This window comes from Macaca mulatta, chromosome 16 (assembly GCF_049350105.2).
Source record: "Macaca mulatta isolate MMU2019108-1 chromosome 16, T2T-MMU8v2.0, whole genome shotgun sequence".
Taxonomy (NCBI): Eukaryota; Metazoa; Chordata; class Mammalia; order Primates; family Cercopithecidae; genus Macaca; species Macaca mulatta.
Genome location: NC_133421.1, coordinates 36,997,326 through 37,135,982, shown reverse-complemented (window position 1 = coordinate 37,135,982; position 138,657 = coordinate 36,997,326). Strand labels below are relative to the sequence as shown.

Sequence of the window (138,657 nt, the reverse complement as noted above, 5' to 3'; positions counted from 1 at the left end):
CTTGAGCCCAGGAGTTGAAGATGTGGCAAGACATCATCTCTCCAAAAAATAAAAATGTTAGCTGGGTGTGGAGGGGTGTGCCTGTAGTCTCAACTACTTTGGAGGCTGAGGCAGGAGGATCTCTTGAGTCCAGGAGGTCAAGGTTGCAGTGAGCTGTGATCATGCCACTGCGCTCCAGCCTGGGTGACAGAGCAAGACTTTGTCTCAAAAACGTAAAAAAAAAAAAACAAAAAAACAGTGAAATCACAGACAAAAAGCACAAAAATGTAAAAACCATGGCACTAAATAGACCTTGAAGGACATATTTACATTATGAGCTGAAACAAGATGACAAAGTGTTGCTTTGTTTGGTCTCAGCTGGGAATGTGTATTGGATAACTCAAATTTGACCCTAAATGACCCAAAAATGCTGAGAAAGTGCCAAGAGTATTAATTTTGAGTCACACATAAATTTTAGCAAGTAGGAGCATTTGCAAATACAAAATCTCCATGTGATGAGACTGTGCTAATATTGGAAACCATTTGGGAAAAAGGGCTCTATTTCTGCTGGGGGTCGGGCTGAGAGGACAGGACCTAAGCTGGGCGCTGCCTAGTTGTAGTTCCTTCGTTCCTGCTGTATGATATCCCATTGTGTGAATATCCACAATTTATTTATCTGTTCTTCTGGTGATAGACATTTGGGTTGTTTCTAGATACTTGGCTGTCTTAGCCAATACTTGATATTTTCTGTTTTTTTACAAAATTTTTTTAGCCATTCAGATGTAGTAGTATTGGACTGTGGCTTCAATTTGTACTTCTGGTGATAAATGAGATTGCACAATTATTTATGTTTTTTAGCCATTTGAATGTTTTCTTTTGTGAAGTGTCTGTTCAAGTCCTTTGCCCATTTGTAAAAATTCAGTTTTCCATCCTTTTCATACTGATTTTTAGTTCTTTATATATCCTGAATATGAGTTCTTTGTCAGTTACATGTGCTACAAAAATCTCCTATTCTATGGCTTGCATTTTCACTCTTTTAAGGATCCCTTGTGAATAATAAAAGTTCTTTTTGTGTCCTGTTGAAATCATCTTTGCTTACTCAAAGGCTATTAAGATATACTCCTGTTTTCTTCTAAAAAGCTTTATTATGCCAGGCGTGGTGGCTCACACCTGTAATCCCAGCACTTTGGGAGGCCAAGACGGGCGGATCACCTGAGGTCAGGAATTCAAGACCAGCCTGGCCAACATGGCGAAACCCCATTTCTACTAAAAATACAAAAATTAGCCAGGTGTGATGGTGTGTGCCTGTAGTCCCAGCTGCTCAGGAGGCTGAGGCAAGAGAATAGCTTGAACCCAGGAGGTGGAGGTTACAGTGAGTTGAAATCCGCCACTGCACTCTAGCCTGGGCAACAGAGTGAGACTCTGTCTCAAGAAAAAAAAAAAAAAAAAAAAGCTTTATTATCTTACCATTTACAATTTATCTAGAATTGATTTCTCTGTAGGTGTAATGTAGAAGTCAATATTTTTTTTCTGAATGGACTATGGACTTTCAATTGACCCAGTACTACTTATTAAAAACACCTCTGTGATGGTAATTGTTTTTTGAGAAGGAGTCTCGCTCTGTTGCCAGGCTGAACTGTAGTGGCACGATCTTGGCTCACTGCAACCTCCGCTTCCCAGGTTCAAAAAATTCTCCTGCCCCAGCCTCCTGAGTAGCTGGGACTACAGGCGCCCGCCACCACACCCAGCTAATTTTTGTATTTTTAGTAGAGATGGGGTTTTCACCATGTTGGCCAGGTTGGTCTTGATCTCTTGACCTCATGATCCACCTGCCTCGGCCTCCCAAAGTGCTGGGATTATAGGTGTGAGCCACTGTGCAGAGCGAATTTTTATATCAACTTAACTGGGCTAAGGGATGCCCAGATAGCTGGGTGTGTTTATGAAGGTGTTTCCAGAATAGATTAGCATTTGAATTGTAATACTGCGTAAAGAAGATCACCCTCACCAATGTGGGCAGGCGTCATCCAAGCCATTGAGGGCCTGAAAAGAACAAAGTGCTGAGGAAGGGTAAATTCAGTTTCTCTATTTGAGCTGGGACATTCATCTTCTCCTGTTCTTGGACATCAGTGCTCCTGGTTCTCATACCTTCATACTCAACCCGAACTACACCCTCAGATTTCCTGATTCTCCAGCTTGCAGGTGGCAGATCATGGGACTTGATGGTTTCCATAATCATTTGGGCCAATTCCTATAATAAATCTCTCTTTCTCTCCATACACACACACACACACACACACACACACACATACACACACACAACTTATATTTATATTTATGTATCTTTTATTGGTTCGGTTTCTTTGGAAAACCCTGACTAATACAACCATCTTGAGGATGGGAATTGTAAGAGATGTTACTATGACTTATGAAGGGGATCTCTGAAAAATTAGAATTACTTTTGACACTTTTGGTTTTTAGACTGTTCTTTGTCCACAACATGGTCCCAAAATGAGTTCAGGAGAAGCACCAAAGTTTATTTTGCAATATTCTTTATCTCTAGGTAGAGTACTAAATACATGGGTTTTTTTGTTTGTTTGTTTTTGAGATGGGGTCTTGCTCTGTCACCCAGGCTGGAGTGCAGTGGTGCAATCTCGGCTCACTGCAACCTCTGCCTCCCGGGTTCAAGTGATTCTCCTGCCTCAGCCTCCCGAGTAGCTGAGATTACAAGCACTTGTCACCATGCCTGGCTAATTTTGTATTTTCAGTAGAGATGGAGTTTCACCATGTTGTCCAGGCTGGTCTCGAACTCCTGACCTCAGGTGATCTGCCTGCCTTGGCCTCCCAAAGTGCTGGGATTACAGGTGTCAGCCACCATGTCCGGCCTTAAATACATGTTTTTAAGATTTGGGTCAGGTGCAGTGGCTCATATGTGTTACCCCAGTACTTTAGGAGGCTGAGGCAGGAGGATCACATTAGGCCAAGAGTTCAAGACCTGCCTGGGCAACATGGCAAGATGCTGTCTTTACAATAAAAGAAAAAAAAATTAAAAAATTAGCTAAGCATGGTGGCACACACCTGTGGTCCCAGCTACACAGAAGCTGAGGCAGGAGGATTACTTGAGCCCAGGAGTTTGAGGTTGTACTAAACTAGCAGAGCACCACTGCACTCCAACCTGGATGGACAGATCAAGATCCCACCTCTAACAAAAACAAATGTATTTTATTTTATTTTTATTTTATTTATTTATTTATTTATTTATTTATTTATTTATTTATTTTGAGACGGAGTCTCTCTCTGTAGCCCAGGCTGGAGTGCAGTGGCCGGATCTCAGCTCACTGCAAGCTCCGCCTCCCGGGTCCACAACATTCTCCTGCCTCAGCCTCCTGAGTAGCTGGGACTACAGGCCCCCGCCACCTCGGCTGGCTAGTTTTTTTTTTTTTTTTTTTGTATTTTTTAGTAGAGACGGGGTTTCACCGTGTTAGCCAGGATGGTCTCGATCTCCTGACCTCATGATCCACCCATCTCGGCCTCCCTAAGTGCTGGGATTACAGGCTTGAGCCACTGCGCCTGGCCCAACAAATGTATTTAAAAAAAATTTTTTTTAAAGAGATTGGGTATTGATTGCCATGTTGCCCAGGCTGGCCTTGAACTCCTGGACTCAGGAAATCCTCGCACCTCAGCCTCCCAAAGTGCTGGGATTAGAGGCATGAGCTACCACACCCAGCCTATTTTTAAAATGTTAAGTAGCAATAGAATTCAGCAATATACAAAATAATTATACACCATGACTAAGAGAGGTTAATTCTAGGCATGCAAGATTATTTCAATATTTGAAAACCAAACAATGTAATTTCTTCGGCAACACTGAGGATATAAGATAAACACACAAAAAGCAATTGTGTGTCTATATAAATTGACCCTTGAACAGCACAAATTTTTTTTTTTTTTGGAGATGAAGTTTCGCTCTTGTTGCCCAGGCTGGAGTACAATGGCGCGATCTCGGCTCACTGTAATCTTTGCCTCCTGGGTTCAAGCAATTCTCCTGCCTCAGCCTCCCAAGTAGCTGGGATTACAGGTATGTGCCGCAACGCCCAGCTAATTTTGTAGTTTTAGTAGAGACAGAGTTTCTCTATGTTGGTCAGGCTGATCTCAAACTCCCAACCTCAGGTGATCTGCCCACCTCTGCCTCCCAAAGTGCTGGGATTACAGGCATGAGCCACTGTGCTCGGCTGTGAACAGCACAATTTTAACTGCATGGCTTCTCTTGTATGCAGATTGTTCTCTATAAATATTTTGATGAAATATACACAAATCTATTTTAAAAGTTAACATTTATCAAAGCAGGTACACACTCACAGATAATACACGGTGCCATTGCCATTTGCGGTCAAGAGAAATGTAAACAAATGTAAGGATGCAGTATTAAATCATAACTGCATAAAATTAACTGTAGTATAGACTATACTACTATAATTATTTCCACCTCCTGTTGCTATCGTGATGAGCTCAAGCGTTGTGAGTATCTGCTTACAATACCATATGGTGCTAACCGTCTCCATGTGAGCAGTTTGTGTCTTCAATAAATTGCATATTGCAGTAAAAAGTAATCTCCTGCAGTTCTCATGTATCCTTCCTTCCTTCCCTCCCTCCTTCCTTCCTTCCCTCCCTCCCTCCCCCCTCCCTCCCTCCCTCCCTCCCTCCCTCCCTTCCTTCCTTCCTTCCTTCCTTTCTTCCTTCCTTCCTCCCTCCCTTTTTGACAGAGTCTCGCTCGGCTCCCCAGGATGGAGTACAGTGGTGCGATCTTGGCTCAGTGCAAACTCTGTGTCCCGGGTTCAAGTGATTCTCCTGTCTCAGCTTCCTGAGTAGCTGGAATTACAGACGCGTGCCACTACACCTGGCTAATTTCTGTATTTTTAGTAGAGACGGGGTTTCACCATGTTGACCAGGCTGGTCTCAAACTCCTGACCTCAGATAATTCACCCACCTCGGCCTCCCAACGTGCTAGGATTACAGGCATGAGCCACCTTGCCTGACCCAGCTAATTTTTAAAAAAGTGTTGGGATGAGCCACTTCAACCAGCCTTCTTCTTCCTCTTCTTCTTCCTCCTTTTCTCCTTCTCCTTCTCCTCCTCCTCCTCTTTCTTCTTCTTCTTCTTCTTCTTTCTTCTTCTTCTTTCCTCCTCCTCCTCCCTTCTTCTTCTTCTTCTTCTCTTCTTCTTCTTCTTCTTCTTCTTCTTCTTCTTCTTCTTCTTCTTCTTCTTCTTCTTCTTCTTCTCCTTCTTCTTCTTCTTCTTCTTCTTCTTCCTCCTCCTCCTCCTCCTCCTCCTCCTCCTCCTCCTCCTCCTCCTCCTCCTCCTCCTCCTCCTCTTCTTCTTCTTCTTCTTCTTCTTCTTCTTCTTCTTCTTCTTCTTCTTCTTCTTCTTCTTCTTCTTCTTCTTCTTCTTCTTCTTTTTTCCCTGGAGAATAAGGTACAGTCTGACTTCTGGGGATGCCCAATACATGGGGGTTAAGCGTGGCAGGTGGTGGCTGGCTGGCTGATGGGGGTCTAGGGAAGAAGTGCTGGCAGTCAACTCTGGAGGGAGTGAGAGGCCTTGAGTGACCAGAGAAACCCCAGCAAACGGGTGTGTGCTGGGAAGGAAGTTCCTGGTGGGAGGCATGTGAAATGTTGACAGGCTAGCACTTTAATAGCGTGTATCTTTTGTCCTAGTGTAAAGCCCCACAGGGCTGGGGGGTCTGGTTCCTTGAAGGGATGCCACCAGCACAGTCTGATCCTTGCAACATCCTAGGGCAGTCCTGGTGGTGTGCTTCTACATAGGTGACTTGGAACGTGGCTTGCTAGATAGAACTGCTCATTCACAGGACTCGAGTTTACAAGACTCATCATTATATAAGTCAACCCACCAAAAATCAAATCCGTGTCATGACAAGTCTTTGGGAAATATGCCTGCTTAATACTGGCTCACTTTCCAGATATGTATAGCTGGGTCCCTATATGCAGGTTGGGGACTTTTTCCCTGTGTCGAAGAGCACTGTGGTACCAGGCGTGGCCACCAGGAGGGAAACGAGCAGCCTGGGCCAGGTCTGGAGGAAGTCCATGAGGACCCAAGAAGCGAAGGAAAAGGGAGGCAAGCTGGGGTTCCCAGTTAGCAAAAAGCACGGAAGCCTCCCGAGCTGTGGACATTGGAATTCGTCTTGCTGCCGAAGCCTGGTCCCTGGCATTATCTGTGGGGTGGTGAGCACTGAACCCATGTATACTCCATAAGTCCCAGCCTGTCCCCAGGTGAGGTCGGCTCTGAACACTATGCCCACTCCCCATGTAGCCCCAGGGCCTGCTACTGCCCCTGCCTGGAAGGCCCTATGCCTACACCACCTGCCTGTTTGCTGGAGAAACTCTTTCCTACTCAACCTTCTAGACTCACCTTGGATACTCCCTGCTCCCAGAAGCCCACTCCCTGTCCGGAGCAGGCACTAACATAGAGCCCTGTACTTCCCCCATCGGAGTACTAGACTCTTACTTCTCTGAGGAGAATATGTCTTGCCTCATCTAGCGGTGCCTGTCACACTATGAATAATAGCTGGATGACTGAGAAAGTGATATTTTAAGACAGCAACAGGCATGGTGGCTCACTCACCTGGTGGCTGTACTGAGCCACCGAGGGCGCCCCGCCCGACAGGATGTTATATACTATATAATATGTAAGACAGCCACACTCTGGCTGCACAGCTGCCTTCAGGATTACCTGCCACAGGGCCCTGCTGCTCAGAAGCAAATCATGAACAGACTCTGCCAGAGCCTGACCACAGTTACCCTGCACGGTGCACTAAATCTTCCCCATCCTGGCTTCCTTCATCTTCAGAATTTGCCTGAGGTATGACATAAAGATGTCAGCGTGGATATCAGTGTTTTCCCCTGATAACAATCAGTTCACCTTCTGATAGCAGCATTTCACTCTGCCTGCCCCACTGGCTGCAGCCTTGCAGGAACTGTTGTCAGGATGCTTCCCTCCTTGCCAAGGGGCACGCATGCAATGCAGGACGGCCGGCCAGCCTCTCTAGTTCCCAGAACTGCCGTCTGGGGTCGAGTGATGGAACAGGGTTAGAGTGCATGCCTCCTGATAGCAACATCCCATAAAATGTGTTGGGTGGTTCCTGCTACCTGGATTCCCAGAATGATCCTCTTTCCTGTCCTACTTGTGTCCTGGTTGTTCAACATTCTTCGTATTCTGAGAGCTACCATTCAAAGAAATTCCTCCAAAAAACAAAACAAACAAAAAAAACCAGCCATAATTTGTTGCTATTCTCCTTGCAAGTAGAGAACATTAAGTTCGGGCTAAATCAGACGGGCTAAATCTAAGATGGTGACATGACATCTAAGGAATAAATGCATAGGCTGGAAAATGGGTCCAAAACCACTTGCACGTGGGCCACATGGTGAAGTGAATGCAGGAGCAGAGCGGGGAGAGAGCTGGAGGGTCCCGGGAATGATACTACATGCAGGAGCCACCAAGGCAGTGAGACTGCCCTCTTCTCCCCAGTTATGGCTTCATTAATTGGGGCACAGAACCTGAACGAGTCAGGTGAAGCTCACGCTATGTCTGCAAGAAAGGCCATGATGGAGAGAAATCTGGGAATTCCATCAAAGGAAGGGTGGTTGAGGGAGCAGAGTTGGTCAGCCTGGAGCAGAGAAGCCATGCCGTCTCTTTTCCTTCTCCTTTTTGTTTTTCTTAAGACAGTGTTTCGCTTTATCACCCAGGCTCAAGTGCAGTGGCGAGATCTCGGCTCACTACGGCCTCGACTTTCTGGGCTCAAGCCATCCACCTGCCTCAGCATCCTGAGTAGCTGGGATTACAGGTGTGCACTACCATGCCTGAATAACGTTTGTATTTTTAATAGAGATGGGGTTTCACCATGTTGGCCAGGCTGGTCTTGAACTCCTGACCTCAAGTGGTCCTCCTGCCTCAGCCTCCCAAAGTGCTGGGACTGCAGGCATGAGCCACTGTGCTCAGCCTGATGCTGTCTTAAAATATCACTTTTTCAGTCATCCAGGTATTATTCATAGCATGACAGGCACTGCTAGATGAGGCAAGACATATTCTCCTCAGAGAAGTAAGAGTCTGGTACTCCAATGGGGGAAGTACAGGACTCTGTGTCAGTGCCTGCTCCAGATGGGGAACAGGCTTCTGGGAGCAGGGAGTATCCAAGGTGAGTCTAGAAGGTTGAGTAAGAAAGAGTTTCTCCAGCAAACAGGCAGGTGGCGTGGGCATGGGGCCTTCTAGGCGGGGGCAGTAGCAGGCCCTGGCACTAATTGGGCAGTGGGCATAGTGTCTGGCATGGAGTGGGGACAAAGTGTGAGGGAGCTGGCACCAGACTGGAAAGAGCCTCAGATATCATGCCAAGGGAACGATTGAAGGTTTTTAAGTAGTGGGCTAAGAAAATGAGATGCATTTTAATAGATTACCATGGAGAAATATTTGGAAGCAGAGCAAGTCTAGAATATATGAGACAAGACCAGGTGCGGTGGCTGACATCTGTAATCTCAGCATTTTGGGAGGCCGAAGTGGGTGGATCACTTGAGGTCAGGAGTTTGGGACCAGCCTGGCTAACACAGTGAAATCCCGTCTCTACCAAAAATACAAAAAATTAGCTGGGTGTGGTGGCACATGCCTGTAATCCCAGCTACTCGGGAAGCTGAGGCATGAGAATCACTTAAACCTGGGAGGCGTAGGTTGCAGAGAGCCAAGATCATGCCATTGCATATCGCATCAGTGCATGCCAGTGCACGCCTGGGCATGCCAATATCATGCCAGTGCATGCCTGGGCAACAGAGCAAGACTCTGTTAAAAAAACAAATAAAATAGAATATATGAGGCAAGTTAGGGGTTAGTTGGAATAGTCCAAGGGGGGTCTGGGATGGTGAAGTGACAGTGGGGACAGGGATGAGGACAATGAAAAAGTGATTGAGGTAGTAGAATAAGGGTGAGGGGAGGCAGAGAAGAGGACACAGAAGGCCTCATTCACAAGGTTAAGATGTTTTGGTGGAGTTTGTGGGGTGGAGGGAGTGACTAGTCTTATAAAAAAGCCATTCTGTCTACGGCAGCAGAACCTTGGACACCCAGGTCTAGGCCCCCAAATGCTACTTTGTCAGGACAGCTAGACTGTGTTTGGGTTTCAGAGGCTGAGACACAGTAATTAAACTCATAAGGGACTGCCCGACAGGTCCGAACACCAACGTGTCGGTGGGAATCAAACTTTAAAAAGTTGAATAGATCTTCCCAGGGACCTGCATACACCTGCCAGTCCATCAAGTGCCCTGGAGGCCAGAAGGTCATCAGAGGTCACCAAAGGAGAAGAAAAATGAAGATGTGCGGGTGGGTGGCCGGGGAGTCTGTAAGGATATTTATGAAAACTTTGAGCAACTTGCTCACAAGGACTGTCTTGCCTGCTATTGTATGCGAGGTGCCTGAAGAAGTGAAAGCTCGTGTCTGCCTGACTGCATGCAAATCACCTGGAATAGTAAATTCCATTCCAGGTAATTTACCCTAGAATGAACTATCAAGTTCTTTCTTTCCCTTTGATCTCCATTTCCCAGATGCCTCCTATTTCGGACCACTCTGGTCGATACATTTTTCTACTACGAGCAGTGCTTTAATTTTTATATACTGTGGAAGTCAAGGGTACAAAAGTTGAGCAATAGATTTACATATCATATGATGGAATCCACTCTTAGAGCTCAAAAATGCTATAAAATCCCTATTTATAATATAAATTTCATGAGTAGTTTTTTTTTTTTTTTTTTTTTTTTGAGATGGAGTCTGGCTCTGTCGCCCGGGCTGGAGTGCAGTGGCCGGATCTCAGCTCACTGCAAGCTCCGCCCCCCGGGTTTACGCCATTCTCCTGCCTCAGCCTCCCGAGTAGCTGGGACTACAGGCGCCCGCCGCCTCGCCCGGCTAGTTTTTTGTATTTTTTTAGTAGAGACGGGGTTTCACCGTGTTCGCCAGGATGGTCTCGATCTCCTGACCTAGTGATCCGCCCGTCTCGGCCTCCCAAAGTGCTGGGATTACAGGCTTGAGCCACTGCGCCCGGCCTATGAGTAGTTTTTACACTAAGTATTATTCAACGTGCACATGATTTTTTAGTAAATCTTCAGATTATTTCTATAACAAGCCAATGTTGTTTTAAAAAGCAAACAGGGGCCAGGTGCAGTAGCTCATGCCTGTAATCCCAGCACTTTGGGAGGCTGAGACAGGTGGGTCACTTGAGGCCAGGAGTTCGAGACCAGCCAGGCCAACATAGCAAAACCCTGTCTCTACTGAAAATACAAAAAAATCAGCTGGGCATCGTGTCACTCACCTATAATCCCACCTACTCAGGAGATTGAGGCAGGAGAATTGCTTGAATCCAGGAGGCAGAAGTTGTAGGAACCGAGATCTGCCACTGCACTCCAGCCTGGGCAACAGAGTGAGATTCCGTCTCAGAAAAAAAAATTTAATTTAATTAAAAATACAAAAATTAGCTGGGCATGGTGGCGCACACCTATAATCCCAGCTACTCAGGAGGCTGCGGCAAGAGAATCACTTGAACTCGGGAGGTGGAGGTTGCAGTGAGCTGAGATCACGCCACTTCACTCTAGCCTGGGTGACAGAGCAAAACTCCATCTCAAAAAGAAAAAAAAGAGAGAGACAGCATGAGATTGAAGAGCCTTAAAGTGCTCTTAGAATGCAATGCATGGACTTGTTTGAAGTCTAATTCAAATACACCAGTCATAAAAAGATGTTCTGTTGAAACAGTTACTGAGTACCCAGTATCAGATAGTGTCAAAGAATTGTTAACTTTTAAGGTGTGGTAACAGCACTGCGTTTATGTAAGAAAATGTCTATACATTAATATTTTAGAGATGCATGCTAAAGTATGTAGCAGTGAAATGACACTGTACCATGACATTTGGAATGCCTTAAAATACTTGAGCAAAGGGAAAAATAGATGAATCTGTAGCAATATTTTGATAACTGTTGAACATAAGTGATGAGTATATGACGGCTCATTGTATGACTCTATTTTGCATATGTTTGATTTTTTTTTTTTTTTTTTTGAGGCAGAGTCTAGATCTGTTGCTCAGGCTGGAGTGCAGTGGCACAATCACGGCTCACTGCAACCTAGAACTCTTGGGCTCAAACGATGCTCCCACATCAGCCTCCCAAATTGCTGGGATTACAGGGGCGAGCCACCACACCCAGCTAATTGTTTTGTATTTTTTTGTAGAGACAAGGTTTCGCCATGTTGCTCAGACTGGTCTCGAACTTCTTGGCTCAAGTGATCTGCCCACCTCAGCTTCCCAAAGTCCTGGGATTACAGATATGAGCCAATGAGCCTGGCCTAAAATTTTTAATAACCATAAAAGGTAGGCCGGGTGCGGTGGTTCACATCTGTAATCCCAGCACTTTGGGAGGCTGAGGTGGGTGGATCATTTGAGGTCAGGAGTTTGAGACCAGCCTGGCCAACGTGGTAAAACCCCACCTCTACTAAAAATACTTTAAAAATTAGCCAGGCGTGGTGGCACGCACCTGTAGTCCCAGTTACTGGGGAGGCTGAGGCAGGAGAATTGCTTAAATCCAAGAGGTGGAGGTTGCAGTGAGCCGAGATCGTGCCACTGCACTTCAGCCTAGGCAACAGAGTGAGACTCTCTCTCAAAACAAAACGAAACAAATAAATAAAAGTTAAAGATGGAGTAAACAGTAGCAACAATAAAAGTTTAAGTTTCTAGGGTAGTTTCTTATCACTCAATTCTCATTTTGTCATCTTGGGACACAGAAGAAATTTATTTTCAGGTTGAGAACAAGGACTTGCTGATGTTGATTTAAAAACTTTTTTTTTAGAGACGGTCTCACTCTGTCACCTGGGCTACAATGCAGTGGCATGATCATAGCTCACTGCAGCCTTGGACTCTTGGGCTCAAGGGATCCTCCCACCTTGGCCTCCCAAAACCCTGGGATTACAGGTATGAGCCACTGCGCTCAGACCCTGATGCTGATTTTTCAGCAGGAATTTTGTAGACGATTGATGAGTAGGAGACTGTGATGTGGGTGTTGATGAGTTTTAGTGACTTGAAAATTTTCAAGAGGAAAGTGAACGCAGCTTTCTTTGCTTGAGAAGGGATTCAGTAATGGGCTGGCTGTCCATCAGCTCTCCGTGCCTGGGAGGCAGCAAAGGGCAGGAGCAAGAAGTCTAGCTTTCCATGCAGACTGACTGGGGTTCCAGTTCTGTCTTTGACTCTTAATTAGCCACAGGACCCTTGATAAGTCCCTCAATCTCTGTAAGCTTCCGTATCCCCTCTGTAAATAGGGAATGTAAGGTTTTATAAGGATAAGTCGAGATATTTCAATGCTTAGTCCATACATGCTCATTAACCATTAGCTACTGTTATTATTCTTGTTGCATTTGGGTCACTTATATTTCTTAGTTGTTAATTTTTTTTTTTTTGTAATATGACTTGCAGTTTCCTAAAAATATGTATACAGGGAAAAGTGAGAGGATATACCACTATCCAGAAGCTGGATAACTGCTGACATCCATTTTTATGGTTCTCTTTAATTCATAGGGATCAGCCCGCTCTCACCACACAACCTCTAGGATCCCCAGGGGAGATCATGAGTGATCCTTGCACTCATAATTAACATTCTTATACAACTGGAGAGTGATTCAAGTCTATGTTTTGAAAACAGAGGAAGTAAAGTAAAGAAAATAAACATTTAAAAAGAGATTCAAATATACATTTTGAAAACAAAGAAAATTATAGCAAACAGGTAAAGTAGATATTGGAAAGGAGATTCAGATACACACATTCAAAAAGAAAAAGGAGGACAGAGTATTTGTTCACTGTTGTTCATTTTTAGAGCGTCTGACATAGTGAACTTTTTCTTTTCTAATTTAAAAGTAAACTTTAATGTCGAAAATACAAACTTGGGGAGGGCAGAAAGACCACACACAAGGCTGCCACTTCACACTTGGAGGGTTGTACAGCAGAAGCAGAGGCGCTCCTCACTTCCCAGATGGTGGGGTGGCCAGGCAGAGGCGCTCCTCCCTTCCCAGACTGTTGGGTGGCCAGGCCAGGGAGGGGCGCTCCTCATTTCCCAGAGGGTAGGGCAGCCAAGCGAGGCGCTAGATAGCGGGACGGCCAGGCAGAGGCGCGCCCCACTTCCCAGACTACAGGGCGGCGGGGCAGAGATGCTCCTCGCTTTTTTTTTTTTTTTTTGGAAACAGGGTCTCTCTGTCACTCAGGCTGGAGTGTAGTGGCGTGATCATGGCTCACTGCGGCCTCAACTTCACTTCCCCGGGCTCAAGTGATCCTCCCATCTCAACCTCCTGAGTAGCTGGAACTACAGGCACATACCACTATGCTTGGCTAACTTTTTCTTTTTTAAATTAGAGATGAGGTCTTGCTTTGTTGCCCAGGCTGGTCTTGAACTCCTGGCCTCAAGTGATCCTTCCACCTCTGCCTCCCAATTAGCTGGGACTACAGGTGTGAGCCACTGCACCTGGCCATAATGTGCTTTTATGAGAGGTCCATCTTCCTCTCTCTGAGGATGCGCAATCCACATGTTTATACTTCATTAGGCCATGAAGACACTGTAAGAGGCCGGGCACAGTGACTCACACCTGTAATTCCAGCACTTTGGGAGGCCGAGGCAGGCGGATCACTAGCCTGGCCAATATGGTGAAGCCCTGTCTCTACTAAAAATACAAAAATTCGCCGTGTGTGGTGGCAGGCGCTTGTAATTCCAGCTACTTGAGAGGCTGAGGCAGGAGAATTGTTCGAACCTGGAAGGCGGAGGTTGCAGTGAGCCAAGATGGCTCAAGCCTGGTTGACAGAGTGAGGCCCTGTCTCAAAAAAAGAAAGAAAAAAAAGAAAAAGAAAAAGAAAAAGAAAAGAAACAATAAAAGAGGGGGGAAAAAAAAAGCACTGTAAGAGACTCTGGGACCGGGAGCAGTGGCTCATGCCCATAATCCCAGCACTTTGGGAGGCCAAGGTGGGCAGATCACAATGTCAGGAGTTTGAGTGCAGCTTAACCAATATGGTGAAACCTAGTCTCTACTAAAAATATAAAAATTAGCCAGGTGTGGTGGCAAGCATCTGTAATCCCAGCTACTTGGGAGGCTGAGGCAGGAGAATTGCTTGAATCTGGGAGGTAGAGGTTGCAGTGAGCAGGGATCGAGCCACTGCACTCCAGCCTGGGCGACAGAGTGAGACTCCATCTCAAAAAAAAAAAAAAAAAAAGAGACTCTGGGCCAGGCGCTGTGGCTCACGCCTGTAATCCCAGCACTTTGGGAGGTCAAGGTGGGTGGATCACGAGGTCAGGAGATCGACACCATCCTGGCTAACACGGTGAAACCCTATCTCTACTAAAAATACAAAAAAACTAGCTGGGCGTGATGGTGGGCGCCTGTAGTCCCAGCTACTCGGGAGGCTGAGGCAGGAGAAAGGCGTGAACCCGGGAGGCGGAGCTTGCAGTGAGCCGAGATCGTACCACTGCACTACAACCTGGGAAAAAAAAAAAGACTCTGGAGGGAGAGGGACAAGGTACAAGGCTGGGAAAGGAAGACCAGACACTGGCAGCAGCAAACTACCACTGCAAACAAGGTAGAGAATTAGGGCTTCTAGAAGAATCCTATGTTGGTGTTCATCTGTGTTCTAGTTTACACCAATAGTCCTAAGGTGACTTGTGTGTTGTGTGTGTTCAGGTGGACTTTTAAAAAATCCTTAATTCACCGTGTTAGAGATTTCACATTCCCATTTCTTCGTATTTAATTAATTAGTTTTTATTTATTATTTATTATTTATTTTTATTTTTGAGGTGGAATCTCACTCTGTTGCCCAGGCTGGAGTGCAGTGGTGTGACCTTGGCTCACTGCAACCTCCACCTCACGGGCTCAAGTGATACTCTTGCCTCAGCCTCCCGAGTAGCTGGGACTACAGGCATAAACCACCATGCCCAGTTAATTTTATATTTTTTTGTAAAGACAGAGTTTCACCATGTTGCCCAGACTGCTCTCGAACTCCTGGGCTCAAGCTATCCTCCCACGCCAGCCTCCCAAAGCGTTAAGATTATAGGCATGAGCCACTGTGCCTGGCCAACAGGTTTATTTATAATTATGATAAAGTTGTACTGCTGAAGCTTGTTTGCTGGAACATTTTGACTTGCACTGATGCTTTACCTCCCCACATTTATACTAAAAATTCATCCACAGATGAAAGAGAAAACAGCCAATACTTGATTTATCTCCCTTATTTTTCCACTCTCAATCATATACTTAAGACCCTGTGGGGGGAAAAAATCTAATATTCAGAATTACCAATAATAGCAAGAAGAGAAAAATATTTTGAGAATGAAGTCTTTCCCATCATAGTGAATTCTTAAGCACATTCTCCATGTAGGCGTGTGTTAGCTGGATGTCTTTTGGCATAGTTGTTACACATTTTTCATGGGTTTCACACAACTTGGTGTCTTCAAAAGGCCAACCAGACAGGCCTCACTTCCCTCCTGCGAAACACCAATAGCTGCACTCTGGAAGCACAGATCTGTTTTTTGTTTGTTTGTTTGTTGTGATGTGGTTTCACCATGTTGGCCAGGCTGGTCTTGAACTCCTGGCCTCAAGTGATCCACCCAAAGTGCTGGGATTACAGGCACCAGCTACCTGTAATGGTGCACGTGCCTGTGGGCACGTGAGCCCACCGTGCCCGGCCAGCACAGATCTGTTTTAAAGTCCTGAGCAACTTTTCGCACCAGACATTGGAAGGGAAGTTTGCAATCAGAGTTGGGTGGACTTCTGAGCATGTCTACGTTCAGGGAGTGCCACAGTGGCAAGCCTGTAAGGATAGGGTTTCTTCATCTCTGCAGTACAGGGCGCACTCTTGCAAGCGGCTTTTGTAGTCAGTAACTCCCTGGGTACTTTACCACAGGTTAATTTCAGGCAATTGGCTGTGTATCAGCCATGGTATAGAGACCTCCTTATTCACTCTCTTATCCTTCTATGGAGTCCTCCTTACTTATCTCCTTCTCCTTGGGCTGGAGCTCGGCGAGCTAGAGGAAGCACAGGGTTAGAGAGTAACAGTGGCATGGCCGCAAACACAATTGACTTCCCATCTTTACCTGAAAGATATCAGCACTAGATTCAGCCCCAGCATTCTTCCTTTTTCCACTCAGTCTCATGAAATAAGGGCAAATGTCAGCCAAATGTCAAAATAACTACATAGAAAAGCTAAAGTGAGCTGGGTGTGGTGGCTCATGCCTCTAATCCCGGAACTTTGGGAGGCCGAGGTGGGCAGATTACAAGGTCAGGAGTTTGAGACCAGCCTGGCCAACATGATGAAACCCTATCTCTACTAAAAATACAAAAAGTTAGCCAGGTGTGGTGGCGTGCACCTGTAATCCCAGCTACTTGGGAGGCTGAGGCAGAAGAATCGCTTGAACCCAGGAGGTGGAGGTTGCAGTGAGCCGAGATCATGCCATTGCACTCCAGCCTGGGCGACAGAGCAAAACTCTGTCTTGGGGAAAACAAACAAACAAACAAACAAACAAGCAAACAAATGGCAACAAAAAAGAAAAGCTAAAATGGAGAAGGCACCACAGGGCAGCCTCAAGTGAGGCAGGGGGCTGTGAGGCTGTTCCAGTTTAGCCTCCCACAGGGGACTTAGGAGCATTGGAGTTAAGCATAAAAAAGTCAATTCTGGGCCCATGGAGGGTAGCTGGCTACCTGGACAGGTTAACACCTGGGGAGTGCGTCTGCTGGTGTCATCCACCTAACCAGATAGGGCTGGGCAGGGTTGCACCTTTTCCCTTCTCACTACCCCTGACTGGGTTTCAGCCTCAGATATGGTTCCCTGAGATTGCATTGGCCATAGAGATTAGGCCTGCTTGTCCCTAATGCACCCCAGTTCCACCTTTGAGAGAAGAGCTACTGTCACCCCGGAATGTGTTGCATCTTGCTTGTTGGAGTCTCTAAGGATGACCTTATCAAGAGGCACCTTTGCTTCATTCTCAGTATTAAATGTACAATTGATCCTGACTTAACCCATTGTGATCTGACTTCTATTTTTTTCCTTTTTTTTTTTTTAAATCTCACCTGCTGAAGCTTCTGGAGTGAGTACTGTTGAGTTCCAATTGTCAACGTTTCCCTAGACCTCTCTTTCTATAGTACCTGGCATGCCACCACTCTCATCTGCAATTCTCTCCTTTTGGCTTAATGCTCCTTTCTGCTTCTTCTCTTCTTCCTCTCTGTCTGCTCCAACTTCCTCCCTTCATCCTGAAATGGTTGTGCTCTTTACTGACTCCTGCCTAGGCTCTCTGTCTCTTGTCACATCCTCTCAGGATGGTCTGCTACTCCCAGGCTCTATCACACATATGCCAATGACTCCCAGCACTGCCTATCCTTGTTAGCGCTGGGTACAGCTGCCCTTTGGAGACCCTTCCACCAGGACATCACACAGGCACCTCAATCTCAGTAAGATCCAAATTGAACTCCTGAAGGTGAGGCACGGTGGCTCACGCCTGTAATCCCAGCACTTTGAGAGGCCAAGGCGGGTGGATCACTTGAGGTCCGGAGTTCGAGACCAGCCTGGTCAACATGAAACCTTGTCTTTACTAAAAATACAAAAATTAGCTGGGTGTGGTGGTGTGCGCCCGTAGTTCCAGCTACTTGGGAGACTGAGGCAGGAAAATCGCTTGAACCCGGGAAGCAGAAGTTGCAGTGAGCTGAGATCACACCACTGCACTCCAGCCTGGGCGACATAGAGAGACTCCATCTCAAAACAAAACAAAACAAAAACAAAAAAAACCCAACCAACTGAACTCCTTAGAGGCATCACCTGGCCCCTGCCGACTTCTTGACTTCTTCAGCCTCACACTGTCTCCTCATGGCTATAAAATATAGCAGTACCAGACTGTGGTGGACTGGCCACTAAGGTGTTTCTTATCACTAATTAAATAAGCCTAAAATGGGAGAAAACAGAATGCTTTTCAGATGCTTTGAATAGTAGCTTGGTGTCATGTCACAGTGATTCCATTGCTTTATGTTCAGAAAGCGCTGGTCCACGCCCTATGAGAAACCTGGGATCCTCTTCCCAGGCAGCAGCACAGCACAGGAAAGGGGCTGCAAGCTCAACAGCCTATAGGACCAGGCATCCTCTATGAGTGGAGGTGGGTAGTGGGCGAGTGGTGAAGTGGAGAACATATCCCCCAGCTAAAGGGAGGGGACAGTCCCTTCCCAACTTCAGCAAGGTATTGCCTGATGTGAATGTTGCCATCATTTCTGAATTTTCAAAGGAATGCGAAAACCTGGATTTTTCACATGAATCTCTCAATTGTTAGATGTTGGCAACTAATTCAAAATTTAAAATACATGATGTGAGCTGATTATTTTTTTGAAAACAAGTGTGAATCAAACAAAGCACATCTGTGGGCCATATCCAACCCCCGGGTCACATGTCTGTGAACTATTGAGAGTACAAAGTGTGGAGGCTTTGGAGTCAGACAGACATGGGCTGAATATCAGCTCTGCTACCCTTTAGCTGTGTGTCTCTGGGCGAGCCACATAACCTAATTCCTCATCTATAAAGCAGGAATTACAATACTTACCTCACTGAATTATAATGAGGATAAGAGATCATGTATGTAAAGTGGCTGGCACACAGCAGTTCCCTAACTAAAAACCAACTATTACTGATCAGTACTATTGACAGACTTACAAAAAGAATGCCCGTGTACATGGTCAGCATAGGAAAGTAAGGTACAGGAACACCACCAAGGAAGTGCCACAACACTTCAGTCCCTAGAGGGCAGTTCTCAGCGGTGGCTTCCCTTGTGCCTGCTCTCCCTACCCCAAACTGTCCTCTGTCCCTCGGCTCTGATTTGTGCCTCACCTAGCACCTTCCTAATCCCTGCTTCCAATTTCTATTTCCCTGGCACTGGGAATAGGCAGCCCTAGATAAACGATGTGGCCATTACAGCCTATGAGTAGATACCCCGTGTTAGAAAACAGCCTTCTGATTTGCACCCCTGTCTTGCTTGAGTTTAATTCTCTGGTGCACTAAAAAATACCAGGTGCTCCAGGGCTTCACAGCTGGGCTTCTGAGCCTGGGACTGGAGGGAAGGCCTGACCAGAAGATATCCTTCCTGAGACCAAATGGAATCCCTAGACATCACCCTCTATGTGACCCCCAAACTGTATCAGCCAGGAGGCGCTCCTGCAGAATCTCCCAGAGATCAAGAGACCCGGGCCAATTTTCTTATTTGAGAATCCAGAGAAACTAAAAATAAAGACTTGCCAAGATGGGTTTTCATAGTGCATTTTATTAAATATTTATGTTTAATAAATTAACACATTGTAACACAATATAATGCTATTTAACTGTATTAGTCACAGCATAATTACAGAATTAATATATAAATATATATTTATACATACACATATATATTTTCTTGCCCCATGGGTCTCCATGAGTAAATATATTCATGGAGAAATATAGAAATTGGGACACCTGCTAAAACCGTGTGACTTTTTTTTTTTTTTTTTTTTTTGAGACAGAGTCTTACTCTGTTGCCCAGACTGGAGTGCAGTGGCATGATCTCGGCTCACTGCAGTGTCTGCCTCCTGGATTCAAGCAATTCTCCGGCCTCAGCCTCCAAAATAGCTGGGACTACAGGCACGGGCCACCAAGCCTGGTTAATTTTTGTATTTTTAGTAGAGACAATGTTTCACCATATTGGCCAGGCTGGTCTCAAACTCCTGGCCTCAAGTGATCTGCCTGCCTTGGCCTCCCAAAGTGCTGGAATTACAGGTGTGAGCCACCACACCCAGCCAAAACTGTGTGAAGTATGCTCTTCTTTCTTTGAAAGCATTGGTGGGGAGTTAATACAGGCAAGACTTAAGGGGTTATAATCCTTGACAGTAGGGAAGAAGGCAGAAATGAAATAATATAATTCACCCAAAAGATAAGAGAGGAGAAGTAAAGAAACAAAACAGGTAGGAAAAGTAAAAAGGATTTGGCAAGGTTGGGTGTGGTGGTTCATGCCTATAATCCTAGCACTTTGAGAGGCTGAGGTGGGATGATTCCATGAGGCCAGGAGGTCAAGACCACCCTGGGAAACATAGTAAGACACCATCTCAAAAAAAAAAAAAATTAAATAAAAAGAAAAGATTTAGCAAGATGGTAGACTTAACCACAACTATATCAATAATTACATTAAATGTAACTGGACTAAACACTCCAACTAAAAGACAAAGATCAATCTAAGGAGTGAGTCTGTAGGACTGAACGTCTAAAATTGAAATCCTTTGTGAACATGAGGCCTTGGCTCAATTGCCTTCAGGGTGTCCTATGATGACTTCAGTACCCCCAACACAATAGGTGTCCTTACTGTCTCTCAGAACTTGCCTTTCCCACTGTACAGAAAATGCTTTATCATGTCTTCTCTCTGCTGTCCTGGAGACTCCTTTTTACCATCTCATGCTTCAAAATTCAGCTCCTCTGTTAATCCTTTGACTTTCTCTTGATGACACACACACACACCTTCTTTCTGAAATTATTCATCCTACTGCATGCTTTTATTATTGTTATTTGAGATTTGTTGTGCTGCTTCCCACTAACCTGAGGACTCATAGAAGGAAGGAATTATGTAAATTCTTGTCTATAATCTCAGCACCTAGCAGTGGGCCTGGCAGGCAATAGATGCTAAATGAATAGATGGATAGATGTGAAGGCTGTATCAAAAGGGAAGTGTTTAAAATGAAACCAAGGGCAGGAGGCCAAAGACAGAAGGTGTTTTGGGAAATCTCCCCCATGCGGTAATGACATCTTTACGCACTTAATGCACCTTCAGCCCTGCATTTCTCTGAATTCTGGGTAGCATTCTTCTGTACAGCCCAACTCTTCTCACCTAGGACAGCCTCACTTCTGTCTGGTGAAATCCCTCCTACCTTCAAGCTCAGTTCAACAGCAATCATCATCTCTGGCACCTGGACACAGCCACATAAAGCTCATGGCCATACGTATTTTCTCATTTGACCCAAACATCTATCCCGTAGGTAGCTATTATTACTTCATTTTTCACAGACAAGGAAACAGAGGCCCAGAAATTATTTCATTGACGAGAAAATTGAGGCCAGAAAGGGACTTGGTCAAAGTCTCACAGTGACGGGGACATAGCTGCAGCTTCTACTCGATGCTGTGAACACCCTTAGTTGTGACAAGGATGCTGCTTAGACTTTTAGGGTTGCTATGTGAGAAGCAACATTTCAAAAAGGAAAATAGCTTTTCTCTCATGCTGTCTCCTTCCTTCCTCTCAGTATCTAAAATCATAAAGAGCTCTTTGGAAGCTGTAAGTGGCTTCTTGCAAAAATGAGGCATAGATTTTGGGTGGAGGCTGTGATAAGGCTGCCGTTTGGATGAAGAATCCATGTTGCAATCTTCTCTCTCACAGTGGTTATATAGACAGCCTCTCATAGGCATTATCCAACTGGGAGCAAAGAAACCCTTATGACTTCCAGGCACTTCCCCAAAGCCTCTCAAAACTTACAGAGCACATATCCTGGGGTTGGACAACACAATTTTCAGTGCCGTTACTTGCCACTCCCAAGCCCATTGCAGACGTCAAGAATGGATCACAGGACTCCTTCCCACCAAGCTGGAAAAACAGCCCATCTCAATGCAGCAATCCAGATGGATGCACTCAATTGACTGGAGTTGATGTACGTCATCAAAGTTATTTAACATTTTATCTTATTGCATGTCAAGCCCAGGGATAGGGAATACAGAGGTGAAAAAAAATTTTCTCTGCCCTCAAGTCTGGAGGCAGGACATGGGTAGGAGTTAAAAGCAGACAAACCTGGGAACACATGTTTGTAACCAGGTGAAGTTTAAAACCAGGGTTAAATGTATGAACCCAGTATTGTGGAAGTACATATTAGCCAATGACTAATTCTGTCTAGAAGTGAGACACGGAGGTGGGTTTTGAAGGATGAAAAATAGCTGAATAGGCCACCAAAGTAGGGAGGGTATTACTGGCAAAGAGACTAACATATACTAAGGCTTAGGATAACAGAAAGCACTAGAACAGGTAGGTGTAAGGAAAAGAAAACCTGTACCCAGAGTGAGAAAAACCATTTCCCTTCATCTCTCTAAGCTGTAGTTACATCATCTGTACAATAGTAATACCTGGCCGGGCTTGGTAGCTCACACCTGTAATCCCAGCACTTTGGGAGGCCGAGGTGGGCGGATCACTTGAGGTCAGGAGTTCAACACCATCCTGACCAACATGGTGAAACTCTGTCTCTACTAAAAATACAAAATTAGCCAGGTGTCCCAGCACATGCCTGTAATCCCAGCTACTCGGGAGGCTGAGGCAGGAGAATCGCTTGAACTCGGGAGGCAGAAATTGCAGTGAGCTAAGATCATGCCATTGCACTCCAGACTGGGCAACAAGAGGGAAACTCCATCTCAAAAAAAAAAAAAAAAAAAAAAAAAAAAAAATTGGAATACCTAGCTCATAAGGTTGTAGTCAGGATTCAGTAAGATAATGTATATAATGCCCTCAGTACGGTGCTGCCTGGTTCAATAAAAGTCAGCTCCTTGTGATGTCTCCAGAACACCAAGGAGCATGAAGCTGATGTTTGGCAATCAAGCCAGAATACATTTCAAGGAGAGGAGTATCATCAGATTTTTAAAATTTTTACATTTTCCATGATTAAAACATATGTTTATATTTGTTTATATCAGAAGGGTTGAAAACATTTTAAACAGAAGAAAAGAAAATCTTCCCTAACCCTACCACGCAGAGAGGACTTCTGTTAATACATTGGTGCCATGGTTTCCAGTCTTTACTCAGTGCAATTCTTTCCTATGCCTATGACCAACCACATAAACAAGCTCTCTGTTTTTTCTACATACAAATTATTATGTAAGCAGTTTTCTGTATTATTATAATCTCTTTGAACATATCATTTTAATGACTCATATTCATGGAGTGGATAGACTATAATTTACTCAGCCATTTCGCTACCGTTGGACACGTAAGTTGTTTATCTTTTTTTTTTTTTTTACTCTTGTCAATATAACTTTATGGAGAATATCTTAGCACAAAAGGCTTTTTTTTCTGTACTTGAGAGTATTTCCTTTGGATAGAGACTTACATTTAGAATTAGAGACTTCAAGGGTCTTTTTTTTTTTTTTTTTTTTTTTTTTTTGAGACGGAGTCTCGCTCTGTCGCCCAGGCTGGAGTGCAGTGGCCGGATCTCAGCTCACTGCAAGCTCCGCCTCTCGGGTTCACGCCATTCTCCGGCCTCAGCCTCCCAAGTAGCTGGGACTACAGGCGCCCGCCACCTCGCCCGGCTAGTTTTTTGTATTTCTTAATAGAGACGGGGTTTCACCGTGTTAGCCAGATGGTCTCGATCTCCTGACCTCGTGATCCGCCCGTCTCGGCCTCCCAAAGTGCTGGGATTACAGGCTTGAGCCACCGCGCCCGGCCACTTCAAGGGTCTTGATTAAAGGCTACCAAATTTTTTCCTGAAAGGGTGTATTTACACTCCTTCAGCAGTGTTTGTTTCACTGTAGCCTTACCAGCTTTGAGCATTTTCATTTTAAACAAAATCATTGCTAATGTGTTGGCTGCAAAGAACAAGATCAAAGGCACAGTGTTTTTCTCACTATTTGGAAGCTAGAGAAGAGCTCATTTCTGTGTCTCACATGCATGTTCTATGTTACAACCTCTCAGTGCTTAGTTTTCATCTGTTTACTGAGGGAGGGATCTTCAGGTTATTATCACATATAGTTAAAATAGTAACCCTTTGTCTTATTTTATTTTATTTTTTGAGATGGAGTTTCGCTTTCGTTGCCCAGGCTGGAAGGCAATGGCGCTATCTCAGCTCACCACAACCTCCACCTGCCGGGTTCAAGCAATTCTCCTGCCTTAGCCTCCCGAGTAGCTGGGATTACAGGAATGTACCACCACGCCTGGCTAATTTTGTATTTTTAGTAGAGATTGGGTTTCTTCATGTTGAGGCTGGTCTCGAACTCTTGACCTCAGGTGATCCACCTGCCTTGGCCTCCCAAAGTGCTGGGATTACAGGCGTGAGCCACTGCGCCCAGCCATATTTTAAAAGAAAGATTTTGTTCTACTTTGTTCATCATTTGCCTTTGAATTAAGGCTTTATGTTCTGATGGAAATAAGTCTACAGATCTTTTCCTTTGTGATAGCTTCTTCTTTCCTGTAGAAATTTGACAGGCAGGACTTTTTAGCTCTCTCTGAGGTCCCTCTGGACCTCAGTTTCCTTGTCTTTTAAATGGTTGGATGGGTGGAGATGTGATTTCTCAGCTTCCTTCTAAGTGTAGATTCTTGGGCTCTGGACTCCACAGTGCGGCTCAGTATGGCTACATGCTCTGGGGCTCCAACTGCGGAATCTCCTCTCCTTGAGACTGAGAGGAGTTCATTCAATGATCGTCTTTTGAGCATCTACCACATGCCAGGCACTATTCTAGGTGCTGGGGATATGGTACTGATGAAAACAAAGTCCCTGCCATCATGACCTCTGTCAGGCTTCTGAGCCCAAGCCAAGCCATCGCATCCCCTGTGACTTGCACATATACGCCCATCTGGCCTGAAGTAACTAAAAAATCACAAAAGAAGTGCAAATGCCTTGCCCTGCCTTAACCGATGACATTCCACCACAAAAGAAGTGAAAATGGCCGGTCCTTGCCTTAAGTGATGATATTATCTTGTGAAATTCCTTTCCCTGGCTCATCCTGGCTCAAAAAGCTCCCCCACTGAGCACCTTGTGACCCCCCACTCGTGCCCGCCAGAGAACAACCCCCCTTTGACTGTAATTTTCCTTTCCCTACCCAAATCCTATAAAACAGCCCCACCCTTATCTCCCTTCGCTGACTCTCTTTTGGGAAGGACTCAACCCACCTGCACCCAGGTGATTAAAAAGCTTTATTGCTCACACAAAGCCTGTTTGGTGGTCTCTTCACACGGACACGCGTGACATTTTGGTGCCGTGACTCGGATCAGGGGATGTCCCTTGGGAGATCAATCCCCTGTCCTCCTGCTCTTTGCTCCGTGAGAAAGATCCACCTACGACCTCTAGTCCTCAGACCAACCAGTCCAAGGAACATCTCACCAATATTAAATCGGGTAAGCGGCCTCTTTTTACTTTCTTCTCCAACCTCTCTCACTATCGCTCGACTTCTTTCTCCTTTCAATCTTGGCGCCACCCTTCAATCTCTCCCTTCTCTTAATTTCAATTCCTTTCATTTTCTGGTAGAGACAAAGGAGACACGCTTTATCTGTGGACCCAAAACTCCGGCACCGGTCACGGACTGGGGAAGGCAGCCTTCCCTTGGTGTTTAATCATTGCAGGGTCGCCTCTCTGATTACTCACCCATGTTTCAGAGGTATCTGACCACGCCGCAGGGACGCCTGCCTTGGTCCTTCACCCTTAGCGGCAAGCTCTGCTTTTCTGGGGGGAGGGGCAAGAACCCCGACCTTTTATTTTTGTGCCCCCTCTTATTTTTGCACCCCCTTTTATTTTTGTGCCCCGATCTCTTATTTTTGCACCCCAATACCTTATTTCTGCTCCCCAATCCCTTTCCTGCTTTTCTGGAGGGCAAGAACCCCCGAACTCCTTCTCTCGGTGTCTCTACTCTCTCTTTTCTCTGGGCTTGCCTCCTTCACCATGGGCAACCTTCCACCCTCCATTCTTCCTTCTTTTCTGTAGCCTGTGTTCTCAAGAACTTAAAACCTCTTCAACTCACACCTGATCTAAAACCTAAATACCTTATTTTCTTCTACAATGCCGCTTGACTCCAATACAAACTCGACAGCTGTTCCAAATAGCCAGAAAACGGCACTTTCGATTTTTCCATCCTACAAGATCTAAATAACTCTTGTCGTAAAATGGGCAAACGGTCTGAGGTGCCTGATGTCCAGGCATTCTTTTACACATTGGTCCCTCCCTAGTCTCTGTTCCCAATGCAACTTGTCCCAAATCTTCCTTTTTTCCCTCCCGCCTGTCCCCTCAGTCCCAACCCCAAGCGTTGTTGAGTCTTTGTAATCTTTTCTACAGACCGACCTCTCCCCTCCTCGCCAGGCCAAGCTAGGTCCCAATTTTCCTCAGCCTCTGTTCTCCCACCCTGTAATCCTTTTATCACCTCCCCTCCTCACACCCAGTCTGGCTTACAGTTTAGTTCCAAGACTAGGCCTCCTCCACCTGCCCAGCAATTTCCTCTTAAAAAAGTGGCTAGAGCAAAAGGCATAGTCAAGGTTAATGTACCTTTTTCCTTATCTGACCTCTTCCAAATCAGTTAGGATTTAGGCTCTTTTTCATCAAATATGAAAAACTTTAGCCCAGTTCATGGCCTGTTTAGCAGCAGCCCTGAGATGCTTTTCAGCCCTAGACCCTGAAAGGTCAGAAAGCCGTCTTATTCTTAATATGCATTTTATTTTATTACCCAATCTGCTCCTGACATTAAATAAACCCCCCAAATTAAATTCTGGCCCTCAAACCCCACAACAGAACTTAATGAATCTCGCCTTCAAGGTGTACAATAATAGAGTAGAGGCAGCCAAGTAGCAACTTATTTCTGAGTTGCAATTCCTTGCCTCCACTGTGAGACAAACCCCAGCCACATCTCCAGCACACAACTCCGAATGCCTGAACCGCAGCTGCCCGGGGTTCCTCCAGAACCTTGTCCCCCAGGAGCTTGCTACAAGTGCCGGAAATCTGGCCACTGGGCCAAGGAATGCCCGTAGCCCGAGATTCCTCCTAAGCCGTGTCCCATCAGTGCAGGACCCCACCGGAAATCGGACTGTCCAACTCACCTGGCAGCCACTCCCAGAGCCCCTGGAGCTCTGGCCCAAGGCTCTCTGACTGGCTCCTTTCCAGACCTTCTCGGCTTAGCGGCTGAAGATTGATGCTGCCCCATCGCCTCGGAAGCCTCCTGGACCATCACAGACGCTTTGGGTAACTCTTACAGTGGAAGGCACCTCTGTCCCCTTCTTAATCAATACGGAGGCTACTCACTCCACATTACCTTCTTTTCAAGGGCCTGTTTTCCTTGCCTCCATAACTGTTGTGGGTATTGACGGCCAGGCTGCTAAACCTCTTAAAACTCCCCACTCTGGTGCCAACTTGGACAACATTCTTTTATACACTCCTTTTTAGTTATCTCCACCTGCCCAACTCCTTTATTAGGTCAAGACATTTTAACTAAATTATCTGCTTCCCTGACTATTCCTAGGCTACAGCCACACGTCATTGCTGCCTTTTCCCCCAGCTCAAAGCCTCCTTTGCATCCTCCTCTTGTATCTCTCCCCACCTTAACCCACAAGTATAGGATACTTCTCCTTGGCAACTGATCATGCACCCCTTACCATCTCATTAAACCCAATCACCCTTACCCCACCCCACTCAACGCCAATATCCCACCCCGTAGCACGCTTTAAAAGGATTAAAGTCTGTTATCACTTGCTTGCTACAGCATGGCCTTTTAAAGCCTGTAAACTCCCCTTACAATTCCTCCATTTTACCTGTCCTAAAACAGACAAGGCTTACATGTTAGTTCAAGATCTGCACCTTATCAACCAAACTGTCTTGCCTATCCACCCCGTAGTGCCAAACCCATATTCTCTCCTATCCTCAATACCTCCCTCCACAACCCATTATTCTGTTCTGGATCTCAAACATACTTTCTTTACTATTCCTTCACATCCTTCATCCCAGCCTCTCTTCGCTTTCACTTAGACTGACCCTGACACCCATCAGGCTCAGCAAATTACTTGGGCTGTACTGCTGCAAGGCCTCACGGACAGCCCCCATTACTTCAGTCAAGCCCAAATTTCTTCCTCATCTGTTACCTATCTCGGCATAATTCTCATAAATACACACTTACTCTCCCTGCTGATCGTGTCCGGCTAATCTCCCAAACCCCAATCCCTTCTACAAAACAACTCCTTTTATTCCTAGGCATGGTTAGTGCGGTCAGAATTCTTACACAAGAGCTGGGACCGCGTCCTATAGCCTTTCTGTCCAAATGATGTTACTGTTTTAGCTGAGCCCTCATGTCTGCACGCAGCGGCTGCCACTGCTTTAATACTGTTAGAGGTCCTAAAAATCACAAACTGTGCTCAACTCTCTACAGTTCTCATAACTTCCAAAATCTATTTTCTTCACCCAACCAATGCTAAGGAGAATGCTTATGCCGATAAGTTAGTTAAAAAAGCAGCTAGCATTCCAACTTCTATCCCTCAAGGCAGTTTTCCTCCTTCACATCGGCCACTACCACCTACTCCCCCGCTGAAACTTCCACCTATCAATCTCTTCCCACACAAGGCAAATGGTTCTTTGACCAAGGAAAATATCTCCTTCCAGCCTCACAGGCCCATTCTATTCTGTCGTCATTTCATAACCTCTTGCATCTAAGTTACAAGCCACTAGCCCGTCTCTTAGAACCTCTCATTTCTTTTCCATCCTATAAATCTATCCTCAAGGAGATCACTTCTCAGTGTTCCATCTGCTATTCTGCTACCCCTCAGGGATTGTTTAGGCCCCCTCCCTTTCCTACACATCAAGCTCGAGGATTTGCCCCTGCCCAGGACTGGCAAATTGACTTTACTCACATGCCCTGAGTCAGAAAACTAAAATATCTCTTAGTCTGTGTAGACACTTTCACTGAATGGGTAGAGGCCTTTCCCATGGGGTCTGAGAAAGCCACCGCGGTCTTTTCAGACATAATTCCTCGGTTTGGCCTTCCTACCTCTATACAGTCTGATAACAGACCAGCCTTTAATAGTCAAATGACCCAAGCAGTTTCTCAGGCTCTTGGTATTCAGTGAAACCTTTATATCCTTTACCGTCCTTAATCTTCAGGAAAGGTAGAACAGACTAATAGTCTTTTAAAAACACACCTCACCAAGCTCAGTCACCGACTTAAGAAGGACTAGACACTACTTTTACCACTCTCCTTTCTCAGAATTCAGGCCTGTCCTTGGAATGCTACAGGTTCCAGCCCATTTGAACTCCTGTGTGGACACTCACTTAGGTCCCAGTCTCATTCCAGACACCAGACCAACTTAGACTGCACCCCAAAAACTTTCATCCCTACTGTCTTCTGTCTAGTCATACTCCTATTCACCTATTCTCAACTACTCATAAATGCCCTGCTCATGTTTACACTGCCGGTTTACACTTTCTCCAAGCCATCACAGCTGATATCTCCTAGTGCTATCCCAAACCGCCACTCTAAATTCCCTCTTAAAGTAAATAAATAATCTTTGCTGGCAAGGCTATGCTGAACCTCCTTGGGCACTCTCTAATTAGATGTCCTAGAGTCCTCCCAATTCTTAGTCCTTCAATACCTGTTTTTTCTCCTTCTCTTACCTTGTGTCTTCCGTTTAGTTTTTCAATTCATACAAAACCGCATCCAGGCCGTTTTGTATGTCATTCAATATGACAAATGTTTCTTCTAACGACCCCACAATATCATCCCTTACCACAAAATCTTCCTTCAGCTTAATCTCTCCCACTCTAGGTTCCCACGTCGCCCCTAATCCCGCTTGAAGCAGCCCTGAGAAACATCGCCCATTCTCTCTCCATACCACCAAAAAATTTTCGCCACCCCAACAGTTCAACACTATTTTGTTTTATTTTTCTTATTAATATAAGAAGACAGGAATGTCAGGCCTCTGAGCCCAAGCCAAGCCATCGCATCCCCTGTGACTTGCACATATAGGCCCATCTGGCCTGAAGTAACTGAAGAATCACAAAAGAAGTGCAAATGCCCTGCCTGGCCTTAACCGATGACATTCCACCACAAAAAAAGTGAAAATGGCCGGTCCTTGCCTTAACCGATGATATCTTGTGAAATTCCTTTTCCTGGCTCATCCTGGCTCAAAAAGCTCCCCCACTGAGCACCTTGTGACTCCCACTTCTGCCCACCAGAGAACAACCCCCCTTTGACTGTAATTTTCCTTTACCTACCCAAATCCTATAAAACGGCCCCACACTTATCTCCCTTTGCTGAATCTCTTTTCGGACTCAGCCTGCTTGCACCCAGGTGATTAAAAAGCTTTATTGCTCACACAAAGCCTGTTTGGTGGTCTCTTCACACGGACGTGCATGACAGCCTCTAGTAAAGAGAGACAGACAACAAAGAAACTGTAAAGGTAAACTGAGGCTGGAGCCGAACCGGGAACGAAGACACAAGGCAAATGGCAGTAAGAATAGCCTTTTATTAGGGCTTGCGGGCGAGGTTCCTGGGTCCAAAGGTGTGGGCCAAGGAAGTCACTCTGAGGGAGGAGGGTAGGGGCTTCTTATAGCCTGAGAGGTAGGGAAGCTGGTTGTGCAAACAGGGCCTGGGGGGTCTTGAAACTACTAGGGCAGGAGTTGAGTAAGGGTCATGAGGAAGGGGTCTTTGGAAACTGTCAACCGAAACTGCTGTTTATGAACTTGTGGAATGCAGGTGAGCTGCAGGTCATGGGGGAGTGTGACTGCCCAGCCGGAACTCTGACACATGTAAGTCTGTGGGTGTGTACAATTGTGAAGGGAGTCTTTAACAAAAGGCCTGCTACGCCGGGTAACGCCGCCATGTTGGGTCTAGATTCCTGCCTAACAGAAACTAGAAAGTTATAATTCAGATGGTGATAAATACTAAGGAAAAAAATGAAACAGGGTAAAGGATTAAGGAGGGCCAGGAGACAAGAAAGGAGGGAAGTTGCTTATATAGGAGGGTCAGGTGACATTTTAGCAGAGACTTGAAGGAAGTGAGGGAGCTGACCAGGTGGATATCTAGGAGAAGAGCATTCTAGGTAGAAGGAACGGCAAGTGTAAGGGCCCTAAGGCAGGAGGCCCTAAGGCTGGAGCACAGGGAGTGAGGAGGACAGAGCAGGGAAGAGGGACAGAGAAGAGGTAGTTGGCCTTAGGGCCCTCAAAAGGACTTGGCTGTCACTGAGTGAAATGGAAAGCACAGGATGGTTTTGAGCAGGCCAGTGACCTGATTGCAGTTGTTTTCAAGGAGTTAGAAAAGACCTCTACCCTAGTGGGTACTGCAGGCTCTGGCTCTGGGTGAGCCACACCCTGTCCCATTCCCTGATGAGGGACCTTGGCCTCTCCTAGTCTTAGTTGTTTTTTTTTTTTTTTTTTTTTTTTTTTGAGATGGAGTCTAGCTCTGTCGCCCAGGCTGGAGTGCAGTGGCCGGATCTCAGCTCACTGCAAGCTCCGCCTCCCGGGTTCACGCCATTCTCCTGCCTCAGCCTCCCGAGTAGCTGGGACTACAGGCGCCCGCCACCTCGCCCGGCTAGCTTTTTGTATTTTTTTAGTAGAGACGGGGTTTCACCGTGTTAGCCAGGATGGTCTCGATCTCCCGACCTCGTGATCCGCCCGTCTCGGCCTCCCAAAGTGCTGGGATTACAGGCTTGAGCCACCGCGCCCGGCCGTCTTAGTTCTTTATCTAAGAAATGATTCCAAGGATTTAGCCAAGTACCCCTCCCTCACTGCAGCTGACCTAACTGGGCCAAGCTTTTGTGTAAGTGGTAGGGAGGAGTTGGAAGCAGTGGGAGTAGAGGGGAGCCAATCTAGAGGCTTGAATGTTTAATGTGGAATTTCCTCTCTCTAGGGGACCACAGGTGGGGGGCAGCTTGCAGGGGGAGGTTATTCAGTTGGCTAGTATCTAGCCAGCACCTACTTATCCTGAGTCTCAGACTCCTGGCTCACGGGAGGTGGGGTAGCTAACAAGCTCCAACAAGCCCAGGCACAGTTACAGTGGCCAGAAATGTAGCCATCCGTCCTCCAAAGAATCAGGCCTGTCAGGACCTGCCTCCAGAAAACCACTCAGCTGCTCTGTTCTCAGGGAAGGTGGCCTTTCGTGATTCTGCTCCTCCCACCCCCAGCCCCTGAATTAGCACCCTTGGAGTTCGAAACTATTTTCCACGGTTGGAATTTTATATCAATTAGTAGGATTCTTTGATTATTTTCCTTCTCCCACCATTCTAGAAACTAATGGGCCTGGTGAGGGCTTTGTCTATTTCCTTTACTGTTGTGGTCCTGGAGTCCCCCAGCACAGTGCCTGGAACGTAAGGGGCACTCAGTAAATGAGGTGAATGAATGAAAGATAGGGGAGTAAGGCAAGTAATGCTGTTCCTTTTTACAGGCAATAAAACAGAGGCCCAGACAGGGTCTGACCTCAGCAGCAGAGCAGGTGACTGCCTTCTGGCCTAATTCCTATAATGGGAGCCACCCAGGAGCATACGTTCACACCCAAGGGCCTCCCAGGCCCTCCCCCATCTTCTCCTCTAAGGGAACTGCAGAGCTAGGCCCTGCCTTACCCCAGAAACAAGACTAGTTTCTCAGGAAAAGATCCTAGGGCAGGAATGGAGCAAGTGACAGTTTGGTTTTTATTTTATTTTATTTTTATTTTTATATTTTTTGAGACAGGGTCTTGCTCTGTCACCCAGGCTGGAGTGCAGTGGCGAGATCTCAGCTCACTGCAACCTCTGCCTCCTGGGCTCAATCGATCCTCCCACCTCAGCCTCCCGAGTAGCTGGGACTACAGGCATCCGCTACTACTCCCGGCTAATTTTTGTGTATTTTTTGTAGAGACAGGGTTTTACCATGTTGCCCAGGTTGGTCTCGAAGTCCTGAGCTCAAGTGATCCATGAGCCTCAGCCTCCCAAAGTGCTGGGATTACAGCTGTGAGTCACCACTCCCAGACGTGACAGTCTGTTAATACCAGTAAGAGCACTTTGAATATACCAGACACTGTTTTTCCACAACTTTTCGAGACAAATTTTGTTAGCAACTTCATTTTACAGATGAAAAAACAGGCTCGGGTGGTAAGTGGCATGCCCAAGGTAGTGGCAGAACCTAGGTGTTCCAATCCAGGCAGCTGGGTTCAGCCGCACTCCGATCCTCTCCAGATGCCTCTCTGTTACAGCGCAGAACATCAGCAGCATCAGGAGTCATGTGCACTTCCAGCTCTGCCTTGAGTACCCGATGACCTGTTTTCCTCATCGGTAGATAGCGAAGGTTAATATTGGCTAGCCTGTAGAGTTATCGGGAGACCAACGCACAAAAAGGGTTTAATACCGTGCTCAGCACATAGTAAGTGGTCAATACATGTTAATTATTGATATTCTTGTTATTTGTGGTGTGTCTGGGCCGGGAGGGAGGGCTGCAGGGCGCTGTCTATGCACACTTCACAGGTGAGGTCATCCCGCGGGCTGGGGGTGCCGGGCCCCTCGCCGGCCCACGCCCAGCCAGGTGCACCCCCGCGAGAGTCCGGTGGCCTCAGGTCCCAGGCCCCTCCCCGCCGGACATTTAAGGAGGGACGCCGGGCGCAGGCGCAGAGAGGGCAAGCCCCGCGCCACACGTCGCCAGTCCCAGGCAGCCAGTCGCGCGCGCGCCCCGCCGGCCGGCTGGCGACAGCCCCGCTGCGCACACACATGGAGGGGAGCGCGAGTCCCCCGGACAAGCCCCGCGCCCGTCCCGCGGCTGGGGCTGTGCTGTGCCGGGGCCCGGTAGAGCCGCTGGTCTTCCTGGCCAACTTTGCCTTGGTCCTGCAGGGCCCGCTCACCACGCAGTATCTGTGGCACCGCTTCAGTGCCGACCTCGGCTACAATGGCACCCGCCAAAGGGGGGGCTGCAGCAACCGCAGCGCGGACCCTACCATGCAGGTAGCGGGGCGGCAAGGAGCCTGGCAGGGAGAAGGCCCTGGGCTGGAGCGTGGCGGCAGCGGAGGGGTGGGGCCTGCATAATGGTAGTAGGGGGTAACTGGAGGGAGGGTGCATTTTGGATGGTGGGCGGGATCAGAGCAAAGCGGCCTGACCCAGAACCTCAGCGTGGGGAATGTGAAAAGTTGAGCTAAAGCCTGGCCTTGCAGGTTAACAAAAGCGGGGGAAAGGAAAGGGAATGGGGCCTTGGTCCATGTCCTTCCCCCTCTTCACTGGCAGATTCTGAAAGTTGTGCTAAGATTCTCTGAGGTTTAGGGCTCCAAAGAAAGTCCTCGTCCCTGTAGCTCCCGGGATGGCGAGGATTCGGGGATTGGGCAACCCAGAGTGAGGAACCGCACCCTGGTCATTGTGCCCCTACAGGAAGTGGAGACCCTTACTTCCCACTGGACCCTCTACATGAACGTGGGCGGCTTCCTGGTGGGGCTCTTCTCGTCCACCCTGCTGGGAGCTTGGAGCGACGGCGTGGGCCGCCGCCCGCTGCTAGTGCTGGCCTCGCTGGGCCTGCTGCTCCAGGCCCTAGTGTCCGTCTTTGTGGTGCAGCTACAGCTCCATGTCGGCTACTTCGTGTTGGGTCGCATCCTTTGTGCCCTCCTGGGCGACTTCGGTGGCCTTCTGGCTGCTAGCTTTGCGTCCGTGGCAGATGTCAGCTCCAGCCGCAGCCGCACCTTTCGGATGGCCCTGCTGGAAGCCAGCATCGGGGTGGCTGGGATGCTGGCAAGCCTCCTCGGGGGCCACTGGCTCCGGGCCCAGGGTTATGCCAACCCCTTCTGGCTGGCCTTAGCCTTGCTGATAGCCATGACACTCTACGCAGCTTTCTGCTTTGGTGAGACCTTAAAGGAGCCAAAGTCCACCCGGCTCTTCACGTTCCGTCACCACCGATCCATTGTCCAGCTCTATGTGGCTCCAGCCCCAGAGAAGTCCAGGAAGCATTTAGCCCTGTACTCACTGGCCATCTTCGTGGTGATCACTGTGCACTTTGGGGCCCAGGACATCTTGACCCTGTATGAACTGAGCACACCCCTCTGCTGGGACTCCAAACTAATCGGCTATGGTTCTGCAGCTCAGCATCTCCCTTACCTCACCAGCCTGCTGGTCCTGAAGCTCCTGCAGCACTGCCTGGCCGATGCCTGGGTGGCTGAGATCGGCCTGGCCTTCAACATCCTGGGGATGGTGGTCTTTGCCTTTGCCACCATTACGCCTCTCATGTTCACAGGTAAAGTGTGTGGGCTCAGGGACAGCTTGTCCCAGAGGCACTGGGTAAGAACCAGGGGCCAGCCACTCACTGTCCCCAGATGTGGTTCATTCCTGTGTCTTTGGAAACATTGTTATGCCTGCACCGGAGGACAGACAACTAAGAAATCCCTCAAAAATGCCATCTTTGATACATGGAAAATACAGACCTTCAGTAGCTAAAGTAATTAATCCACCGTTATCAACCATTAATATTGTTAGTAATCTAGAGCAAAAGACAAAAGTGTGGCTCATACACTAATTGCTTTACCCCTTGGCCTCCCACAGCCTATTCATATGTTCTTAAACAAAGTCCATGCCATTAATGCCTTGGTACTCACTTCTCTGATAAGAATCAAATACCCTTGGTCAGCTTCTTTGGGTTTTTTAAAAACCTGTCTTCTCAGACCACAGATATGAAATTCCTGTTTCAGTTTCTCTTCTCCTCTTCCTCCTTGTCCTTTCCCTCCTTACTTCCTCCCTTTCTTTTTTTGGTAGGAGAGGGTCAACAGGCCAGTAAATGGGGAAGTTAACTTTTTAAAATTTTTATTTGATTGATTTATTTAGAGACAGGGTCTCACTTTGTCACCCAGGCTAGAGTGCAGTGGCATGATCATGGCTCACTGCAGCCTCATCCCCTGGGTCCAAGTGATTCTCCCAACCTGGTCTCTCTAGTAGCTGGTACCACTGGCGCACATTACCACACCTTGCTAATTTTTGTATTTTTTTATAGAGATGGGGTCCTCATCATGTTGCCCAGTCCTGGTCTCTAATTCCTGAACTCAAGGATCTGCCTGTCTTAGCCTCCCAAAGTGTTGGGATTACAGGCATGAGCCACCGTGCCCAGCTTTAGTTAACTTTTTTTAAAGGGACAGATTTATTTTGATAGAGCCCTAAAACGTGCTGTGTATAGTCAACAATACAATAATCACAGATTTCTTAACTCAACTGCTTGTCTGACAATTAAGCAGAAGGGAGCCTTTCCCTCCTGCTGATGGCCCTGGGGGATGCAGAGATGATGAAGATGCTGTCATTGCTCTGGGTCAGGGGGAGGTCTCAACAGAGTGGGATTTGAGGGGCTTGACACTGGTAGGGGCCTTGGGTGCCTCATCGTATACCTTCTTTGGAGGATCCACTGTCCTGTAGGATTTTGCAGTTTTGCTGAGGAGTTAACAATCACACAGGGAGAGAAATGGTTATGAAGAAAACAGGAAGCCTGTAAGTAACTGAATGCAAAGGGAAAAGGAACTCACTTTTGCTGTGTCCCTATGCCGTACTCTTCATAGATGTTACCTTTTTACCTTATGTATTGGTTCCCTGAGATTGCTGTAATGAAATACCACAAACTTGGGGGCTTAACACAACAGAAATATATTCTCTCACAGTTCTGGAGGCCAGAAGTCCAAAGTCAGTACCACTGGGCTGAACGGAAGGAGTCAGCAGGTGCCTTGCTCCCTTGCAAGGCACCAGGAGAGAACGTGTTTCTCTTTTCTTTCAGCTTCTGGGGCTCCTGGCATTCCTTGGCTTGGGGTGGCCATCACCAGTCTCTGCCTCTGTGCTCACATTGCCTCTCCTCCTCTTTGTGCCTTCTCCATTCTGTTGGTGCCAAATCTCCATCTGCTTTCCTCTTACAAAGATGTGTGATGGCATTTAGGGCCCAACCTGCTAATCCAGGATAACCCCACCCTCTCAGGAGGCTTAACTTCATCACACCTGCATAGACCCATTTTCCAAATAAGGTAGTATTTACAGGTTCCAGGGCTATGAACCTGATGCCATTGGGCACCATTATTCAGCCTCCTATGACTCAGAACCATCCTGTGATGAAGGCCTTATTATCTTCCTCATACACGGAGTCAGGCTCAGAGAGGTTAAGTACCCCAGGCCACACAGATAGTATGTAATGGCATCAGGTTTTGAATTCAGGGCTGACTCCAAAGTTCATGCTTGTTTTCTGTGCCCTGCCATATCCCTACTAAGTGCCAAATGAATGGGTGATGTCTGCTGTGACCACAAGAGGTTCAGACAAGAAAGCAATCAGTGGGAATTAGCATTCATGAGAGCTAGACGGTGGCCAAGCCCAGACAAGGGCAGTCTCCCTTCCTCCTTGACTACTGTCTCCCCACCCTCACCATCAAGGAAGTTCTTCCTGGGTCTAACCTAAGCCCCATATAGAGTATGGATAGGAGATCTGCTGCCTTTCCCTTGGACACCCCTTTCCCCAGCCCTATTTTCCTGATGAGTGTTTATTTCTCCACAGGATATGGGTTGCTCTTCCTGTCATTAGTCATCACACCTGTCATCCGGGCTAAACTCTCCAAGCTGGTGAGAGAGACAGAGCAGGGTGAGTGTCAGGACCCACCTGTATCTGGTTCCTCATGCCCAGTGCTGCCCGAAACGGGCTGATGGGCAGCCATGGCTGGGGGAACAGCTTGCCTTCCCGCCTCTTACCCTGGAGAAGTAAGTGGCCAAGACAAACACACTTCTGTGAAATTGCCCACGACGGGCAGAGGATCATGCCGCCTTGGATTTTCAAACCTCAGAGTTGGGATTTGCAGTCAGCAGAGCACAATGATGTTCTTTCTGGATAACCAGAGCAGAGGATTTACTCTCTGCAGACCTCAGCTTTTCCGTCTGTAAGATGGGTGTGATGATGCCAGAGTTCCCTGTTTCTCTGGGGTCAGCGTGTACAAGCCCAGAAGTGAACAACCTTGTGACATGGGTTTCATTTTCCACAGTTGACAGATGAAGAAACAGAGGCCCAGGGGGTTAAATCGGCTCACCCAAGGTTACTCAGTAAATGGTGGAGCTAGGATGCAAACTCACGTCTGTGTTTAAAAGCAGCTGGTCTCAGGATCTGGGTTTTAGTCCGAGCCCTGCCATAGGCCTGTTTCTTCATCTGTGATGTGAGTGGTTTGCTCTTGATGACATCACAGGCCCCTCTAGATGTGACAGAATTTAATCTCAACCTCTGTTGGGTTGTTGCACATTTTGTAAACTGTGGGTTCTCCTGGTGTATCTACACAGAACAGCTTCTCCAGCCTCTAGGTCTTCATGCCCCAGGCGGGAAACATTCATCTTTCTCCATCTGTCCTGGAATGAGGATCTGATGATGACAGAGACCCTGGTGCCATACAGAGCCCACTGTGGGTTCTGGTGTCCCCAGAATCCATGTGCCTTCATTCATTCACCTAAACTTTTTTCCCCAGCACTTTCTTTGTGCCCAGAGATGTCAGGGAAACACGAGAAAAGAACAGCCCTTACTAACTAGCTACTTCCAGGGGGCCAGGCCCAGTGATGGGTGATTTCCATGTGAACTTAATGTTGCTGACAATCTAGGAAATAGGTATTATCCTTATTTAGCAGAAGGAGGAACAGGAACCCAAAGGATAAAAAGCTATTCAGTGGTGACACAGCTATGAATATTGGAACTGATCAGACCTGCAGTTAATCCCAAACAGATGATTCCAAAGAAGATAAACCAGAAAAAAGCCATTTCCATCAAGCTTTCATCAGACAATATCACATGTACTTTTTTTTTTATGTGCTGGGTTCTGTCAGATCACATGTACTTTTAGTGTGGATTTAACAGCAGCCATTTATTTAGTAGCCCCTCTGTGCCAGCTGCTGTCCACATACAACCTTGTTGAGTCCTCGTCACAGTACATGATGTAGCAGGATTTACTGGTGAGGAAGGGGAGACACAGGTTAAGTGACTGCTTCCGGTCACACAGCTCTGAGGTGGTGGTGCCAGAATTTGAACATGGCCCTTTCGGACTCCGGAGTATGGTATTTATTTCTTCACAGGTGCTCTCTTTTCTGCTGTGGCCTGTGTGAATAACCTGGCCATGCTGACGGCCTCCGGCATCTTCAACTCACTCTACCCAGCCACTCTGAACTTTATGAAGGGGTTCCCCTTCCTCCTGGGAGCTGGCCTCCTGCTCATCCCGGCCGTTCTGATTGGGTAATGCAGGTCCCTGACCCATGCTCATAATGGAGCCCTTTCTCATAAAAGTGCCCTCCTCCCAACCAGAAATGGTAGCTTCATTCCTGGAATCCTCCCCCTCTGGGTGTCTTGTCCCAGGTTGCCCCTCTCCTTGCACATGGCTGCCTAATCCTCCAGGAGCCATTTTCCAAGGGCAAGGTGGCAAGCTAGGTGGAGGAAGGATCAGGCTAACATTGCTACTTGGCAAGGCTGTGTTCTCTCTCCCAGTTCCCCTATTTCCCTCCATTCCCATTTTATAGATGGAACTATGGCAACAGAACTGTGTTAAAGGGAAGGCCAGAGAGCTTTGTCAGCTAGTTGAACGTTTTCCTGTATGATATTAAGAATTATATTTCATGGCTGGGCGTGGGGGCTCCTGCCTGTAATCCCGATCCTGTGGCAGGCTGAGGCAGGAGGACCACTTGAGTCCAAGAATTCAAGATCAGCCTGGACAACATAGCAAGACCTTGTCTGTATAAAAAATTTTAAAAATCAGCCAGGCATGGTGGTATGCACCGGTAGTCCCAGCTACTAAGGAGGCTGAGGCAGGAGGATCACTTGAGCCCAGGAGTTCAAGGGTACAGTCAGCTATGATTGTGTCACTGCCCCCTAGCCTGGACAACAGAGCAAGACCCTGTCTCTTAAAAAGAAAAGAAAAGTTATTTTCCAGAGCCATGTCCCTGGACATTGTCCTTCAGCTCTTAGCTTCTCAGCTTGGGGAAGGAGGAGGTTCAGGAGAGCTACCTGGACCAGCCCACCCAAGTAAATCCTGCATCACTTCTCCAGACAGGCCTTGAGGGTACCCCATGTGAAATCCAAACCCTCTCTCTGGTCTCTCACAGGATGCTGGAAAAGGCTGTTCCTCACCCTGAGTTCCAGCAGTTTCCCCAGAGCCCCTGATCTGCCTGGACCAGAAGACAGAGGGCAAGAGGAGCAAAGTGAACACCAAACAACTGAAGGTCTACAGCTGGAGCCCAGCCCACAGCAGCACCAGCAGCTCCTTTCTAAGGGCAGTGCTCTCTTTGGACGAGGTGGTCAAGACAGACCAAGGCACTACCCCATCCATAGCTGAGCCAGCCTCTGACTAGGATCTAGAATCATAACCCACACAGGCCCACTGCAGGACAGGTGGCAGGGGAGCTATTCGGGACAGGAGTCAGTTCTTCCTTTCTGCCATCCATCACTTGTAACTCCCCAGACCAGAGGAGAGGTCCTGATGGAGGTGACACTTCAGGGACCAGAGGCAGCACAAGGGCTGGCATCTCTCCTTCCAGCCCAAACTGCACAGTCCCAGGCAGGTTCCTGACACGTGTAGCAGTCACCAGCCACTTCTTAACAATGAATGTGGTGCCTGGTTAGTGCCAGCCTTGGGAAGGAGGGAGGGAGGTGAGAGGGGCTTGGTGATCTCTGGAGGAGGAGCGCTGCCTTCACTGTGGTTGGGGAATTGATCCTTGGCTATGGCCTACCCACTCCCTGGGCTGAAGAGTGCCAATCATTATAAATCAGCTTCAGCAAACTGAAACAAACCTTCTGGTGCCTTGGGCTTTGGGGCCCTCTGTTTTCCTGCTGCCAATCTGCCTGCCATATGTCAGACAACAGAAGCTGCTGGGCTGGGCAGGAGTCCTGAGCTGCTTGGTGGACTGATACCAAGTGGGGCCAGCCAGGGCTTGTACTGACTTGCTGTGCAACCTTAAACAAGCCCCACTAGGAAGGGCTAGATCAGCGATGCCCCGAATTGTTGAATCGTGGTAATCACATTTGGATGGACAAGTTAGGAAACTTAGCTGATGCTCTGAGATCTTTCCCACCTCCTCATACATTCTACAATAAGATGCCTCTCTTCATGGGCCTGGGGAAAGGATGAATGGGTGTGGCTGGACTTTTGACCTTTAATGTCCCTGAGCAGTTCTTGGCCCTTGGGGAGAAGTGGGGGGAGGATCTGGCTGACTCAGCCCCAACCGAGGGGTAGCAGCTGCAGCCCAGCCGAGCAGAACACCCTGGCCCTACAGGCCTGTGTCTGAGCAGGCTTTGGAGGAAAGGCCACTTCTGAGTCCTCTATCTCAGGAGAAGCCAGGCCTAGGTGCTTGACCTGGTGATCTGAGCTGTGTTTGTCCTAGTGCGGGTGGCAGTCACCTCTGAGCACACTGGCCTTGGCTTAGGGGAGGCTTGTGACTTCAGCTGTTCCGTCTGGGGCTGGATGCTGGACTCTGATTCCCCCAGAGAGACAGAAGATCGGGCAGAGGTCAACCAGAAGGCCACACAGGGCTGTGGACAGCAGTGGAGGGTATACCAAACAGAAAGAAAACGCAGGAAACCTCTCTGAAGACTGCCCATGGGGACCTCAGGAGGGAGTGGGACTGACTGGAGACAAGAAGCCAGAAATCATCCCCTGGAGACACTCAGACACTGTATTGTTGTTGACTCTGTCCTGTGAGGCCAGTGTCCAGGCTGCCCTGCTTGTCATGTCCATGCCCTCACCCTGGCCCCAGTGAGCACTTGCGCTGCATGAGGAAAGGAAGATCAGGTGGGGTCAAAAGCAAAGCATCGAGGCTGGGACTGGCCAAGACAGACTCTGGCAGGGAGGGGAGTGGAAGGAAGGAGCCCCAAACCTGGAGTGAGAACTTTGACTTTCTGACGATGTGGCCGAGAGCTAGGAGTCGCCTGGCCAGCACAGCCAAGAGTGGGGCTGGGGGCGCAGCCAGCCTTAAGGTGTCAACACCCGGCCCTCATTGGGGAAGAGCCTTCAGCAGTCCCCGTGGCCTGCAGCCTGGGTTTATTGGAGGGTACTTTCTTGCCCTCTGAACCCAGTGGAGGAGGGGGCAATGGGACATTCCTGCTCAGTTATTTCAGTATGGCCCCTGGGTCAGCCTTTTTTTTGCAAAATCCTATCCCCCACTGCTAGAGTCTTTGAAGCAAGGGAGAAGCAATAGCCCAGCCTCAGAATGATTCTCAGGAGAGCAATTCCACTGCCAGTGGACTGAGTGCCAGGAGGTCTAGGTCTGGATCTGGGGCTGCCACTAATGACAGGAAACTGGGCTTATCTTCAACCTTTCTGAGCCTCAGTGTCATTATCTGTAAAATGGGGATGATAATACCAGGTAGAGTTGCTCTGACGACTGGAGACCAAGGAGCGGAGTGTGTGGGAAATGGCAAAGATTCGTGAGGGCTTTATGCTTTAGAGATTTGCTACCCTTAACCACCAGCATCAGCTCACCTGGGAATCTGTAAGAAATGCAGAGTCTCAGGCCCTACCCCAGATCTCCTGATTTTAAATCACCTGGGAATCTGTAAGAAATGCAGAGTCTCAGGCCCCACCCCAGATCTCCTGATTTTAACAACATTCCCAGGTGACTTGGATGCATGTTAAAGTTGGAGAAGCTGCCATAGGTGACAACCTTTTGCCTTTTCAGGACTTTGCCTCTTTCCACAGAGCTGCAGGTTCTGTCCAGGCTGCTTTTACTGCCATGGGGGCTGCCTGGTCCCTGAGCAAGCGGTGGGTAGCCCTGGATAGCTGAGGGGCTGGGGTAGCCAGCTGGGCCAGACCAGGAAGGAGCCTGAGGCACAGCACCAAGGCATGGGGTAGGGTGGGCTTTGAGGCACGGCTTCCCCATGCCCAGACCCAGGCCCAAACAGGAGGCTCCTGTGCACCAGCAAGTGCAGCAAAGCTGGCTGCAGCGACAAGGAAGTCAGAGGGAGGGCCAATTTACCTCAACCCTCGCCCTGGATGTGGCAAAAGATACCACACTGAAGGAAGCTGTAGGGGATCTGGGACCTAGTCAGGCTGGCTAAGGGCACTGAGTGATTACAGGGCAAGGCCACAGAGCGGCAGGAAGTTGTAAGTGCAGGGGCCAGGCACAGTCTGAGTGAAGAGCCATGATGGCACTCATCCCTGGCTGGCTCTTGGGCCCAGGCCCTTGCTCAGAATACAGTGCCCAGGCCTGCCTGGGCATTGCCTTAATTCCTGTCTGAGGCTGCCTTCCTTCATCCTCAAACTGGCTGCTATCAGAGCAGAAGGGAATGCAGAACCACCCCCACCCCAACTCCAATGTCTCCAGAACTGAGCAGGGACCCTCCCCATGACAGAGACAGACAACCCAATGGCAGGGCATGGGGGAGTTCTAACCTCCCGAGCCCAAGTCTGACTTCCCTTCCCTCTCCAGATACTGAGGAAAGTGGGCTGGAGGTGGGCCATGAGGGTGGGGGACAGGGAGAGGGAGAGCCATTTGCTAAGAAGAGCCCAGGTTGTCTCAGCCCAGGGAGGCCAGTTTGAGGAGCTGTTCCTTCAGAAAGGACGATGGAAGTGGAAGTCACAGCAGGGCTGGGAACTGGCGACTGGTTAGGTCGGACCCATGGGTGCAGCACCCTCCAAACTGGTGTCAGAGCCTGCAGATGAGTCCCGGGAGGAGCGGCCCTGTAGGAAGCGGATGATCTTCTCAATGGTGGCCTCCTGGTATTCGTGGGACCACCTGTGGGCACAGGAGCCATGTGGGTCAGACAGCTGGGCAGAGGGAGCTGCTAGTCAGCTGTTTGCCCACACTCTGCCTGTCATGGTGATCTGTACCCTACCCCCCTGGTCCCAGGGCCCCGGGGCTCACTTAATGCCGTTGAAAGTAAGCACAGCCTGCATGTCCTCAGGCAGGACCTGGGGCTCAGGCCACTCGAAGCCATCAATGACGGGCACAATGTTCTTGCCACAGCTTAAAGCAGTCACAATCTCCTGGAGAAAGAAAGGAAAGGAGGAAGATACTCCTGTATCCATTTAGGGACCCTTGTAGCCGGGCAGGTGCTGGGAGGGCCACTAGCCCGAGGCTGGGTCCAGGGCAGGACACCAGTCCTGAAGTCCACCTTGATGTCTCCCTTAACCCTTGTAGTATAATAAAAAATAAATATTTTGTCTCTGCCCAGGGTTCCTGGCACAGAGCCCCTAAAACCCTTGGAATCTCTTGAGTGATGAGTGTCTTTGTATGCTAAAGAGATGATTCCCCACTGGGGGCCTGGGGGCGCTATGGGGGTAGCCTAGATAGCTTCAGGAAGCGGCTGGTCACCAGGGAGACCAAGGCATGATTAGAGGATTGGAACTTTCAGCCCCACCTTCCAGCCTCCAGAGGTGCTGGAGATTGAGTTCAATCACCAATGGCCAATGATTTAATCAATCATGCCTACATAATGGAACCTCCATAAAAACCCCTAAACAAGGGGTTTTGAAGAGCCTCCAGGTTGATAAATGGGTGTAGGTGCTGGGAAGGTGGTAGAAGGCATGGCATCCACACCTCTACCCTCCACACACAGAGATCCTATGTATCTCTTCCATTTGGCTATTCTTGAGCTGTGTCCTTTGTAAGTGTGAAATTAAATAATTCAGCTGGGCATGGTGGGTCACGCCTATAATCCCAACACTTTGGGAGTCTGAGGCAGGAGGATCACTTGAGCCCAGGATTTTGAGATTAATAATATTATTTATTATTATTATTCAAGCTTTGTTAAATCAAACCTAAAGCTCTTGGAACTTTAAATTATTCTGAGCCTTGACAGGAATTGGTCTATGCAGCCTGAGTCATGAGGCATGCAGCTGCAACTTCCACCTATTTTTTTTTTTTACTTCTACCTTTTTTTTTTTTTTTTCTGTAATTACTTAGGAAGACCAAATGGCACCAGAGATAAGACCCCCTTAGATCCCCACTCAGATCACCACCCCTCCTCAGGGGGTAATAAAGTCATCTTCCTTGGAATGTAGCAATCTATAACCAATCAAAGCATTGTAACATATGCACTGGTCTTATATGGAAAATGTTGTAATCCTGCTAAAATTTCTCTGTCTTTGCCTGTGGAAGTGAAACCTTAACTTCTCCAATTTGGGGTACTCACCCCATTCCTTTGGAGTCAATGCTTCCTGGGTGGCTATTCTCAAACTTTGCACTCAAAGAAACTCTATACTTAGTCTTATTTTCTGAATCTCATTATTTAAGGTTGACATAATAAGCAACTAATAGTAAGTAAAGTGCTTTCCTCAGTTCTGAGTCATTCTAGCAAGTTGAACCTCGGGGTGTCATGGGAACCCCTGAAGTTGTAGCCAAATCAAACAGAAATGTGGTAGCCTGGGGACCTGGGCCTCGTGACTGACATTTCAGAATTGAATTGAATTGTGGGATACCCAGCTGGTGTTGGAAAGTTGGAGAATTAGTGGTTAGTGTGGGAAAAACCCCAAACAATTTGGTGTCAGAAGAAAAACATCACAATCCTGCATACAGGTTGATCCATCATGCGCCCTGCCAATTGTACTCCTTACTTATTTCTCAAATCCACCATTTTTCCCTGCCTCCACCCCACTACCACCCTCTTCCAATCCCTATTATCTTTAAGCCCCCACCAGGTCTTTCCTCATCCACCCTTGTCTTCTCTAATTCACTCTCCACATTGCCCTTTCATGTAGCTAATACTTGCAAAATGCACATCTGACAAATCAGATCCTGTCACTCCCTACTTAAAACTCTTCAAGACTTTGCATGGTCTTAGAATAAAGTCCAAACTCCTTCATGTGGCCTGTGAGGCCCTATGTGGTTGGCCACAGTCCACTTCTCAAACTCTACCCCTGCTCTGTCCTCCCAGTCACACAAAATAAGCTTCCTTGTCCTTCCCTCTTGATAATGCCCATTCATTTTTCTGATCTGAGCTCAATCAACTCTTACACAGGGCAGTTGTCTCCCACTGCCCTGACCAAATCAGTTCTCCTATTATAGGCTCTGCAGAACATATTATAGTTGTAAATTTTAATTAATTAATGGATAAATTACTCAGTATTTGTCTTCTCTGCCAGACATGAGGAGGGATCATATCTATTTTTCACTGACTTTATATCTTAGCATCTTTCACAGAGCCCTTACAGTTAGCCCTTGCTAAATATTTAATGGATGGATGAATGAATGAATGAGAAAACATAGCACAGCAGTTAGGGCTGCACTCTGGAATCATCAAATCGGGGTTCACATTGAGTCTCTGACACAGGCTCTATGACCGGAGGCAAAACTAATAGGTACTTAAACTTTTTGTTTTCTCTTTTTTTTTTTTTTTTGGTGGAGGGCAGGGAACAGGATCTCACTTTGTTACCCAGGCTGGAGGGCAGTGGCGCCATCAAGGCTCACTGCAGCCTCAACCTCCTGGGCTCAAGCCATCCTCCCACCTCAGCCCCCCAAGTAGCTGGGACCACAGGCATGTGCTACCATGTCTGGCTAATTTTTTGTATTTTTTAGTAGAGATGGGGTTTCACCATGTTGCCCAGGCTGGTCTCAAACTCCTGGCCTCAAGTGATCCTCCCACCTTAGCATCCCAAAGTGTTAGGATCACAGGCGTGGGCCGCCACATCTGTTCCTGTTTTCTAATATATAAAGCAGAGTTAATGATAGATTTTTCCATGGAATAAGCGCAACATTCCATGGCAAGTAATTAGAACAGCGCTTAGCACACAGTGTATGCTTAATACGTAATAGGTGTTATTATTTCCTCTTCTATAAAGTGGGGATAATAAAACCTACCCCAAAGCATTGTTTTAAGGAATTATTTGCTATTAATGGGGTTCCGTAAGTGCTTATTGAATGCTTTTCTTCCTCTCAAGAGGGAACCAAAGGGATTTTACTTTCTTGAGTGCAGTTCACTTGTGGTTTTCCATATTGATTACCCACTAATGTGACTTCAGGGAAAGGAGTTTTAAAACCAGAGGCAATTAAGCACCAGAAACAACCAAAGAGGGATGACGGCGCCTCTGGGGCTGGTCCAAGGCAAAGGCTCTTCCCGCCTCTTTGCCATCTGCTGGGACGACAAGGGGTGCCAAGCATTCTTGGGAAGTGGAGCCTTCCTGGGGAAAGAACATCTGTAACTTTGCCCTTGACTGGCTTCCTGGGGAGCCTCTCCATTTTACAGATGGAGAGAAAAAAGCCCAGAGAGGAAGGGATTTCCTCCTAAGCCACACGTACGCCCAGCCCACGAGGGACCAGTCCTCTGACTCAAGCCTCGAGAGTCCAAGTCCAGGCTGTTTCAACCAAGCCCTGCTGCCTCTCTGCTGAGCACTGGAATGAATCCTGACCCTGCAGCAATTTATTTGGAAATCTTTAGACATTTGTTTCATCCAGAATTATACAAAACCAAAGACAGTACAAACTGTTTATTGCACAGATTCAGAGGCTGGCCAAGAAAGGGATAATAGCGGCCAGGTACGGTGGCTCATGCCTGTAATCCCGGCACTTGGGGAGGCCGAGGCAGGCAGATCACAAGGTCAGGAGATCGAGACCATCCTGGCCAACATGGTGAAACCCCGTCTCTACTAAAAAATATATATATATCTAAATTAGCTGGACATGGTGGCGTGTGCCTGTAGTCCCAGCTACTCAGGAGGCTGAGGCAGGGGAATTGCTTGAACCCGGGAGGTAGAGGCTGCAGTGAGCCGAGATCGTGCCACAGCACTCTAGCCTGGTGACAGAGTGAGAGTCTGTCTCAAAAAAAATGAATAAATAAAAGAAAGGGATAATGGTTTGTTCAGGATCACCTAGCTGGTTGAGAACGAAAACAATTAGAGTCAAGTCCTTTGGCTGGGCATGGTGGCTCATGCCTCTAATCCCAGAACTTTGGGAGGCCGAGGCAAGCACTGAACTCCAGACTTGAGCTCAGGAGTTTGAGACTAGCCTGGGTGACATAGTGAAACCCTATCTCTACTGGAAAAAAAAAAAAAAGAAAAAAAATGGAGTCAAGTCCCCTAACCTGGTAAATCTACTAGATAAGTATGGCTTTCTCAGGCATGGCATCTCAGCTTCATCAGTATCACTTGTCTGCTTAATCATTGATTCAATTGTTCTATAAACTCCTCTACAACCTCTCTCTCTTTCTCTCTCTCTCTCTCTCTTTTTTTTTTTTTTTTTGGTGCAATCGCATAGAGCCGCCTTTGTACCATGCATGGTTTGAAGCACCAGGGACACACATGAACGAGGCAAGGTCTGAAGTCTCATGGAGCTCACAGACACTCTTCTCTTTCTCTCAAAACGCTGCCTGCCACCTGCTCTGGGTCATCAACCATGTTCTTACTGGATGCTCACCTGGCCCAGTGCCCCTCCCCAAACCAGGCCTAGTACTCAGCCCCTCCTATGTGGCCTCTGGGGCTTGACTCCACACTCCACGTGGACTGCATTTCAGTGTCAGAGCCTTCATTCTAAAACCCACTGCCCTGGCATCTTCTTCTTCATGGGCTCCTTGTTTTCCAGTGCTTTAAGCACAGGTCTTCTCCTGCCTTTAAACACTCCTTAACCTGGTTTCCATAGTTCTTATCCAGCCAATGGTGTGCTGGTAACTTTATAATAACTAGCTATTCATGGGGGGAGAAAACCCACCAGCCAATCAACCAAACAAACAAAACTCTGATTTGTAGTGGTTCCCAATTTCCTTGGTGTAAATACTCCCACCGTGGCTGATGTCAAGTTACCAACATGACATCACTGGATGTGGAGTTGTGAAGAGATACAGATAATCATCTCTGGTGTCGACTGAATCCAGCCCTACCCCATCACCTCCCCTCACACCCCCTCGGATCTGTGCCATAGAATGCAGTGTGGATCTTGGGAAAGCTATCAGCTTTGGAGTCAGATAGATGGAATCTGAAGCCTAGCTTTTCTGATTTCTACACTAGCAGTGTATCCAGGGGAAAATTATTCTACCTTTCTGAGCCTCGGTTTCTTCATCTGTGATATGGAGAAAGCAGTACCCAAGATGTATATGGGCTTTCAGCACTGTTCTCCTTCCTACCTTTATTCCTTTGCTTTATTCCTATTTCCTTTGTTCTCCTTCCTACCTTTATTCCATGCTGTTACCCTGGCCTGGGATGCCTTCTCTTCCACTTATCTAGACTCTTAAGATTCTTCTCAAGACCTATTTCCTCCATGAAGTCCTCCCTGATTATTCCAGTCCTCTGAGGACTAAACTCTGATTTTTTTTTTTTTATCTTGCCCAAATTCCTACCTAAGGGGCCTAGGGAGTCATGCCCTACAAACCATAAAGTCTTATTGGAGGGGTTTTAATTTTAAACCTATATAGCGTGGTCTGCTTTCTAACCTGACTCTAATATAACATCATATAATAAGGGAGGAAATAAAAATATTTTAACCCCAAATATATTTCCCTGCCATATCTTGAAATTGCGCCACAAGTTTGTCTCTTGTGGGAAAAAGCCACATTCTGTAGAGAATCCCCTTCCCCCCAATTTTTTCTTTTTCTTTTCAGACTCAGGAGGTAATCACAAAGAGCCAGGCACCCTTTTAAGTCCGATAAGAAACATTTTATAACCTACTCCCTCTGAAGTCTGCCCTGAGAACTTCCTCTGCACAAATAAAACTTGGTCTCCACAACCCTTTATCTTAACCTAAACATTTCCTTTCTATTGATCCCAGGTCTTCAGATAAACTCAACTAATTATCAACCAGAAAAATTTTAAATTTACCAAAAGCCTGGAAGCCCCCACTTTGAGCTGTCCTGCCTTTCTGAACCAAACCAACGTACATCTTAAATGTATTGATTAATGTCTCGTGTCTCCCAAAAATATATAAAACCAAACTGTGCCCTGACCACCTTGGGCACATGTTTTAAAGGTCTCCTGAGGGCTACGTCATGGGCCATGGTCACTCATATTTGGCTTAGAGTAAATCTCTTCAAATATTTTACAGAGTTTGACTCTTTTCGTTGACATATTGTTGCCCTCTCCCTTCTCCAAACCCCTGTGGCAAGCAAGAGGTTTGCTTACCTGGCTCAGCATTTACACCAACTTTTATGCGATCTAGTCATTTTGAGACAGCATCCCACTCTGTTGCCCAAGCTGCAGTGCAGTGGCGCCATCTCCGCCTTCTGGGCCCAAATGAGTTCCCTGCCTCAGTTTCCCGAGTAGCTGGGATTACAGGTGCACGCCACCATGCCTGGCTAATTTTTGTATTTTTTTAGTAGAGACAAGTTTTCACTGTGTTTCCCAGGCTGGTCTCAAACCCCGGACCTCAAGTGATCCTCCCGCCTCAGCTTCCCAAAGTGCTGGGATTACAGGTGTGAACCACTGTGCCTGGCCCTGTGGGCATATTCTTGTCTCTGAGCTGACTGCTTGTCTCATCCTGTCTCTCAGATGACTACTGCATCCCTCAGCCCCAACTCCAATTCCTACTGACAGATTAATGATTAATAACCTGAAGATGCAATGGTGAATCTATCCATCCATCCATTCTATAAGTATTCAGTAAGTTCCTACAATGTGTCAGGCACTGAAAATACAATCATGAATTAAACAGAGGTAGTAGTTATAATAATTATGTTAATAATAATAATAATAGCTACCACTATTGAGCAGTTACTATGTGCCAGCCATTCTGCTAAGTACTTCACAAATTTTAGCTTTTTTAATCCTTATAACAATGTTATAGACAGTTAGATACTATTATTACAATACCCTCTTTCCAGTAATAAATACAAAGCTTATTGGGATTAAGTAACTTGCCCAAGGCCAGAGCCAGGATTCAAACTCTCAGTTTTGAGCTCTCAACTATTCCCTTCTGCCTGTCGCTATGCTCTCGTGTCTCTCATGGAAGTTATTTTTCAAAGCATTTTTCTCTCTCTCTGATCCTCACAACAGTTCTACAGGGTGAGTGGAACAGCTAAGATACCCCATTTTGCAGATAAGAAAACTGAGGCTCAGAGAGCCAAAGCCTCGTCTCTTGTCCCTTGTAGCTTGCTAAAGTCCTATTATAGTCAGAGCTGTGGTTCCTGACTTCCAGCTGGGTCAGGGAGGTGCTGCAGGGCTAAGTGTGCTGGGATGTGCAGACAAGAAGGACTAGAAGACAACCCTATCTTCTGGACCATGGGCCAATGCTGGGACCTTAGAGGCATAGGTGGGCACCTACCTTATGCACCCAATCCTTGCAGTCATGGTCCTGCATGCACTTGTCCAGTGCTCCAGGTGACAGCACCAGCACAAAGTTGCGGGCACCCATGACACTCTGGATGAGTTTGTCTTCGAACTTGCCTGCTTCCAGCTTCTCCACATCAATGAAGACACTGAAGCCGTGCAGCTGCAGGTGCACCTTCAGGAGGCTGCAAGTAGGTCCTGTGTCAGTGCCACAGCCTTGTCTCAAGGCCCTGCCACCGCCTGCCTGCCCCTCCTCACCTGGCCAGCTGGGAACCTGAGTTCCGGCGGTAGCTGATGAAGACATCTGGGGTGTCCCCACTGGGTTTGCCACCAGTACAGGGCAGCGGGGAGTGTAGCATTTCTAAAGCGGGCAACAGGCAGCATGGTGAGGGTGGCCCCTCCGCATCACTCACTGTCAGGTATATCATCCCTCTACCCAGCCCTCTCAGCCCAGCCTGGGAAGGGTGGCCTCTCCCAAAAAGGAGAAATGGGGCCTACAGAAGGAGGGTCATGTTATTGTTGGGTTACTCTTAGGAGGCAGGCACTGCGTTCTAGGGACATTGATATGCATGCACTTCCAGCCCTGCCCACTCTCTGGAACTCCAGACCTGCACAGCCAGCTGCCCACAATCACTCCAAATTCAACACACTCCAAATCTCCCGCTTATTCCTTCTTCCCTATTTCCCACCAAAGCCAGACACCTGGGTATCAGCCTCAACTCCTGCCTCCCATTTAATTTATTCAACAAATACTTCCTAAGCACTCGCTGTGTGCCAGAACTATCTTCAGTGCTTGAGATTCGGCAGTGAATAAAACAGACCGCACTCTGCTCCTCTGGAGCAATGCTCCGTGCTCAGCACAGGCACCACATTCTGAGGATTCTACCTACTAAACATCCAGGACTCCAGCCTCCGGGCCCTTCCCTGGCTCAGGTTTCCAGTGCCAGCCTCCTCAATGGCCTCCCTAAACCCAGCTAGAATTTTCCAGTCTAGGCCAGGCGCAGTGGCCCACACCTGTAATCCCAGCACTTTGGGGTGCCAAGGTGGGTGGATCACTCGAGGCCAGGAGTTCGAGACCAGCCTGGCCAATATGGTGAGACCCCATCTTCACAAAATATACAAAAAATTAGCCGGGCATGGTGGCACATGTCTGTAATCCAGCTACTTGGGAGGCTGAGGCATGAGAATCACTTGAACCTGGGAGGCAGAGGTTGCAGTGGCCCAAGAACGCACCACCACACTTTAGCCTGGGCAACAGAGTGAGACTCTGTCTAAAAAAAGAAAAGAAAAGAATTGCCCATTGTAGTCCATTTGCCACAGCTACCAGAAGATCTTTCTAAAATCCAAATCTGAGCATGTCACTCCTCCCACTTAAAAACTATGCAAGGCTCACTATACGAACTATTTTTTTTAAGCTATTTTTGCCCTAGGATTTTCCTGTTGTTTAAAAATGCAATCTTGTGCTGGGTGTGGCGGCCCACACCCGTAATCTCAAGACTTTGGGCGGCTAAGTTGGGAGGATTGCTTGAGACCAGGAGTTTGAGAACAGCCTGGGCAACATGGTGAAACCCTGTCTCTACAAAAAATACAAAAATTAGCCGGGTGTGGTGTTGCGCGCCTGTGGTCCCAGCTACTTGGGAGGTGAGGTGGGAGAATTGCTCCAGCCCAGGAGGTTGAGGCTTCAGTGGGTTGTGATTGCGCCACTGCACTCCAGCCTGGGTGACAGAATGAGACCTTGTCTCAAATTAATTAATTAATTAATTAAAATTAAAATGAAATCTTGAAGTTTTAATGGGAGCTGCCATGTAAAAATAATAAAAGCCAACCTGCATTAGTTGAAGCATAAGAATGCAGTCAAAGCTCAGTCCCTTGTGTCTTGTGGGTGCTTAGTCTGTAATTGCTGAATGAATGGATAAAATGAAAAGAATTCATCTTCTTATAATATTTAGACACAACCCTCATAGATAACATTTGTTTGTTTATGAAGCAGAAAGGCAAGGCTCAAGTCCCAGTTTTGCCATCTAATGACTTTTATGACTGTGGGAAATGTATTTGAATTCTTTAAATGTTATTGTCATCATCTTTAAAGTGAACACCCATGATGGAAATATTCTATATCTTTAATGATGATGGTGGGGGTCGGGGGGGTCACACAGGTGTCTTTTAAAACTCCTCAAACTGACACTTTTTTTCTTTTTTGAGATAGGGTCTCATTCCTGCTGCCCAGGTTGGCTGAAGTATAGTGACCTGATCACAGTTCACTGCAGCCTTAACTTCCTGGGCTCAGGTGATCCTCCCACCTCAGCCTCCCAAGTAGCTGGGACTACATGTATGCGCCACAACACCCAGTTAATTTTTTGTATTTTTTTGTGCTTTTATAGAGACGGGCTTTTACCTTGTTGCCCAAGCTGGTTTCAAACTCCTGGACTTGAGCGATCTGCCTGCCTTGGCCTCGCAAAGTGCTAGAATTATAGGCATGAGCCACAGTGCCGGGCCCTCAAACTGGACACTTATTCCTCTTTTTATTCTTTCAAGAGTTCTTTAAGGTTGATTTTAAAAACTGAACACTCACTGCATAGAATCAATGTAGAGACTGATAAGATAATATCTTAAAAATCTAACAGAGTACCTTGTAATTGACCATAAAGATTAACTAAGTGGTAAATTAGTAAGTTTAAAATAAATTAGCCAATAATGAGGGTGGCTAGAGGCCTAGAATTCACTCTAAACCACCTCTAGACCCAAATTTTGTAAGCTGTTGGCCAATAGGATAACACACATACGCACACACCCTTCCCACCTATACCCCACTGCATGGATTCTCCATCAGCCGCTGCCTCTGCCTGGGCTGCCCTTCCTGTTGCCACCCCTCCCCGCCAGTGCCTCTCTCAAGACATGGTGAGGCATCCTGTCCTCTTTGAAATCTAGACCTGGGTGGATGGGGTGGGCTGGGCTTCCTCTGTGCTCCCACTGGAGACCTAGGTAGCTTTCTGCAGGGGCCCTCTGCCTGTTTAATACCTCCCTTCCTCCCACCGCCTACCCACCTAAGATGGGGAACTTCTTGAGGCAAAGTGCAACGTATTCATCTTTACATCCTCAGAGGCCAGTGTGACCCACGTTTGTGCTCAATCAATCCACGGTGAGGCTGGAAGTCTCCACCCTGTGTTTCCCCTCACCCTTCTAGGGCCGTGGCTGGGGCTGGGGCTGGGGCTGGGGCTGGGGCGGGGTCCCGGGTGGGCGGGCTGACCTCTGGCCGCCGTGAGGATGCGGGCGCGGTGCACGCCCAGGCGGACGCCGCAGTCCTCCAGCAGCTGCTGCTCAGACACGCGGTGCAGCAGGGAGCGGTCCAGGCCGCAGCTGACCAGGCCGTAGGTGTACTGGCGGAAGCGCGGGTCCAGGCTGCCCAGCCAGTCAGCCAGGTTGCTGCGGTCGCACGTAGAATAGTTGGCGAAGGTCCTGAGCTCAGTGAGCTCCCTAAAGAACCTGCACCCCACGGAGGAGAAGACGCTGAGGTCCAGACTCAGATGGGCTGTGGACCGAGGGGGCGCTTATTTAGACCTAGCTGGGGTCCGGCGGACAGGAGGCTCCGTACCTCTTGCGGGTGATGCCAGATTTCATGCCCAGGTCGGTCTGGAGTTCCTCCTCCGTGAGCCGCAGAAGCAGGTCGCCATCCACCTGCTGCTCCTGGGAGAGGAGTCGGGTGTCAGGAAGGGCTCCGCTACTTAGCCCTTGGACCTCGAGCACAAGATGCAAGGGAAGGAACTGCAGATGGCGTGGAGGAGGCGGATGGGACCTAGGTCAGAGCCGAGTGACCCCAAGGGTGGCTGCGTACAGGCTCCCCACCCCTAGAAGCCACACCAGCGCCACAGGAGTGCGAGGCCGGGAGGGAACACAGTCTCTGTGCACAGGGCGCCCGCTCTGACTTGGGGGAGGTGCACCCCCCACGACTGTACCCGGAAGCTCTCGCAGTACTTGGAGAAGCCAATCTGCTGCAGCCATGTCTGGACCTCGGCCTCCTTCCAGCTGGGCACGGAGGGCAGGATGGGCCGTGGCACCTCCTCACCCAGCAGGCGCAGCGCACGCTTGGCCAGCGCCGACTTAGTGCCATTGGTAGAGTAGGAAACCAGGCGTTTCAGGCTCTGGATGGCGCCGATGTCGCTGAATACCTAGGGAGGGAGTGGGGAGAGGGCTCTAGGTTCCACCAGCTCTCCAGGTGCCCCCACATGTTCCCAGTCCCTCTCCTTGTCTCTTCTCACAACCCAAAGTCTCTCCATCTGCCCTGGCCCCGCCTTCAGCCACTAAGTCATGGGGTCTTGCGGATTCCCCCTCCTGAAGTTCTCTCAATTCTTGACCAGGTCCTGACTCTGGATGGGTTGGGGGCGGAGGGGCAGATCCCTCCTTCATATCCTTCTTATAGCATCTACAGGCCCTGGAGTAAAGTTGAGCTCTCAGCATGGCCCTAGGCAGAGCACAGTGCAGCTGCCCATCACTCCCAGTTCACCTCACCTTCCACCAACTTACACTTCACACACACACATACATGCACTCACATTCCAAGGCTTTCACACCTCTGGGTCTTGGCCCACTATGTTTCCAAATCCTTAGTTCTTCCAGCCTGCTTGTGGGAATCCTCCCAATCCACGGAAATCCTACTCATCCACCAGAATCCAAATCGATTAGCACCTCCTTCATGCAGCCTGCTTTGATTTCCCCACATCCTGGCCCACAACTCCAATGAGGGCTTATATACCACACTCTGAATGCCACTGTCACTGGTTGACAATGCAACTTCCACTGGAGTATAAGCTGAGGACATGTGTTAGTCACTACTGGAACCCTGTATCTGACACAATGAAGGACACAGAGTGGGACTCAAGATGTCTTTGTTGAACTGGACTCACTTGGCCTCGATGGGAAAGGGGTGACAGGCTGGTGATCCTGATTGCTGCCCAGATCCAATCCTTGAGGTCCTCACTCCCTACTTCCTTTAAGACCCTTCTCCCTAAGCAGAATGACCTGCCTTATAGAGCAAGTCATCCCTGATCCAGCTCTGGAGAGCAGAGAGAAGAATCAGAAGTTCCTAGAACACTGGATGTTGAAAGAGGCCCCAGAGACCCCCCTAACGTAGCAGTCTCCTTTTTTTTTTTTTTTTTTGAGACGGAGCCTTGCTCTGTAGCCCAGGCTAGAGTGCAGTGGTGCGATTCCGGCTCACTGCAACCTCTGCCTCACAGGTTCATGTGATGCTTTTGCCTCAGCCTTCCGAGTAGCTGGGATTACAGGTACCTGCCACCACGCCCAGCTAATTTTTGTATTTTTAGTAGAGACAGAGTTTCACCATGTTGTCCAGGCTGGTCTCGAACTCCTGACCTCAAGTGATCCACCTGCCTCGGCCTCCCAAAGTGCTGGGATTACAGGCGTGAACCACCTCATCCAACCAGCAGTCTCCTTTTTATCTGTAGGCAAACACATGATGGGTGACAATCATCTGTAAGATACACACCTTTAAGCACCCCCCGATGACAGCTGGGGTACAGACAAGGTGGGCCATGGGGTATGCACCACATCCCTGTGCACCAGCTATCACCAACCTCCAAGGCTCCACAGAAAAATGCAAAGAAGAGTGACATTGTAGGGAGAATCTTCAACCTGTAATATTTTAAAAACAAAGCCCAGCTGGGGATGTGGTACGTGTTTGTAGTCCCAGCTACTTGGGAGGCTGAGGCAGAGAGGATCACTTGGAGCCTGAGAGTTTGATGCCAGCCTAGGCAATATAGTAGAACTCTGTTTCCAAAAAGTACAATCCACAAACTTTCGGTGCTAAAACTATCATTATCCCACATCCAGGGTAAGAACTGCTGCTGTGGTTCAATTTATTGAATTTTCCACAAGATAAAAATGAGGCCCAGATAGAGGCCCAGAGAGGGGAAGCCAGGTGCTCAAGGTCACACAGCAAATTAAAGCAGTGGGCAAAGGTCACTGGTAGATTAGATCCTGGACATGAGGACCCCTTGGGACTCTGGTGGGGGTTATCTGGCTGACACACTGATGTCCTGTCCCAAGCCCCAAGCCTCTGTCTCTAGCAGCCATCTTCCCAGACTCCAGACTCAAAAGGCTAAACTACCCACTGAAGCTCCCCAGCTGGGCATCTCTCAAGCATCTCAAACTCCACATGTCCTGCAGAAGTCACTTTCTTCCCCTTCCCCACTTCCACTTGTCTGTCACCCAGTTCACTTTATTCATTGCCTATGTTCAGGGCCAGAAGTCATCCTCAGCTCCTCTCTCTCCTTCTCCCAGTCACCAAGTGCTAACTCTATCTCTTAAACAACTCTTGAATCTGCTCTCTGCCACTGGCATCGCTATCTCCCCCTTCTCCCAACGCCCACCCCTTCAAGTCATACATAGTCTTTAGTCTTGCCAAGCCCCTTTCCACACAGCAGCTAGGATGATCTTTGTAAAACACAAGTGTTCCCTTGCTTAAAAACTTCTTAGTGTCTTCCTCTTGCCCCCAAACCCAAGTTCAAACTTTGGGACTTGCCTTCAAGGTCAAAATGACTGGCTCCCCTCCCCCCCTTTGTCTTGCTTCACCTAATTCTGATGTGTATTTCAAGACCCGGTTGAATGTGACTTCCTCTGGGAAACCTTCCCAAAGGCTCTCTAACCCCTGATCCACCCAACCCCACATCTGCACCCACCTTGGTCTTGCCTTGCAGGCTCTTGATGGCAGCCTCCGCGCAGAGATAGAAAGCCCCGATGCACTGCGCCTCCAAGCGGTTAGAGTCGAGCAACGGGACAAGGCGCTGCAGGTCATCGGGCCCGCGGCCCTGGCTTGTGTCGCTGGCGTCCACCAGACAGCGGGCGAAGCGGCCAGGGTCCAGCGAGGCCACAAGCGGCTCCACGAGCGCCAGCGTGCCCGAGCGTTCCACCTCGCGCTCCACCTCCTTGTTAGTCGCCAACACCGCTACTGCGAGGCAGGCGTGCAGCCGAAGCAGCTCGTCCTCCTTGGAGAAGGCGAGCGGGAAGAGCCACTCGGCTGCGCGCTTCTCCACCATGCGCCGCTGCACCGCCTGGCCCCCATGCAGCGCGCAGTTGCCCAGCGCCAGCGCGCAGTGGCGCAGTAGTGCGGGGTCTGTGCGGCGGCACCAATACAGCACCGCGTCCAGGCCGCCGGCCGCCACCAGCTTCTGGCACGTCTCCTCCGAGTGCTTGAACATGTGCTCCAAGATGCCTGCCACGCTCCGCGCCAGCTCTACGGGTTCGCGCTCCTTCGCCAGGTTCAGGATCACGCCCAGCCCGATGCGCGCCACGCGGTCCCTGCCCAGTGAAAGTGGAAGGGGACGGTGGAATTGCCGCAGCTTGTGGAGCTTGGCTTGCCCGTTTGGGGCCTGGTCACTAACCCTCTCTGGGCCTCACTGGCCTCATATAGGGGATAGGATTCCCCTCCCTGCTCCCCACCCTCACCTCCTCCCCTGGGAGGACCCCACTTTTCGGATTCTAAGGGGGCTCTATCCTGGCCACAGCCATTCTCCCCCTCATTCCTCCCCTTGAGAGGCAGTATGTGTGGTGGCTAAGAGCCTCAGCTCAGGAGCAGATCCCCTGGGTCCTGGTTTCTTCTCAGCCCGTTTTCTAACTGGGATAAAGGAGACCTTTGGGCAGCTTCCTTTATCTCTCTACCTTGCTTTCCTTATCTCATAAATAGAAAATACAAATACCTGCCTCATAGGATTATTATCAGGACTAATGAGATAAGCCATATAGAGTGCTTGGCACAATGCCTGGCACATGGTAAAAACTCAACAAATATTAACTTGTCCTAATTTGAAGTGTCACTTGAAGCACACCACTCTTAGCCTTGCCTTTTCCTCACTCCATGGCCCATGACTGGGGCACATGTATTCATTCATACAACAGATGTTTCCTGAGGACCTCCCCTGGGCCAGGCACTGCACTATGGGCTGAGGTTTAACTGAGACTGGCTGGAGCTTATCCTCAGAGCGATGGAGGAGGACATAGACAAGAAAACAATGAGTGAACCAGACCGTAGTGATAGGGCCTTGGCGCTAGCAAAACAGAATGATGTAATAGAGTGTGCCTAGAGGAGGGGTATGTGTGAAGAGGTGACATCTGAGAGCTTAATGTGGAGAAATCCCTGCATGCAAATATCTGGGAGGAGCATAACAGGTAGAGAGAGGAGCAAGGATGAAGGCCTGAGGGCAGAGGAGCTGATGTGTTTGAGGAATAGAAAGAATGCCAGAGGTATTGCAATGTCTAAAACCAACAAGGGAAAATATAAAACCAGGCTGGGCAAGGTGGCTCATGCCTGTAGAGTGCTTGGCACAATGCCTGGCACATGGAGGCCAAGGTGGGAGGTTCACTTGAGACCAGCCTGGACAATAAAGTGAGACCCTGTGTCAAAAGAAAAAAAAAAAGAGACAGAAAGAAAACAAAAAGAAAAGAAAAAAAAATCAATGAGGGGTTTATATGTAGAATATATCAGCAAATATTCAAATCAAGAAGAAAAAGGCAATACATTCAAAAGAAAATGGGCAAAGGACATAAACAGACAATTGATAAGAGGAAATCCAAAATTTGAACAACCAGATAAACAGATGCTCTAACTCATTAGTAATCAGAGAAATGAAAATTAAAACAATAGCTATCGCTACCTGAAATGTTCTTCAACAAAATCCTCTTCATGGTTAATCATTCCAATCATCCAATCTAAAGGCTTTTCCCCATCACTTTCTAATTCATTACCCTATTTTATTGTCTTCAGGGCATTTAACACCTGATATTATATTAATAGTCTACTTGTTTGTTAGTTCCATAGAGCAGACACCTTATCTGTCATTCTCTCTCTCTCTCTCTCTCTCTCTGTCTCTTTCTTTCTTTCCTTTCTTTCTTCCTTCTCTTCTCTTCTCTTCTCTTCTCTTCTCTTCTCTTCTCTTCTCTTCTCTTCTCTTCTCTTCTCTTCTCTTCTCTTCTCTTCTCTTCTCTTTCTGTTTTTTTTGAGGCGGAGTCTCGCTCTGTAACCCAGGCTGGAGTGAAGTGGCCGGATCTCGGCTCACTGCAAGCTCCGCCTCCCGGTTTCATGCCATTCTCCTGCCTCACCCTCCTGAGTAGCTGGGACTACAGGCGCCCGCCACCTCGCCCGGCTAGTTTTTTGTATTTTTTAGTGGAGACGGGGTTTCACCGTGTTAGCCAGGATGGTCTTGATCTCCTGACCTCGTGATCCGCCTGTCTCGGCCTCCCAAAGTGCTGGGATTACAGGCTTGAGCCACCGCGCCTGGCCCATTTTCTTTCTTAAAATGATCTAAATGGAGAAAATTACCCTTTCCTAGAGTTTCTTCACCTAAATCATTTTATTTTATTTCAAAGGTCATTTCCACTCTCCTTTGTCCCTGACCACGCTCCACACACATACCTTGAATAAAATGTTCACTGGCAGAAAACAAACAGAAAACCAGCTACCACTTTACACCTGTTAGATGGGCAAACTCAGAAGCTGAACAATACAGGCAACCTTTCCCAAAGAGATTATCATATAGATAGACAAGAGCACTTAGACAAGGATGTTCACTGCAGTGTCATTTGTAGTGTGAGGAAGTTGGAGGCAATCAGTAGCAAGCCTGGGGAGAGTCAGGTAACATGGGCAGGTGCCCACTCTGTAGGATTTGGGGGGAGGTCCAAGTGACTGAGCGGGTGATAACACAGCAACATGAACCAGGACAACATAGCCTGGGCAACGTAGCAAACCCCTATCTCTACGAAATCAAAAAATTAGCCAGCTATGGTGGCAGAGGCCTGTAGTCCCAGCTACCTGAGAGGCTGAGGCAGGATGATAGTTTGAGCCCAGTAGGTTGAGGCTACAGTGAGTCATGATTGGGCCACTGCACTCCAGCCTGGGCATCAGAGCGAGACTCTGTCTCAACAAACCAACCAAACGAACAAAAAAACCCAAAAGAAAACCCCCAACAAAACCCAATACTGAGTGGGAAAAAGTAAGAAATAGAATGTGCTATATGACAGCACCATTTATATACATTAAAAATACATGTACACAAAACCAAGAATAAAGATTTAAAGATTTTAGCAGAACACAGATAGAAAGATACACATTAGATATACTGAATGGTTCCCTATGGAGTAAGGGCAAGAGAATAGTGGGGGCACTAGTCAGGAGGAGAAGGAGAGATTGCATTTCAGGCACAGGTATACGCAAAGAGTTGGAGGTGTTGGAGAGCCAGTGCACTTGTGGAGCTGCCCACACTTTCATGGCTGAGGCAGAAAATTCAAGGGGAGAGTGAAAAGAGATTGGACCTGGGGGCCTTTTGGGGCACCTCAAGGCATTTGTACTCTATTTTGATGTCAAAGAGAAGCCACTGCAGGGAGGAGAGTGGCCTGGCCATGTTTGGGTTTTAGAAAATTCAGTCTGGCTATGGTGGAGAGGACAGATCCAATAGAGAGAACTTGGAGGCCCGCTGAGCAGGTGGGAGAGTTGCCACATCCTGGTAGAGCTTCAGGCTTCCTGCCTTACTGACCTCCACAAATGATGTCCTCCACAGATGGCTGGGCACAGTGGCTCATGCCTGTAATCCCAGCACTTTGGGAGGCCGAGGCAGGAGGATCACTTGAGGTCAGGAGTTTGAGACCAGCTTTGCCAACATGGTGAAACCCCATCTCTACTAAAATTACAAAAATTAGCCAGGTGTAGTGGTGTGCGCTTGTAATCCCAGCTACTCAGGAGGCTGAGGCAGGAGAATCACTTGACCCCGGGAGGCAGAGGTTGCAGTGAGCTGAGGCTGCACCAGTGCTCTACAGCCTGGGTGACATAGTGAGACTCCATCTAAAAAAAAAAAAAAAGGTGATGTCCTCCACAGGTGACATTACTGCCAAAGAGATAGAGGCCCAGACAGCAACAGAGTCCTTGCCCAGAGGGTACCACAGTGACCATAGTGCATGTGATTTTGTGTCCACTGCAGAACCTAGCTGAGTCTGGAACATGCCATAAGGCCGGCACAGATTTGCTGAGTTGACCCCACAGCTTCTCGGCAGCCTATCTTCAAAGAAACAGATGGGTCCTAATCATTCATAGAGGCTGCTGGAACTACAGTTATTTCTTCCTCTTGTATTTTTTTTTTTTTTTTTTTTTTTCAATTTGAGATGGGGTCTCACTTTGTCACCCGGACTGGAGTGCAGTGGCATGATCACAGCTCACTGCAGCCTTGGCCATCTAGGTTCAATTGATCCTCCCAACTCAGTTACCTGAGTAGCTGGGACTACAGACATGTACCACCATGTCTGGCTGATTTTTATTTTGTTTTGTTTTATTTTACTTTGTAGGATTGTTTTACTTTGACAGGATCCCATTATGTTGCCCAGGCTGGTCTCAAACTCCCAGGATTGCTGGGCTCAAGCAATCCTCCCACTTTGGCCTCCCAAAGCGCTGGGAATACAGGCGTGAGCCACCTCGCCTGGCCCAATTATTTTTACCAGTGAGAAAACCAAAACTCAGAGAGGTTACATGACATGCCCAGAGTCACACAGCTTCTGAGAGGCACAGCTGAGATTTGAAACCAGATCTGCCTGTCTCCAGAGTTCAAGATCCTTCACTTTTACTTTGCATTTCCACACATCTGACTACATAAATGCCTAGAATATAAGAGCCAGAATGTGCTTAAGAAATATATAATGTGGCCAGGCATGGTGGCTCACGCCTGTAATCCCAACACTTTGGGAGGCCGAGTTGGGCGGATCACTTGAGGTCAGGAGTTCGAGACCAGCCTGGCCAACATGGTGAAACTCTATCTCTATTAAAAATACAAAAACTAACTGGGCGTGGTAGCAGGTGCCTGTAATCCCAGCTACTCGGGAGGCTGAGGCATGAGAATCACTTGAGCCTGGGAGGCAGAGGTTGTAGTGAGCCAAGATCGTGCCACTGCAATCCAGCCTGGGTGACAGAGGGAGACTCCATCTCAAAAAATAAAAAACAGGCCGGGTGCGGTGGCTCACGCCTGTAATCCCAGCACTTTGGGAGGCCGAGGGGGGCGGATCACGAGGTCAGGAGATCGAGACCATCCCATCCCGGCTCACACAGTGAAACCGCCTCTCTACTAAAAATACTAAAACTAGCTGGGCGAGGTGGCGGGCGCCTGTAGTCCCAGCTACTCGGGAGGCTGAGGCAGGAGAATGGCGTGAACCCGGGAGGCGGAGCTTGCAGTGAGCCGAGATCGCACCACTGCACTCCAGCCTGGGCGACAGAGCGAGACTCCGTCTCAAAAAAAAATAAATAAATAAAATTTAAAAAATAAATAAATAAAAAACAAAATAAGAAAATTATTTAATCTGGCTGAATGCAGTGGCTCATGTCTGTAATTTCAGTACTTTGGGAGCCCAAGGCAGTAGGATTGCTTGAGTCCCGGAGTTTGAGACCAGCCTGGGCAACATAGCAAGACCCAGTTTCTACAAAAAACAAAAAACAAAAAAGATGAGAAAGAAATTGTCTAATCCAACACCCTTATTTTCTTTTCTTTCTTTCTTTTCTTTTTTTTTTTTTTTGACAGGATCTCACTCTGTCACCTAGGCTGGAGTGCAGTGGCGTGATCTCAGCTCGCTGCAACCTCCACCTCCTGGGTTCAACTGATTCTCATGTCTCAGCCTCCCAAGTAGCTGGGATTACGGGAATGTACCACCACGCCTGGCTCATTTTTTTTTTTTTTTTTTTTGTATTTTTAGTAGAGACAGAGTTTTACCATGTTGGCCAGGCAACCTCGAACTCCTGACCTCAAACGATTCGCCCGCCTTGGCCTCTCAAAGTGCTGAGATTATAGGCGTGAGCCACCGCGCTCAGCCAGCCAACACCCTCATATTCAGAGGACTTACCTAAGGCCCAGTGAAGGGAAGGACTTGCTCAGGAACATATCAATTCAGAGCCAGGACTTTATTTTGAGTCTCCTGATGCCCCAGCCCTCACCTTTCCCTATGAACCTGGCACCTTTACAGAGTGGAACTGTGCTGCACTCTTGTGATAACTACTCACCCAGCTCCCAGTTCTTCTGTGGTCTGAGAGGCTGTGGGTCTGGTGAAATGGGCACATATTTTAGAATTACACAGGTCTGGATTCAAATTCCAGCTCCAAAGGAGGGAAAGATTGTATATATATATTGCAAACATGTCTATATAATATACATGCAAATGCCTGTGTATGCAAAGACTCTCTCTGGAAGGATATACAAGAAACTTCTTACAGTGATTTATCTCCAGAGAGGGGGTCTGGTTGAGAAGAACTTTTTTTTTAACTATTTTAATTTAATTTTTAAAAATTGAGACAGGGCTCTCACTATGTTGCCCAGGCTGGTCTCGATCAAACTCCCGGGCTCAAGCAATCCTCCTGCCTCAGCCTCCTAAAGTTCTGAGATTACAGGCATGAGCCACCATGCCTGGCCAAGAAGAAATTTTAACTGTATACCTTTTTTGTGCTTTTCCACTTTTTTGAATTTATATGCAATGGCTTTCATGATTTTTTTTTTTTTTTTTTTTTTTTTTTAGATGGAGTCTCGCTCTTGCCCAGGCTGGAGTGCAGTAGCATGATCTCGGCTCACTGCAATCTCCACCTCCCTGGTTCAAACAATTCCCCTGCCTCAACCTCCTGAGTAGCTAGGATTACAGGTGCACGTCATCACACCTGGCTAATTTTTTTTGTATTTTTAGTAGAGATGGGGTTTCACCATGTTGGCCAGACTGGTCTCGAACTCCTGACCTCGGGCAATCCACCCACCTGGGCCTCCCAAAGTGCTGGGATTACAGGCATGAGACACTGCTCCCGGCAGCCTTTCTGTGATTTTAAAAACCTGTCTCCTCCATTTATTCATTGCATATTCCTGGGAAAGCCATTTAACTACTCTGAGGATAGCTTCATTAAGATCCCCTGAAGGGGGTGGACTGTGAATATAGAGGGCTAGCAGTCATATGGGGCCCTCACTGGGTGTTGTGGGGCCAGATTTGAAGAACCATATTCTGTTGGACTTCTGGTAGTTGGAAGTCAGGAAAACTGTGACCTAGGCTCCTTGACAATGGGTGCAATAGCATCCTGAGAAGAAAGCAAGAGGGAAGTGGCAAAAAGGGGTAGGCGCACTGATGGAAGAGTTTTTTTTTTTTTTTTTTTTTGACAAGTTCTGGCTCTATCGCTGAGGCTGGAATGCAGTGGCATGATCTCAGCTCATTGTGACCTCCGCCTCCTGGGCTCAAGCCATCCTTCCACCTCAGCCTCCTGAGTAGCTGGGACTACAAGTGCATGCCATCACGCCCGGCTAATTTGTATATTTTTTGTAGAGATGGGTTTTTGCCATGTTGCCCAGGCTGATCTTGAACTCCTGGTCTCAAGTGATCCACCCACCCAAAGGCATGAGCCACCATGCTTGCCCAGAAGAGCCTTCTTTGAGATGAGGAAGTGGGGGCTTGGTTGGTGAAGGAGAAAAAAGTTTCATAAACGAATTCTCAGTGTGTCACTTCCCTTCTCTTCCTTCCAGCCCCATTCTCATGCAGCCTACAGGGGGTGCAGGGATACTGCCTTTCTTTTTTCTTTTGAGATGGAGTCTCACTCTGTTGCCAAGGCTGGAGGGCAGTGGCGCAATCTCAGCTCACTGCAGCCTCTGCCCCCCGAGTTCCAGCAATTCTCCTGCCTCAGCCTTCAGAGTAGCTGGGGTTACAGGCACACACCACGCACCACCATGCCTGGCTAATTTTTGTGTTTCACCTGACCTCAGGTGATCTGCCTGCCTTGGCCTCCCAAAGGGCTAGGATTATAGGCGTGAGCCACTGCACCACTGCACCTGGTTGGGACAGTGCCTTTTTTTTTTTTTTTTTTTTTTGAGACGGAGTCTTGCTCTGTCACCCATTGCTCTGTCACCCAGGGTGGGATGGAGTGCAATGGCACGATCTCGGCTCCCTGCAACCTCCACCTCCCGGGTTCAAGCGATTCTTCTGCCTCAGTCTCCCCAGTAGTTGGGATTACAGATGCCCGCCACCATGCCCAGCTAATTTTTGTATTTTTTAGTAGAGACGGGGTTTCACCATGTTGGTCAGGCTGGTCTCGAACTCCTGACCTTAGGTGATCCACCCGTCTGGGCCTCCCAAAGTGCTGGGATTACAGGCGTGAGCCAAGGCGCCTGGCGGGGACCCTGCTTTTCTTTGGAGGCACTGTGATAGCAACCAGCCACGTTGTGCTCTGTCCTTGGTCCTGAAGATACCAGCGTGATGTTTCTTGGTACCAGGGACACTGGTTAGTGACTCTTCTCTCAGTAACTCTGAACCAGGTGAGAATTGTCATTTTTAACCTTGAAATATAGCAGTACTGTTTGCATCTTGCAGCCCTCCTCTCCTCGGGGTGCTGGCTGTACTCACTCTCCAGGGATTGTAGTTATAGCTACCTGACTCCACATCGCAAGCCCGCAGGGCACACCTACCAGTCTCGACCCCACTACACCCAGTAAGCACACACATATTTTATTTGCTATCCCCTCCAAATTCATGGCCTATCCCCATCATGGCATCGGATGTCAGATGGGAGGTTAATGGCTTGCCAAATAAGCAGAACCCTATCTTGGTTTCCCAACCTAAATTGCTTAATTCATGCATTTTTGACAGTTGTGTCATTTCCAGCAATCACAAGGTAATTTTTTTCTTTTTGAAAATGGCAAGGAAAACACCCTCAACCCACTCCCTTCACACTTGTGAGAGCTGCATGAGCTGAAAGTGACTCTTCCAAAAACTCTTCTAAGCTTGAGAAGCTCGAGACTTCAGCATGAGACTGGAGTGTGAATGCTTGGTCTGCTCTGGCATCAGAAGGGAGGGAAAGTGAGTCCTTGGAGGTCTTCATACTCCAGGAGAGATCCCAAGAGACATGCAAGAGTGGCAACAAGGCCTCTGTTTGACCCTCTTGCAGCGTCTTGGTGCTAAGTGGGGTGGAGGGAGAGAACACACACTCCGCCTGGTCCCTGCCAGGCTCCACACCCCGGTGTCCTCTTCCCCCACCCGTGCCTCCCAGCAGAAAACTGTTTCCCATCAGGAGCCGCAGAATGAGATCATATCTGGCCTGTTACAAGAACCAGAATGACTGATGGAGCAGAAGTTGGATTGGGGCGGCAGAAGGGAGTAAGCAGCCTCAGGCCAGCACGCATTGCAGCCTGGGGAGGAGAGAAAGGAGAGTTCTCCCTCCCTCTTTTCTGAGCATTGTGTTTCCCTTCTTCTCCCATTGGGAGGGGGATGGGATGACGGGGAAAGAAGGTGTCCTAGAAGGGAACCCAAGCCGGTGGGCAGGAGAGCTGTGGGCTTGGGGGGCGGGGGAGAGGAAGAATTGGCAATAGGATGCCATCTCCATCCATAGAGCCAGGGACGGACTCCTGTCCTCTAACTCCATTCCTCACTCCACTAGCCCTGGGAGCAAATCTTAGTTCACTGTGACCCACTGGGCAAGTCACTAAACTTTCCTAAGCCTCAGTTTCCTTATCTGTGAAACGGACATGCTGATCCTAACAGAGATGTAGTGCAGGCAGGCAGACAGGTGAGGGAGGCAAAGGCACGGCGCGAGGCACACGGGAACCCAGGCGCTTGACCGTCCACACCACGCGGCGCTCTCCCAACCCCGGCCCGGCGCGCTCACCGGTTCTCAGCCACCAGGATCTGCTCCAGCAGGCGCGCGGCCTGCACACGCGTCTCCAGCTCCGGCGCCTGCAGCAGCCGCAACAGCAGGTCGAGGCCGCCGTCCAGGCGGATGGCGTCGCACAGACCCTGGGCTACCTCGCGGCCCACGGCCGGCAGCAGCCAGGCCTCCTCCACCAGTTGGAAGACCTCGGCCAGGCCGGCGCCCACGGCCCGCGCGCCGCCCGCCTGCTTCAGCGCGGACAAGGCCTGCTGCAGCTCCGGCAGCGCGCGCTCCAGGGCGTCCTGCACCTCGGAGCCTGCCCCCGGCGATACTTCGCGGGGCCCGCGGCCGCCCGCAGCCCACCATGGGCCCGTGCCACCGCCCCCATCCGGCCCCGGCACCGCCAGCCGCTCGGCGCCTGGCCGTGGGCCCGACATGGCGAAGAAACGACACAGCTTGTAGGCGGAGAGGAGCAGCGTCAGGACCATGGGCGCGGGGCCGCGGGGGACATCCCCGGCCTGGAGGCGGGGGCCGCGCGGAGAGATCCCGGTTTTGGGAAAAGAGGGACCCGAGAGGGGTCGGGGGAAGAAGATGGAGGGAGAGGAATAGAGAGAAGGGTACCAGGCAAGGGTGCCGGTCAGAAGTTTGAGGGAGGAGTGAGGGCAGGATCGGGGGCGCAGCGGTTGGCAAAGGTGATGCAGGCCAAGATGCAGGGAGTGGGCGAAAGGAGAGAGAGAGGAGGCGAGGGATGGCTCCGGACGCCGGAGGGTAGAGGAGGCGGCGGCTGGAACAAAGCGTTGCCCGGGCAGGGGCTCGGCTGAGCTGGGAGATGCTCGGCAGCAGCCACGCCCTGGAACCGCAGCGGACCCGGGGCCGATGCCCCGCCTCTGGGTCCAGCGGGGCTCCTCCAGCCTCCTGCGCAGCCCCACCCCCAAGTCGTCCCCAGCCACGCCCACGCCCCTGGCCAGCCTTTCCCAGCCCCTCAGTCGCAGCCGCCTCCTCCTGCGCTGGACTTGGAGGAAGGGGGTCGAAAATGAGATGACAGTCTCCGTTCTCCACCTCCTCTTCCCCGCCCCGCGTGACACCAGTACGTGGGAGCAACACCGCTGCGTGCCCCCTCCCTACTAAGTGGTTAAAACAATCATCATAACTCTTAAGGCCCTTTTATGCCTGTTTCTCAGCTAGACCTCACAACATGCCTCTGGGGTGGGAATCGGTGTTCCATTCCACAGCTGACTCCACTGAAGCCCATGAGGAAGAGATTGGCCAAAATCACAGTCCCCTCTGATTACAGAACAGAAAAATCAGCTAAAATCTCAGGATCACTTTTTTTTTCAGGTGATGGCAGGACTTCAGAAGCTCTGTGGACACCTGAAATTGGGCACAAAATCAGGTGTTTCACGCCAGTGGGCATTTTCCAGGTAGAGGGATCGTATTTCTCTTGAGAGTCTAAAAGTGTGAACAAGCCCACTCTTTACAGATGGGAAGACTGAGGCTGGGGACAGGGAGTGACCTGCTCAGAAAAGACTCAGAAATCAAATCTAGTTCAGTGGGTTGATATTTACCCAAATTTCCAGCCTGGGGAGATTGATGCACCCAAGCGAAGAACCCAGAAATGAAACTGTGTTCTTTTATGCTAAAAAAGAAAATTCCCCAGAGTGCTTACAAACTCTCCTCCCACTCCCTTTTTCCTGCCCTAAATAAACAATGGCGAATGAGCACCCAGCCAGGGATGTGTCTGATCAAACAATCATGGATCAATAGCCATGTTTGGAGAAGGAATTTGTGACTGCTCCAGCTACTGGGCATTTTGTCTGTTCCAGTTCATGTAATCTCCCAACACCCCATGAGGCAAGGGGGTTAATCCCATTTTACTGAAACTGAACTAAGACTCAGAGAGATAAAGCTGTTGCCCAATGAGCCTTCTTTCTGGCCTCCAGATCCGCGGTGCTAATTCCCCTTCTGATGACCTAATGATTCTGAGCTTGGCAAAGGTCTTATCTCCCAGCTCTCCCAGGCCCAGTGTTCCAGGAATGTGACCTTTGCTGCAGCAGCCGCTGGAGGGGGCAGAGGGGATGGGCTGGAGGTTGAGCAAACAGAGCAGCAGAAAAGGCAGTTCCTCTTCTTCAGTCCCCTCCCTCCCTGTCTCTGCCTCTCCCTCCCTTCCTCAGGCATCAGGGAGGAGACTTCAGGGAGATCAGAGCCCAGCTTGCCAGGCACTGAGCTAGAAGTCCCGCCATGGCACCCCTGAGACCCCTTCTCATGCTGGCCCTGCTGGCATGGGTTGCTGTGGCTGACCAAGGTACAGGGGGGTGTTGGTGGCCATCTGAGTCAATGTAGGGAGGGCGAGGGTGGCCCGGGCTTGGCGGCACCTACTGACACCCCTTCCTCAAAGAGTCATGCAAGGGCCGCTGCACTGAGGGCTTCAATGCTGACAAGAAGTGCCAGTGTGATGAGCTCTGCTCTTACTACCAGAGCTGCTGCACAGACTATACGGCTGAGTGCAAGCCCCAAGGTGTGTTCAGAGCCCAGGTGGGTGGGCTGGGGTGCCCCTTGCAGCTGGAGACTCACTACCATCCACTCTCCGCAGTGACTCGTGGGGATGTGTTCACTATGCCGGAGGATGAGTATGTGACCTATGACTACGGTGAGGAGAAAAACAATGCCACCATCCATGAACAGCCGGAGGGCTCCTCCCCGAGCCCTGACCTCCAGGCCCAGCCCGAAGGGACTCCTGAGCAGGCAACTGTTCTGAACCCTGAGGAAGAATCCCCTGCACCTGAGGTGGGCATCTCTAAGCCTGAGGGGACGGACTCAAGGCCCGAGACCCTTCGTCCAGGGACCCCTGAGCTCCCAGCAGAGGAGGAGCTATGCAGTGGGAAACCCTTCGACGCCTTCACCGACCTCAAGAACGGTTCCCTCTTTGCCTTCCGAGGTGAATCCAGGGCAGGTATTGGGGATGGGGGTCTGCCCCAGGAGCGTCCCCGCTCTCACACCACCTCCTCCACTGTAGGGCAGTACTGCTATGAACTGGATGAAAAGGCAGTGAGGCCTGGGTACCCCAAGCTCATCCGAGATGTCTGGGGCATCGAGGGCCCCATTGATGCCGCCTTCACCCGCATCAACTGTCAGGGGAAGACCTACCTCTTCAAGGTGCCAGCAGCTGTGGACCAGGGTAGAAAGCATCTAGGGAGGGTTTGAGAGCTATTGCTCCCAGGGACAGGGTGGACAGGGAGGCTGGACCCAGGGCGCTGCAGGACCTGGTGGGCGCTCTGTGAGCACAGGGCAGCCCCAAGACTCCAGGTCCTGGGCAGTGAACCTGAACCTGGGAACGGCTGCCTTAGGGCAAGGGACTCTGCCTCTGTGCCTAGCCAGCAGCCTCCATACCCCTTTTCACTTTCCCCACCTCTTAGGGTAGTCAGTACTGGCGCTTTGAGGATGGTGTCCTGGACCCTGATTACCCCCGAAATATCTCTGATGGCTTCGATGGCATGCCAGACAATGTGGACGCAGCCTTGGCCCTCCCTGCCCATAGCTACAGTGGCAGGGAGCGGGTCTACTTCTTCAAGGGTACTCAGGGGGTGGGTGGGAGACTGAGCAGGCAGTGGAGCAGTCTTGGATTCCTTTCACACTTCACTGGGGACAGGCCTCAGCATGTGCCCACCCCATACCCCCACCTCATGCTGGGAGATCCTAACTTCAACAGCCTCTGGGATCTCCAGTCTGGCTCTGGCCCAGCCCTCCTAATGCCCACCACCCCGCTCCCCAGGGAAACAGTACTGGGAGTACCAGTTCCAGCACCAGCCCAGTCAGGAGGAGTGTGAAGGCAGCTCCCGGTCGGCTGTGTTTGAGCACTTTGCCGTGATGCAGCGGGACAGCTGGGAGGACATCTTCGAGCTTCTTTTCTGGGGCAGAACCTCTGGTATGGAGAGAGGGCAAGTCTTTCTTCTCCTTCAAAAGGGCTGAAACCCCCGGCTAGTGGTAGAGCCAGGTTGGCTGGAGGGGGCTGTGGTTGTGGAGCTATCGATCAAAGTCTATTTGCTCAGGCCAGACTTTGCTTCTGTTGACCTTTTGGGGGAAGCTCGGCTCTACCTGGACCCCACACCTTGGACTTTGCCTAGCACAGCCGAGGGCACAGCCAGCAGAGGGAGGGGCTATGGCTGAGGAGTTTAGGGGGCCTGGGGGGGGTGGGGTCTAGACACCAGTGATATGGTGGAGGGAGCACACAGTGAAGGGCATTGGACTGAGAATCAAAGGCCTGGCTCTGCCATTCGCTGCTGTGTGCCTTTGGGCAAGATGCAGCAGATGAACTCTAATGACCTTGCTGGAGGGGGCAAGATTCAGACCCCTAAGACCTCTCATTCACCCCTTCCCTGCCACAGCTGGTATGAGACAGCCCCAGCTCATTAGCCGGGACTGGCATGGTGTGCCAGGGCAAGTGGACGCAGCCATGGCTGGCCGCATCTACGTCTCAGGCATGGCACCCCACCCCTCCTTGGCCAAGAAGCAAAAGTTTAGGCGTCGCAACCGCAAAGGCTACCGTTCAGACCGAGGCCACAGCCGTGGCCGCAACCAGAACTCCCGCCGGCCATCCCGCCCCACGTGGCGGCTGTCCTTGTTCTCCAGTGAGGAGAGTAACTTGGGAGCCAACAACTATGATGACTACAGGATGGACTGGCTTGTGCCTGCCACCTGTGAACCCATCCAGAGTGTCTTCTTCTTCTCTGGAGGTAGGAGCCCTTGCCACCCCTGAAGCTGCTCTAGCTTGGGTTTTCCTTGCTGTCCCTGGTCCATAAGGGCTGAATACAGCCCGCAGGTAGTGACCACAGAAAGCCGGGCCAGAAGTCCTTAGCTGCATCGTGGATGTTCACTTTCCCTTCTGAGACTTTCTTAAGGGAAGAGTGGGCAGGGCCAGGCTGGGCCTCACACACCCTCTGCTTTCCTCTCTTCCAGACAAGTACTACCGAGTCAACCTTCGCACACGGCGAGTGGACGCTGTGGACCCTCCCTACCCACGCTCCATCGCCCAGTACTGGCTGGGCTGCCCAGCTCCTGGCCATCTGTAGGAGGCAGAGCCCACAAGGCTGGGCCCGCTGTAGCTCCCTCCTCCAATCTCCTTCCCCCAGCCCAATAAAGGTCCCTGAGTTTAAGACTACTGTCCTGACTGGGGTGGATACATCCCTGCCTGGGTAAAGGAGAGGAAGCTGGGCTGTCAGAATGGGTTGGTGAAGGGGGCAGAGAAGGGCCTCGCTGTGTTCAACCCATGTTGGGCTCAGGAATTCTCTGTGAACCGAAGTTTGGGACTGGGGAAGGCCTCCTGAGAGCTACCCTTCCTCTTGAGCTAAGCAACCCCCAGCAACCCACCAGCAGCTAAGCAGGCACTTGAACCCCTCTGATGGTGACAGAGTTACCAGGCCAGCCTCCTTGGGTGAGGCTTGCTTTGCCCCTTGGAGTTGACTAGGGTCTTGGAGGAGAGAGAAGGGGCAAGAGGTGGTGAGGTTCTGGCTCAGCTTTTTTGTCCATCCTGATCTGAAATCATAGTAGCTCCGGCTCCTGAAGTCATTGTGCTTCCCCAAACCCACCCCTAGAGTGAGCCTTTCTTGAGGTCTCTGTCTAGGGTCTAGGATGGGGAGCAGCAAGACCAGGAGAGATAGTGAAGGGGAGAAACTGAAAGGAAATTCAAAAGCACACACTTCTCATGGAAAAGTGGCCCAGGAGTCCAGGAGTTTGAGGCTGCAGTGAGCTATTATTGTACCACTGCACTCCAACCTGGGCAATAGAGTGAGACTCTGTCTCTAAAAACAGAACAAAACAAAAAAAGGAGGGAATTTTTGGCTGGACATGGTGGCTCATGCCTGTAATTCGAGCACTTTGGGAAGCCAAGGTGGGAGGATTGCTGGAACCCAGAAGTTGGAGACCAGCCTAGGCAATATAACAAGACACCATCTCTACAAAAAATAAAGAAATAAGTTAGCTGGGCAACTTATGGGTGGTGTGTGCCTGTAGTCCCAGCTACTTAGGAGGCTGAGGTGGGAGGATTGCTTAAGCCTGGGAGGTTGAGGCTGTAGTGAGCAGAAATCACACCACTGTACTCCAGCCTGGGCAACAGAGTGAGAAAAACAAAATTTAGGCCAGGCACGGTGGCTCACGCCTGTAATCCCAGCACTTTGGAAAGCCAAGGTGGGTGGATCATGCGGTTAGGAGTTCAAGACCAGCCTGGCCAACATGGTGAAACCCTGTCTCTACTAAAAATACAAAAAAATTAGCCGGGTGTGGTGGTGGGCACCTGTAATCCCAGCTACTCTGGAGGAAGAGGCAGGAGAATTGCTTGAACCCAGGAGGTGGAGGTTGCAGTGAGCCAAGATCGTGCCACTGCACTCCAGGCTGGGTGACAAAGCAAGACCCCATCTTGAAAAAAAAAAAAAAAGAAACAAACTTTTAAAAATTTAAGGAAAAGCGGTTCAGAATGTGTCCAAGGAAGAGAATACTATACACATAGTATTGTGTATAGTATTTATCATCTTTCTTAGAACCCCTCAACTGCACCTGTGGAACCTCCTCTGGTTCCAGGTTCCAAACCCCAGGAAGTCCATCTGGCTCTTGAAGGGCCAGAGAGATAAAGGGTTAGATGCAGGCAAAGTTCTAAAGCAGACCTGAGGGTAACCTGGTGACGACATCTGTTCCCCAGTCCCGCTGACAGCAGCTGGCTCCCATTCATCCTGTTGTCACCTTACCATCCTTCTCATCCTGTCCCACTTCACCAGCCCAGTCCCCAGTTGTAGGAGAGGTCTCCACCCCCTCTCCCCTGAAGGCAGCCAGGTTCGGAGCACTCAGGGCTCCAGAAGGGGCAGCCAGTGCCTGGGAGCACTGGAGAGATGGTTTTCTTTGGCTTCCTGGAAGGACCCCTGGGAGGATTTTCATGAAGTATAGGATTTCAGGTACAGACTGCCAGAGTTTGTGGTTTGAGGAGGGATGCTGGGTCCAGCTTCCTTTGTGAGGCCCTGGAGGGGCAGGGGGTACACAATTTACCCCACCCATACCCTCATAAGCCCAACCCAGCCTCCAGTCTTCCCCACCGAGACTTCTCTGCTTTGCTTGAGCTGGACTCTAAACCTCTCCCCTCCTGGAGGCGGGGCCAGCTACCCTGAGCAGGATAAAATCCAAATGGAGGGGTCTGGTATGGGCACAGCCCTGGCATGGCCCTCTGGCACCTTACCCTGTGCCAGCTCCATGGGCAGCCCTGTGGATGCATCCTCAGCAGGTGATCTGATGGGGAAATGTGGGCAGGGTGAGGACGCAGGGCACGGTGGCATGAGGGAAGGTTGAAGAGGGATGGGAGTAGGGACTTCAGGGTTGATTGAGGGCTTTAAGGCTGGGTGGAGGCTCTTTCAGCAAGTCCCGGCTTGACCCCCACCGTGGCCCGCAGACGGTGGCAGTGGGTTGGGTTCCCACCAGAGAAAGCGGACCACCTTCAGCAAAGGGCAGCTGCTGGAGCTGGAGAGGGCGTTTGCAGCATGGCCCTACCCCGACATCAGCACCCGTGAGCACCTGGCCCAGGTCACTCGCCTTCCTGAGGCCAAGATACAGGTGAGCTGCGACCCCTTCTCACACAGCCAACATCTGGGCTTGGCCCACAGCCCCTTCGCTGGGTAGCCTGCCTTCAGGTTGTTTCCCATGTCCCTGGGTGGAGGGGATGCTGGGGCCAGAAGACTCCTTCTTCTTCCCTAGCAGGTATGGTTCCAGAACCGCCGGGTCAAAAGAATCAAGAACAGGAAGTCAGGAAGTCTAAGCCCCCGGCCTGAGTCCCACCAGAGCTCCTGTTCTCTTCCAGACACCTTCCAGCAGCCCTGGGATCCCCAAATACCAGGCCAACCTCCACTCTCCAGCGGCACACCTCAGTGTACCTCAGTGTGTCAATACACCTCCTGTCCAGCTCCTGGCTTAAGTCCAGGGCAGGGCTGGGAAGGGGCTAAAGCTGTAGCCCCACGGGGACCAGGTGGGGCTTCAGAGGTCCACCCTTTCTTAGAGCGAGCTACTCCCCAGACTTCACTAGGCAGCCTGTCTGACCTCATCTATGCCTTGGCTATTGTCACCAATGTGGACCACGCCTAGTCTTGGTCCAGAACTTGCAAGACCCCTCCTCTGACTCCTGTAGCCCACCCTGCCCCTCCTGGGACTGAACACATCAGAAGTGGATCCCCCGGCCCCACCTTTTATGCAAAGGAGTTCCCTATCGGAAAGGAATTTAGCTCAGGCATCCCTCCCTTCCACTGGCCTCCAGGCCAGCCTAGATGCAGGTCCTATGCAGACTGGGGCCTAGCTCCTGCCACCCCACACCTGACCCCTTTGGGGCATAGGCTCATGGTTGTGGCAGGAGGTACCTTCAGAAGGATGAGATGAGGGCAATGTTTTCCTTCACTCTTGCCAGTCCTGGTCCCCAGTTCTCACCAGCTGATGACCTCCTCCCTCCGAAGGGGCAGGCTCCTGTCTCCTGAGGTCTCTCCAGGCCATTACCTTGCTAACTGCTAAGTGAGGTAGGAAAGGAGAATGCTGCTCCTCATCTAGACTGCTGGAGTCACCTTCTTTATGGCTCAGGGCCACCTCTCCTGACCGTCGACCACCTGGACAAATTATCAGAGCTATGGATGTGAAGAGGGAGTGGCATTAAAGTAATAAAGCAAAGACAGGAAGCTGGGGCTTATGTTGATTTAATTTTCACAAAGATCAGATTGGCTGCCCTCTGACGTGAGGCCGCAGAGACAACCTGACAGATCTGGAATGAGGCGGGTGCAGCAGCATTGGGTTTTGGTATCACCGTCATCTGTAATACCAACTAATCTCCAAATAAAACTCAAACTCTGTACCTTAATCTGGATTGTTGTGCTCTGCAAATGAACGGGGACGAGGGCCATTTGCCATGGAAATTTATCTCCATCACCTAATCCCTAAATAGGGCCAGATTCCACACAGATTCTTGGTGGGAGGTATTACCCAGGCTTCTGCTGGGATTAGAGGAATAGTTAATTGAAGGGTTTGGGGCTCTGACTGACAAGACCCTGGGGGAGATGAGAGCCTCTGCTGGCAGCCCCTGCTCCTGGTCCCACTGAGTCTAAGACATTCCAGTTACCTCCACCTCCGGAGCTGCTCTGCTTCGGAGAGAAAACCATGGTGTTTGTGGTCTGCAATGGATTCAAATCCTGACTCTGCTATGTAACCGTGGCAACTCTGGAACTCTATGTGACTAAAAAATGGGGATACTTGTTTGCTCTCTGTGTGAGGTATAAGAAATAATGTAGGTAAAGGGCTTTACATGGTGTGTGACACATTGTAAAAACTCAGTAAATGCTAGTTTCCTCTCCAGACAGGCCCTAAGAAACTGGGAAGGCCCCAAACTTTTTGTTCTTCCCACCTCCTGCCAAGCAGTCCCTGGACCCAGAGTGCATTAGAGAAAGCATGGCATAGTGAGGCAGGAGTGGCTAGGAGATGAGAGAGCTCCCTTCTACATGCTGAAACTGGAGGACAGGGCATTTGGTTCTCCCCTCCCCCTGCCCTCTGCTTTTTTACTGAGACAAGGTCTCACTCTGTCATCCAGGCTACAGTGCAATAGCATGATCTTGGATTACTCAGCTTACTGCAACCTCTGCCTCCCGGGCTCAAGGGATCCTCCCACCTTAGCCTCCTAAGTAGCTGGGACTACAGGCGTGTGCTACCATGTCAGCTAATGTTTGAATTTTTTTGTAGAGATGGGCTTTCGCCATGTTGCCCAGGCTGGTCTCGAACTCCTGAGCTCAAGCAATCCTCCTACCTTGGTCTCCCAAAGTGCTGGGATTACAGGCACGTACCACTACGCCTGGCTAATTTTTTTGTATTTTTAGTAAAGATGGGGTTTTGCTATGTTGGCCATGCTGGTCTTGAACTCCCAACCTCAAGTGATCCACCCGCCTCAGCCTCCCAAAATGCTAGGATTACAGGTGTTAGCCACCTCACCCGGCCCAGTGTAGCTTTTTAACACAAATTTTATACAGTTCAGGTTACTGGAAACACTGCAAAGTGCCACCTAGTTTGTCTTCTCACAGCTGACACTTCTTCCAACTAACAGAAACTGGCAAACATTGTAGAGGAAGTGTCCACTGAGCAAATGAGTATATAATTTATTAAAACAGAAAAGTGCTTTGGAAAAAAAAAAAAAGAGAGAACAGGAGTACATACAGTGAACCAAGAAGAGTGTACCATGAGGAGCAGACCCTGAACAGTTAGAACTATTAGAACTATGGAAATCACTGTGTTTTGTGTTGTCACAGGAGTTAAAATAGAAATACCCTGGATACAATAAATATTTACTGGATAAATAACTAAGCCTGATACCCTTTTCAGTGCGTTATACAGACCCTATCATCACACCACTAATCTAAGTTCTCAGAAGTTAAACCTTACAAGACTTCAGGACAACACAGGCGACTTCGGCTCCATTTAACAGAGGAAGGACCATAGCTGGTCATTTGATATCTACGAGTCTGTCTTATCTTCTGGAAAAGGGGCCTAATACCATTTCCTTTAGGAAAAAGGTAGCTGCCTTGCTTCCAGTTCTACCATCCTACAGCAACCCATCTTTCTCTTATTTGATGTCTCTGATCAGCTCCTCTTCCAGCACAAACTGGAGAAAGGGGATCCTTTCTGTTTTCTTGGAGGCTTCTGAACTCAATTACAGGTCTGCATTAAAAATGTCTGGAGAAAGCTGGTGATCAGTTTGTACATATGAACAAGTTCAAGGCAGTATGGTCTACTTCTGGGAAGGCCTGGATTCCATTTGCTCCTGAAGGAAAAACCCTAGTCCCAGCAGTGTCTAGAATGGACTGGAGAAGGCAGATGGGTACCGGATTCAGGAAGAGGTACTGACAGACCAAGACCAGTTCTTTCCATTTTAAAGATGTGTTATCTCAATCTCCTCCAATGCTCCCTTTGGAAATTCACAGAACATAGGGCTCCCCACAGAAACAGCAGCTGGCCTGGGCTGGTCTTCTGACTAACTGGAGCTGAATACAAAAAGTCTGATGGGTTGACTGAGTCAGTGACTGGCAATTGGACCCTGAAGCCCCCAAAGTCTTCTCTAGACTTGAAGATGAAGCACCAGTTACAGTTCTCCCAGCTCGCCTTCCATTGCCCGCACCATGACATACAGCTCAGCCAGACCCACCACTGAGGCGACGATCAATGCAGCTAGCACCCGCTGGAGATGGGGAGAACCAGGCTTAAGGGATGCAGGCCAACACCCAGCTCTGTACCCAAGCAACCTGAATGAGGATGGAGAGCCCCCAATCCCCTTCTAAGTTGAGGGAGGGGAAGAAAAGAGAATGTGGCTTCTCCTGGGTTTATTACCTAATCCCCTGTGACTGCTGGAAAGCTCTAATGCTCCCCTTGTTCATGGCATAAATATCTGTTCAATTCCTAACCTGTGCAAGGCACTTTCACATACGTCCTCCCTTACCCACTAACACCCCTACCTGGGGCACCCTGCCCTGCCAAGTGCCTACTCACCGAGGCCATTTCTGTGAAGATATATTGGCTTCCAAGGTAAGTGCAGACGAAGGCAGCTACCACCGTGACAATGAAATTGAAGATGGTGATGACTAGAGCCTTCAATGATCTCACTTTGGGGAAGAGCCAGAGAGGGAACCTTTAGTTCAACATTCTCTAGGAGGCGCTCTTATCTCATGGCTGCCTCCCCCACCAACTGGGTTCCAGTCAAACAAGCCTGAGTGTCATGACCCATCTCAGGAAGAGGCTTTAGAAGCCTGATCTCCTAGTACCTCACCTTGCTTTCCCAGGTCGCTCAGAGTCCCACCATGCCTTGAATCCTGGGAAAAAGACAAAGCAGATGATTCAGAATAGAAGCAGCTCAGAGAGCATCCATTGTCAGTCTGGGCTCAGCCCTCTCTATTCCCCAACACATTAACTGCCTTCTCCAGGGATTTTTTTGTCTGGAACCACTTTGACTCTTTTCTGGACCACAGAGCAAGCATTTTAGAGAGAGGACACAGGCTGCCAGTACCCATCCACTCTTCTGTTTCAGGGTAGGAGCGTGCCATAGAATAGTAGGGAGCCCTGTCAGAAGACAGGCTCCAATGGCTGGGCACAGTGGCTCACCCTGTAATCCCAGCACTTTGGGAGGCCGAGGCAGGAGGATCACCTGAGTTTGGGAGTTCAAGACCAGCCTGGCCAACGTGGTCTCTACTAAAAGAGACCTCACTTAAACCTCGGAGGTGGAGGCTGCAGTGAGCAGAGATCCTGCCACTGCCCTCCAGCCTGGGGGACAGAGCAAGACTCCATCTCAAAAAAAAAAAAAGAAAGAAAAAGAAAAAAAGCCTCCAAGACTCATTCTCCCCCCCCCTTTTATTTTGAGACGGAGTCTTGCTCTTGTTGCTCAGGCTGGAGTGCAATGGTGCAGTGTTGGCTCACCGCAACCTCCGCCTCTTGGGTTCAAGTGATTCTCTTGCCTCAGCCTCCCAAGTAGCTGGGATTACAGGTGCTCGCCACCACGCCAGGCTAATTTTTGTATTTTTAGTAAAGTCGGGGTTTCACCATGTTGGCCAGGCTGGTCGCAAATCCCGACCTCAAGTGATCCAAGCACCTCAGCCTCCCAAAGTGCTAGGATTACAGGCGTGAGCCACCGCACCCAGCTAACTCACTCCCACTTCTACGATGTTTAAAAATTGGTCACCATCTCAGCCCAGAGTCTCAGTGAATGAGATGGGAATTGCGTTAAGTTTGTATGCAGAGTTCCTATGGTCCCTGAACAGTATAGAAACCAAGTGTCCATGTTTCTTCTAAACTCCATACCTTCTTGCAGTGCAGGGCCCTACTCTGAGGGGCTACCTAGTCCATGTACTGAAGAGCAGGCCCTTACCTGACAAGTGACGTTGCGGGTGATCCGCTTATATTCCTCATTGGCCAGCTGTATCTTAATCTTCTCCAGCCGGGCAACTAGTTCTGGGTTCTGAAGCAGAAAAATCAAATAAGAAGAATGATATTCCCAGCTTGTTAGAAAGCACATCACCATCACTGGTTCCAGGGGAAAAGCACTGCTAAAGGTATCAGGAGACCCACATACTAGTTAGTTCTAACTCCAATGTTTTGAAACTTTTTGTTTTTTTTAATCTCAATTTTCCAAACAGTTGATAGGGAGGACAATATCTGGTTCCCCCAGATCCCAAAGATTTCAAAAACAAATTTTCAAGCCTAAAAGTTGATTTATAAGTTCAGTGTATCATGGATAAGCCCAACTCAGTCAATAACCACTCCCACAAACGTATCCCTTACGTACCCGTGGAGGCTTCACAACCTCTGGGAGATAGATTTCACTGCCTTCTAGGAGCTCATGGAGGTATAGTTTGGAATCTGAGAAGAAAAGGTTTCACAAACACAATGATCCACAGAGCTAAGATTGAAGGGTTAAGATCAAGAGGGGTCTAGCCCTTCTTTCTACCAAAATAAAACAGGGCCATCTCTACATTAATCCATTTCCAGGATCATTTTCAATTGAAAAGAATTTTGGATAATTCCATATGGGTATCTCCCAGTGCTGCACAGCTGACTTTAGCTGTCAGCTCTCAATTATCCTGCCAGTGTTACAACATGTAAGCCATTTATTTGTGCCTTTGGGTTAGATCATTTCTGTGGCCACAATAGCTCTTCCCTAAATAGGTTTAGCTCATAGTGATGCTAAATGCTCAGAGGACACTAATACTAGGCAATCTCTTTCTAAGGTCCTTTCTAGTTCTAATAATTGAGCAGTTTACCCTTTGCACTTCTGGCTAGTCTATGCTACTTCTGGCAAAATAACTTATGTGCTAGTTTGCCCTATTCCTTCCCTTTACATATAAGGGAACTGAGGCCCAGCGAGGAGAAATGACTCCTTCAGAGGATTAGTGATAGAGCTAGGACCGGAACTCGCATGCTACTCCCAGGCCAGATCTTTCAACACAGCTTCTGTCATCCTATATCAAAAACAAAACAAAACAAAGTATCAGATTTAACCACCCTTGCTTCTGAGGTGGAAAGAAATCCGGATTCCTAAAGTGTAGAAGTGTAAGCTGATTCCTAAAGTGTAGAAAAACGAAGAGACAGAACCTGTGATACTTGTATTTAGTAAAAACCTAGACTTTCTCAAGGGTGAATTGGGCCTACGTGTTCCTGGAAGTGAAGAGGGGGCTCTCAAAAGAGCAAAAAACTGCACAAGCAAATTTGTCATCCACGAGAAATTCCCATGGGAGTTAAGAAAGTGGGTGGCCCTGGGATTTATGGGGTGACTCTTCGCTTGTCTAGATGAGTGCTCCGTAGAAGAAAGGGAACGATGTGAAAAGATCTCAGGAGGGAATCGATCTGGAAACAAGGAGGCGACCCCGGACTGGAGACTGGGGCTCACCTCTTTCTCTTAGGTGATGGTGCAGATCCCGGATGAGACGGAAAGAAACCAAGCGTTGGGGGCCACTGGAGCTATCACCGCCCGTGTGCTTCTTTCCCAGCGCGGCCTCAAGCTCGGCTCGCAGCTTTCGGGGTAGCTGCTCTGGCTCCAGCTCCCCGCCGGGGCCCAAAGCACGCACCAATCGCTCGCCCGCAAGCAAAGAGGACGCCATATCTAGCCGACACTCCGGTCAGGTGACCCCAACCCAGACTTCCGCCCGCCGCGCGCCGGAAGTAGCTCTGAGCTCCGGGGTGGGACCAGGCGGGCCAAGAGGGCCGGGACGCCGCGCGGGGCAGTGTGGGACGGGGGCGGAACGCCGCCCGGCCGCCGGTCAGGCTCTGTGTCAGCAGCCGGGCGGGCGCTCGGGCGGGACATGGCAACCTGTGTAGCCCGGCGGGCCCTGGCCGTGGGAAGCCGCTGGTGGTCCCGGTCGCTGACTGGGGCCCGGTGGCCGAGGCCGCTCTGTGCGGCGGCTGGAGCTGGGGCCTTCTCGCCAGCGGCGACCACGACGACGCGGAGGCACCTCTCGTCCCGGTGAGGGACGGAGCCAGGGGGCGCGAGGACTGGGCCTGGAGCCCAGGGAGCGTGTTCCTGGCCAGTGCGGAGGCCAGGGGCCCGGGCCTGCTGAGGGTGACTGGAGTTTGACCCGGGAGAGGGTCCCGAGCAGGGAGCCGACCTGCGCTGTCTGGGACTTGTGCCAGGAGCAGGGAAGCCAGCGCGGCCCAGAGCCCTGGTTGTACAGGGCTGGACCTGAGGGGGAACAGTTTACCCTCCCCGAGTGAATGCTACTTCCCCGGCTGGGGTCCCCAGCACCGCTGTCGGAGGGCACCTTTTTAATTCAGCCCTAGGGCTTTGGCTTGAACCCTCAGCCTTTGGATTCGGATAAAGTCTCCCTCAGAAAGATGCTAGAGGTGGGAAACGAGACTCTTGGGTGTGGACCCTCGTAGGCCCCAGGTTTCCAAGTGACTCTGGGGAGATCGATTTTCTATATGTGACTCGGGGAAGGGGGTTTGAGGCCAAGGGGGTGGTGTGGAAACTCTCCGCGGATGGGATCGGCGGATCAAACGGGCTGGTGGATCAGTGGGAGGAAGCATCAAGTTCACATCTTCAAAACAGTAAAAACAGCCATTATTTGAAGGGCCCTTAGAAAGTGCAGCCCTGTTCAGAGTGGTGACTGACGGTGCTGACCTTTTAGTAGCTGATATTAGACACTGACACTGGGGAGAAATGATAGCTATTTGCAATTTAAGACCCCTGTGAGAGTATGAACAAAAACGATATTGAGAGACGCTAGATGCAGTAGGAAATCTAGAGATGTTTAAGCTTTTCAAGGGCAATATAAGGGCTACAGGTTAGAGGGGGAGATGGACATGGAATTACAATACAGGACAAATATTTTTTGAGCACCTCTTCTACACTAGGCTCTGAGGGGGCAGTACCAGCTAATCAGACTCAGGCATTGCTCCCAGGGAATTTACAGTATTTAATAAAGATAAGACATGAACACAACTGAAATGTAAAGTGGGCAGGATATTGCTTGATGACTTGTGATTTAGAAAATGTAAGAAAAGAAGAAAAAAAGATATACCCCTTCTTAAAAAATTGAAAAAGTGAGCAAGACAGTTAAAGTGCTGTGGGAGGTCAGGAGCGTGGGTTAGGGAAGAAACAAGGGCAGGGGTACGTTTGAGCAGAGTGTGAGGGCATGATGTGACGAATGCCCCGTGAAGAGAGGAGACAGTAATATGGGAGCGGTCACATCTAACACTGGGAGACTGGGGAGGTTTTCACCAAGGAGGAGTAAAGCCTTTCCTGCTCCAGCTGGCCCCACTACCCCAAACCCTTCTCTGCTGTCATCACCGTGGCCCCTCAGTATCCTAGGAGCTTTTTCTGGTGGATGAGTACCATTACCTTCTCAGCTTTGTTCTTCTCAACTTGTTCTTTTCCTTCCTACTCAGAAATCGACCAGAGGGCAAAGTGTTGGAGACAGTTGGTGTGTTTGAGGTGCCAAAACAGAATGGAAAATATGAGACCGGGCAGGTGAGTATTGGGCTGGGTCATCTTTCATTTTCATAGAGTGCTCTGCTTCTGAAAGAAGTCAGATTAGGTCACAGGCCTGCATGGTATGGTTTTCCATTCATTCCTCCTTGATGTTTGGTGCCAGACCAGAATCAAATTTTTATTTATTTTTTATTTTATTTTTTATTTTTTTTTTTGTGAGACAGAGTTTCGGTCTTGTTGCCCAGGCTGAAGTGCAATGGCGTGGTCTCAGCTTACCGCAACCCTCACCTCCCAGGTTCAAATGATTCTCCTGCCTCAGCCTCCCAAGTAGCTGGGATTACAGGCATGCGCCACCACGCCCGGCTAATGTTGTATTTTTAGTGGAGATGGGTTTACTCTATGTTGGTCAGGCTGGTCTCGAGCTCCCGACCTCAGGTGATCCTCCTGCGTTGGCCTCCCAAAGTCCTGGGGATTACAGGCGTGAGCCACCGCACCTAGCTCAGAATCAAAGTTTTATAGATATGGTTTCTGTTCTCCTAGATTTGAATGCACTTAATGTGTCAGTGGGTTCTCTTTCCAAGTTAGTGTGGACAGGGATGGTATGGACTATAGTGAGGTTTAGACAAGTTGCTGAAGATTTCTCTAACATAGTGGATGGTGGGAAGCCAGTGGAGGGAGCTTTCAGAAAAGTAAACCTTTGATGCTTTGCTGCAGTAAAATTGACTTTAGTGTGGTAAACTCTGGATGTGTGGTTCTTTTTCTATATCAGCTTTGTTCTGGGTCCACTGGGATAGATTTAGGCCCTTCTAGGATATCATAAGTTAAGGAAGACTTTTTGTTTGTTCAACATTTTATTTTTCTGTGTGCCTACAATAGACCAGGCATTGTGCATTAGGGTTAAATCAGAAAGCAAAGTAGACATGATTCCTACCATTGTGGAGTTTCTAGTCTAGAAAAGAATGAATGATTTGCAAATGGCCAATAGCTGTACATTGTGCTAAGTGGAAGGGAGGTCAGGGAAGGCTTCTTGGAGGCCTAAGCTTTTACCTAAAGGATGAGTAGAGTCAGCCAGGTAAAGAAGAAATAAGAGTGTTCCAGCCATTGGTCTGGTTGATCACAGACTTCAAGGGAAAAGGTAGCAAGACCTTGTGCTGGAGTTGCCTCCACCTGTGCTGCTTTGTGGTCTGGGGCCCACCTGGATGGATTTGCTGGACTACAGACTCACTGAGGCCCCTCTTTCCTCCCAGCTTTTCCTTCATAGCATTTTTGGCTACCGAGGTGTTGTCCTGTTTCCCTGGCAGGCCAGACTGTATGACCGGGATGTGGCTTCTGCAGCTCCAGAAAAGTATGTTTCCCTGTGGTTGTGCCTCACAGTATCCTCAGGAGGAGATGGCAGACATATGTAATGGGGGTACCAGGGGTGACGACAGCATCCTCCTGGGCCTTGGAAACATCCCCAGAGTACTTCTCTGGGACTAAGACCCATGGAGACAAAAGTGCTGAGTGCCAGGGATAGTCTCAGTCAGAGAGTCCCTTTAGGCCTCCCCAGAATGCTTTCCTAAGCCACTCCTAATTTTCATTATGAGTACCACAGAGGGCATTTGGGGGACAAGTCTTCTTGATTTGTTGATGTTCAGCTGGAGTCTTTCCCTCAATCTCACATCATCCCTAGAATACATTAAAACAGAAAAAGTTCAGCTCCATTAAGTGATCACAGACAGTCCCTGGGATATAAGAAGACAAGAGTACTCTGGGCCCTGGGGACTGAGGTGGCAATTTGATTTTCTCAACATGGCCCCCTTCTTTTAAGAGGTATCCACACAGTCAGATGATGGCTCCATACCATGGTCTTCCATGCTGTATTATTTGCCCCAACTGAGGAGCAGCTGAGCTGAGGTGCTGCAGAATGGGTGTCCAGCTGGTGCTAAAAAGCCCCTTCAGATCAGGGACCAGCCTGTTTAGGTCAGGAGGGGTAGGGAGCTGAATCAGGTGCAGCTTCCATTTCTCGTGCGGTGATCTTGGCCTCCTTCTCCCATCCCATAGAGCAGAGAACCCTGCTGGCCATGGCTCCAAGGAGGTGAAAGGCAAAACTCACACTTACTATCAGGTGCTGATTGATGCCCGTGACTGCCCACATATAGTAAGTAAGCAAAATGGCTGGGCCTGGGGGTCCTCTCCATGGAAAGTCCTGCATCCCAATGGGGACAAAGGGAGGGAAAGGGGTCAAACAGAGCCCAGGTCAGTCCTGGTCCCCAAGGCCTTGAACTGCACAGTGGCAAACAAAGCCCTGATTCACTTCTTGCCTCAGTCTCAGAGATCTCAGACAGAAGCTGTGACCTTCTTGGCTAACCATGATGACAGCCGGGCCCTCTATGCCATCCCAGGTGAGTAGTTAGCATTTGAATGGTGCCTGTCAAGGAGGAGTCTGGTGTGTCTCAGGGAGAGGATCCTGATGTCCTGTCATCCACTGGGAGGGATTATGATGCCAGGGTATGATACCAGGGTTATCCCATACTGGGACAAGGCCAGTTAATGTCTCTTCTCAACCCCATTTCTCTCCTCTCCTGTGTGAGTTTCACTGTGTTCTGCATCTCTGTGCCAGGCTTGGACTATGTCAGCCATGAAGACATCCTCCCCTACACCTCCACTGATCAGGTTCCCATCCAACATGAACTCTTTGAAAGATTTCTTCTGTATGACCAGACAAAAGGTAATCTCTCTCAAGAAGGGGAGGTGGAATGGGAGGGCCTTTTCATCAAAGAATATCATAGAAATAATTCCAGGGCTGGGCGCAGTGGCTCACGCCTGTAATCTCAGCACTTTGGGAGGCCCAGGCAGGTGGATCATCTGAGGTCAGGAGTTCGAGACTGGCCTGGCTAACCTGGTGAAACCCTGTCTCTACTAAAAATACAAAAATTAGCTGGGCATGGTGGTGGGCGCCTATAATCCCAGCTACTTGGGAGGCTGAGGCAGGAGAATCACTTGAACTCAGGAGGCAGAGGTTGCAGTGAGCCAAGATCACACCATTGCATTCCAGCCTGGATGACAGAGCGAGACTCCATCTCAGATTAAAAAAAAAAAAAAAATGGGCCAGGTGCTGTGGCTCACGCCTGTAATTTCAGCACTTTGTGAGGCTGATGTGGGCGGGTCAGTAGGTCAAGAGATCGAGACCATCCTGGCCAATTTGGTGAAACCCTGTCTCTACTAAAAATATAAAAATTAGCTGGGTGTGGTGGCGTGCATCTGTGGTCTCAGCTACTTGGAAGGCTGAGGCTGGAGAATTGCTTGAACCCAGGAGGCGGAGGTTGCAGTGAGCCAAGATCGCGCCACTGCACTCCAGCCTGGCGACAGAGCAAGACTCCATCTCAAAAAGAAAAGAAAAGAAGTAATTCCAAAGCTCTATTTCCACAACCCTTTTCAACCCCCTGTTAGACCTGTCATGCCTCATAGGTGTCATACCTGACAGATGGCAGTTATTTTCTTACAGATATGGAAACTGAGGATCAGGGATGATGACAAGGGACTCAAGGTTGTTAGTAGCAGAGTGAGGGCTGGAAACCAGGGCTCTTAACTCCCAGGAGCTAGGTACACTAGCTCCTCGGGGCTTATTCTTGGTAGCAGTCCTGTGCCTTCTTCCAGCCTGTACTTTTGCTTCATGTATGAGCATCCTGTTTGCCTGGGCCACCACTAGGAAGGGTTTTCTAGGAGGGGCAATCGCATTGGACTGTTGGGTTGGACTAACCAATTGTATCTTGCCCCAGCACCTCCTTTTGTGGCTCGGGAGACACTAAGGGCCTGGCAAGAGAAGAATCATCCCTGGCTGGAGCTCTCTGATGTTCATCGGGAAACAACTGAGAACATACGTGTCACTGTCATCCCCTTCTACATGGGCATGAGGGTATGTGGCCAGCCTGGACCCCTTCTAGCAGGGGTAGGCCTCAAGGTATATGGTGTCCTTAAGGTGACTGCTGGGGGAGGGGAGTCTAAATATAAACCATGTCCCTGTGGTTCTGCTCCCAAGTGGTGGGGTTGAGTAGCCTCTAGACAGTGGCTGACACCAAGACCTAGAGCAGGCAGGGAAACCCATAGGTCCCAGGAAGGAATCCTTTATCCTGTCTCTTCCCTCTTGCTCAAAGGGAGCCATGTTTATGAAGAATATACACATAATTATTTAAAGCAGTGTAGGCATAACACTTTACACATTATAGACACTTAAACATTGCCTGGCTGTAAGCATGTGCAGTGGTAGGGGCCGCCCAACTCCACAGACAGAAGCTATAGGTCAGAGAAGTGTGATAGTCATTGCATGTTTGGATACAAATATAAATGAAACACCGTCCCTGTCTTTCAGGACCTCATAGTAGTGGAGGAGGCCAACTTAAAGTATTATAGTAAAGGACAGTAATGGGAGACAGGAGGAGGACAGGGGCCCAGGGCAGCAAGGATAGGGGGCAGGGCTGGCCAGGAGGACAGTGAAAAAGGTAAGAGTCCTGTAGCTGATTTCTGTTGGCATCCAGCTCTGTTGGCGATCTTGAAGGGATGAAGAGTGGGGAGGCCAGGAGTGGATACAGGGATGTTGCCTCCCTGTGGGTTTGTAGGCCATGGTTCAGCTATCATCCTTATCTCACAGATACTCTCAATTTGGTCTGTCTGCAACCTTCCTGGAATACATCAACTGCATTGGAGAGATGTTGATTGGAACACACTTGGTCTTGCCCTGTGGGACTTAAATTCTTTTTATTTTCTCCCTAGGAAGCCCAGAATTCCCACGTGTACTGGGTGAGTGGCACTGTCTGGGAGAAGGGGAGCTTGTGGGGTGTGCCTGGGGGTCAGGGTGGAGGTAGGGGAGTTCACCTTCTGGCGGGAGCGGAACCTGTGCAGTGCATGTGTCAGCTTTGTTGACTTTTGCTTTGCACAGAATTCTGAGGAGGGTTACCCAGAGTTTATTTTTTTTAAACTCCCTCTCCCACATCCCCTTCAGTGGCGCTACTGTATCCGTTTGGAGAACCTTGACAGTGACGTGGTACAGCTCCGGGAGCGGCACTGGAGGATATTCAGTCTCTCCGGCACCTTGGAGACAGTGCGAGGCCGAGGGGTAGTGGGCAGGGTGAGCATCCCTGGTCTAGTAATTCTGGTCCTGTGCAGCAAGCCTGGGGGCTTAGTGCAAGGCTTCCTTCTCCTTTGTGGTTATAGACAGAGGCTCACTTTGTGAACACATTGTGTTGTTTTGGGTTAGAAATCTTAAAACAACCCCATGAGATAGGTTTCTTAAAACCCATTTCATAGATGAAGAGAGTGAGACTGAGACATTAAATAACTAGCCCATGGTCCCATAACTAGTAGTGGCAGGGCCTGGATTAAACCTAAGTGAGTCTGAAGTCAAAACTTGTGTAGTTTTTAAAACTGGTGTAGTGTCTTTTAGAAACCGAAATTTGAATGTTGTTAGGTGGGGCACGCACCCCCACCACTCGCTGTGATCTTGCCTCTTTGCCCCTTTACATGTTTACATCCTCTGCTGGTCCTTGAAGAGATCTGATTTTATAATCCTTGCCTACCCAACCCTGTCTCCTGAGAAATAAAGTCACAAGCAGTACTGGTGTCGGGGCGACATTCAACAAGGATTTATCAAATTCAGCGGGGACTGGGGAGGCAGGTGGTAAAGTGAATAAGAACAGGGCTTTAGATTTAGCTAGTGACTTCAAATTCCAGCTGAGTTATATATTCACTGCATAACTTTGAGCAAGTTATTTAACCAAAATCTTAGTTCCTTACTGCTAAAATGTGGATCCACCAATTACCTTATGATCACTAGGAGAATTAAAGCAGCAGAGGTTTGCAGAGTACCTGCTGTGGTGCCTGGCACTTAGCACGCATGAATGGACACTGGAGGGGATATCTCCACAGTAGGTCCTTCGTTTTTAGAGACAGGGTCTCGCTGTGTTACCCAGGCTGGAGTGCAGCGGTGTGACCATAGTTTACTTTCCTGGGCTCAAGCAATCCTCTGCTTCAGCTTCTTGAGTAACAAGACTACAGGCACACACCACTATGCCTGGTTAATTAAAGTTTTTTTTTTGTGGAGATGGGGTCTCACTGTGTTCCCCAGGCTGCAGAGGAGGTCCTTTGCCCAGTGCCCTCGGACATTCAGTCTGAGATATCTTTCCCAGAGCCAGCATAAGAGGCCCAGGCCAAATGGTCATGCTGTGGGAGGAGGTACTAGCAGGCAGCGTTATCACGTGGGATGCCTGCTATGGCGGTGGCTGGGCGGGGGACATTCAGTCTTGATGAACTGGCAGTCAGCATGTAACCCTGGGGTACAGGAAACATGTCCCTGGGGCTTGGCCTGACCCATTTTGCCTAAACCCTTACAGGAACCTGTGTTATCCAAGGAGCAGCCCGCGTTCCAGTATAGCAGCCACGTCTCGCTGCAGGCTTCCAGTGGGCACATGTGGTGAGTGAGTGTGCACAGCAGTAGGGACCACCCAGCTCCACAAACAGAAGCTGTAGGTCAAAACAGTGAGAGCTTAGAGCTTGCCATTAACTCTGGGCCAAGTTACATTCTTGGAGGCAGCCTTATCTGCTATTTATTGTTGTGTGGGACTTGTCTGATTTTCTCTTACTGCCTGTTTCCCAGTTCCCTATGATTTGTGGACTGAGGTCTTAGGCCAAAGAGGTCTGGTGATTTGATGCTGCAGAGTTTCTCATATAATTGGGTTTTTTCCCTTTGTGTTTCACTCCTTAGCCTGAAAATGCAGTTGGGTAGCTTATGCAGTATGTATCTAAAGGCCAGAATCTGGACACCTTTTTTTTTTTGGAGACGGAGTTTCGCTTGTTGCCCAGGCTGGAGTGCAACGGCGCAATCTCGGCCCACTGCAACCTCCACCTCCCGGGTTCAAGCCATTCTCCTGCCTTAGCCACCCAAGTAGCTGGGATTACAGGCATGCGCCACCACGTCCGGCTAATTTTGTATTTTTAGTAGAGACGGGGTTTCTCCATGTTGGTCAGACTGGTCTCGAACTCCTGACCTCAGGTGACCTCAGGTGATCTGCCAGGATCAGCCTCCCAAAATGCTGGGATTATAGGCATGAACCACTGCAGCTGTTTTTCTTTTCATGGATAACCATGAGGGGCTCTTGGGTCTCTGGACGAGTCATCCTGTCATGAGCTAGACAGAAGAGAGCTCAGGCTCACACGTCCTCTGTGGCTGGCAGCTGAGGGCATGGGGCCATCCAGATCCTTAGGAGACCTCAGCCCTGGCTCCTTCTAAACCAGCTTCTCTCTGACCTGCAGGGGTACATTCCGCTTTGAAAGACCTGATGGCTCCCACTTTGATGTTCGGATCCCTCCCTTCTCCCTGGAAAGCAATAAAGATGAGAAGACACCACCCTCAGGCCTTCACTGGTAAGGCCAGCTGAGGCCCCAAGTGCTTCCTTGGTCACCAGGAAGAACAACTGTCATCCCACAATTGCTGCAGAACTCTTCTCTCCCCATCATGGGCCACAGTGGGTCTCTTAATTTGATTGTGGGGTTCTTTTTGTGGTAAGGGTGGTATAACTTTTCTTCAGAAGACCCATGTGGGACACCTCCAAGGCTGGCCTCCTCATAAGCCCTGCCTATACCATGTTCCAGTAAACCTCTCCACCTAGGAACTGTTTTCAGCTGCCACAGGCCTGGAGGAGTTTCCTGGCCTGTCACGTGAGGTTTGATCAGTAAACCAGTGCACGCTTGGCCACCCTTGCCATTTCTGCTCCCAGAGTCTCAGACTTCCCTTCTGACCCAGTGTGTGCCCTTGATTGCTTTCTCTGCTGCCCTTCCAGGGAGCTGCCCCCCGGTAGGGCATGTGCCTGTTTCCCTCTCAGCCTGGAGGCTGGCTGGACATCTCCTACGGTCAATGTGCCTCTCAGCTAGTTGGCAGGGTTGCTGGACTGGACTCTTGTTCACTTTACCTTTTGCCAAATGCAGAGAGGGAGACCAGTGTCAGAGTCAGAGTGGCCTGGCTCTTAGCACTGACCAACCATTGCCATTTCTGGCCTCGCTAGGCCCAGGAGAGGAGGGAGGCAAGCCAGTCGGGTTTCCTGGAGCAATGGGTGCGCCAGCCCTGAGCATGACTCTGCCAAGCATCCAGACCACAAATGCAGGAATTTGGCCGAGGAGCAGCTTTAGGTATGGATGACGACTAAGCCAAGCTACTTCCTGAGCTTCTCTCAGATTTCCAAGAGCCAGAGATGAATTGTGCTGCAACTTGCCCCAATTCTTAGGATTTCTTCTCCTCTGCCAGTGCAGTGATTGTTAGAGGTCATTTTCTTGAATTAATATTAAATCACAGTTCCAGCCCTTGTTAGTGTTGTCCTTAGTCCTCCAGGGGGAGCCGGGGTTGCAGGGCAACAGTACAGTCGCGCTTATGACCTAGCTAGAACACAAGGTCAGGTGATAACGGAAACACAGGAACTCAGCCCATGGCCGCAAGCTGGCCAAGGCCTGCTCACTGTAAACATGGCTTTGTACCATTGAGTTTAGCACAATTTTATTAGAAATTAGTGTTTGCTTCCATCACTAATGCTGAGCAACCAAACATTACAGTTATGTGATAAGGAAAAATTCTCTCCTGCCCAGGACCTGCGCCATCCTTTAGGCCCACCTTGGTCACATACCAAATTCAATAAAATCCAATACTGGTCTGTGTTGTTAACAGCAGGCTGCCAGGTTTCTCAGAAACTGACAAGAAAGTCTGACCTTCATCTATACTTTTTTGTTTACTTACCCTTGGGCTGCTTGGAGTTGAAAAATGCACACAGCCAAGAGTTGCTTTCTGAATAGGGCTGGAAACTTTCAAAGAAAACCCCCAAACTTTTAAGCCACAAAGTCTCATTTAAGAAGCTAAGATCATGTCAGTGAGTTCAATGTTAGTATTTTCCTTAAGACCAAGGAGATATTTTCAGTCAGAGAAGATAAATGCCCAGTCCCAGACGACAGTGCTTTCTCGGCAAGAAAGACCGAGACACTGAGGATGTGAACGTCAAAGCAGTAAGCAGGGACTAAAGGGGATGGGGAGGTCAAAAGGCAAGCATCAAAACACCTCAGTGGGGAGCTGGGAATTTGAGTATTAAAGGACCTCAAGAGGGCAGCTGAGAAAATAGGCCAGTGGTCTCAGGCCGACGCATTCCAGTCTCTGTGGGAAAGTCACAAAGCCAAAGCCTGAATTTGGCCAAAGAAATGGATTTGTCTTTATCTTGTTAACCTCAATGAGGGCTGGAAGAACTAGTAGCTGACCACCAAGGTACCTGACCTGAGAGTCTTAGTGCTATTTATACATTCAAGACTGTGACTAACATAAAATGCCTAATTAGAAAGTCCCATTTCCCTTGTCCCGCCGTCATGTCACTTCAGGTCCTTGTGTCTAACCCTGGGTCTGGCATTTGCCCATAGGCTCTGTGGCATCAGCTATCATAAAAGTAGTTAAGAGGGATAAACTTGATAACCTGTGTTCTCTCCAAAGAGCGGAAAGTGGGTACAGTATGTGGCTACGTTGCTTTGTTAGGCTGGCAGAACAGTCCCTCCCTGATACCATTCCTTTGGAAAATAATTCAGATAAGCTGAATTCCGGTTTGGCCAAGCCAAACAAAAAGGAATGAAAACCAAAGCCCTAAAGAGGAACTTACCTCCTGGCTAGTTCTTGGCATCTCCATGGCTGAGTTACCCAACAAGGAGTGAAAGCCTTCAGGGTGCTTCAGTTGCTCCTGTCATCCTGCACTCAGAGACACCACTGGGCAGAACCACTATCCCAGCCAGGACAAACCAAGACCACAGGTGGTGTGGGCAGGGGGTAGATGTGTGGCCAAGCATGGGCTACCTCTGTGCAGGGGCTGCTGGGAGCACCGGGCTCTGAGTTTGCTGTCCTCAGGTGATGGGCATGCCAGCCAACACCATGCAGTACCCACAGGCTTCACGGTCTTCCTGCCGTGGCTCATGTTTCTGGCCCCTGTGACAGCTCTTCGGCTTTACCGTATGTGAGGACAGCATGGCTGGAAGCCAGGGGTACTCAAGAGAACCACAAAGAGCAGTCATGCTAGACCTAGGAGCCAGTGATGTGACTCTAAGATGGGGAGGTAAAATGTCCTTTCTCACAGGCACCCTGTGAGGACTGCAGGTCCCAGCTTAGCCATCCTTCCCTCCTCGGTGCACTCTGAGCTGCTGGCCAGGCTGGCAAAGCCAGAGCTGCTTTGTTGGATGTTTTTTTATTGCTTCCTCTTTATCCCCTCTTTATCCTCTATTCTGCAGGGAAGCAGGGATTAGGGTAGAAAGACATGGGTCAGGGAGAATATCAACCTCCTGAATAACAGTACAAAGTGCTTTAAAGAAACAGATCCCACAGGCATGGAGAAGGGCCAAGGGTTCTGCCATATGTAGGGTCTTGGCACCCTGGAGGGCAAAAGAAATGCCCAGTTTCCTCGTTACTAGATTTAGAACTATTCATTTCCTAGATTATTTTTTAAAAACCAAACTTACCAAGCCTTGTGCTTAAACACCTTAGGAAAAAAGACATCCCACCTTCCATTATAAAACTGGGCCTCTACAACACCAGGAGCGGCCTTTTCCCCAGAATGAACCCATTCCCCATGGGCCTCAGCTGAGGCCTAAGGGGCAGTAGCCCTTCCACAGAGGGCCTAGGGGAAGGTTCTTGGCAGGAGGTGGGTCAGCCCATTTGCCCCAGGGAGCAGAAGCAGCTCCCTGTCAGACAGGAAGGGTGATGGTGAGCAGATAGGACAGGACTCAGTCTCCATAAGTGCTCGGGGGCAAGGCAGAGGAATGTGGTCCCTCCTCTGCCCAGACCCTCTGACCTCCGAGCAGGGTCTGTCATGCCTCTGGGTGCTGGAGCAGAGACCCAGCCAGCAGCAGCATGGGGTGGCCAATAGGGCAGGTTCCACAGGACGGGAGATAGGGCCTCCCGTGCCCTGACTTTCTGAGGGTCTGGTCAGTCACGATGAGTAGACTGGTGGCCGAGCTGCCGGTCATCGTAAGTGCTGTAGCGCTTGACGTGGATGCGGCGGACACGGTCCCGCAGTTCAAAGGTCTCCTCGTCTTCACTGGGGGAAGCCTGGCTGCGGCTACGGCTTGTAGCCTCCAACAAGGAGTTGTCGGGAACGCGGGGAGTCTCATAAAGTAAAACGTTGAGTGTCTCCTCATAGATTCGGGCCTCTGGGAATTCCACCTGGGGTGAGGGAGGATGAAGACGGAGCAATGTTTCATCTTGGAGAGGGAGCTGTGTGTCAGAGCTGCTGGCCCTGAGGCTCCATAAGGCCTCTGCTACCTCATAAGACAGGTGGCGGTCCGTCTCCAGGGAGAGCCAGCCTCCCTCCTAAGGCGGGGTGAGGGAGTGTACTCTATAGACATGAGGACAGGGAAGACCAACACCCTCCGCACCCCTGCCCCAGCCTGAGACCAAGGGACTAGTGGGCATAGAGGGTGGGCCAGGCCTAGGTCCAAACACAGCTCCACCACTTGCTAGCTGTGGAGCCTTGGGCTGAACCCTTCTGGGCGGTAGCTCCTTTATGTACAAAAGGATGGTTTAGATCAACCCGAGAGTTCCTGTCAACATTACAGGAAAGATGTGATTGCTTAGCAGAAGCCTGGCACATAGCAAACCACCAAGCAGAGACATACAAAGAGCAGCTGCTATGCTGAGTGGTTCCGCTGCCTTTCCCTGCCTGCCCGACCCAGTGTGTCACCGGCATGACCTGCCCGGAGGAGAGAAAGGGAATGCAGTCAAGCACCTGAATTCTAGCCTGACCTGCTCTGTTGGACTGAGCTTCTGTTCTCTCATCTGTCACATGGGGAGAGTGGCTCTAGCCCTGTGTGTCTCACAGGTGTATTGTGAGAGGTCACAAGAGTTCATGAAAGAGAACACACTTAGGAAGATGCCAGGTGCTGCTGCCACTTCCACCGCAGCGTCACCAGCCACTAGAGACCTGCCCCTGAACCCTTTCGCCACCGATAGGGTCAGGAGCCACCCACACTGTCACCTTCCCTCCCACCCCTACACCAAAAACTGCAGGAGGAAGCAGGGTCACCTGTAAGCTGGCCTTCCCCAAACCCTCTGCAGATCTCCCAGCCGGAGGCACTTGAATAGTTTAGGGGTCGACAGGTTGCTTGGCAAGTCTGGCTACTTTGAGCTCTTCACACCTACATGGCCCTTCCTGGATGACCTGCCATCCACCCTAGCAGATCATCTCCAGGACCTGCACTCACAGGAGGCAGCTCCTTTCTGGGGTAACTGACTGCAGCTGGGGGAGAGGGGCCAGCTGAGTTTGTGATGACTGTCACCTATCAAATGCCTGATGTGTACCTGGCACTAAGTTGATTAGCCAGAAACCCCCAGCTAGTGGGGGCCAGTGAGGAGATTTTATTTTATTATTATTAAGAGTGTTTGGAAACTCCTGGGCTCAAGGGATCTTCCCACTGCAGCCTCCTGAGTAGCCGGGACTACAGGCGTGTGCCACGATGCCTGGCTAATTTTTCTATTTTTTGTAAAGACGGGGTTTCACCATGTTGTCCAGGGTGGTCTTAAACTCCTGGGCTCAAGTGTTGTGCCCGCCTCTGTCCCTGGCTCAGATAGGAGATCTGAACAGCATTCTAACATGAAAGCCCAAGCTATTTCTACACCATACTTCCACTCCAAAAAGTTGTATCATTTTCGTATCTTGTCATACCATCATCCCCATGTCTGCAAATAAGGAACCTGAGGCCCAGATGGCTTAAGTGGCTTATCCAAAGTCAGAAAACTGGCAAGTGGTGGAGCCAGCGTTCAAACCTGAATTGGGCCAACTTCAAAGACCCAGTCCTTCCCACTGTACTAAGCCACTTCCTGCTGGTCAACGGCCCCTGCCCTGAGCTGTCAGGAACAAAGCGGTTCCCTTCCATTCCCCACACCCCCTTGTTCTGGCTTTGTCCTTGCCCAGCACCATTACCATGTTTGGAAAAAAGAGCCAAGTACACGCCCCTTTTGCTCCGTGCTAGTCACACCCCAACCACACCCTCCTACAGTGGGTGTGTGTCCTCCCTGACCCATGCAGGGGGAATCCCCCACACCTTGGTCTGCTTCTTCTCTGTGGCATACACGATGGAGGTACAGCACACCTCTGCCAGCTTACGGCCCTGGCCATAGAAGGACCAACAGCAGATCTCGTCGCCAATGACATCCTTGATGAAGAGCACGCGGCCGTTGAAGCGCAGGGAGAGCTTGTCAAATAGCTCGATGTTTTTCAGCAGGTGGTCATCAGAGTTGCTGAAAAACCCATGAGGGCCAAGAGGCCTGGGAATGAGGTTCCATTCCAAGGGAGTGTGCTAGACAAGTGGAGCCCTCCCCTCCCTCCCTTCCCCTGTCCTGTCCTGCTGAAATGAAAGCAAGATGCCAGGGGGCCAGGAGAGAAAGGATCATAGGGTACCCTCTGGGTTAGGGGGCCTGTAAGGAAAAGGAACTGAGTTGGTTTTAAGTCAAAGTAGGGACAACTGAGGGAGCAGGTCTCCCCTCACTAACGGGGAAGGAAGGAGACAACGCTGCTATTTCAGTGGGAGGCATTCCCTCCCTTACTGTGGGGGTGACAGTGGCAATGTGCCTGTCCACAGGGAAGCATAGGGAGGGTTTGGGACTCTGAACCTGCAGCCACCTGAGTCTACCTAACTGTGGCCTATGGATAGGACATGGGCTGGAGGGTGTGGGGAGAGAATCAGCCCAGTGTGAACCACACAGGCTGACTCGGGGGACTCCCAGCTCACTGGCCTCCTAGCATCCCCTTCACCTGGTAGGATGACATGTGTGAAAACACCTGACATGCTGCCTTCGTGATACACGTTGAGGGCGCATTTCACCTTCAATCATTTATATCCCAGCCAGGGCACCCTGCCGAGTTCCAAAGGCCTCTGTCCCAATTTCCCTTCTACTTTCTGTTCTTCCCCCACTTAGCACAGCTAGTTCCAAGACCCAGGCCCAGACCCACGCCGACCATGCTGGGAGTGCAGGCAGCATGCATTGGGTCTGCTGCCCAGTGTCTGCTCTGGCTGCTCAGCCCTGTGACGCACCCTACCTGGTGTAGGAATACTTGTTGTTGCTTCTGTTGTACAGCAGCTTCACCACGGGCTGTGAAGGAGTTCAGAGTGAGGGCCAGGCCGGGGGCCTGGCATCCCCAGCCCGCAGCCCGCAGCCCTCAGAGGTCCCGGTACCTTGGTGGAGGATTCGATGAGCCGCTCCTCCTCCTTCAGGGATGTGATGATGGGGATGTTGCACACAGGCTGGTAGGAGTCCTTCTTGTCCTGCGCGACACAGAACAGAGAACCCTCTTTAGGATCTTCTGCTTTCCAGGCTTAGCCAGGTACCTCTGGAGCCCCTCTGCCATGGCCACCTGCAGCTTGGTGAGGAAGTGTCAGACACAAATCATGAGGCCCCTGGCAATAGAAACTGCCAGCTGGAAAGTGGACCCCCATTTAGAAAACCCAAGATCCAGGCCAGGTGCGGTAGCTCACACCTGTAATCCCAGCATTTTGGGAGGCTGCGGCAGGCAGATAGCTTGAGCCCAGGAGTTTGAGATCAGCCTGGAAAACATGGTGAAACCTCAGTCCTACAGAAAATACAAAGATTAGCCAGGTGCCATGGCACACGCCTGTATTCCCAGCTACTCTGAAGGCCAAGGCACGAGAATCACTTGAACCCAGGAGGCAGAAGTTGCAGTGAGCCAAGATCACACCACTGCACTCCAGCCTGGGTGACAGTCAAAAAAAAAACGACAAAAAAAACCCGACAACCTAAAATCCAGGTATCAAAGCATAGACACCAGAAGCAGGGCCTAATCACGCTGCCAAGTGTGAACACCCGGCTGCCAGGTTGGTGGGCCTGGGTGGCATCTCACTTGTCTCATTAAGTTTGCACTCATCAACCACGCCTCCCACACAACCTGCCAGGAACCAGAGTCCTCCATCCCACAAGAAGGGGCAACTACTGACCTCGTCTGCCCACCCTGCTCCGCCCCACCCGTGTACCTGCAGGGCACTCTGGCACATGTTCACCAGCCCCTGGATGAGGTAATACTTTGCTTCAGCCATCAATTCCTTGATTTCTTGCCGGTTCTGAGGGAGGGTGATGGTGTCATCTCGGAGGTAATTCAAAATGGTGCCAAAGTGCTTTCCACAACGGTCTATGAGGATCCAGCCTAGGGGTGCAGATGACCCTACGGGGTTAGTTTGCCACCAGGTACCTCCGAGGCACGCAAAGACCACCTGATGAGCTGGCAGCAGGTGGCAAGGAAGGGGGTCCACAAGCACAAAGCCCTCGCGCAGGGTGACAGAGGCGGGGATGGAGGTTCTAGCACTCAGGCCCATGGCTGCTCTTCACCCTTCCTCTCTGAAACCCAGAACTGGCACATTCCACAGGGGATACAGCCCTCCAGGCTGTACAGGCCACAGGGGCCTAGGCTCAGGGCACCAGGCCCAGCCCAACACAGAAACCAACTGCTGCCGGCCTTCTGCCCACTGCCCAGTCTTAAAGTGATGGCTCCTATGAGAATGTTGTCCTATTCAAATATTTTAAAAGTATGGCTCTTCTTCCTGGAAAATGCATAAACATAGCATTCCATGTACAATTTCACAGAATTCTGAAGCTCTACTAGGGACTCCAGGGGATGACACCTTACATAAGGTGAAGAGGAAAAGTGACTGAATTCTAGATCTGGTCATTTCCTTGGGAACCTCTCCTGCCCTCCCCACCCCGAGCAGCAAGCCCCAATGCCTCACCTTCTTTGTCTGTCAGCACCTCCATGCGCCCGCTGAACATGGCCTTGAGCATGGTGTCGTGGCGGGTCAGGGCCCGCACGGTGGTATAGTACAGAGAGCCGCCCACGTTGAGCTGGACGTACTTGTTGCCCAGCCCTCCTCCCTTGAATCCACTGAGCTTGGGCTTAGCCCCTGAGGCCGGGCACAGGCAGGTGTCCCCCGACATCTCCCGCTGCAGGTAGATCACCACACGGCAGGAGGTAGGCTTGGAAGGCTCCGCCGTGGTGGAAAGGGTCACGAGTGAGTGGCCAGTGGAGGCCAGAGCCTCATACTCTCAGTGCTGGACATGGGAAACGGGAGAGAAGACAAGAGTCAGCTGAGAGAGCCCTTAGACCAAGAGGAGCCAATAGCGGAAACATGACCGTACTCATTCTCTCCTTGACAAGCCCAAGCACTGCTCCCTGGCAGAGGCTAAGTCCCTGCCATTTTGCTTTCTTTTTTTTTTTTCTTAGAGACAGGGTCTCACTCTGTCACCCAGGCTGGAGTGCAGTGGCGCCATCTTAGCTCACTGCAACCTTTGCCTCCCAGGCTCAAGTGATCCTCCCACCTCAGCCTCCTGAGTAGCTGGGACCACAGATGCGCACCACCACACCCAGCTAATTTTTTTTTTCTTTCTTTTTTTGGTCGAGACAGGATTTTACCATGTTGCCCAGGCTGGTCTCGAACTCCTTAGCGCAGGCGATCCGCCCACCTCAGTCTCCCAAAGTGCTGGGATTATAAGCGTGAATCACCGTGTCTGGCCTCCCTGCCATTTTTACTATAGCAGGAACCAGGGCTGGAGGCAGTCTCCCAGACTCCTGCCCTGGTCCCCTCATCAGCCTCCCTGAGACTCAGCTCTATTCAGGGCCTCAAGGAAGACAAGCAAACCCATGGAACCAGTCAGAGAGGGCCAGAGGAACAGATCACCCTAGAGATCTACCAGTCAGATTCCAGTTACTTTCTTGTCAAGGTTCCCAGGATCCCAGACTTCCAGCCAAGCCTACTGGGAATCCAGCTAGCCTAGGAGTTTCCCAGGAGCCAGAGGGACAGGATGCACTTCCTTTCTAAAGATTCCAGCCTCAAGAGCAGCCTGTGCCAGTGTTTATTTTGAGCACCACCGAGAGTCTGGCTTCAGGAAGGAAAGTAAAAGCAGCTTCAGGAGAGAATTGAGTAAGCCAGGGTGGGGGGTGCTGGCCAGTGTTCTTGGCGCAGGTTACCTGGGCTTCGGCTGGGGCTTCCTGACCTTCCCCTTTCTTGGCACCAGGCTTGTCCCAAGTTCCTGAAATTGTCACCATTTTTCAGGGAAGAACAGCTATAGGGTGGCTGTTTTCCTTTCTTTTTCCTGAGAGGGATCCCAGCCCTACTCTCCTCTTCTTTCCCAATAAGAATGGGAGAAGAAAGGACTAGAAAAGATCAGAGGATAAATCTAAAAACAATGAGGTAAGCTGTGTGCTGCCACCTGCCTGTACTCCTGGCTACTCAGTAGGCTGAGGTGGGAGGATCTCTTGAGCCGGGTAGTCAAGACCAGCCTGGGCAACATAGCAAGACCCCATCTCTTGGCATTTAATATATATTAGCTCATTTAACTAATTCAGCAATTAAACTACTGAGTGCCTACTATGTTAAGCAATAGGGAACAATGAAAAAACATTGTCTTTGCCTTCAAACAGTTCAAAGGAGCATCATAACAGGAATTTTTAAAAAGAGAGAGAGCTAGCATTTATTGTACCCCTGTGTGCCAGGCACTGGGTACTCAGAAGAGAACAAATATAGAAAGTCATGTCCACATGGAGCTTACATTCTAGTGGAAGGAAATAGACTATAAACAAGGACTTGAATAAATAAACAGATAATTCCAGAACCTGATAAATGCAATAAAGATAATAAAACTGACATGAGAGTGATTAGGGAGAGGCACTAATTTAGACAGAGGGACAGGGTAAGCATCTTTGGGAAGGTGAATTTCAGCTGAGGTTTGAAGAGAGCATTCTACACAGATGGAAGAGTAAGTGCAAAGTTCCTGTTAGAAACAAGTTTTAGGGGCCGAGTGTGGTGGCTCACACCCGTAATCCCAGCACTTTAGGAGGCTGAAGTGGGTGGATTGCTTGAGCTCAGGAGTTCAAGACCAGTCTGGGCAACAGTGAGAGTTTGTCTCTACAAATGAAAAAAAATTAGCCAGATATGGTGGCTCATGCCTGTGGTCCCAGCTGCTTGGGAGGCTGAGGTGGGATGATTGCTTGAGTCTGGGCAGGTCAGCCTGGGTGACAGGGAAATCTCGTCTCAACAACAACAAAATAAAAACAAGTTTTAGGATCAGAAATAAGGTCATAATGGCTGGTGCACAGACAGTAGGGGGAAGTTGGTTTGATGTCAAGTCAGGGAAGGCAGGTGTTAGATGATAACAAAGTGTGGATTTCATACTAATTGCTATTACATATATATATATATATATATATATATTTTTTTTTTTTTTTTTTGAAACAGAGTTTCACTCTTGTTGCCCAGGCTGGAGTGCAGTGCCACGATCTCGGCTCACTGCAACCTCCGCCTCCCAGGTTCAAGCTATTCTCCTGCCTCAGCCTCCCTGAGTAGCTGGGATTACACGCATGCACCACCATGCCCAGCTAATTTTGTATTTTTAGTAGACATGGGGTTTCTCCATGTTAGTCAGACTGGTCTTGAACTCCCGACCTCGGATGATCCGCCCGCCTTGGCCTCCCAAAGTGCTGGGATTATAGGCGTGAGCTACCGCGCCCGGCCTATTGCTATATAATATATGAATCAATTGGAGAGTTGCAAGCAGAGGAGTGATATGATCTGACTTGCTTGTAGTGTATTTTGAAAAGATAACGGCTGCTGGGTAGAGAATGAATTGTAAAGGTGCAAGAGAGGAAGTGGGAAGACCAGAGGAAACTGTAGTCTAGGCAAGAAGAGATGACGGCGGGCCTGGACCACGTTAGTAATAACGGAGACAGAAAAAAAGTGGAATGATTTCACCGAATGCTCATTACATGCAGGAGTTTACAGTTGCTCCTCTCTTGTAAGTGCAACCCAGAAGCAGGGCACTGGTTTCCTAAGTTTACTGCTGTGTTCCCCTAATGGTGCTTAGCACAATGCCATGCACATTTTAAGTATTTAACATATGTCAGTTTGTTGGATTGAAATTGTCCCTGAAAAGATTTAGGTAAGTCCCTGGGAAGAATGTCCAAGGAAGTGGACGGCCAGCGTGGGTGCTGTGTGAAGCAGTGAATTCCTTTGGCGGCTTGTCTGGGAGACTCTTTCCTTTGCCACAGAGGTTGGGTATGGGAGGTGAACCCTCACCAGGAGGCTGCCAATGACTAAGAAACACTAGAATGGTATGAGATCACCTTCCCTTCTTCCGCCCACCTCAAAGGAATAAATCCACCTCCCTAACAGGCATTAGCAAGTTCCCTATGTATTTTGTGTCTAGCCCTAGTTTTCCCAGGATCAAAGAAAGCATACATACATGTTCTGTCAATGCAAAGGAGCTCAAAGGATAGGCCTGCCAAGAGAGGTCGGCGGATCCAGAGTTAATCTATTCCTTTCCTACAAAGCAATTGCTTTGAGCCCCTGGATGACGTCAATCAGATTCCGCCCAGACCAATGGGTTCCAGGAATCCTGTGGCAGGTGACGCCCCAGAAAGTAATTCCAGTGAGAATGAAGTTTCCACTGATAGCCACAGTGCTCTTCCTTCCGCACTTTGTGTGTGGATATTTGGGGATGCCTGGGGCTAGGGGCGGATCCATGGCTCACGCAACGAAGCTAATGGGAACCCAAGCAGAACAAAGGGCAAACAGCCGCGGCTGTAGAAAGAGGAGAGGTCTAAAAGGAAGAAGGACCCAGAAATCCGTCAGACACGGAGGACGGCGCGGGGAAAGCTGAGGGCTAGAGTGGGCGGATCTAGCAGAAACCCTAGGTGTAAAGGTTAAGCGTCACCCAAAAAATCCTGGGAAATGTGGCCGGTGTGGGCTCTTCTCTAGCCCGGGCCACTCCTCACTACCGAGAAACCCACACCGATTCTCACGCCCACCCTCCGTGGGAGATCAGAGCTCTCCTTTTCCCCAACGCCGCCCGCGCCTTTTCCCCAGGACCCGGCCGGGCTCGCTATACTCCAGCAGGGGCCGTCCATCCCTTCCCCGAGGGCATCTGCGGGCCCGGCTCTCACCGTCCCCGGGGGCGCCTCTCCTCTCAGCTGGGTGGCCAGCGGACTCCGAGCCGCCCCTAGCCTGCAGCCGCCTGCCCACCAGCAGTCCCGGGCTGTGAGCTCACATCCTGCGCTCGCCGACTCCGCCCGGAGTGCGGCCCAGCCCCACCGGTCGGGGAGCCTGAGACTACAAGTCCCTGCATGCATAGCGCTCTATCCGGGAAAGGGTGGAGGCGGAATCCCCCGAGGGTCTTCGCGGAGAGAGGAAAGCCACTTCCGGTCGCCTTGCCGGCGCTAAGGCTTCTGGGTCTTGTAGGCCCGACCTCCCCTCGGGCCTCTGTTTCCCAGCAACCTCTGTGGATTCGGGGCTGTAAGTGCTTCCGGGGTCAGGAAGGTAGTGACGTCATGGGTAAACAGGTTCTGTAGCCGTGGCAGCGGCCGTGGCAGGCTGACTGGGTACCGGCTGCCGCTGACCCGGGAGAAGCTGCCTGTCTACATCAGCCTAGGCTGCAGCGCGCTGCCGCCGCGGGGCCGGCAGGTAGGCTGACCTCGGGTCGGGGGATGCGGGCGGACCAGGGGCGAGAGGAGCCTGACAGGCCCGCGTCCTGAGGAAAGAGCCCGGGCGGAGAGAGACGTGGGAATTCCGCCCCACTCTCAGGGGGCGCTTTCACACCCAGGTTAGGCCTGGAGTTTGACGCGTTGATGCTTGCCACGATCTTACGAGGAAACTGGGGCTCGGATAAATTCGGGGAATTTACATAGTAAAGAGTCTGCTCGCAGTGCCTCGCATGCATCTGGGAGAGCCTGGCCACACAAATTATGCCACCGCGTCATGCTCAGGGAGCTTAGTCCCAGCTCTTGGGCCAGGTGTTGCTCAGATGCTCAGACACGCGTGTGATGGGAGTTGGTAGAGAATCTGTGAACTCTTTCCCTGCACCCCTTCTTCCATCTTACCTATCTCTTTAAGCCAGCCCCTCCAATCAGATAGGTGGGCCAAGCCAGATTCATGGGAGTCATGCCTGACTTGTTTTTCTCTTATCCCAAAACCGCCACATTCAGTCAGTCCATTACTAAGCCCCAATCACCTCGACTTACAAAACATCTCAACTCGGAGCACTTGTCTTCAGCTGCCAGCCTTGGTTACTGTAATGGTCTCCTGTTTCCACGGTCATTCATTCCGCATTTACTGAGTGCCAGTTATGTGTGGGCACCATGCTAGGTGCTAGGGTTAGAGTGGTGAACAAGAAGGTAGTTGGGGCCTTGCCCTTTCTTGTTCCCTCCAATCCGTTCTCCAGGCTAAGCAAGAATGATCTAAGTCTGATTTTGTTGGTTTGCTGAGAACTCTCTGGCTGCCCATTACCCTTCTGATAAAATCCAAGCTCATTACTGTGTCTTTCAGAGCCTTCCGTGATCCAGCTGTTGCCTCCCTGTCTAGCCTCATTCTGTTCCCTTCTCTTGCTCAGTCTCAGTTCTCGGAATGCATCAAATTTCCTGTTGCCTCAGGATCTTCACGTATGTGTTTCCTTCTGCCTGCAATGCCTTGCTTCCCTTTCACTTGACAAACTTTTGGACAGTCTTTAGGTCTGTTTAAGTGTCATTTTTTCAGAAGGCCTCTGTAGGCACTCCCCTCCATTCCGCCAGCCATGAACTGTGTCCTGCCGCACTTCACATAGCACCATGTACTTTTCCTTATACTAATACCACGATTTGTGATTATTTGTTTACCATCTGTCCAGAGGCATTGTTTTCACTAGTCTGTCCCCAGAGCAGGGACTCAGTGGATGTTTCTGAATAAATGCGTGCTCTCAGGGAAGGGAGTGGAAGTTGAAGCAGATATTTGCTCCCTCACGTTGCTCGAATCTTTCTGGAGCAGCTGGTCAGATTAATGACCTGTATCTGCGAAAGACTTTTTTTTTTTTTTTTTTTTTTGAGACAGGGTCTCACTCTGTTGCCCAAGCTGGAGTACAGTGGTGTGAACATAGCTCACTGCAGCCTCCACCTCCTGGGCTCAAGCGATCTTCCCAGCTCACCTTCCCAGGTAGCTGGGATTACAGGCGCATGTCACCAGCCCTGGCTATTTTAAAAATTTTTTGTAGAGACGGTATTTTGCCACATTGCCGTAGGTTTCGAACTCCTATGCCCAAGTGATCCTCCCACCTCAGCCTCCCAAAGTGCTGGGATTATAGGCATGAGCTACTGCACTGGCCAGATCTTTTTAAAAAGCCCTATTTTAAGGAAGCTACAGATGAACACAGTGCTTCAAAAGGATGATGCTAGCTCACTTACATCAGTGGATTCCAGTGAGGCCAAAGGCTAAAGTCATCTACAGACAGCTCATAGACACGTATTAGTTGGCCCATGCAGTGTTGAATGTGGGTTTTCCCCCTTACTTAAAAGTTTTGAATTACATACCAACATTGAGATATTGGATTTCTGGTCCTCTTAAAAACCAGAAGTTCTGGCCGGGTGCGGTGGCTCATGCCTGTAATCCCAGCACTTTGGGAGGCTGAGGTGGGTGGATCACGAGGTCAGGAGTTTAAGAGCAGCCATGGCCAACATGGTGAAACCCCGTCTCTACTAAAAATACAAAAATTAGCTGGGCAAGGTGTCAGGCGCCTATAATCCCAGCTACTCAGGAGGCCGAGGCAGGAGAATTGCTTGAACCCAGGAGGTGGAGGTTGTAGTGAGCCGAGATCATGCCACTGCACTCTAGCCTGGACAATGGAGTAAGACTCCTTCTCAAAACAACAACGACAACAACAATAACAACAACAACAAAAGATCCAGAAGTTCTGGAAACAGTGAGACTTGATTATTTTCGAACCATTGCTCCTCTTGTGGCACACCTGCCCTAGACAGCCACCCCCAGAATCACCCCATTCAGAACAGGACTTCTCTAAGGAAGCCACGAGGGAAACAGCTGAGGCTGGGGGCAGTGAGGGTAGAGGGAAGAGGCTGGTGCAGGTCCAAGTGATGGTAGACTTTGGAGCACCTGGGTTTTAGAATTGGCATAGCAGCTAATTGCTAGATGTAACTAGCATTGCCTCCCTTTTTAAACAGGTCATATGATGTCTATTTTTAATTTTGTGTGTGTGTGTGCGTGTGCGTGTGTGTGTGTTTGAGCCAGAACGAGGGTGAGTTTTCAGTATTTCCTTCCCAGAATTGAGGCATCCTTTGGAACAGAAATGCAAGGTGGCTTGGAAAGGGAGAAGATATCTTTGTTAGTTCTCTGTTGCCTACAGAAAAAATCGTAACTCCTTAGCTTGGCATACGGGTCTTCCTGGTCTGGCTCCAGCTCACCTTTTCAGCTCCATCCTTTTTCCTTTCATCCTTAGGCGGGGTAGGTCCTTTCAGTGACTTCAGGCCTTTGTCCATGCTGTTTTCTCTGCTTGGAATACCTATCCCTGGCCTGCTGCCTTGATACGTTCTTGCTGATACTTCATTCCTTTTTGTGTTTTCTGCTAGAAAGAGAATAACCCAACTTTGATTCCCAATTCAGGCAAGCATACATTTTGAGTAATATTCTTACTCCTGACTTTGTATTTTTTAACCATAATTTTTAATTCACCCAGATTTCTTTTATTTGGTTTGTGTGTTGTTCCAGTATGTGTATTTGAGAAGCCTTCTCATGTGCTTTTGGGTACATAACTGGTGATATATAAAGTAAATACACTTATGGCTCACAACTTAGTTCAGATGTCACTCCTTCTTTAACGGCTCTATCCTCCTCTGGCTCTTTACTGATATTTCTAAACAAGCATTTAACACAGTGTGATTTTTCAGTTTCCGTGTCTGTCTTCCTCCAGCTGAACTATGTGTCTTCAGGGCGGGCACCGTGTTGCATTCATCTTTGTACCCCCAGCATCTAGCAGTGTTGGCATGTAGTAGGCACTCAAGAAATGTGTGTTGAATGAACGATGCCTGTGACAAGTAAGCGGACTTTATTCTTTCCTGACCCTTGCTCCTATGACACACCTCCTCCTGACTGCCACTGTCACTCCTTCAGAGCAGAACTCCTCTAGGAAGTCTGGATGGGAAACAGGTGAGGCTCAGAGAGGTGGTGGCAGAGGGAATGGGGAGCCTTTGGAACATCTGGGTTTTTGGCATTGGTGTCCAAGGGCAGGAACAGGGCTGGCTTGGCAGCAGGCATTTCATTGGGTGGCTAGGAAGTGATGAGGAATTGGGCTGGTTTCTTTGCAGCCATGGCCAAGGACATCCTGGGTGAAGCAGGGCTGCACTTTGATGAACTGAACAAGCTGCGGGTGTTGGACCCAGAGGTTACCCAGCAGACCATAGAGCTGAAGGAAGAGTGCAAAGACTTTGTGGACAGTGAGTATTGGGGAGATACCGTGTCACTCAGCTTTGAGCTGCCATTCCAACTGTACCCCAGGCTCATCTTGGCCCTGCCACAGTGGAGCTGCTGGCTCCCTGGAGGTCGAATCTGGCATCTGTGAGTTCCCATGTGCCACCCTTCTCTGCCTGCCCTCGTGCTCTCATGTGTCCCCAGCAGAGCACCAGTCAAACCAAACACTGGGATGGGGAGGGTGTTTTTAGAGATGCCATCTTTCATTTCTTGCTCTTAGAAACCTTAAACTTTCTGGGAACATAACCATGGCTTGGGGGTGAGAAATAGAATTATGTACTCCTGATTTGATTTCTTTAGAGGAAGTCTTCTTAGTGGCAGGTTCTCTGTTATTTGGAGTTAGAAGTGATAAGTGAAGTTTCTAGAAGCAGCTCAACAGACTTACTGAAGTCATCTTTTGGCTAGAAATCTTCAGGAAGCCTCCTGTCCCAGCAGCCAAGTAAGCCCAATGCATTCAGTACAGAGCCCTATCTAGCTAGAGCAAGGGATTTCTGAGCTTTCTGGGGGCTTCCTAGGTTGTGGAGAGAGCTTGATTAGTGAAAGGTAGCTTGGGTTCTGTCACTAACCTTCTGTGATTGATGTGCCATGCACACACCTCTCTGGGCCTTAGTTTTCCCTCAGTAAGTTGTGTTTCCGTCACATCCAGGACATTGGAGAAAGTGAACAGGAGATTAGGCACTTAATGCTGTGAGCTCTCTATTTTCTGTGGTTACAAGTGGGAAGCCCCCATCCCCACTGTTAATTGAAATCTGGTGTCATACCCGTAGCTAGTCCAGAGGCAGCGCTTGTGTCCTGAGGCTGCCCTTTTGTGAACAACAGTGCTTCCTGTCATTCCTGGGGAAGCAGGTTGGGGTCTGTCTGGAGGATGAGCCCAGCAAGGGCCTAGTGCTTTCATAGCCTGAGATCATAGCAGCTGGTTGGCTCAGTGGGGACACAAGGTCCGGGTATGTCCTGGTCCAGCTGGCCACCCTTCTCTAGGTTCAGACCAAGGGTAGGAGACAGGCCAATAGGCACCAAAGTGTTTAAGTGACAGGGTCTCGCTATGTTCCCCAGGCTGGAATGCAGTGGCAGTTCACAGGCATGATCACACATCCTCTAACTCCTGGGTTCAAGTGATCCTCCCACCTCAGCCTCCTGAGTAGCTGGGACTACAGGTGCTCACCACCATGCCTGGCTCACACCAAACTATTTTGACACAAATTAGAAGGGGCAGTCAGCTCTGCCCTCGCACTGCCTCAGCACTCTTACCGAAGGGCAGTGATGAGACTGAGGAAATATTTTATTTTTTGTTCTTTTTCTGAAAGAAATTGGCCAGTTTCAGAAAATAGTTGGTGGTTTAATTGAGCTTGTTGATCAACTTGCAAAAGAAGCAGAAAATGAAAAGATGAAGGTAAGATCAGCATGTCTTCTGCCTACGTCTTGGCCTGGGACCCTAGTTTACTACCCTCTCATCTTTCTTCCCTCTTGATTTGTTTAGAGGGGTGGGTGGGTGAGTTTTCATTTAAGATTTTAAGGCCGGGCGCGGTGGCTCAAGCCTGTAATCCCAGCACTTTGGGAGGCCGAGACGGGCGGATCACGAGGTCAGGAGATCGAGACCATCCTGGCTAACATGGTGAAACCCCGTCTCTACTAAAAAATACAAAAAACTAGCTGGGCGAGGTGGCAGGCGCCTGTAGTCCCAGCTACTCGGGAGGCTGAGGCAGGAGAATGGCGTAAACCTGGGAGGCGGAGCTTGCAGTGAGCTGAGATCCAGCCACTGCACCCCAGCCTGGGCGACAGAGCGAGACTCCGTCTCAAAAAAAAAAAAAAAAAAAAAGATTTTAATAACTTCTAGTCCACTTAACCTACTGAACTTACGCCAGTCTTTATTTCCTTTAATCTTTTTTTTTTTTTTTTTTTGGAGACAGAGTCACCCAGGCTGGAGTGCAGTGGCGCAATCTCACTGCAACCTCCACCTCTCAGGTTCAAGAGATTCTCCCACCTCAGCCTCCCAAGTAGCTGGGACTACAGGTGTGCACCAACACACCCAGATTACTTTTTTGTATTTTTTTTTTTGAGATGGAGTTTCCTCTCGTTGCCCAGGCTGGAGTGCAAGGGTGCGATCTTGGCTCACTGCAACCTCCGCCTCCAGGGTTCAAGTGATTCTCCTGCCTTAGCCTCCCGGGTAGCTAGGATTACAGGCACGCGCCACCACGCCTGGCTAATTTTGTATTTTTAGTAGAGACAGGGTTTCTCCATGTTGGTCAGGCTGGTCTCGAACTCCCAACCTTAGGTGATCCACCTGCCTCAGCCTCCCAAAATGCTGGGATTAAGGTGTGAGCGACTGCACCCAGCCATTTTTTTTTTTGTATTTTTAGTAAAGACAGGGTTTCACCATGTTGGTCAGGCAAACTCCTGACCTCAAGTGATCTGCCCACCTTGGCCTCCCAAAGTGCTGGGATTGCAGGCGTGAGCCACCACACCTGGCCTCCTTTCATCTTCGTATCAGCACTGATGTAGATGGTTTTATCCTTATTTTATAAATGAAGAAATGAAGGCGTACATAGTATGATTGGTGAAAGGCACAAGGCTGAATGGCACCACCAAATGTGCTATTGTGTCTGTGTCCCTGGCTCTAGGAATACTCCTAGACCTGTCTCAAAGCTGCCGTCAAGTTCTTGAGGCACTTTGTGATCGGTAGGTTAATCCTTCTGACTTAACCCAAAAGCTTTGGGGCTCCACTCTCTTTTCCTCTCTGGAGACTGACATAGCTCCCAGATGACCCCTCCCCACTTTGAGGACTTGTTGCTGTAGACGGTTTTAATGAAGCCATGGCCTTCTCTGGCAATACTGTAGGCCATCGGTGCTCGGAACTTGCTCAAATCTATAGCAAAGCAGAGAGAAGCTCAACAGCAGCAACTTCAAGCACTAATAGCAGAAAAGAAAATGCAGCTAGAAAGGTAAGAAGTCATGATGTAAAGCAAGTTCTTTACACAGCTGAATTTCCACTCTTCCTTCTGGAGTGATCACTTCTTGTCCTTACTCTTCATCATTGTTTTCCCAGGAATAGCATCTCACTTGTCATCCTGATTTGAAGATTTTTTAAAATAAAATTACATTTGATGGGAAGGAAATAGAAAACTTAATATCAAACCACCTCTAGTAGTTTGAGCATGAAAGGGTCTACGAAGTTGGCTGGCTTTCTGAAAGAAGACTTTCCTAGGGCTGAGATTTCTCATGGGTGGCTCTGGGTAGGGCTTTGCCACTTTCTTTCTTCATTCTGAACTCACACCATTTCTTGAAATCATTTAAACCTCTATATCCTTCTCTAGAAGAATTAAGTCTGTGGTTTACTTCATCTTTTTTTTAGGGCCTCTAACAATTTTGTTTTTCAGGTATCGGGTTGAATATGAAGCTTTGTGTAAAGTAGAAGCAGAACAAAATGAATTTATTGACCAATTTATTTTTCAGAAATGAACTGAAAATTTCACTTTTATAGTAGGAAGGCAAAACAAAAAAAGCCCCTCAAAACCAAAAAAACCTCTGTAGCATTCCAGCGGCTTGACCAATGACCTGTCACAAGAGGTGGCGTGTAAGGAACGCAGCCCCCTGAAGACAGCACTACAAGTCTGGGGGAGCCAGTTTTAAACATCAGTGCACAGCTGCTGCTGGTGGCCCTACAGTGTACGTTCTCACTTCTTATGCTTAATTGGAACTAAGCAGTTTGTAAACTTTCATCCTTTTTTTGTAAATTCACAAAGCTTTGGAAGGAGAATACATTTTTGTTTTCAAATGGCTTGATGTACCTTTTTTTCCTGTTGCCCTTGAAATATGTTTAACCCGTCGTGAGAGAACCCTGGATTCTCTATCCCCCGTCCACAAAACAAACCAGGCAGTGGTCAGCAGCTACCTTTATTTGGATCACACATGTGAGTCAGACAGTACCACTAATCAGACCAATATGGCTTGTGAGCAAAATGGGTGGAAATAGAGGGAACTGACTGGGACCTGTTGTCTAACATCATTTTAAAGTTGGACTTGAGCAGAGACTTAGAGAAAGCTGATGGAATGCCAAGCATCAACGTGAAGGACCCTCTATGCACACAGTGGATGTTATGCCTGGCTCTAGCCACCTTCCCTTCTGAGAACAAGATGGGAACCACTGAAGTGTATTAAAGGATTAAGTTATCCACTAGGAAGCATACTAGCACACTTCCAGATCAGCCTTGAGATGCTAGACTTCAGATACAGGAACCTGTGTCAGGTGGCTTCTAGAAATGTGGAAGACTAAGATTTAGAAATAGAATAAACTAACTTAAAAACAAACAAACAAAAACCTTCCAGGATGATCTGTTTACAACAGCAACAAAAACATTTTCCAGTTTAATCCATTTCTGACTGAAAGTCATTGTTGGGCTGACCCTTAAGGAAAACTAAGTTTAAACTTCTTTGCATAGTGTTTTTTCTTTTTTCCTTGGGTTAGAGGTGGGGACAAGAAAACATTGATATAGTTTTGAATTAACATTAAAGAGGCAAAATTTCACATTTAAAATGGCCCAAAATGTACTGTTCATTTTGCTGACAGGTGATAACACTCTTGAGAATCAGGTGTGGAGGGTTTAGTCATAATAAGCATATATGCTGTAGGTCAGGTGACTCATGAACATGTCAAACAGGCCATGTTCTTTAGCAGTTTCTGGTCTGGTCCTGCTCTTAGTAATCTTGCGGTGGAACTCAGGCACACAGGTATTTGGTACTACTTCCTTATAACCTAGCCCACACCCCTTTGCCCACTCTCAAGCTGATCGGTCTGTTCATCCCAGTGCCCTTAGAAGGTGAAGGTTTGGGCTGGGCCCAGTGGTTGACGTCTGTAATCCCAGCACTTAGGGAGACTGAGGTGGGCCGATCACTTGAGCCTAGGTGTTCGAGACCAACCTGGGCAACATGGCAAAACCCCATCTCCACAAAAAAAAAAAAAAAAAAAAAAAAAAAAATAGCCATACGTGTTGGTACACGCCTGCAGTTCCAGCTACTTGGGAGGCTGAGGAAGATAGCTTGAGCCCAGGAGGCAGAGGTTGCAGTGAGCTGAGATCATGCCACTGCCCTTTACTCCAGCCTGGGCAACAGAGTGAGACTGTCTTTTTTTAAAAAAAAAAAAAAAAAAAAGTGAGGGTTTGACGTGGTTCCTGACACCATCTTGCTCTTGTGCATTGCTGCCAGTGGTTCAAATGCTGCTGAAGATGTGGATTCTGAGCAGTGTTCCTTGTATTGTATCCAACAAGCAACCACCCTGTAGGCATCTCTACCCTGAGCCAGTGGTTGTTTCCTTCATTTTTTTTTTCTTTTCTCCTCATACTTGTAGTAGGGGCTCCGCAACATGAAAATTAAAAGTATGAACGGGATGAGTAAGTAGGGGGCATAGACAGATATAAGCGTTAACCGTTCATGCAAAGTCTCAGGTCTTTGCCCCTTGAAACCACTGGCTTTGGAGAAATCCTCAAACAGAAATGTGGAGAGTATTGGAATTAAGGTCGTCATGGTGTGAACGGAGTAGATGATTGCAGGAGTTCGAATCCACTTGCAGCTTCCTGAGGTAGTCAGGGGAAAAGAAAAATGGTTAGGTCTGTTCATGACTCAAAGGTGTCCAAGACCTTCCCACTGTCTCTGCCTGCCTGCTTTCTTCTACTCCCTTCTCCCAGTGGAAACTCAGAACTGGCAACCTGGATGTGCCACACTGCCCAACATGCAGATTTATGTGGCAGCTCACTGACAGCTCGCCGAAGAACCAAGAATATAACTCAGAACATAACTCAGCAAAACTCTAGGGCAATAAAACTGCCATTACCTGTTAAAACCTGTGTGGGATAAAATCCCAGGGGAGGGAAATCCCTGCCCCATGGCATCTGTTTGTTCAGTAATTATATATAGGTGAGAGGATCAGGAGGCAGATTCAGTGACCCCAGGGGATGCCAATGGGAAACAAGCATTTTCAGCGGTTCTAGCTTCGTTATCAAGTACACGTGTGTGGTCACCTTTTTAAAAAAGCATTGATTATGAGAACACTAAGAATAATTTTAAAATGAGAAGCACGTTAGGGATTAGCCTGATGCTACAGCTTATAAGTCAGTATGATACTATCCAACACGGAGAAATAAAAGCCAACAAAAAGAGAAATTAATTCTGTTGGGGAACAAAACCAAAGGGAACAAGCTCATCGTTTAAGTGGTCTCAGGTTTCATGTGTATGCAAGGGATTTCTAGACTGAGGCAGCCGTGCAGCCCCACTGACCACAGACATGAACCTGAGCCACACTAATGTCCCTTTACAAGATTTACCCTGGTTATTTCCCCCAGATCCTATGGCATCCTCCCAGAAACTATGGGGACCATCCCCTTCCCTTTGGAGATACTTCCCCAAAAGATTTCTGGGACCTGATTTCTGGGTAAAAATGGGATTTTCCCACCATTTACCAACCTTTGAGGAAGGCATACGTTGCAATGGGAAAGAAAGGCAGCTGAAACACAAGCTCGCAAAACAGAAAGGACTTAAACCAGGCTGGGGGCTCCTGCAGCAGCGGGTCTTTGAACTCCTTAGCATACCACTTCAGCAGGTTTCTAAACTGAAAAAGAAAATGATCATGATGAATTACAGCCACCTGGCCTCAACAGGCTCGGTTCTAGCTCATTTGAAAATACACTGGAGGAGCCTGTCATTAATTAGCACCCCCAACCCCAGCAGCAGATGGCATGTCCAGCTGGCTTTTGTGACACAGCCTAGATGGTCATTTAATAAAAACTTACTATCCCTAACTCAAATGTTCCCTTCTCTGTGAAGTTTTCTTAACTCTTCCAGCCCCTTCTTTGTGCTACCCAGCATCTGTTCATAATTCCAAGATAACACATCCAGATGTGTTGGCCACTGTCAGGAGCAACAATAAGTATCTGGCACTTAGTAGGCACTCAGGGTGTTCGCTGAATGAACAAATGTGACATTTCTGCCAACAATATCATTCTTTGTTTAAAAAAACAAACGTGAAAACCATCCTGACACTTTCCCGTTTGCAATGGCAACTACACACCAAGCTCCAAAGGCCAGATTCCCTCAAATGCAGAAATGAATTTCCCTCTTCTTTTCTGGGGGTGGAGGTGGGAGTGAAAGGGGAAGTAAATCTAACCTCTGTGGCGATGGAATTTTGGACACTTTAATTCCAATATGGCAAACAAGTTCCTTATCATTCTTAACTCGCCTAATTCTAATTTTTGGTTTTTAGGAGACAGAATTTTAGTGGAAGAACAAACTCTGCCCCAAACTACAAACTACCTAGTAGCTTCTTGGTTATGCAGGGCTTTAGCGTCTCAGTTCTAGCTTGGGCCCCACACTTCTAATTACCCTGTCAAATAAAAAGGATGTGGATCCATGCTGACCTGGCTACAGGCAGAGAAAAGAAGCAGAGTTTAAGGCTGCCCATCTTGGGCTTTTATAGGAGCCCAAAGCCTAGTGCTCTTGGCTCTATGTGGACTACTAAACGTCTGTAACATCACATTTTACCTCCTAGATGTGGCATTGTCCTGACACACAGGCCTTCAAAGACAAATCAGTCTTGATACTATGATTAATAAAGGCAACTCCAGGGTAAGAATTTATCTTACAATGGAAAATCCAAGAATATTTTTCCTGTTAATTTTTAATCAAAAGATAAAGGCTCACTATTGTGAAATAGAAGCCCCTCTGCTGCAAGAGCACTTTAAGCAAACATCCAGAAACAAATATCCTGTTAGCATATTTTTGATTTCAGAAAGGCTCTGGCTAGATAACCAATTTATTGACCAAAGGGTCAATAAATTTGTACTTAATTTGAAATTGAAATTCATAAGCACTTTTCTGGATGGGAATGTGGTTTGAATAGGATTGAATTGATAGGAAACACAAAGGCTAAGTCACTGTCCCTCTCCAGGGTTCTATTTCCTCATCTATAAAATAAGCAACTTGGACTAGATGTTTTCTTAAGATCCCTTTTTTGCTTTTTAGATTTTTAAAAATACTGGATGAAACTACCTGCTTTAAAAGATTGACTGTAAAATTATTATTTTTGAGACAGTCTCTGTTGCCCAGGCTGGTGGAGTATGGTGATTTGATCTCGGCCCACTGCAGCCTCAACATCCTGGGCTCAGATGATTCTCTCACCTCAGCTTCCCCAGTAGCTGGGACTACAGGTATGCACCACCAAACTCAGCTAATTTTCTGTAGAGATGGGGTTTTGCCACATTGCCCAGGCTGGTTTTGAACTCCTGGGCTCAAGCGATCCTCTTGCTTCAGCCTCCCAAAGTACTGCGATTACAGGTGTGAGTCACTGCACCCGGCCTGACTGCAAAATGTAAGAGGCATTCTGGGTCAGGCCCGGTGGCTCATGCCTATAGTCCCAGCACTTTGGGAGGTCAAGGCAGGTGGATCACCTGAGGTCAGGAGTTGGAGACCAGCCTGGCCAATATGGTGAAACCCCGTCTCTACTAAAAATACAAAAATTAGCTGGGTGTGGTGGCTCACGCCTATATTCCCAGCTACTCTGGAGGCTGAAGCAGGAGAATCGCTTGAACCCAGGAGGTGGGAGGTTGCAGTGAGCTGAGATAGAGCCACTGCACTCCAGCCTGGGTGACAGAGCGAGACCCCATCTCAAAAAAAAAAAAAAAAAAAAAAAAGGCATTCTGGCTATTTGAACCTCATTTTCTATTCAATTTGCATACAACCTTTCTGATCCAACTATTTCGTAAATTGAGGCAGACTCGTATAGCACTTTAATTTCTAAGGCCTACAAAAATCAGCGAAATTTAAAAAACCTTATCACCCAGATATTGTAATAATGAATTATTATAATCGTAACCAACCATCTTACACAGTCATATACCTGCCACCTGATGCCAGAATGAGGCTGGGACTAATTGTGAGTAGAAGAGTAGAAAGCCCAGGCACCTGGCAGACAGGTGAGGCGCGTAGGACCTGGGGCAGAGTGCCTGGCTTTAGGCAAGGCCTTTAATCTCCCTACACTTGTGTCCCCATCAATAAAACAGAGCCAATAATAGTGCCTACTTCACTATTGGTAAGATAGTGACTTAATATATGTAGTCTTTAAAATAATGGCTAGCACATAATGATTACTTAATGGAATGTAATTAATACATATTTGGAGATATTCAAGTTTAATCCCATTAAAATCACAGCTAACAACTGGTCATTAAAAATTTTTAGCTATGACCTCCCCAAGAAAGGTAATGAAACTGTTTACATTTATACCTGACTCACATTTGACTCAACTCACTCTTGTTATCCATTAAAAGATGCACCTGGCCTGCACACATGGATCTCTAAACCAGGGGTTCCCACTCACCAATCTTGTACTTCTGTAAGTTAGAATGGGAATACAGACTGATTTCAGAGCCAGATGCTCACTTGTTTTTCCTTATTTTTACCAGAAGCAATGTTATCCAGCTGCAAATGATACTACAAAACGCTTCCCATCCTCTCCTTTCCATTTTCGTATCCAAACTAAATTCTTACTGTTTCATAATAAAATAAGAGTTTTCCCAGGCCGGGCACGGTGGCTCACACCTGTAATCCCAGCACTTTGGGAGGCCGAGGCAGGCAGATCGCCTGAGGTCAGGAGTTTGAGACCAGCCTGGCCAACATGGTGAAATGCTGTCTCTAAAAAAAATATGAAAACTAGCCGGGCGTGGTGGCATGCACATGTAATCCCAGCTACTCGGGAGGCTGAGGAAGGAGAATTGCTTGAACCCGAGAAGCAGAGGTTGCAGTGAGCTGAGATCGCACCACTGCATTCCAGCCTGGGCGACAGAGACTGTCTCAGAAAAAAAAAAAAAGAAAAATTTAAAAAAATAAGAGTTTTTCCAAGCAGTGATTTGGTGCAATCCAAGAAAAAAAAATTTATTTTGCAAATTTCAGCCCAACCACTAGGTGATCTCCTACAGGCTTTTAGCTCTAGGAAAAATTCCTTCTATTTTGGGAAGAAAACAACAGACGTTAAATTTTGGCATTTTTCAAAGAGAATGTGAGAATAATTCAAGGCTTTTATTATTATTTGCCCCATAGAGAAGTAACAAAATCAGCATTTCCTACACCAAAGCAACAAGAATGGAGGCACAGACCTTACATGCTAGGATGCCCCCGTGCTAATGCCTTCAAACATCATCACACACACAGATACAACACACAACCAGGATGCCCCTGTGCTAATGCCTAACATCACATCTCACACGCAGGTTCTGGCCAGATGCTGCCTGCACTGACCCTTGGGCCTTCTGCAGTAAGTCAGGATTAAAAAAATAAAGCTGATGCTGGGAATGGTCGGTCACGCCTGTAATCTCAGCACTTTGGGAGGCTGGGGCAGGAGGATGGCCTGAGCCCAGAAGACCAGCCTGGGTAACATAGTAAGACATCATCTCTACAAAAAATAAAAAGTTAGCCAGGTGTGCACCTATGGTCCTAGCTACTCAGGAGACAGGTGGGAGGATCTCTTATGCTCAGGAGTTCAAGGCTGTGGTAAGCCATGACTGCATCATAACACTGCAAGCCTGGGTGACAAAGGACCCTGTTTCTTAAAAAAAAGACTGAGGAAATTTTATCAAATTTAAACATTTAAATGGGATCTTTATGATATGATGCTGAGCACCTTTTAAGTGTATTTTGTTAGGGGTGAGCAAGATGGGCTTGTGGGAATGGCACATCCAGGAAGGATAAAGAAACCAACAGCTGTGAAGTCTGGAATGGCTACATGGAGTAGCAGGCTAATTACGAAGTATTAAAAGGTCCTATAACACCAGAGATTGTAAACAGGCAGCCTGCCTGAGTATTGCTGGCCATACAGGTTTCAAAAACCACAGATAGGCCAACACTGTAGTAGATTTTCCTTTCTTTAGGGCAATTAATGGTTACTGCAGAGCTGCGATGACCTCTTCGGTTTTCAGGAAGAGTCTGTACTATCTGGCCCTGTAGTAGGCTGAATAGTGACCCCCAAAGATAAACACATCCTAATTCCTGGAACCTGTGACTGTTACTTTATTTGGCAAAAGGGACTTTGCAGATGTAAATAAGGATTTTGAGATGGGAGATTTTCTGGGTTATCTGGTGCGCCCTGAATGTATGACAAGTGTCTTTATAAAAGCGAAGCAGAGGGAGCTCTGACTACAGAAAGGGTGGCAATGTGATGACCTGAAGCAGAGATTGAAGTGATGTGAACACAAGCCAAAGAACATTGGCAGCCACCAGAAAATGGAAGAGGCAAGAACCAAATTCTCCCCTGGAGCCCTCAGGAGTGAGCCCTGCCTTGATTTGAGCACTGTAAGATTTCATTGTGAACTTCTGGCCTCCAGAACTGTAAACAAATAAATCTGTTAAATCACTATATTTGTGGTAACTACAACAGCAATATGAAAATGAACCCACCCTGTATACGTTTGAGCTTATAATTTAACTCAACTCTCTCAACAGCTGAGGATACAGAGCCCTGACCCGCCCAAGTCACCACCAGTTCTTGGAAGAACCAAGTCCCCAGACCGCACCTTGCCTCATACTACCTACGCTTTTCCCACGCAAAAGGAGGCCAGAGGTCTTCCCGTTGTGTTTGGTTCTAGAAGGAAACAAAAGAGTGACTTATGGGAGTGGTGGAACATTATTGAACCATGGCCTTTTTGGGAGAGTTAGGTCCCTTGAAAAGTCGATGGGAGCTATATTCTCCTTCCAGGAAACAAAGGCATACACATTTTGCACCCATTTTTGGGAGCTCATGACCCTCAGGTAATGAACCTTTCCTCGGCAGAGAAAAAGCATTTAAGGAGAAACAGAGGCAAAATAAAATCTTCAGGTAGACAAGTCAGTCCTGCCTACAGTTCTAGATAAGTTGCAGAAACAGAACTGAGGACAGGAATCCATGGAAGAAGGTCACAGGGTCCAGATACGAGAAAAAAACCCAACGAACCGGGAAACTAAAACTGTAGCTTGGAAGAAAAAAACAAAGCAATAAAGCAGAGTTTGGGGTTAAAAGAATGCTCTCCAACAACCACGAAATCGGGATTTTCACCTTGTTTTTACTCGGGAGATCACTGTTACTCGAACCCAATATTGAAGAGCCAATCTGAAAAGATGGCAATTTACTCTCGAGCTCTGGAAGTTGCTGGAACCTGACCTTGAAGCAGTGACCATCTGTGAACGCCCCAGCTGCACCAACCAAGGTCCTAAACCTTCAGACAGGTCTGTTTCTACTTGGACTTTTTCTCTGGGATCAGACTGGTATTTTAAAGCCCTTCCAAAAAAAAAAAGATTAAAGCAAACCTAACATGTGGCTTTAGACACCACTTCATCCAGACTACTTCCCTCAGACACTGACAACCGGCCAGAGGTGGAATCGCGGGAAACCTTAAACCCAAGGAAGGCCGGGCGCGGTGGCTCACGCCTGTAATCCCAGCACTTTGGGAGGCCGAGGCGGGCGGATCACAAGGTCAGGAGATCGAGACCACAGTGAAACCCCGTCTCTACTAAAAATACAAAAAATTAGCCGGGCGCGGTGGCGGGCACCTGTAGTCCCAGCTACTCAGGAGGCTGAGGCAGGAGAATGGCGTGAACCCAGGAGGCGGAGCTTGCAGTGAGCCGAGATCGCGCCACTGCACTCCAACCTGGGCGACAGCGTGAGACTCCGTCTCAAAAAAAAAAAAAAAAAAAAAACCCAGGGAAGAAGTGACTTTAAAGGAAACAAAGCGTTCGCCCCTGCCGCTTGGGAGAAGGGTCTGGGATAGAGACAAAGCCCGAGGAAAACACAGAGCTAAAGTTTTTAGGGTTAGGAGCTGGGGAGGCACGGGCAGGACCCGAGGGAGGCGGCAGAACTGGCACCCAGGGTGCGCGAGCGCGGAGGAGGTGAAGGCCCTGTGGACGCAGCGCGCGGCAAAGCCTCGGCGGGCCGGGATAAGACGGGCGCCCCTCACCTCGACTGGGTAAAGCTCGCGCGGCAGCACCGCCTGCAGGTCCATGAACAGGGTGATGGGGATATGGCTGAGAAAGTAGATGCCCAGCAGCCACTCCACGCAGCGCCTGGTTGCCGGAACCCCCATCGTCCGTCGGTTGGGCCTGGACCGGCCGACGTGAGAAGAGGTGCCAAGTCCGCGCGCCTTCCCGGACCCACTCGCCTCGGTCGCCGCCCCGCCCCCTCGAGGGCTATGCATGCCGCTCCCATTGGCTGTCGAGAAGAAGAGGCTCGCGGACAGGGGGCGGTATTCCCAGCAGGGCGCATCCATTGGTCCGTATAAGTATAGCGCGTGGTGAAGGCGTCTCGTAAGCCGTTTCCATTGGCCACCGGGAGCGCCGCGTGGGCGTGGCTTAGTCACGTCTTTCGGCGCGCGGCTACTCAGTGCAGATCGCGGATGCAAGGGCGGGCCCTGCGTTTCCGTGCTGGCCCGGTGGTATCCTGGTCTCCGGGCGGCTGCCGGCGGTGCTCCCTTCCATCATGGCTCCGTTCGCTCGCTCTGTTCGTGTACTAGTGACCAGCGCCTGTTCTGGGCCGCGGTGCCCCCGTGCAGTGCGGGCGTCACGGAGCAGGGGTCGCAGAGCGGGGCACGAGCGCCACGGCGCAGGTTCCCGGCCCAGCCGGGGTTGCGGGTCTGGGGAGGCAGCCGGCCGCGGTGAACAAAGAAGCAGAGGGGAGGACTCGAGGGACGTAGGAGGCAGTAAAATGGACAGGAATCCTCACCGGCTGTGGAGCATGAGGAAAGGTCAAGGATTCGTTCACTCGTTCAGCAAATACTGATGTTCACCTCCACGCTGGGCGTAGGCCTGTCTCGGGGCAGGATCGCCGAGGCTACCATTTGCTAAGAGGGGACACAGGGCAAGGGAGTGCGAGGAAGGAATGCAGCTTGGACTACGTGGACCTTGAGTGGGCTGCAGCGTTGGTTGGAGGAGGCAGTTGGGTGAGCCTGTCTGGAGAGGTAGGCTTGTGAGGCATCCGCCTTTGATGGCGAGCAGAGGGCCTGGGAGAGATCCTGGGGGAGCTCCAGCCTTGGGTCATGGGAGGAGGGGACTGAGATAGGAGCGGACTAGCAGGAGACGATGTCACAGGGAGGGGCAGCCGTGTCAACACTGAGTGATGCCCACCTGTGGCCCTGTGGGGAACAGCTGTGTCGTGGGGGCAGGAGCCAGGGAGTGACAAAGTGGGGAAATGGAGGCAGGAAGTGTAAACACGAAGGGGAGGAGACGTGGGGCAGTAGCTGGAGAGAGGCACTCGAGAGTTTATTTTTCAGGTGAGAAAGACTTGAGCTAGTTTAGTTTGGACAATGGGAGAGGTTGCCCCTACTCGAGAAGAGCAGGAAATGCGGCTCAAAGCCCTGGAGGAGGCGGAGAGGATGGAAGGATTGGGGTGGGTTAGGTGGGTGCCCTGCGCTCCACCCAGCTGCCCCTTACCTTGGGACGCTATGGGCTAGGACAGAGGGATTGTGGCAGTGTTGAAGACCAAGCTGAGGTGAGAGAGCCGCTGACCCGGAGGCCCCAATCTCTCAGGCTGTGTGCTTTGCATTTCTCTAGTGCGGGGTCTACCCGGAAGAAGGCTGCTGGACCCCTGCAGAGTTTGGGTTCAGAAAGACGAAAGGTGGTTTTGAAGAGTTGAACAAGAGTGATTGAGGTGCTGGAGGTTGCAGTTCAAGCTAGGTAGGGGGAGAGGGAGAGGTGAGGCCAAAGGGGGCTGTAAGACAGTGGAGGAGTGAATGGGTTTGAGGCCTGCTGAGGAACACGTGCCAGCATGATGGGAGTCACTGGGCTGGAAGGGTGGGAGCTTATGAGGAGGGCGTGCAATACCTGAATTCCGGGGGTCAGGTAGAGGTTCTGCCCGTGGGAGTGTGCGACTGAAATGGAGTGGAGGGTAAGGTCTTTGGAGATGACGTCAAGGGAAGGCCACCCAGGGAGACGGTGGCGAAAATGCCACTGCACACGGGGAGTAACTAGAAGGAAGGTAAGCATGAGATGACAGTGGAGGGGAAACTGTGTGGACATGGCCTTGGGGAGCCAGGAGGCTGCTGATCCTGACCTTGAAGAGTGTGAGAACGCGAATAGCCTGTGCTGGAGAGGGCTGTGGGGAAGCTGAGTCCTCAGCTAAGTGCCAGTTACTGGGGGAGGTGACAGTGGAGGGGTTTGGCTGGGGAGGAGGAGGAGCAGGTTGGAAGGAGACACAGGAGGAGAGATGTGGAGGTCCTTGGGTGGGGAGCAGGGGATAAACAGCATGGGCGGCTGAGCATTGTGAGAGCACACAGTTCTGGCGTCCTCTGAGCCTCAGGTCAGCCTTGCCCAGGATCCCAGAGCCGACAGCCAGAGGAAGGCAGGGGTGTTCAGTGCTGTTTGTCCTGCTCCGAGGGGGGAGCCTGTCTCCATGGAGAGAACACTCTACCAGGGGCCTAGGAGGGAGGACTCAGAATTAGCTGCTGCTTTTTTTCCAGGGGAAAAAAAAAAAGCCAATGCCTGGGAAACCTTAGGTCACCTGAGGAGAGAGGCCATTTTGTTCACAACATAAATCTTAAAGGCAATTTGCTCTTCAGACTCCACTCTGTTCCCATTCCCCTCGTATTGGTCACTTAGTAGCCATCTTGGTTATCAAATTGACCATTGAGGTATTGCAGTGCTTGTGTTCAAGTAACCCGTGGTGGCTCATACCTGTAATCACTTTGGGAGGTGGAGGCAGGAGGATCCCTTGAGGCCAGGAGTTTAAGACCAGCCTGGGCAACATAGCAAGACCCCATCTCTTAAAAAAAAATTAGTTGGGCATGGTAGCGTGCCTATAGTCCCAGCTACTTAGGAGGCTGAGTTGGGAGGATCCCTTGAGCCCAGGAGTTTGAGGCAGCAGTGAGCTATGATCACTTCACTGCACTCCAGCCTCCGCAACAGTGAGACTCCTCTCAAAGGCCCTAACGTACAGTGGTAGTGATGTGACAATTCGGATATGCCAGTGAGAAACCATAAAGTTCCTTTATGTGAAAAAGTAGAGATTTTTGACTTAGGAAAAAATGCTGAGGTTGCTAAGATCTATAGTACAGTAAGATATTTTGAGAGCGATCACATTCACATACCATTTATTACAGTATATTGTTATACTTGTTCTATTTTATTGTTAATGTCTTAACTGTGCTTGATTTGTAAATTAAACTTTATCATAGGTTTGTATGTATAGGAGAAAACAATATGGTTCAGTACTACCTATGGTTTCAGGCCTCCACTGGGGGTCTTGGGACATGTTCTCCCAAGGATAAGGGGGACTTTTGTGTACAGCTCCTCTCTCCCTTCTCCAAACCATTCACTTGAATGAGAACATGAAGGCTGGGCACGATGGTTCACGCCTATAATCCCAGGAGAGGCCAAGGCAGGTGGATTACCTGAGGTCAGGAGTTCCAGACCAGCCTGGCCAACATGGTGAAACCCTATCTCTGCTGAAAATACAAAAGTTAGCCAGCCATAGTGGTGCACACCTCTAGTCCCAGCTGCTCAGGAGACTGAGGCAGGAGAATTGCTTGAACCTGGGAGCAGAAGGTTGCAGTGAGTCGTGATAGTGCGATTGCACTCCAGCCTGGGTGACAGAACAAAACTCTGTCTTCAAAAAAAAAAAAAAAAGGCCGGGCACGGTGGCTCAGGACTGTAATCCCAGCACTTTAGGAGGCCGAGGTGGGTGGATCACCTGAGGTCAGGAGTTCAAGACCGGCCTGGCCAACATGGTGAAACCCCATCTCTACTAAAAATACAAAAATTAGCCAGGCATGGTGGTGTGCGCCTGTAGTCCCAGCTACACGGGAAGCTGAGGCAGGAGAATCAGTTGAACCTGGGAGGTGGAGGTTGCAGTGAGCCAAGATCGTACCACTGCACTCTAGCCTGAGTGACAGAGCGAGACTGTGTCTCAAAAAACAAACAAACAAAAACAAAACAAACATGAAGAGCTGGGTGGGCCTTTAAAGATAATCTAGGCCTAACACCTCATGAGGAAACTGAGGCTCAGAGAGGTGTTTGTCCCAGGTCACAGAGTGACAAGGCAGGGACTGGAACCCTGGTATCCTAATTGCCCAACCCCAGGCCAAGTCTTCTATCCCTAGGGCAGAGCAACGCCTTCCTGCGCAAGGTCTTCAGACCAAACCCAGGGCCCAGGAGAGGCCTGGCTAGGCTGGCACACTGCACAGCTGGAGAGGCCTGGCAGCACTGCTCCCACCCTCCACCCATTATGGCTTTAAGGGTATGGTGGTACCTTTTAATTTACCTTGGGGTGGGTTAGGTGGGTGCTCTGTGCTCCTCCCAGCTTCCCCTTCCCTTGGGAAGTTATAATTAAGTTCCCTGTAGAACTTAATTATGACTGCTTGCTGGAGGGCAATGGGGCAGGAGGAGTGCGGGCTAGGATTTGTGCAGGAAATGTGGTAAGTGTACTGGTGTCAATGTGACCACTTCTCAAAAAACATCTCATCCAGCCCTGGCAACATAGTGAGACTCCCATCTCTGTAACAAAAATTAGCCGATGTGGTGGTACGCACCTGTAGTCCCAGCTACTCAAAAGGCTGAGGTGGAAGGATGGCTTGAACCCAGGAGTTCAAGGCTGCAGTGAGCCGTGATTACACCACTGCGCTCCTGCCTGGGTAACAGTGCGATCCTGTCTTAAAACAAAAAACCCCCCAAATGTCACCTAGCCAAATTTGTTACCTATAAAGATTTTCAAGGCCAAGTACTTTCAGTGGATGGTCCCTCTGTCCAAAAAAATTATGTCCAGCCGTTTGAAATTCCTTTAATGGGGGACCATAGCTCTTAATTTGATGAGGTCAGATAAGTCTTAGAATGCAAATGGCTCTAAGAGAGGTCAACTGAAGAAGGCAACTGTGGAAAGAATGACCCCGTCCTTATGAGAACAATGTTTAGTGCCTTTAAAAAAGTATTTATATTGTGATGAGACAAACACCATTAGCCTAACAGTGGACCTAATGGTGGCAGAAAGGGAATTCTAGCATTGTAACCCCAGCTGAAAGGTACTTGGAGCAGGCCATGTTGAATTGGCCACTTGCTTCTTTGACAGCAACTGTACAAAGCTCTTTCCTCACCTCCCAGCTTTTGCTTCACTTTCTGTCTACTTAAAATGCACCCACCCTTCTCACCCCACCCCTGCTTGCCTCCCCCATCTCTGTGTATTTTAATATTTGGCTGAAGGCCACCTCCGCCGATTGCCTCTATTTGGTGGCGCTGTTACGTCCTCTGAACCTATCTCTGAAGGTTTGTCCCTTTCCAGTGAGCAACACTGATTGAAGCCCATGTCTCTGGACATATTTCCCACTAGATCATAGATTCCTTGAAAAGTGCAAAAACTATATTTTTCACTGTTTTAAAACTTGCCGTTTTAAAAATTAGGAGCCACAACACCAAGTCAAAAAGAATAAGAAATAAACACTTATCAAAAGTATTTATTATACAAGAAAAATTATGAATACATCTTTCACCTCAGTTCAGCAATTCTAAGTCCTGTCTTCATTAATTCACTGTATGACCTCATGCAAATCATGTCGTATTCCTCATTCTTTGTGCCTTTATTTGTAAAATGAGCTTGAACGAGACACTCTTTCATGTCATTTCTTGGTCTAAAATCCCACAAATTTGCAGATTTAAGCTGAATTAAATTTACCCTATTAAAAAGGCTGATTGATTTCTTCAATGTTAACGCAAAAACATAAACACCATCAACTCCCACAAAAGTAAACAATCACAGTAATCACAACAATCACAGTAATTCCTGGTAGTGAAGCACAAAACATTTTCCTCCTACCCCTAAAATAAATGTCTCATCACAATGACACGGACACCAAGTAAAAATAAAATACTAGGTGTCACTGGGGTTAGTGATGACTTTAAACGGAAAACCAAAGACACACCCATGAAAGAAATAATTGGTAAGTTAGGTTTCATTAAAATTTAAAACCCCTGCTCTGCAAAAGACACCGTCAAGAGAAAGAGAAGACAGTTTGGCAGTTTCTTACAAAGTTAAACCTATTTTTACTATTCAATCCAGCAATCACACTCCTTAGTATTTAACTAAAGGAGCTGAAAATTCATGTCTACACAAAAACTAAAACACTGATATTTACAGCATTCTTTATTCATAATTGCCAAAACTTGGCAACAATTCAGGTGTCCTTCAATAGGTGAATGGGTAAGTAAACTGTGATATATATATACCAGACAGTGGAATATTATTTATCACTAAAAAGAAATGAGCTATCAAGCCAGGAAAAGACATGGAGGAACCTTGGATGCATATTCAAGAATATGTGAAAGAAGCCAATGTGAAAAGGCTCCATAACGATTGGAAACATAGGACATCCTAGAAAAGACAAAACTACGGAAACAGTAAAAAGATCAGTAGTTGCCAGGAATTTGAGGGGAAGAAAGTAAAAGGATGAACAGGTGGACGCCAGGGGTCTTTTTGAGCAGTGAATGCTATAATGATAGATAAATGTCACTATACATTTGTCAAAATGCATAGAACTACACCAAGAGTGAACCTTTCATCTATTGTAGAAAATGTATTATAACAAATGTGCAGGAGGCTGTGTCCTTACTTTCTGCTCAACTTTGCTGTGAACCTAAAACTACTTGAAAAAATAAAGTCTGTTTATCTGTATAAACAACACCAAAGTGAATAATTACAATAAACTCATATTCAGTATTTCTAAAGCACTTCTTCCAAATAGCATGTGTATTTAAAAATTTTTAAACTTTACTAAAAAACTGAATGGTAAACTGAAAACAATGGTTACCTCTAAGAAATGAAACAGAAAGGAGGGTGTTCTTTCAGTTTTTGCTTGTTACAGTGTAGCCTGAACTTTTAAGAATATCTGTTTTACTTTTGTATTATTTGTGTTTAATAGTATATTTTAATAAAAGGGGCCACAATGTACTAAAAAATTAAACACATTGCTAGCACAACCTTTCCTCACCTGTGACCAGGCTGTCAGACTAGATAACATATCTAGAGGTAAGATTAAAGTTCTTATGAAACAAAAAAAAAAATTTTTTTTTAAATTCTGCCTATGAGTTCGGTCTAACAAAATGTCTCGAGAAAAGCATTTTACAAAAAAATGTCCTTAATGGGCATAATTTTAACAGTGCAAATTACCTTTAAAAGACTGGGCCTGTAATCTCAGCTACTCTGGAGGCTGAGGCAACAGGACTGCTTGGGCCCAAGAGTTTGAAAACAGCCTGGGTAACACAGTGGACAAGAGCAAGGATGTGAAAGAACTCAGTCTTTACCATGGTTAACTTGAATAAAATAAAAATTGTCTTGTATGAACCAGCCTCTTCTCATTTTATTTACATAGGCAACATGGTGAAACCCTGTCTCTACCGAAAACAAAACAAAACAAAAAACACACCAAAAAGAACAAAAATTAGTCAGGTGTGCTAGTGCACACCTGTAGTCCCAGCTACCTGGGAGGCTGAGGTGGGAGAATAATTGAGCCCAGGAAGTCAGTGAGCCGTGATTGCACCACTGCCCTGTAGCCTGGGTGATAGCAAGACCCTTAGTTATTCTTAATCAACACATTTTTTTTTTAAAGGAATAATCTCTGTAAATATTTTCTCCCAGTCCAGCTTATCAATTTTTTATTTCATATATTGTGCTTTTGGGTTGTCTCTAAGAAAATATTTGTCTAGCCTGTGGTCACAAAGACTTTCTTTTGTATTTTGTCTTCTAGAATATTTCATTTTCAGTTTTACATTTAGGTCTGCAGTGCATTTGGAGTTAATTGTTTATTATGATTCAAAGTATAGATTGAGGCTCTTTTTTTGTTTTGCATATGGACACCTAGTTCTAGTGTCATTTATTGAAAACACTGTCATTTCTGTGTTGGATTCTCTTTGTACTTCTGTTGAAGATTAGTTAATCATAGATGTGTGGGTCTTTTTTTGGACTAAAACTCTAAAACTATATTATTAATCCTGATTTGTATTGCATCTGACAGATCCAGAATGATTTGAAAAGTTAATTAGCTAACAAATTTAGAAATTTGTCAAGTGTCTTATTTGGAACCTGGCATTTGCTGACAGTAGTTTGTAATCTACAGAAGGGTTTTCTAAAATAACTTTAAGCCTAAAATTAAAGGAAGATTTTGCTAATGATTCATTATCTGTTTGGAAAAACTTGTGTGATTTTTCATGGAGTAGGGATGAGCTGAAATGGTTTTTCCTAGAAGATGCCCATTTTCTTTTTTGTAGAAGTACTTGGTAGTTCTCTAAGAATCTGTGTTTATGCTTTATATCTTCTTTGATAGTGATACATTTTGGGGCAGTTCTCTTTTTGTTTAAAACCATCACATAGTTGTCCTAAGTTAAATACGTAAGCCAGACTTGATGGCTTATGCCTGTAATCCCAGAATTTTGAGAGGCAGAGGCAGGAGGATCACTTGAACCCAGGAGTTTGAGGCCACCTGGGCACCATAGCGAGACCCCCTCTCTACAAAAATCAAAAACAGTTTGGGTGCGGTGGCTCAGGCATGTAATCCCAGCACTCTGTGAGGCCGAGGCAGGCAGATCACCTGAGGTCAAGAGTTTGAGAGCAGCCTGGCCAACATAGTGAAACCCTGTTTCAACTAAAACAAACAAACCAAACAAAAAATTAGTTGGGTATGGTGATTCATGCCTGTGATCCCGGCTACTCAGGAGGCTGAGGCAGGAGAATCGCTTGAACTCAGGCGGTGGAGGTTGCAGTGATCCAAGATTGTGCCACTGCACTCCAGCCTGGGTGACGGAGCAAGACTCCGTCTCAAAAAAAAAGAAAAAAAGAAAAAGAAAAAAACCCAAAAACATAGCCTGGCATGGTGGTGCATTCCTGTTGTCCTAGCTGAGGTGGGAGGATTGCTTGAGCCCAGGAGTTCAAGGTTACAGTAAGCGATGATGGCCCCACTGCACTCCAACCTGGGTGACAGAGAGAGACTCTGTCTCTAAACAAACTAACTAAAGGTTTAATTACTTTTAAAAAGTACACAATTATTGTTTTTAGGATGAGATTTTTTCTTTTTTTTGAGACAGACTCTTGGTTTGTCACCTAGGCCTGAGTGCAGGGGCTCAATCAGCTCACTGCAATCTTGAACCCCTGGGCTAAATAAAGTGAGGCAGGAACCTCAGCTTACCGAGTAGCTAGAACTATAGGATTAGGAATACAGGCACATGCCACCACACCCAGTTAATTTTTTTGTAGAGACAAGGTCTCACTATGTTGCCCAAGCTAAAGTCCAGCTTCCTGGCCTCAGGCAATGAATGCTCCCACTTCAGCCTCCCAAAGTGCTAGAATTACACGCACGAGCCACTGTGCCTTGTCTATTCTTTTATCATTAAACTGTATAGACCTGTAGAGTGAAAGAATTGATATTTGGCTGTACATTGGTATTCCATAATATAATGAGGTTTGAGCTAGTCTCAGTATTTGGATGTTTATTATTTAGTAATTTAGAAGTATTTTGCAATTAACACCTTTAAATTAACTTAAAAATTTAAATGTAGTAGAAATTAAAATGCCAAGAAGCAGATGTTATTTTAAAAAGATCATTGGACAAAATATTGAGGTTAATTTAAGACAGACTTTCAGGATTAATAGCTATTTTAAAATTTTTAAAATCTTTTGTTGATGAGTGCTTTTTCTCATTCCTGAAATACCTACTCTTAAGTCCTTTTTTTTTTTTTTTTTTTTCTGTCTTTGGAAAACATACTCCTGTCCCTTGCTATTCAATTTTTCTTCCTTTTTTTCCGTTTCTTCATTTGGCTAGACTTTGCCACAATTTTATTTTTATTATTTTTATTGTGGTAAAATACATGTAATAAAATTTATCACTTTAACTATTTTAAAGTATATAATTCTAGCCACGTGTAGTGGAGCCTGTAGTTCCAGCTAGTCAGGAGGCTGAGCCTGGGCTCCTTGAGCCTAGGAGTTTGAAGGCAGCCTGAGCAACATAACGAAACCTCCTTCTCTTCCCCCGCCCCGCCCCGCCCCGCCCCGCCCCGACGGAGTCTTGGTCTGTTGCTCAGGCTAGAGTGCAGTGGCGCCATCTCGGCTCGCTGCAAGCTCCGCCTCCTGGGTTCACGCCATCCTCCTGCCTCAGCCTCCTGAGTAGCTGGGACTATAGGTGCCCGCCACCGCGCCCGGCTAATTTTTTTTGTATTTTTAGTAGAGACGGGGGTTTCACTGTGTTAGCCAGGATGTTCTCGATCTCCTGACCTAGTGATCCGCCCCCCTCAGCCTCCCAAAGTGCTGGGAGACCTCCTCTTAAAAAAAAGAATTATATAGTTCAGTGGCATTAAGTACATTAAGAATATTGTACAACCATCACTCCCACCACCTTGTTCTAGAACTTGTTCATCATTGCCACACCATGTTAGCACCTTATTGTTCCCTAGTGTTTGGCTGTCATATTAAGTATTAGGTTTGTAAAGGATTAACAAGACTCAGTTCTTGTACTCAAGGACTTCAGAGATCGTAAGAGAAACCTAACATTTATAATACAATGTGGCAAATTACATGTTAGAGCTCCCCATCACTGAATTTTATTTATTCAATTTTATATATATATATATATATATATATTTTTTTTTTTTTTTTTTTTTTGAGACGAAGTCTCGCTCTGTCGCCCAGGCCTGAGTGCAGTGGCCGGATCTCAGCTCACTGCAAGCTCCGCCTCCCGGGTTCACGCCATTCTCCGGCCTCAGCCTCCCGAGTAGCTGGGACTACAGGCGCCCGCCACCTCGCCCGGCTAGTTTTTTGTATTTTTTTAGTAGAGACGGGGTTTCACCGGGTTAGCCAGGATGGTCTCGATCTCCTGACCTCGTGATCCGCCCGTCTCGGCCTCCCAAAGTGCTGGGATTACAGGCTTGAGCCACCGCGCCCGGCCATATTTTTTTCATATATTTACCAATGCATACATTTAATGAATCAGGCATATAATGCTCACCTATTCAGCAATTTCAGTGCTTTTCCTGCTTGCCTTGCAAATTTCATCTAGGAGTTTACAAAGGAATACTCGGTGAAGCCTGATCATCAAATGGATTTTTCCCTGGGGAAGTCCAGTTCTTTTTTTCTTTTTTCTTTTCTTTTCTTTTTTTTTTTTTTTTGCTGTTGTCCCAGATTTATTGAAAATAATATAGCACTGCAGAAAAAATTCAAACAGGTCCCCGAGGCGTTTTGAAATTCATCCCAACTGTAGGCTGAGTGACCTGCAGGTTGGACAGACTGCCGACGTCCAAAAGCTTCAGCATTTCCTTAGTGTCAGGATCTACTTCAATTATCTCCTGATCCAGGGCTGAGACCTCGGGAACGTAATTGTCTCTCCTTTCTCTCTCCTCCTCCTGCAGCTTGATGGAGATACCTCTTACAGGGCCTCTCTGAATCCGCTTCATCAGATGGGTGACATAGCCTGCTATCTTGTTGCGGAGCGTCTTGCTGGGGATAATGGCGATCTCCTCGCACACGCGCTTGTTCGTGTGGAAGTCGTTGCCCAGGCGCGTGTAGTACTTCTCTATGATGACCCGGGCCGCCTTCTTCACGGTTTTGGTGCGAACGCGGCCCATGTTGGCGGGTCCTTGGTAAAGAGGCTCTTTTTTCTTTTTTTTTTTAAATTATACTTTAAGTTCTGGGGTACATGTGCGATTCCTCAATTAGAATTTTAATTTTGAAAATTAAAAAATTGAAAAAGCAAAGTAACTTTTTGTTAGGTTAGCATTCCAGTTATCATATCATTCCACACACTGAATTCATTTAGGCTAGACCAAAAGACTGAAGTCTTTAGTCTTTTGATTTAGGTCATTGTGGGATTCACAAATCCTCAAGCCCTATACTTTATGGCAAGAAGGGAACCAGAAAATTGATATTTTGATTTAAAATCAAATTATGAGCTATTACTTCCTAATGAAGCAGGGAGATCTGTGAAAACTATGATTAGAGAGAACTTCTTAGTTGTCTGCAACTATCATTTGTTGAAACTGTTTTTACTTATTTTAGTTGCAGTGACAACTTGCTTATGATCAAATACAGCATTATATGGGCATGTTTATCTCTCTAGGCAGATCATCTTGATGAATAGTTGCTTTGGAAACTGTCAAGAGATTGTTTTTAATTCCTTGAAAAGTCAGGAGGTATTAATTGATTTAAAGTTTCATGTCTTAGCAGTTTTAGTTTAAAATAATGCGATCAGCATTGAGCAGCATTAAAGTATAGGTTTTATTTTCATTATTGTGTCCAGAGTTGGTTCCTTCTGGTGGGTTCCTGGTCTCACTGACTTCAAGAATGGAGCCGCAGATCTTCATGGTGAGTGTTACAGCTCTTAAAGATGGCATGGACCCTAAGAGTGAGAAGCAGCAAGATTTATTGTGAAGAGCAAAAGAACAAAACTTCCACACTATGGAAGGGGAGGCCAGAAGGTTGCTGCTGCTGGTTGGGAGTGGTCAGCTTTTATTCCCTTATTTGTCCCCGTCCGTGTCCTGCTGATTGGTCCATTTTACAGAGTGCTGATTGGTCCATTTTACAGAGCACTGATCGGTCCATTTTACAAACGTCTAGCTAGCTACAAAGCGCTGATTGGTGCATTTTTACAGAGCACTGATTGGTACATTTTACAAACCTCTGGCTAGCTACAGAGCACTGATTGGTGCATTTTTACAGAGTGCTGTTGGTTCATTTTACAAGCCTCTTGTAAGACAGAAAAGTTCTGGAAGTCCCCACTGGACCCAGGAAGTCCGGCTGGCTTCATCTCTCATTATTATTGTCATGCGTGTCCATGTGAAGAGACTACCAAATAGGCTTTGTGTGAGCAATAATGCTTTTTAATCACCTGGGTGCAGGTGGGCTGAGTTCCAAAAGAGAGCAAGGAAGATAGGGGTGGGGCAGTTTTGTAGGATTTGGGTGGTTAGTGGAAAATTACAGTCAAAGGGAGTTTTTCTCTTGTGGGCAGGGGCAGGGGTCACAAGGTGCTCAGTGGGGGAGCTTCTGAGCCAAGAGAAGGAATTTCACAAGGTTAATACCTCAGTTAAGTTGGGGCAGGAACAAATCACACTGGTGGAATATTATCAGTTAAGGCAGGAACCGACCATTTTCACTTCTTTTGTGATTCTTTAGTTGCTTCAGTCCAACTGGATGTAAACCTGCAGGCTTGGGCTCAGAGGCCTGACAATTATGACTGATTTTCTTCATTATTAAAAATTTAATGCAATATTGCTTATAAATGTAAAACAGCATGGTTCTTTCCATCTAAAAGTGCTAGATGTGGCAAATATTTGCTATTAAAAGGTTGGGGAGGAGTTGAGAGCAGCTTTTTCATATTATGTACACAGGCCTCCTATAAACGGCCAGTAAATCTTCCCAAAGGGTGGTGGGCATTTCCAACGGGCCAAACACGGTCTGTTACTCTACTATTTCTCTCTTTCAGCAGCAAGGTCTAGTAGCACAAAGACTAACCGTCTGATGGCCGCTAACCGTTCTACCCGTGGTCGTTTGGGACTCCGCGTGCCTTCCAGGCCCGGTAAGGCCTTTGTCCGTTGAGGTTAGGACTAGGTTGTCTCAGCCAGTGGGGACAGAGCGGTTACTGGGACCAGGTCTGCGCCGCTCGGAGGCCTAATGAGGTGGCCAAGACTGCCTGCGTCGGGAGGCCGCCTTCCCAGGCCTCTGCACCCTCAGGTCCTCCGCTGATTGGTGTTCTTTCGGGCAGCCGCCAGGCTTCCAGGCCCGCCACTCCCGCCGCCATCCAAAGGCCCCACTTGGTGGGGTTTCATCCCGGCTGAGAGAGGCCGACGCCGCCGTCAGTCATTGAGGTGGGGTGGGGAAGCTTCAAGGCCTGGGCCTGGCCAGGGGGCAGCCACAGCGGGGCCCCAGGTGTGTGCAGGGCGGAGGCCGCGGCCTGTCCTGGAGCCCCCCAGCTCACTTGCCGGCCCGGGGCCAGAGGAGCCTGGAGGGCTCTGGGGGACCGGCGTGCTCTGCCTCAGTTCGTAAGAGTCCGTAGTCTTCCTAATGTAGTCAGTCTAAGACAGTTGGTGTCCCAAATGGTTGATAGTGTTTTAGTTTACAATTTCAACACTTGTTAGGAGGAGAAAAGTTCAGATTACTAGGCCTAGATTCCTAATAAGTTTTGTTTTGTTTGAAATAGGGTCTCATTCTCTCACCCAGGCTTGGAGTGCAGTGGCTTGATGACAGCTCATTGCAGCCTCGACCTCCTGGGCTCAAGTGATCTTCCCACCTCAGCCTCCTGAACGGTGGGGACTACAGGTTCACACTACCATGTGTGGCTAATTAAATTTTTTTTTTTTTTTTTTTTTTTTTTTTTTTTTTTGCAGAAACAGGGTTTCACTGTGTTGCCCAGGCTAGTTTTGAATTATTGGGTTCCTGTGATCTTCCTGCCTCGGCCTCCCAAAATGCTGGGATTGCAGGCATGAGCCACTGTGCCCAGCCCTAATACGTTTTTATAAATTTTTAAAAGTCGGAATTTGTGGTGTGGTTTTGATTGTCTACTGAAAAGGAATGATTGCAGTCTCCTTTTAGGTTAAAACAAAAACAAAAAACAAACTTAAAAATAACCCTTAGTTTGGTTAGGCTTTTAATAAATTTGACATTTATTGCTCTCGAAAAATAGCTGTGATCATCTTTTTTCAGGGTAATCACTTTGATCAATATGAAAAGGGACACTTGGAAATTGAACAAGCATCACTTGATAAGCCTACAGAATCCATAAGATGATCATTGCTTAATTTCGGGTCTTAGCCAGTTAGGTGGGTAGTGTTCATGTGACACTTAATGTGAATCAGGTTAAACTTGTTAATAACCAATACAGTTTAGAGTTTTCTTGCATGCCATACAGTAACCAGATAGAGTTTGGGGTGTAATCTAATATTTAATATGTTGGGAAATCAGTTCAAAACAATCTAGAAACACATTAGAATTTTGATGGGGGAAAAATATCTTTTTGGCCCATACTAATATTTTGTTGAAGGTAGCAAGTTAAAGGTTAGCATTTTGTGAATTGAATGAAGAAGTAAAATATATTTTGATCCTTTATAGATTCACATTTCCTGGGCAATATAATTTTGTATGAAATGTTCCTACATAAGTAGAATATAGAAACACAATTTTTAAAGTTCCATTAGAAACAGTTAAGGGCCCGACGCAGCAGCTCACACCCATATTGCAGCACTTTGGGGGGTTGAGGTGGGCGGATCACCTGAGGTCGGGAATTTGAGAGCAGCCTGGCCAATATGGTGAACCCCATCTCTACAAAAATAGCAAAAATTAGCTGGGCGTGGTAGTGCACGCCTGTAATCCTAGCTACTTGGGAGGCTGAGGAACCAGAATTACTTGAACCCGAAAGGTGGAGGTTGCAGTTAGCTGAGATTGAGATCGTACCACTACACTCCAGCCTGGGCGAGAGAGCGAATCTCTGTCTCAAAAAAAAAAAAAAAAGAAACAGTTAAGGAGTAATACGTTTTATTTACCAGACTCTTGTGAAATATGGCAAGTTTGGGCTCTGTAGCTTAAGAAATGTCTAGTATTTGTCAAAAGTTGATTATTTCTATCTTTTCACGCTGCTTAGTTTTAGACACTGATGATATCAAGCAATAGAACAAGGAGATTTATTTACCTGGCTCTTAGTTTAAAAACAAAACAAAACAAAACAAAACTTCGGCTAGGTGCGATGGCTCACACCTGTAATCCCAACACTTTGGGAGGCTGAGGTGGGTGGATCACCCGAGGTCAGGAGTTCAAGACCAGCCTGGCCAACATGGTGAAATCTCGTCTCTACCAAAAATACAAAAAATTAGCTGGGCATGATAGCGGGCACCTGTAATCCCAGCTACTTGGGAGGCTGAGGCAGGAGAATTCCTTGAACCCAGGAGCCGGAGGTTGCAGTGAGCAGAGACCACACCATTGCACTCCAACCTGGGCAACAAGAACAAAACTGTCTCAAAAAGAAAAAAAATCTAAATATTTGAACATTATTTTTATTTTGAAAAACATTATTTTTCAATAACAGTCCATTGTTAAAATGAACTTGTCATTATTGTCAGCCTTTACTATTTGTGCTTAAGTGTACATATTCAAAAGGGTTTCAGTGAGTTATTGGTAAAACTTTAGTGGGGGAAAAAAGTCAAAGAGGGAATCTTAATCTTTATAACCATCATGACAAGCCCTCTTCCCCCTAAGAAACACTAGCTTCTTAGGAAAATAAGAAGGCAATTTAGAGAGTGCAGATAGTTTAACTTTAGCTTTTATTTTCAAAACTGTAACATAGTAAAGGATCAACATATATTAATGTTCCTAATTAGGTTGGTGTTGTGTGTGTTTGTGTGTTTAGATGTTTATAGAAATTTACACAACTTGGGGTGTACGACATTTTTCTTCCACAGCCGTTGGCCCATACTAGCTAAGCAGCCATGATCTGGTTTGTTTTGCACGGTCTGCCTTTTTAAAATTTCTTCTCTTCTTTCTCTCCATCTGCCACTCTCCTTTTTTTTTTTTTGAGATAGAGTGTTTGCTCTGTCACCCAGTGGCGTGATCTTGGCTCACTGCAACCTCCGCCTCCTGAGTTCAAGCGATTCTCCTGCCTCAGCCTCCCGAGTACCTGGGATTACAGGCACCCACCACCATGCCCTGGCTAATTTTTGTATTTTTGGTAGAGATGAGGTTTCACCATGTTGGCCAGGGTGGTTTCGAGCTCTTAACCTTGGGCGATCCCCCTGACTGGACCTCCCAAAGTGCTAGGATTACAGGCGTGAGCCACCGCACCTGGACTCCACCTCCCTTTCTTATTTCTGTCCTTCTGGTCCAGTGAAAACTGCATAGAGTACCTTCTGTCTTAATGTGCTGGCATGATGCTAGACTTAGGCATGGCGATAATTGATGGCACATGTGATAATGCTGCAAAGGGAGAATTCTCATCGGCTGTTTCACTGAAAGCCTAGTCTTGTGTTTTGACATAAGGATAAAATGCCAAGCTCACTTTGCTAAGGTAAAAATCACTGGTTTGTGTCTTGTTCTGTATTATTTTGGGGATTATCACAATAATGAATCTGTAGGCTAGATCAGTATCTTGTATTTGAAAAATAATTTTTCCATTTTAATTTTAAAACTTAGGGGGGTTGAAGTTTAAAAACAGAGCTATCAGAATCAACTCCCCAGTACCATATTCTACAAGATGCATGGTTGGTTAATATTCTTACACAAGCTATAATTCTGTGGGTACTCAACAGTAGCAGGAAATTTAATTAGATGAAATTTGCAAACTAGTATTCATCATTACTATACTCAAAAAAGATTTTTTTAAACCACTAAATTAAATGATATTTAACATTTTTA

At 48.4% G+C, this 138,657-nt stretch overlaps 9 protein-coding genes and 1 pseudogene across 30 annotated transcripts; 5 read left to right on the top strand and 5 right to left on the bottom strand.

The window, feature by feature from the left end:
- The first annotated feature begins 33,393 nt into the window (after nt 1-33,393).
- SLC46A1 (solute carrier family 46 member 1) lies at nt 33,394-40,489 on the top strand. 2 transcript variants are annotated; one of them, XM_001106954.5, is made up of 5 exons: nt 33,394-33,691; nt 34,109-34,961; nt 37,239-37,322; nt 38,786-38,942; nt 39,806-40,489. In XM_001106954.5, the coding sequence occupies exons 1-5, from the start codon at nt 33,461-33,463 to the stop codon at nt 39,861-39,863; spliced, it is 1,383 nt and encodes a 460-aa protein (XP_001106954.4). In that variant the 5' UTR covers nt 33,394-33,460; the 3' UTR covers nt 39,864-40,489. The 2 variants fall into 2 exon arrangements, with proteins under 2 accessions (XP_001106954.4, XP_077826705.1); XM_077970579.1 differs by lacking the exon at nt 37,239-37,322.
- A 1,770-nt stretch (nt 40,490-42,259) lies between these two features.
- Nucleotides 42,260-68,080, bottom strand: SARM1 (sterile alpha and TIR motif containing 1). Its single transcript, NM_001265713.1, is given in 9 exon segments — nt 42,260-43,429; nt 43,559-43,680; nt 50,876-51,065; nt 51,139-51,241; nt 54,128-54,363; nt 54,473-54,564; nt 54,834-55,046; nt 57,573-58,191; nt 67,538-68,080. Coding segments are annotated over 9 exon segments (2,175 nt in total). The 5' UTR covers nt 68,008-68,080; the 3' UTR covers nt 42,260-43,299.
- Nucleotides 68,081-68,855: 775 nt separating this feature from the next.
- VTN (vitronectin) lies at nt 68,856-72,669 on the top strand. 2 transcript variants are annotated; one of them, XM_001106884.4, is made up of 8 exons: nt 68,856-69,821; nt 69,915-70,034; nt 70,110-70,454; nt 70,533-70,672; nt 70,933-71,089; nt 71,289-71,441; nt 71,902-72,249; nt 72,473-72,669. In XM_001106884.4, exons 1-8 carry the CDS (start codon nt 69,758-69,760, stop codon nt 72,583-72,585), a joined length of 1,440 nt encoding a protein of 479 aa, XP_001106884.1. In that variant the 5' UTR covers nt 68,856-69,757; the 3' UTR covers nt 72,586-72,669. The 2 variants fall into 2 exon arrangements, with proteins under 2 accessions (XP_001106884.1, XP_077826707.1); XM_077970581.1 differs by having other exon boundaries at nt 71,902-72,282; nt 72,435-72,669.
- Nucleotides 72,670-74,239: 1,570 nt separating this feature from the next.
- On the top strand, nt 74,240-76,388 carry SEBOX (SEBOX homeobox). The gene is made up of 3 exons (XM_002800335.4): nt 74,240-74,780; nt 74,946-75,106; nt 75,251-76,388. Exons 1-3 carry the CDS (start codon nt 74,492-74,494, stop codon nt 75,629-75,631), a joined length of 831 nt encoding a protein of 276 aa, XP_002800381.2. The 5' UTR covers nt 74,240-74,491; the 3' UTR covers nt 75,632-76,388.
- Nucleotides 76,389-77,645: 1,257 nt separating this feature from the next.
- TMEM199 (transmembrane protein 199) lies at nt 77,646-82,224 on the bottom strand. 6 transcript variants are annotated; one of them, NM_001194352.3, is given in 6 exon segments: nt 77,646-78,746; nt 79,055-79,167; nt 79,332-79,374; nt 80,424-80,513; nt 80,841-80,914; nt 81,942-82,224. In NM_001194352.3, coding segments are annotated over 6 exon segments (627 nt in total). In that variant the 5' UTR covers nt 82,153-82,224; the 3' UTR covers nt 77,646-78,650.
- Nucleotides 82,225-82,255: 31 nt separating this feature from the next.
- POLDIP2 (DNA polymerase delta interacting protein 2) lies at nt 82,256-92,349 on the top strand. Of its 8 annotated transcripts, none has more exons than XM_077968836.1 (12): nt 82,303-82,514; nt 83,936-84,017; nt 85,280-85,323; nt 86,022-86,118; nt 86,287-86,362; nt 86,581-86,688; nt 87,740-87,876; nt 88,731-88,757; nt 88,960-89,085; nt 90,347-90,426; nt 91,266-91,376; nt 92,015-92,309. In XM_077968836.1, exons 1-12 carry the CDS (start codon nt 82,354-82,356, stop codon nt 92,136-92,138), a joined length of 1,173 nt encoding a protein of 390 aa, XP_077824962.1. In that variant the 5' UTR covers nt 82,303-82,353; the 3' UTR covers nt 92,139-92,309.
- A 2,244-nt stretch (nt 92,350-94,593) lies between these two features.
- TNFAIP1 (TNF alpha induced protein 1) lies at nt 94,594-104,105 on the bottom strand. The gene is given in 7 exon segments (NM_001257463.1): nt 94,594-95,184; nt 97,062-97,257; nt 98,057-98,109; nt 98,193-98,282; nt 99,006-99,175; nt 99,756-100,074; nt 103,961-104,105. Coding segments are annotated over 6 exon segments (951 nt in total). The 5' UTR covers nt 99,961-100,074; nt 103,961-104,105; the 3' UTR covers nt 94,594-94,947.
- Nucleotides 104,106-104,335: 230 nt separating this feature from the next.
- IFT20 (intraflagellar transport 20) lies at nt 104,336-112,074 on the top strand. 6 transcript variants are annotated; one of them, XM_077970583.1, is made up of 6 exons: nt 104,336-104,477; nt 107,946-107,981; nt 108,140-108,268; nt 109,607-109,692; nt 111,138-111,241; nt 111,753-112,074. In XM_077970583.1, exons 3-6 carry the CDS (start codon nt 108,142-108,144, stop codon nt 111,778-111,780), a joined length of 345 nt encoding a protein of 114 aa, XP_077826709.1. In that variant the 5' UTR covers nt 104,336-104,477; nt 107,946-107,981; nt 108,140-108,141; the 3' UTR covers nt 111,781-112,074. The 6 variants fall into 6 exon arrangements, with proteins under 6 accessions (XP_077826709.1, XP_001106152.2, XP_002800380.1 ...); XM_001106152.5 differs by having other exon boundaries at nt 111,677-112,074; XM_002800334.4 differs by having other exon boundaries at nt 107,746-107,981; nt 111,677-112,074.
- Nucleotides 112,075-112,177: 103 nt separating this feature from the next.
- Nucleotides 112,178-121,587, bottom strand: TMEM97 (transmembrane protein 97). 2 transcript variants are annotated; one of them, XM_015118841.3, is made up of 3 exons: nt 121,268-121,587; nt 114,756-114,895; nt 112,178-113,869 (listed from the first exon to the last, which is right to left on the bottom strand). In XM_015118841.3, exons 1-3 carry the CDS (start codon nt 121,570-121,572, stop codon nt 113,610-113,612), a joined length of 705 nt encoding a protein of 234 aa, XP_014974327.1. In that variant the 5' UTR covers nt 121,573-121,587; the 3' UTR covers nt 112,178-113,609.
- Nucleotides 121,588-132,390: 10,803 nt separating this feature from the next.
- On the bottom strand, nt 132,391-132,913 carry LOC715154 (small ribosomal subunit protein eS17 pseudogene; annotated as a pseudogene). The gene has a single exon (XR_001440313.3). The product of XR_001440313.3 is annotated as a small ribosomal subunit protein eS17 pseudogene (transcript).
- Nucleotides 132,914-138,657: the final 5,744 nt, after the last annotated feature.

Excerpts from the sequence above, each read along its gene's own strand:
- SLC46A1 (XM_001106954.5), top strand. The coding sequence starts at position 33,461 with ATGGAGGGGAGCGCGAGTCCCCCGGACAAGCCCCGCGCCCGTCCCGCG. Across the intron at positions 37,323-38,785 it reads GGTGAGAGAGACAGAGCAGG|GTGCTCTCTTTTCTGCTGTG; the intron begins GTGAGTGTCAGG and ends ATTTCTTCACAG. Across the intron at positions 38,943-39,805 it reads ATCCCGGCCGTTCTGATTGG|GATGCTGGAAAAGGCTGTTC; the intron begins GTAATGCAGGTC and ends GGTCTCTCACAG.
- VTN (XM_001106884.4), top strand. The coding sequence starts at position 69,758 with ATGGCACCCCTGAGACCCCTTCTCATGCTGGCCCTGCTGGCATGGGTT. Across the intron at positions 70,035-70,109 it reads GGCTGAGTGCAAGCCCCAAG|TGACTCGTGGGGATGTGTTC; the intron begins GTGTGTTCAGAG and ends CACTCTCCGCAG. Across the intron at positions 71,442-71,901 it reads TTTCTGGGGCAGAACCTCTG|CTGGTATGAGACAGCCCCAG; the intron begins GTATGGAGAGAG and ends TCCCTGCCACAG.
- SEBOX (XM_002800335.4), top strand. The coding sequence starts at position 74,492 with ATGCTGGGTCCAGCTTCCTTTGTGAGGCCCTGGAGGGGCAGGGGGTAC. Across the intron at positions 74,781-74,945 it reads TGTGGATGCATCCTCAGCAG|ACGGTGGCAGTGGGTTGGGT; the intron begins GTGATCTGATGG and ends CGTGGCCCGCAG. Across the intron at positions 75,107-75,250 it reads TTCCTGAGGCCAAGATACAG|GTATGGTTCCAGAACCGCCG; the intron begins GTGAGCTGCGAC and ends CTTCCCTAGCAG.
- TMEM199 (XM_077968847.1), bottom strand. The coding sequence starts at position 82,152 with ATGGCGTCCTCTTTGCTTGCGGGCGAGCGATTGGTGCGTGCTTTGGGC. Across the intron at positions 80,915-81,941 it reads CCATCACCTAAGAGAAAGAG|ATTCCAAACTATACCTCCAT; the intron begins GTGAGCCCCAGT and ends TTTTCTTCTCAG. Across the intron at positions 80,514-80,840 it reads AGGTTGTGAAGCCTCCACGG|AACCCAGAACTAGTTGCCCG; the intron begins GTACGTAAGGGA and ends TTTCTGCTTCAG.
- POLDIP2 (XM_077968834.1), top strand. The coding sequence starts at position 82,354 with ATGGCAACCTGTGTAGCCCGGCGGGCCCTGGCCGTGGGAAGCCGCTGG. Across the intron at positions 86,363-86,580 it reads GGCCCTCTATGCCATCCCAG|GCTTGGACTATGTCAGCCAT; the intron begins GTGAGTAGTTAG and ends TCTCTGTGCCAG. Across the intron at positions 91,377-92,014 it reads CCACCCTCAGGCCTTCACTG|GCCCAGGAGAGGAGGGAGGC; the intron begins GTAAGGCCAGCT and ends TGGCCTCGCTAG.
- IFT20 (XM_002800334.4), top strand. The coding sequence starts at position 107,906 with ATGACACACCTCCTCCTGACTGCCACTGTCACTCCTTCAGAGCAGAAC. Across the intron at positions 107,982-108,139 it reads GAAGTCTGGATGGGAAACAG|CCATGGCCAAGGACATCCTG; the intron begins GTGAGGCTCAGA and ends GTTTCTTTGCAG. Across the intron at positions 109,693-111,137 it reads CAGAAAATGAAAAGATGAAG|GCCATCGGTGCTCGGAACTT; the intron begins GTAAGATCAGCA and ends GCAATACTGTAG.
- TMEM97 (XM_015118841.3), bottom strand. The coding sequence starts at position 121,572 with ATGCGCCCTGCTGGGAATACCGCCCCCTGTCCGCGAGCCTCTTCTTCT. Across the intron at positions 114,896-121,267 it reads GCGAGCTTTACCCAGTCGAG|AAACCTGCTGAAGTGGTATG; the intron begins GTGAGGGGCGCC and ends TTTTCAGTTTAG. Across the intron at positions 113,870-114,755 it reads AACGTATGCCTTCCTCAAAG|GAAGCTGCAAGTGGATTCGA; the intron begins GTTGGTAAATGG and ends TGACTACCTCAG.